Genomic DNA, 144,179 nt, shown 5'->3' with positions numbered 1-144,179 from the left:
GGCAAGTACTCGTAAGTAACAAGTCGTACCTATCAAATATAAATCAATATAAAATAACGTTCTTATTGAATATAATTAAATTTTAACATTACTGTCTTAATAAAATTACTCCACGAGGCCGTTGGGATAGCTGCCAGGCGTTCAAATTTTCAGGACCACGATCCTTACTGATGAAAATTTCAAACATAATAAGTAAAAAACCTGTAATAAAATAAAGTACCTATAGTAATAGATGAGATGAAAGCTCTGTTCAAAGCCGTATAATACAATATAGAAAATTATATTATACATAATATATTAGGTAGGTATGTATTGTAAAACTTACATAGAAAAAACATTAATATAAAGTAATGTAATAAAATGAAAATCTAGAGATATCCAAATATGCTCATTCTTGCACTAAGAAAAAAGAAAATGCGTTGTTTATTGTTTTACCGCTTCCCAAAGACTGGAGAGAAAATAGACGCTAAAAACAAAAGAAAACATCTTGCAATTTCATACTGGGTGAACACAATACAAATATTTGAATTGTCTGTGATATTGGTACAACGTAGGAATGTACTAGGTATGTAGCTAGATATTTTATACTATTTTTACGTGGGTACGTGCCTATACGATGGAAACTTAATATTACTTTATATTTATACGAATATTCCGTATCTACTAAATGTGCAGATATTTATGACTTGTAAAGGAACATCTATGACGATGGGGTATTTCTTTACGATGAGTTTATCATTGTTTTAGGTTTAAAATGTATCCTGTATTAAACATATTAGGATAAATCGTAGCTACCTATCTATCAGTGACATTTATAAGTAGGTAGGATATGGGGGCCATATGGGTAGGTACTTGTCAGACATACTTACAAGGTTTGAGAATTAAAAAAGAATAACTTGATATTACCACTGATAAAGAAAATCGTATAATGAAGCAAATATGTAGTTATTTTTTTTTTAATTCAATTAAAACCAAAATAAAAAATAATCATAAGAGATAACATCCTTCTCAGTTCAATACAATTTTCCTATTTGTTATGATAATATACCAGTAGATGTCAAGACATTATACTTACAATACTGTGTAATAAAAAACGTGTTTAATGTACGTATTGATTATTACAGCCTTTGAACACAAGTGTATTATTGATGGTCAATATACGACACAGCGCATATGTAGGTATATAAATAACATTGCGATGTCTATTGCATTATACCTACTTATTACGCATTGATGCATTTATTAGCCTTTAACAAATATATTATATATGTATGCTTATACATAATATATATTTAAGGGTGCAGTGGCGCACCCAGGGGGAGCAAGGGGTCCTGGCACCCCCCAAACATGAAAATTATCAGAATGATTTTAAACATTGACATTTAACATAAAATATACCTTTGGGCTTAGACAAATAAAAACACGGCAAAAAATGATTTGTAATAATTCTCCAGCACGCTTTTTAGAAAAAATTCTTAGATTTTAATTTCTAACACACAAATTTCGAAACACTAACGTCAGGTTTTTTTAGAAACCCAATCCCTAATGGAACTGTCAAAAAATTCTCGGTGTCCACCCGAATTCCGGAGTGGTGTAAGTCATGGCTGGGATGGGCTGACAGAGCTCTAGCCTGGGGGCCCGGGCTGAGGGCGGCCCGGCGTGTTGGGTTAACCAGATAAGTGAGATAAACACACATCATAAATTAGCTTTAATAGTAAAAAAGTCGCCTGTGGCGCTATTATACTTCATGGCCATGAACATTTTCAATTACTTATATAATTGTGGAACATATTTTTTGATTATTATGTGTCGATACTCGACAGCTCCATTATTAAAGTAGGTGTATTAAAAATCGCCAATAATTCACTGTATAAGTACCCTTAATTTGAACTAAAACACAATTTCGTCTCTGTTCTGGCAGAACACACTAATTGGAGAATACTAGTTTCGAGTAATTTGACTTTGAAGTTTTTAAAATTTTTAAAATGGTCTATCATGTGAGTTTATTAAGTAATCGTAAAAAGGATGACTTTAAAATAAATATTGTTTATTTATTTAGAAGGTTAAAGTAAAAAATAAAGTAAAATTTTGTTTTTTTATGATTATTTTCTTATTTGTGTATAAAAAACGAATTAGTGTTTTTTGCCAGAACACATTTTGTCTTTTTCAGCAGTACTGATTACACTAAGTGTTATTTAGTGTTTTCTGCCAGGAGAAAAATCCAGAATAATCTAAAGCCGTTGTCATAGTTTAGGGTAAAATTTTAGTACGAAAAATTATCTAGGTATTTTTATACATAAAAATGAGATAGATACATACTGCATAGTATATTCTTATCGAGCGTAGAGATTATAAGTAGGTACATGTGTAAATAATGACAAGTAGAAGACATATTAATAGAGGGAATTTCAGAGTAACTATCATTGGTGGAAAATTAGCATCGTTAGAGTCATCATCATCAGTCTGAATCAATGCACTGCTGGATGAAGCCCTCTCCAAGCTGATTCCACTTCTCTCGGTTCTGTGAATTGCGTTGCTACGTAATTCCGCAGTACTTAACCATTTCATCGATCTAGCGGCCTCTAGCTCTATTTTGCGAACGTTTTGTACCTCTTGGGTACCACTGGATGACTACAATTGTCTATCGGTTGTCCCTTTTTCGAACTATGTATCCAGCCCATTTCCATTTGTGGTTTTTAGAGAACACTATTACATCACAAACCCTTGTCTGTTTTCTTATACAATCATTCCGCTTTTTGTCATTTCGCGTTATGCCCAGCATGCACCTCTCTATACCACGCTGTGCTACTATAAGTTTATGGGTCTCTCTTTAACTTAGGGTCCATGTTTCACACGCATTTGTGATTACGGGAAGCACACACTGGTTTAACATTTTGCGCTTAAGGCACGGGTCATTTTTGAAGACATTATTCAGACGGTCAAAAGTTTTTCAGCCCAGCTTCACTTTGCGAACAATTTCATCAAATATACATCCACCTACAGACACCTTGTTGTCCCAGAAAATATCAATTGAGTTACTACATATGGCTCTTGCAGACGAATCATAAAATATATTGCATCTCTCGTAATTATTACGAAAAAGTGTTTCAGCAGTGGCTTAATAGAAAATTAACTATGTGCATGTAGTCAAGTTAGGTGGTGATTCGTGAAAGGCATGACCACGTCTACGACTAGAAACATGACTTCCCTGGTTTCCTATTGCCTCGAGTAGATATATCACAAATGAAACAATTGCGTCTTTCATGTTCTCTGCCATTCTGGGTAGTGTTGACCTGTGTGTCCCTGATAACTATCTTAGATATAGAGACCATCAGTTGTTTATTCTCCCAAGGTGCAGAACCAACCTGCCACTGGCAATGCCAATTGGGAGGGCGATAACTATGTTCAATGAAATTGCTTCGGGTGTTGATATATTTCACCTACGTGAGAATGAGTTTAGATGGACGCTGTTTTATAAATTCTTAAAATAGGGTCTGCTTAACTCATCCGGTGTACTTCCTTGTACCTATCTAATTTATCTACTGATCTATCTCTTTTTTTATGTAATACTGTTATATTTATATATCTTTGTTTCTAAATGTCATGTTGTGAACGTCTTAAACTTATAATTTGTAATGTCCAGAATATGTTAAAAAAAAAAAAAAATTGAAAAAAAAATGTTAGAAGAGTCACGTGAGCTTTGTTAGTAGAAGCACATATTGAATTCGTAGTTAATTCGAACACGAAGTTAGGTATACAGAGGGGTGGAGCCCATACGAGTCACGACCTTCGGCCATGAGGTTCCTACTATGAAGAAGAAGAATGATGCTAACACCAAAGTAACCAATACACTGTCTGGATACAATGGCACCATGCCTATATTCTTGAAAACAATGGCCAGCGATAAATAATATACAAAGTCATACTGCGTCTCTCATATACCTACATACGAAACTAAGTGCTCACACAGTGTAATTGTAGTTCCAAGTTAAGTAGTGAGGAGTTGGATTCACGACTACTTCCGATGCTGCTACTGTGACTTTTCGTGTATTACTTGCTATCGTCTTAGGTAGACGAATTACAAAATAGACCGTGTAGGTATATCATATTGTGTAGGTGAATCAGAGGCGCGCTCGCGGTGCTCATCGAGGATGTGAGAAGTGAGAGCCACGTCGACTCCTTGGCATGGTGCTATATCTTTTCGTGTATACTGTCGTCTCAGTTAGACAGATTGCAAAACAAACGTTATATGCTTCCGACGAATCCGGTGTACGCGCGGGATTCTCATCAAGTACCAAGTTACGGAGGTGAGGGTTGGGAGTCACGACCACTTCCCGACCTGGTACCATGACTTTTCGTGTATACTATCATCTCAAGTAGACAAATCACAGATGAAAGTATGTCTCTCTGATTATGTATATGGGTTGTTAGGTAACGCACCTGGACTACATGTAAAAAAGTTTTTTTAATGTATTTTATACATCAGTGGCTTGTTGTCGATTTTGATTATAAAACAATAAATGAATAAATAAAAGGACGGTGATGATTAAAAACAATATTTATAATTGCTAATCAGGCTCTGTCAATCTCTCAGATTGTTTTGTTTTAGAGACTATAGACACTAAGTCGCTTGCCGGTATAAGGTAAAAAGCAAAAATTGTTCTGGCAGAAAACACTAACTCAATTAGTTGTTATTTCCAGGCAACAAACATTTCGCAATTTTTTTTGTGCGTTTGCACAAAACTGTTTTTAAGTAAATGTATATTTTATAAAAATTAGTGTGTTTTTCCAGGCGGTAGAGTTTGAAATAAGGATCATTTTGGTATAACTAATTTCTTCATTTTTTCGAATTAGTGTCTTCTGCCAGAACAGTGACGATTTGAAAAAGTTAATGTAGTGTTTCACACTGCATTTAATCTTAGCGGTAGGTAGGGGGCCCGCCAAATATCCTAGCCTGAGGGCCCGTTTCAGGATATGGGGACCATAGTATAGGTACACCGAGTGCAATAGACAAACTACCGATAAAGGAGAAATTAGGATGTGAAGAAGAAAAAGAGCCTATGGGACTAATTTACATTTTCCTCCTTGGGCCCCCCCAATATTAAATCCTGGGTTCGCCACTGTAAGGGAGGTTTTAAATAATCACCTAGTAAGGAGTCTTCGTCAATGTTATCAGCTATTGTTTTAATCAGCAAGTATTTAATAACAAATTTTAGTAGGAGGACATTGTATTATTTACTCTACGTTACTCTGAGACTTAAACACAATATTATATAAATTAATTTATACCAGATAATTTAATTATTATTGATATCAGGATCGGGTAGCCCGCTTACCAGCACGTTAGCAACAAGTAAATTTTGTAATGTCCTGTAAAGAGGATAACACCGGTCATAACCATTATTAAATTAGTTGTAATAAGCAGGTAGGTACCTAGTCCATTTTGTATTTTAATCACAATTTTTTATTTCTAATACTCGTAACAAGCCATGCTAATTGACAACTTATTTTTTTCATATATATAACTACCAATAGTATTTGATAGAACACGGACTATACACCGAATGGAATTTTAAAAAATCATATAAAATTTTTACGTGACAGATCCTGATCCTCCATAATATATATTATAACACATATATTTGGAAGGAAAAAACTATAATACACTGTCTAGAGAAAAAACATATTTTTCATTGGATAGCACATCTATGGTTAAAAAATATAAGGAATCATAAACTTAACAGTCAATAGACAATCATGAATGTGTAATTTATTGAAGTTTAGTTTACTTTTCCATTTAAATTGCTTTTTTTCTTCTTGCAACTTGGGTTACATCTTTCTGTGTCTTCGATCACTAAATACAAACACCATTGACAATCTTAAAACTGACAACGAATATAGTTAGTTACTGTTTAGGTACATGTTGTTCTGTACCTACTAAAAACTAAATCAACATACTGAAAAATCTCAAAAGAAACCTGCGATTTTCTTTGACGCAAATGACGCAATCGATTCGTCAGAAGATTTAAAAGGGCTCGCGAAACAGTTTAGACCAGTCATACAATAAATTATATCAAAATCGAATATGCTTATGAGACGTATATAAGATGCATTTTCATTTCTGTTAAGCACGCTTGTAGTTGGAATTTATGGTTTTTATTTTATTTTTAATCGTGGAGGGCCTCAAAATCAGTCGGTACTTCGGTCCTCCAACTCTTTAAACCGCCACTGGCAACAGACATTATATATAAATAAAGAATTTACCTAGATATTGAAAATTTTATGTTTTCTACATTATCGTTTAGTTACGTAATATATTTGTTGCACATTGAAAACCGTCTCAATTAGGTCGTAAATAAAAGCTGGGCGCCATGTTGGAACTTTTTTCCATGCGCATATGCGGTGCCATTACGAGATAGTGACGTCACGATTCTAGCCGAAACGAATGGAAAAGCAGCTCCTGCACAGGCGCCGATGCCAAGTTTCAAGAGTAATTTGTTACTTGCGACACCAGCCTTTTTTAAACAAAAATGTCGCATTCGGGTTGTCTGAGGAGGTTCATTAAAAATTACATCTCGTAGTATTGTGAATATAAATAAAATCGCATCGATATATTCAACGGGTTGCAGTCGGACGAACTTTGATGTGCGACACGGCTTACGTTGCACGGGTCGAAAAAGCGACTCATGGGGAAAAGTACAAAACTTTCTTAAATAAATGTGAATTTTAATGTCAAATTTCATCACCTCTTGCTCAGTCGATCTTGTTAATTTTCAATCACTTTTAATTTAATTTGTTAGTGTAGCTACATAATTCGTGGGTCGGGATGTGTAGTCAGGTAAGTCACAAAACAGCAAAAATGAGATATGAATGCCACTATACTAAAAAAAAAATTATCTTTCGTTGTGTGTAGTCAGTTAAGCCGTACGTCTCACCATTGGCAAGATGCAGTTTCAGTCAAAACACATTTTTTATTTTACACAGTTAAGTCACATGAGTAGTCAGATAAGTCAACATTTTGTGTGACTTACCTTATTACTCATAGTTGGCTTACCTTCAAACGTCATACCTACTCAGTGTTGATTTTGGTGAATCTAACGTATTTTTTAAGATGTTTTGAGAAATTTTGAAAAAAAATAACAACAGAACCTAAGTAAAATAGTCATATTATAATAAATTATGACTTATATAAATAAGTATGTGTATTATTTGTAAATAATAAAAAATATACCAAATTTATCGAATTTGATTTATTTAAATCTAAAAACACGTACACAATATCCAAACAAATAATCTTGCTTCTAGGTACAACCACATACGCCAATAACTTGTATGTTGACGATTCAATTGATAGCATAAAAGATCCTGATTTTAATATTCAAGAATTATTACAGTCTAATTTACCAACATTGAAGAACCCCGCCCTTCATGCTCAAATAGTGCTTCCACGATTACACATCACAACGATGTTTTAACCTGTTACCCTCGTTCTCGATTGTAATATCGAGAAGTAATAATCACCAAAAATGTAACTTAAGGGATGATACAAAGCCTTCATAAATGATAAAAAAGTTGCACGAAATACTGGAAAAAGTTACACAACAAGTACCTACAATGGATGTTATGAATACGAAAAAAAGTTGTATCAGACAAAGCGAACCAGGAAAACAACATTATCGCCAAGTAATAGTTCAATATTACTTGACTGTTGAACTGCTACGGAAACCAATTTGTAAAGGTTGTACATTAAAAACATTAAGTGAAAGTTACAATTTTTTTTAATATGTTTTGAAAAAAAAACGTGCGACTACTTCCGGTAGACTTATTCAAGAAGATGCAAGAGGAAAAATATCTCTAAAAACAAAGATAGCGAAGAAGATAGGCAAATAGCAAAGACACATACACTCTCAACTCCATCAGTATAAGATTCATAGCTCTAGAAAGGACTGTCAGAAAATACTTACCGCCACATTTGACAATAATTGTGATGTATTCTCAATATTTGAAGAGTTATTAGCTCTAATCCCATCAATATTCGTTTATATGCAGAAATATTCCATGGCATGAACTCAATATTCAAACGGCCAAATAAGGATACTTGCCAGAAATGCGATAAACTTAACTTAATTAAGAATTCCACCAACGATGAAGAAAGAAATAAAAATCGTTTGGAATAGAAAGAGCATCATGACGAAGCTGACTTTGTATATTCAGCTAAAAGTTGTGATAAAAAGTACTTGCAAGATTCCTCTTGCCAAATTGTAACATTTGACATGCAGCAAAATTTTCTTGCCTTTTACAAACGATATTTGACAGGGCATGATTGTGATAATAACCAGGGATATTGCTATATATGCCATGAGACTCTCGCTAATAGAAAAGCTAACGATATCGCTTCATTCCTGTTCAAATACTTAACCAAGGGGATACATGATAATATTAAGCATTATGATCATGTATTCTGATAGATGTGTGGGTCAAAACAAAAATAGCTACGTAGCTGTAATGTGCATGATAGCAGTAAAACATTCTGAGACTTTAAGCAAAATTGATCACACTTTTTAGTCACTGGCCACACAGATATGGAGTGCGATAGTGACCATCACATAATTGAGAAGAAAAAAAAGAAATTTAGTGGAACGATCGAACATCCTCATGATTGGGCCAAATCAATGTGTGAGGCTGCAAATAAAAATCCTTTTAAAGTCACTGAAATGACGCGTGCAGATTTTTTTAACTACTTGGATCGATTAAAAGGACCATTGCCACTCAGAAAAATAGACATATGGGAATAATTTTGTTTGGAGAGATATTAAGTGGCTTCAATTCAACAAACACGAACCGGGAATAGTTAAATTTAAAAGAACTCTCGACGAGACGACTGCATTTTAACAAATTTCATATTATAAGACGAGACAAGACGAAAGATTTGATAGACTTACTTCCATACATTTCACCGTATTATAGACAATTTTATGAGTCACTTGAGACATCTGAGATAGTCAACGATATTTAACCTGATACCATTGAAGAAATCCGTACTGAAGTTTAATGATAACGATGAACCATTATAATATTCAGGTTTGTGTGCCTTTTCACTACTTAAATAACATTAAAGTAAAAAAAAGTTATAAAAATGCTACTTTTAAATTTATATAATATTTTGTTCAATAAACCAATAAGATTTATGTCTAAAATGTGTGTTTTATTGCTAATATTAGTCGGATTAACATGAAAAAATAACAATATTACTTTGTGCGTAGTAAGGTAAGTCAATCATTTCTTGTGCAAATCCAGTTAAGTCAATTCCCTTTTTTTTAAACCAATTAAGTTTTAATGAAACAAAATAGTTAGGATACTTCTAGGACTTATAATTGAAAGCCAATTACATGTACTTTGATTTGTTACCCATAAAAAAACATAACTATAATTAGGGGAATGTGGGGAATTTTTTGAACTTTGTTTTTGCTATATCTCAAAATGACAATTTGTGACTTATCTGACTTCACATCCCGACCCACGAATTATTCAGGATCAATATGCTTCGTCTCCGTAGCGGATACGAATGATATTATGATATTGTAAAAAACCTACCCTTAGCTGATTGAATAACTAGTTTTATTATAATATGTGCTACAGTGGCGAAGACTCCATACTAGGCGATTATTTAAAGCCTACCTTCTTAAGAAAAATATTTTTTTAATTGCATATTGACATATTTATGTACTTAATCGCTTCATTATTTTATGTTACATAAAAATAATTTATTTTGCCAACGAGATATGTCGTATATGTAGGAATGTATTACAGTATTACACAGCAAAACAACTGCAAAGGTATTAAAAAATATACCACAGCGCACCGTAAATAAAGAATAAACGCCACGACGTCTCGACGTAAATAAATCTCCGATTGTGTGTGAAATAATTCTAAATTTTTTTCGTATGGACTTTACGTCTCGTAACCTTAGCAAGTCTGCTGATTTGTACGAAATAAGGTAAGCTCCTATCGCAGAGCATAAAACATTCGCGCATAATAATGTTGTCACGACTGCGCACTTTGTCCAAAATCATTAATAATTAGATAATTAAAAAAAAATATTTCAACGGCGTTTAATCGAATATTAATAAATAAGTAAGTATAGATTTTATCTAATGATTTTTGATGGGTATACATGTTTTGAAAAATAGGTAATTTAAACACATCGCTCATTTTTATGTCGTCAATGAGTTTTTGAAGTTTCATTGAATTAGTGTGTCGTTGTCATTTACTAGTGTGTACCTATGCATTAGTAGTAAATATCGTACTATTCTCGTAAGTAGGTATACCTGACAAGTGTGCTCTTTTTATCAGATGTCCACAGCCTACCTCTTTCCAAAAGTCACCCTTCGCCACTGATGTGCTATTAGTTCTATGGTATTTTAATGTCATAAAAGAAGCTGCAAAATACACATCATAAAATAATTTGTTACACAAGCAATTAGCATCGGATATAAAGACGAGTTAAGAGTCACGGGGTGGAAAAATTGTCACACATGATATGTGTAACGGTTGACACGGTCACGATTTCTTCGACGGCGCTAAAAAATGTAAAGGAACGGCAACACACACAAAGAAAGTGATTATGACCGCCTGTGTAGCGGACGCGTTTGCACCGGCTTCTTGAGGTGAGCTTTTTAACGAAGAACGAATTGCAGATGCATCCGTTAATAATGATGGCGTTGATACACATTAAAGTTCGCAACTGTGCAGCTTGATGACTGTCTGAACACTCTACCCGCGACATCAATCATACGATGTCTTGATTTGGGTACCTACACTATATTATAACATTATAAAGGTTTATTTTCAGTTTATTAATTGCATGCAATAACACAGTGAAACCAAATAAATATGAATCGTGTTTAGACATTTTTTATATATTTTACTTAGTATTCTATTTCTCAATTGACTAGAACCTAGGTCAATAGCAAAAAATAAACACATTGAGATATGCATATAAAAACAAATGCCATATTTTAATGAGTTTTAGGTATCTACATTAAAAGTTTTATCTATATGTGTATTTTTATATGATTAGGTACATTTTTTTGTTCAAAGTACTTTTCCAGCGAATTCAAATTTTAAATTTTCACAACTGATAAAGTTTGGATAATTGTTTTGGATTCGTTTTTAATTTCTTTTGTTTGATTTGGCTGTCAGAATTATTTTCATTTTGATGTGATGTAGTATGGTAAGATACATATACCTATAAGTATATTTTTTTTTGGAAGCAATTGAGCTCTTCTCTGAATGGAAGGCTATTCTGCTTTACAATGGTTTACAAAAGTATACATACATTTTTTTAACTACAGGCATAAATAGTTACATTATTAATAATACAGAATTACATTTTTGTTACACTATACACTAGACATTAACGTCACATTTTTTAAAATTACATTATTTATTATTTCAATTTTTATTTAATTTTGACTCATATTTTGGTTGTATTTGTTTTTTATTCGATCTCACTTCAATTGATAATATTGTTTATTTTATTTTTTATAAAAATTTTATTGTAAATTTTGACTAATCATAATTATTTGTTGATATTAATGTTATTGTAAGTGTAGATTGTTTCATATTTTGTGGTTTGTTAATATTTTAAATAATTTGTTTAATGCCCCTGACGTAGTATGAAATATTAATGTCCAACCTCATTAGTTTTAAATTAATCTGTTATTGGGAAGATATTATTGGGAATATTATTGGGAAGGTATTATTGGACGGATAATTATTTATATACCTATTATTATATTATTTCTATCGCTTTGAATTTTGTTTGATACATATTGTTTTAAAAAAATGTATTCAGTTGAAAATGTCTCACTGAGGCGGACGAAACCGGTCCTAATATATTAATTAAAAGTGGAATAAGTACTATAAAAAAAATTGCGTTTTATTAAATAAAAACAACAATTAATTTGACCACCTACACACTTTGGATAACGCTACTGAAGAGCGTCATACTGCCTTTATCCTTAGCGATAGGTAGGGGGCCCGCCAATGACCCTAGCCTGGGGGCCCGCTCCAGGATGTGGGGGCCATGGGTACCTACCTGCATAATATATATTTAAAACCAACAAACACCATCTACATATTGTACCTAGTCCTAGTTCAATAAAAACAAACACGTTTGAATTTATTATATAGGTCCATCCCTTTTCCTTCAAAAAATATAAAAAAAATAATCAAAAAGATAAAATATCTCATATTAAATAGATAATGTATATTGTATATCTACTCGGTTGGATATTTACTTTTATTCATTCGCCGCTAATACTTAGTGCCAATCAATATTATATAAATAGAAAAAGTATTACATGCTATAAAAGAAATGATTGGCATTTTCTCATTTATTTTATTGGTATTATCTTCTACAGGGCCGCATCAAGGTTGGTTGCCAAAACAAAATTTCGCCCACCCTCTCCCGAACCCCTTCTCCCCCTATTATAAATATATATTTTAATGAGGAAATGAAAAGAGTTTAATACCCAATTATTTTATAGTTGGGTACTTCTATTATAACAAAAATTGGTACAGGTCTGATTACTGCCAGGTGAAAACAGCGCCAATTTTCATAGCCGATTTCGGCAAAATTCGTGAATTCATGAATGATAATCCAGTATATTTACTATTTTCAAAATTTGTTTACCACTGGCTTCCACTAAATAGAGAAGGACCCAAAAATTATCACATAATATATTCTCATTAAAAAAATAAATATCCTTAATTACAATATGAATTACAAATGTATAATACGAGGGTGGGTCAATAAGTCCTTAGAAAAGCCGACAGGTGGCGCGACTAGTACTGTAAGCGGTTTGTTTTCATGCAGCGGCACTACCGATTCAGTATGCTGCGAAGTTTCAATCAGATTGGTCGGGTTGTTGTGTTTCTCGTACATTTAAAAAAAAAAATTGCTTGTGGAAAATGGAAAAATGGAAAATGGAGAAAATTGAGTTTAGAGCAGCTGTTATTAAACATTTTAATATAAAAGGGTTAACAGCAAAGGAAATAAAAAATGAGTTGGATTTAGTTCACGGCATATCTGCTCCTTCACTTGCAACTATTTATAACTGGTTAAATGAATTTAAACGTGGTCGTATATCAACAAAGGATGAACCACGCTCAGGACGTCCTGTAGAGGTGACTACACCAGAGATGATCAATAAAATCCACGATATGGTGTTAAGTGACCGAAGATTAAAGTTGAGTGAGATAATTGAGGTTACAGGGATCTCAAAAGGTAGCGTCATTTCTATTTTACATGACAAATTGGGCATGAAAAAAATTTCTGCAAGATGGGTGCCGCGTTTGCTCACAGTCGACAATAAACGCAATAGGGTGGTGGCCTCTAAAGCCCTGTTGTCGCTCATGCAACGCAATCCGGATGAATTTTTTCGTCGCTTTGTGACTGTAGAATGTAGATGAAACATGGATACACCACTATACTCCCGAGACGAAAGAACAGTCAAAGCAGTGGATTGCGAAAGGCGAACCATGTCCAAAGAAGGCGAAAACCGTAAAATCAGCTGGTAAGGTTATGGCTACTGTATTTTGGGATGCACGTGGAATTATTTTCGTTGACTATTTGGAAAAAGGAAAAACAATAACAGGGGATTATTATGCATCTTTATTGGACCAGCTAAAAAACAAAATTGAAGAAAAACGGCCTCATTTAAACAGGAAAAAAATCCTCTTTCATCAGGACAATGCCCGTGTTCACACATGTTTACGATCAATGGCTAAAATTGAAGAATTGAAGTTCGAATTGGTCGACCACCCACCGTATTCGCCAGATTTAGCCCCCAGTGACTTTTTCCTTTTCCCAAACTTAAAAAAATGGCTAAGTGGACAACGTTTTTTTTCAAATGAAGAAGTCATCGATCGGACAAATGCTTATTTTGAGGACCTTCCGAAAACTTATTTTTCTGACGGTTTAAAAAAAATTGAGAAACGTCTAACCAAGTGTATTAAGCTCCAAGGAGATTATGTTGAGAAATAAAAAAAAAATACAAAAATAAAAACTGTTTTAATGCTTTTTTCTAAGGAATTATTGACCCACCCTCATAATTGTAACGTCATGTAATACTGTAATTGAACTTATCGATAACTACGCATGAAATTAATTCATGAAACAAACCGATGAGAAGTTTTGAATTTTGTAAAAAATGTACCTATAGCTTCATGGTTCAGTAATTTCCTGTTACCGTTTGTCATGCAAAGATTTTTATTAACGATCATTTTATTTGTTATGTAGGTAGGTATGTATACTTTGATGCCAATCCATTCTGTTGCGATTTTAAGAGAATGCATTTTCATATTCTAAATTCTAATGCCAATTGGAAGGGCGATAACTATGTTCAACCAAATTGCTTCGGGTGTTGATATATTCCACTTGCGTGAGTGTGAGTTTGGGTGGACGCTATTTTATAAATTCTTAAAATAGAGTCTCCTTAGCAAACTCGGTGTTGTTTTTTAAGCTTCTTTAGATGTATAATTGTTTTTCACTGCTTTTGTATGTTTATATTATGTTCTCTTTTTATATTTTCATTTTTTATCGTTTTTATTACTCTTCTTCTTTATAATAATGTTGCGAACGTCTTAAACGTATAATTTGTGATGTCCACAATAATATGTTAAAAAAATGAAATATATAATTTAACCCGTTAGTAATAGAATATAGGTCATGGCACGCGAGATGATTTTGCATGGCACGTGAATGTTTCATTTTGAAGAGAAAAGAAATATAACTATATTATGTATATTTAAAAAAAAAAATTTATATAAAAGTTTTACAAATAAATATATACCTACTTAAGTAAGAAGGTACTTACTTATAATATTAATAAATAATAAAAATTAATAAATAATGACGACATAGCCATGCGTATTTTCTTCGGTTTTTCGTATTATGTTTAGGTACCAATCAACGAGGAAATGGAAACGACGAAATACATCCATAAATAATGACAAATCGCATTGTATAAATAATTGCAGGCAAATCATTTAGAGAATATTCATTACGTTTAATGTAAATATACGATTGCATAGATCGGTCCAGAATCGGGGAATTAAAAATAAAAATATACAATCAACATACCTTATGAAATTAATTATCGGCTGTCGCTCAAATATAATAACTGCTCGTTATTTTACCTCATACATAATCTCTAAAAATGTAAAACCGCTCAGTGATGGAGAATATAATATGAAAGAAGAGTGGTAAATGCTTCCACAATCTCTTTGAGTAATTTGAAAACAAGGAAAAAATATGCAAAGAACAAAAGATATGCCTTCGGCTAGAAATACGGTGAAAGATAGAATATCAATTACTCAATTGTAATTTTTAAACCTTTTTAATAGAATTCTTAAAAACTATATTTTAAGAAAACTTAAAATAAAAATTGTTCGCCATAAAAAAAACTGCTTGGCACGTCAGACAGTCGAAAAATATTATTTGGGAAATTTTGGCACGCGTATGTAAAAAGGTTGGCCATCCCTGATATAGGTCATAGGATATTTTAAACTTATCAATAAGAATATATTATGCATCAAAAATATATGTTCATCTAATTCTTCGATTTCCCGCTCTTTGTAAATGCCATAATGATGTTATGCATCCCGCTTGGCGCGGATTATTAACCTCAATGGTACAATAATAATATCTCTTCTAAAATAAAACAGGTACCTACTTACGAAGAATTTTAGAAAAAAATGCACATCTAAAACTCTATTCAAATTGTTAAGTTTAGTCGGGAAAAATAATTAATGAATCGCTTACAATTTCAAAAAAGAGAGAAAACTGTAATTGCAAATTGCATCCGTTTGATTGACTTTCGATTATTCTTAAGTAATGAATTGTGCATTGAAATGCTTGATTTCCTACATTTGATTAAGTTTCTTAAACAGTAACGATAATACTAATAGAAGAATGATTGATAAACTAGTTCTATCTTCAGCGAAGTAATACTTTATAGTCTAACGTACAATGAGAAATAATTAGTCTAAGAATTTAGAATAGATTAATAATTCTTTGAACGACCGCGGTGAACAACGGCTTTTCTTGTGCCTGCAGACGATATTGGGAAACAAAAAATATCGCTGGTACTTTCTCTGACTTATTCAATTGATGGAAATCACTTAGTTTGATGAGTTTTTAGGTTTTTCGGTAAATTTTTTCATGATCTCATTCGTGGTTGTCGCGGTCGTTGACATTGTTATTTAATTAAAAGTAAAAGTCTTCACCAGGCGTTTGTAATACTGTCAAAAAATGTAATAATTATAACTACCCTTTCCACGCAATATAAAGTACATATCTGCTTAAAGTTTTTTCCAGATGACATAATCAGAGGGTTGGAGCGGACCCTTTTTTGAGTTGCTTTGCTCCAGCTCCGCTCCAGGGTCTGGCCGGCTCCGGGTAAAAAGATTATTATGTGTACAAATGTTTAAAAAAAAAACTAAGTAGTTTTGAATTAGGGTTTATTATTATTCGTCCTTTCATTATTAATTCTATTAAACAAAATTACCGCCAGAAAATCGTCTTTCATTATCTGCCTCTTCTGTCAAAAATGCGAGATTATTTATCAGTCGGCAGTCTTGCTGTATTTCAAATAATTCCAGTATTGCGGTGTCAAATATAATATTTTAATTGGATTTTAGGATGAAAATTTGATAACAATAAAAAATCCGGCGCAGTGGAGTACCTACTACAAATTTTAGGTGCTCCGGGTAAAATCCCATTGCTCCACTACTCCGTACTCCTGCTCCGAGCTCCGCTTCAACGCTCTGTTTATAATCATTCAATTTTCATCATAACCATAACACATAAGCCTTTGCAAAGAGCCCAAAACGTCGAGGAAAGAAGGAAGAAGTACACGCGATGGAAACCCAAACATCTATTACGTCAAAAAAGAACCGTGAAAGTCTCAAACATTATATCACTTAATTTTATTTTTACATTTAATAAAATTAATTACTAATTGCATTTCCGTCATCACTTTCAGCGCCCGGAGTGGCAGAACGTCCGTTTCTAAAACCATGGGTTGCAGGTTCGAATCCAACTCCTGGCAAATTCAAGTGTTAAAATTGCCTTTAATAAAATTGTATCCTTCTGTTATTTATCTCAGTGTATTTTGGTATTATTTTATGAGCTATAGTGTAGATGAATTTTTCAGGTAATTTACCGTTAGTTAGTTTGCTCAATATTTGATGTTTAATTTACTAAAAAATGGCGTTTTTCCATTTACACGACCAACAACAAAAGTGTCAAATCAAGTCAACATTAAAATTTAAAATTTTGATAAGATTATTTATTTAGTAACAATGATGCGCGAATAATTCTTTAGGTAGGTATACTGCGCGGCAATATTATAAGAGCTGCGTGACCACGTAGCCATGCAGCATATTATAGTATGCATATGGTGTACTAATCCAGGGTATAGTATGACTATAAGTAGATTATAGACCTAATAAATATTTCGAAAAACACTAAAAAAATATTAGGTATACGGCGTAATGATTGAAAATACTTAATTATATATTCAAAATATAAAATAATTATAATCTACGAAATCACTTAAGTACCTATATTTTTGCAGTATCACACTGTATTGATGAAAAATAATTTTATAGTTTTGGTATTTTGTTTGTTTGCTTAAAATAATTTAGTTAATATGTTTTTATAAAACCGTGAAATAACACAATAACCTAGTCAAGAAAAACTATCAACCATCATTTGTATGTCACTGTCATCGCTTGTTATTATCGCAAAATGAATAATAGATTTACTTCAACTCTTTAAACTTTAAAGAAAAAAAATGTAAATTTGATGACTGCAGTCGTGAATGCAACATGGCGACCGCGGCTTGAGACAATTGTTTGAGCACTTAAATCTACCAAAAATAGATAAATTTTGAATTAAGCTAAGCGTCTATGCACAAAAATATTTCTAGTCTGTCCATAAACAATGCGTTCATTTAAATATCTAATAAATTGCTACTGTATTGAAAGATGGGGCATTGAATAGTCTGGGGACAGTACCCAATCTTTGTCAAGTGAAGCTTTTCTCAAGTCGCTGTGATAAATGACTATTCGTTTGTTTTGTAATTACAATGCAACCGTGACGTTATTTTGCTTTTGGTGGTTTTACATTAACTAAGTACTTACTTCGTCGCCGGAAAAGTTAATTCTTATGCTCGCTTAGAAATATATGCAGTAGGTACCTACCTAACTACCACAAAAACGTAATAAGCATATTCATTTTATTATTGAAGCCGCAAAATATACGTAATAGATATTTTAGTATTTACATATTATTGTATTAATATTTTACTACCTACCTATAAATATCGCAATAATAAATATTGTCTGTAGAATGCCATTTGATTTTGTATAATATTGTGTTATTTTTTTTAATAAAAATTAAAAGTTTTGTTTAATTGATTGACATTGATATTGTGTAAGCTGGATGTGCATGTTTAGGATTATGACAAAAATAAAAACTGGTAGGCACATACCGGTTCTCTAAAATATATTATATTTAAAGATAATATATTAAGTATCAATAATTTGAGATGAAACATCGAGGTTCGGCGACAGTGGTGAATAAGGACTCGGAGGACAGAAGCATTAACTGATTTCGAGCCCCCCCCCCTACGATAAAAAATAAAATGAAAAACATAAATTGTACCTACCGCCGTACCAAGTAAACGTTACAATGTATCCTATTGCTTATATAATAATATTAGTATTTTTTACAAGTACATATCTATTTATATGGTTATGTATCAGGGATGGCGAATCTTTTTACGTACGCGTGCCAAAATTTCCCAAATAATATTTTTCGACTGTCTGACGTGCCAAGCAGTTTTTTATGGCTATTTTTTTTAGTTTTCTAAAAAAAATGGTTTTTAAGAGTTCTATTAAAAAGGTTTGAAAATTACAATTGAGTTATTGATATTCTATCTTTCGCCGTATTTCTAACTGAATGCATTTATTCTATGAATATTTATTTCCTTGTTTTCCAATCACTCAAAGAGATCGTTGAAGCATTTACACCACTCTTTTTTCATATTATATTCTCCATCAGTGAGCGGTTTTCCATTTTTAGAGATTATGTTTGAGATAAAATAACGAGCAGTTATTATATAATGTGAGTGACTGCCGATAATTAATTTCATAAGGTTTGTTGATTGTATTCCCGATCCTAAGGACCGACCTATGCAATCATATATTTACATTAAACGTAATGATTAGCCCTTAAAATGATTTGGCTGCAATTTTTTATACAATGCGATTTGTCATTATCTATGGATGTATTTCGTCGTTTCCGTTTCCGCATCTATTGGTACCAATGGTACCTAAACATAATATGAAAAACCGAAGAAAATATGCATGGCTACGTCGTCATTATTGTTTAATATTATATATAAGTAGGTACTTACTTAAGTATATCAGTATTTATTTGTAAAACTTTTGTTTAAGTATAAAAAAAACATTTTTTAAATATAAATAAAATAGTAATATTATATTTTCTCTTCAAAATGAAACAGTCGCGTGCCATAGGTTCGCCATCCCTGTTATCAATTGACCATTTTAATGTTATTTGCAGGGATTTTTTTATATTTAGGGTAACATCATTTTTATGATCATTCTCTTATCTTCGATGCCACATGAGACCAGCCTCATTTATAGGATGTTTGGATCTTTTCTAACTATGTGACCAAAGGAATGAATAAAGCGACTCCTGCAGATAGTCAAGAGACGTTTTTTGATGCCTGTATTTTTCCGAATGAATTGATTGATGAGCTGGGTATAATAGTGGCGTAAGTGGTATTTGAAGTTAGTTTTAATTTAAACATATTTATACTGTTTTCTATTTTCTGTATCAGTATATTAAAATTTTGACCAGTAGCGGTACATGTTACTAGTCTTCATATCAACATGATTTTAGATGACATGGAAATTTAAAAAATGAAATTTAAAACTACCTTTTCCAAACGCCGTTTTATTTTTATTTTTTAGAGATAAATATGAAGTTATTTACATGCTATCTAGGCATACATATAAAATATCGAGCTCCATTAAAAGATGTCATTAAATCATAGAATATAAAATCAGCCCTAAATTTAAAATCCCACTAAATCCACTAGCCTTAGTTTAAAAAAATAGCTATATCAATACGGCCAATCGGAGCTAAGGGTTTTGAGCCAACCAATTGACAGGCACTGGATAGCATTTTATGGTTATTGCATATTAATTTTAGCGTTAGACAGAAAAATAACCATTTTTATCCGGTTGGTTTTAAAACTAAAGTAAATAAATCCAGTTGCCCTTTAAAAAACGAGTTAAATCCAACACTGTACCTACAACCTAGCCCAAATAAATTCATATTTCATATGTAAATAACATCCATAATACTTAGTTATGTTTGTCATGATATCAATCTTGTGAGATATAAATTTTTAATCGATATTCTATGTTATTATTAACCGCTTTATACATAGATAGTAGGTACTGTCTTAAATAAGTTAATTTTCCAAAGAATCATTTTGTATGCATGCTTCTCAAATTGTGATTTTTAAAATCAATACCTATTAGGTACCTATAACATAACGGAATACCCAAATCTAATACAATAATTCAAAAGTAGACCTGTGCGTTATTTATTATTTCGAGAAAATGACGAAAAACGTTTTGTTGGGTTTTTTAGTGTTATAGATAATAGCATGAAATATGTTACTACATTTATAAATAGAAAAATTCAATTCAAATTCAACAGTTCTACTTTTGTTTCCAACGTATTGAACAGTTCTAATTCTGATACCAAGCCCTATTTTCCATCACAATTTTATACCACACAGATATGATTTTGATTCGAATATTATATCGCTAGTCGTACATTATGGTCAGAAGAATAATTTGGCATACTTAGTTAAATTTCTATATATTTGCGACAGTTCTACTTTTGATACTATACGACTCGTACATAATTATTATATCGTACCCAGATACCTACCTATCTATCGTTTAAAATGTTTAAATTATTATTTATTTAGATTTTAAAATATATTCATTTTATAATCATTTGCATAAATATTTAGAAAATTTACTAACACATTTATTGTGTTATATATACCAGTTTGCTAGTGGTTACAATATTGTACCATTATAATAATATAGTCAGGAAAAAGATGTTCTTGACAAATTGCCTCTCCAAAACTCAATGTCATTTGTCAGTTACGCAAGTTAAACATGCATAGCTGTATCGCCGGTGTGTAAAACGCACCACTATATAATTCCTATAACCAAGTATGCAGTCCAAGCTATTTTAATTTAGCTAAGCAGTAGTTGGTACAATTAATACAATATTAAGTAATGAATTTTATATTATAACTATGATTAATTATGATTTGACAATAATAATATTCTTCTTAATAATAATAAATAAGGGAAGTTGGATCCATTTTGGGTTAATTTGTAAGAAGGGCTAATTTTAGAATGTAGAGAAATAAGGGATACACTTAAACACGTATTAAAGAATATGCTATCTACGACAGGTCTAAATGAGCATCAGTGATGCCAAACGTACTATAATTATAGTACAATACTATAATTTTAATTCTGCGAAAAATGTAAAATACTATAATTTTACACCGAATATGCCAAAATACTATAATTTTAAAGGATTCAAGACGAAAAATGTTCCTGTACTATATATTTTTCAGAAATACTATAATTTTTACGCCTTTGTACTATAATCAGCATAGAAAAAGATGGCAACACTGATGAGCATTAAATTTTACCGCAAGCGAAACGCCCATTGAATTATTGATCAAGCTCTGTATTTCTTACATTTTATGGCCTGACCGTCATTAAGTCATCAGTCAATTTCAGCTTCAAAGCTTGGTCTGTGATGACTGGGTTTCGCATTTCTATCGTATAATAATTGTTGAGCAACTGTCGTAGACTCCTTAATCAAGAAATTTGTATTCTTCCTTCCTCTGTATGATATAGGTAGCCAAAGAATTCGAGTTTTCATTTTCTCACAATAATTAGTAAGATTTCAATCATTAAGGAACATACATATTCCGTGGAGTATGTGCTATACATCGTTACATGTACTACGTATTAGGTACATTTCACCATGAAAGCTCTGAAAGAATCTTACCGGAAAGAGATGGCCGTATAGTATTAAGATAAATAACATATGCGTTGTTCGTGAGCATTGCAGATTGCATGTTCCAATTTATTAGAACATTAGTTGGTATCAGTAAATTATCAGATATTTAATAGATACGATTTGATACTTACAGGCACCTACCAGAATTTTACATAAATAAATTTGACGGTATAATTTTATTTGTAATTCACTAACTCACGAATTTTCTTCTGTATTTCCTTTGTATTTCGGTATTTTATGGTACGGGCATCTAGGTATTTATGATGCATCCTCTCATGGTGAATTGTGATACGGCCAACTGCATGTCTACAAATTACCAGACATGGCTATGCGTCATACACTAAGTTACAAATTGTTTAGTGAATATATTATTAATTTAATATTGATATATTATAGAAAATTGAAAGAGTATTTAATAATAATTATTGCCGCCCACCAGAAAAAATGTCCTACCACAATATTTTAGTTGAAATATAGTTATTATCATAATTATTAGCTTTACAACCTTTGCCGGGTCTTGACCTTTTCCAGAATTTTCCCAATCTTGGAGGATAAAGCATTTTCATTTCTTTTCCGTGGTGCAGACTAGATTTCTAGGGGAAAAAATATTTATACTCGTAGCTAGACTTTTCTTACAAATTTTGTTTTGTTTTGCGTTCGCTTAACAAAAACTGCATAATATGTATTACATTAATTTTCTTTTAATTTTGACAATTATAATAACTCGATAGTTAACTACTTTTAATCCGGTTAATCTGGAATACTGAGAAAAGAAATTCTTAACTACCGTAAACATTAGTCTAAGCTTCTAAACAGCCTAAACGATAAAATGTAGGTATCTGTGTGGAAAATTCTATAAACCTTATTTGGCGATTTCTTTTCTATCGCGAAATCTTTCTTCTATATATATTTCTTTTTTCGTTGTTTTTTTTTTGTTTTGCGATCTTTCCAAGATATAGGTACCTACCCATCTTGCTGTCTCATGAAACTAATTATGTTCACTAAAAATACGAGGCAGTTAAACATTAAGGGCTAAAAGGGATAATAGAAACTAATGGAGACCTACACCCGGTAGTGGATTGGGATTCGCCGATGATTATAATATATTATGAATATTTCACCATTCACCAAATTTAGCTTATCTCACCTTTGATATATGATTTTATTTTAACGTATTTTTTCCTTCTCGTATACTGAGGGTGAGTTCATAATACGAATCAGGTGTTAAGGCGAATGTCTCAATAGTGTAAAATTAACAAAATCCAAAACATCTATAAGGCACTCATGAAAACATTGTAACATGAAAGAAAATGTGATGATTGCAAATTCACATGCAAGCATAAACAAAGTGAAAGAAGTTTTTATTATGAATTATAATTTTATGATAATCCACAGTTTTATTTTATGATTATTTTAAATTCCAATGTTTTCTCACTCAATTAAAAATGCGTCTTTATGGTAATATTGCGGGGAATATTAAATAAAAATATGTTGTGAGTTTCTGGGAGGGGGTAATACTGAAGTACCTACATACACAATAATAATAAAAATAATTATAAAGTATGAGTGTCATTTTACAGTGTATGGATAAGTATTTTTTTAGTATTATTATAATAATATTTTTGTTGTGTCCGGTCATATGCGTGATGCGTACCTATACATACATATAGCGCGAGCGACGCATTTTGACAGCGTGTGTAATTTTTGACAGATCGACCCCCTGTACTTCTTTCTCTTTCTATTTTGCCTCTGGCCCATTAAGAAAGCATCGTAGATACCTGTCTACGAAAATAAATGGAGCATCATTAAGTGCTTTATTAAAAATGTAAGTTAATTATTTCTGTTTTAATTTAAAGGGGCGTCATTAATAATATTATTTTTGTACTTCTACACGGGTTCAATTCGAATGTTTCGAGTTCAACTACCGAAAGATTTGATAAAAAAAACTACGGCAAATTTTATAATTCAAAACAATAATAGTATAGAGAAAATTGAAAGCTTTTCCTTTAATCATTGTTTTTCACGTTTTGTTCACAAGTAATTATTTATTACTTTGTAAATTAATACAATGTTTTCCCCTTTAACAATGATTTTCATATATAATTGCTGAGTGTAGTTATACCTAAAGCTACCCGTACAGTGGCGATTTTCTTTGACGCAGATGATTGTTCGGAAAAATTTAAAGGACTCAAAAGAGTTCAGAACACTCAAGACAATATTATTAAATTATTTGATTGATTGATTAGAACCCATTGTTGACCAATAATCAAACAAAACGCCCTCATTTTTCTTCAATGATGATAATAGAATACCGTTACTTCCTAAAAGTTCACGTTTACCTACTAAAATGTAAAATTAACTTTCAAAAGATCTAATATTCAATATTAACAAAATAAACTTGAGATAAATATAAATATTTTATGAGAAAGGAATATAAATTACTTAATACAAAGTTCCGGGTAGCTAATATTTACAGATCCAACTTCAAACACTACATAATATTGTTTCATCATTCATAATATATTACAAACTTTCTTCGAGGCTTTAAAAACCGTGGGAAAATGAATGTTACATTTTTCAAACTTAATCCATAAAATATGTAAAAACATCGTAAATGATTTTTTCTGCAATATTATATTGATTGTTTGACAAAAACAAGCATGAGTAAAGCTTTAAACTTTATTTATTTAATATTTATATAAGAACTGAAGCTTTAAACCACTTCCTGCGTAAAAGTAATTTGAAATAAGCGAGTAGGAAGGTAAACTTTGAGATTATTTTTACTTTTTATTACAATAATCATTTACTTTGACTCTTCAAAGTGTTGTATAGTAAGTTATAATAGGGTGGCGATGTGAACCGGCTTGTCAAACTTTGAGCTAACTAAATTAACAGGCCTCTAATAATTCTTCAGTTCTTATTTTTATCCCTCTCACAATTGGTGACACTAATCAGGAGTAATTACACTTGGAGTTCACCTCCACCATTATCGATGAAGTCCCCATTCAACCAGCACAAAGAAACTCACCCACCACTACTTCAATTTTCCAGCTTTTCTTCTACTCTTATCAGTATCTACTCATTTTACTAATCAACTAATCAATACTGAGTAATGAGATAGGAAATCTGAGAAATACTCTTACAAGCCAAACCGTTTAGTTTGTGAAAAATTTGAAATGTTCGTAGGTTACACAGTCAATGCACTCTATAAATCCATTTATTTTACATACGTATGTATGTACTTAAGAATACATATTTTTTTATCTCATAATATGAGATATTTGAAATATTATAAGTACCTATAACATTTTTTATAACAAATAGGTAATATAACATTTTAGTCGTTTAAAATAAAAGTGGTGATGTTTGTGCATGGGAAAAATAATAGGGGCTCTCGTAAACTACCCTTTTCAATAAATATAGTAATTAAGTATGTTTATTTATTTTTATTTTTTACCTAAACAGAAAAAAATATTCAAGCGATGGTTCATTCAACTCTACCCACATTGTAATACATTATCCGATCGTGTATTTTCACTTTACAGTATTGTTATATTATTCTGTTGATGTAACTGCAGCTATCAGTATCAGCCAAGGACCACTATTATAGTCAGGCCGTGACACGCAACTGTAAAATTCGATCGTAGTGCTAGTTATTTCTCAAACGTAAAACGCAATATGGTAAACGATTTATTGAAAATAATAATTGTTTCATATTGAAATAAATGTTAATAATTTCAACGAAATATGCAATCAAAAATCTTCATATAATGTGAGCAAAGGTTTCCACACTGCATTCGAAAGTAATCAATAACTCGCAGTTAGCACTACCATACTAGGCGATTATTTGAAGCGTACCTAAAAATTGATCTTCAAGTATTTAATTTAAATTAAGATAAATAAAATAATGTACGGGAACCATTATTTAACCAATAATTAATTAATATTTTTAAAAAATTGAGAGCCATCTATCGCCAAAATATAGAATAAATAAAAATAAGTTACAAGCGCGATGTGTAATATTCTATTGAGTATAGAAATAGTGATTCCTCCGAGAGGATTTCGGCGTTCGTTTTGTATGAACTGCAGCAGGTCACGTGACATCAGGGCAGCCTGACTTTTTTCATACGAATCTGTAAGCTTAAAAAGCGAAGCCTACCGCATATATTTATTGTCGACGACTGCTGCTTTATTCAAACAATAATTAATAATACGATAATTTATAAAAATAATTTCTATGGGTCAATCACATACTTATAGATAGATAACGATAAAATATTTTTAAAAATAAATAAAAAAATTATCTCGTGATTATTATTTATCGGTTAATTCAGTCATAGACAGACTAACATAACTATATATTTTTTTTGTTTAGTTGTTTGCCATTTTGAGCTGTTGATAACGCTATATTTATCGATGATATATTTTTGGGCATATGTTACGTCTATAGGAAAATACATAATTTATACTCATCGCTCACTTGTATATTATCATCAGTGAGTTGTTGAAATTTCACCGATTTAGTGTGTACCTATTCAACAGTAGTAATATCGTATTATCTTCTTATTTCCCGTAAGTATACCTGACAAGTGTGCTCTTTTTCTCTGATCTCCACAGCCTACCTCATTCCAAAAGTTACCTTCGCCACTGACCTATAGGTACCTTGGCATCAACATGCGATTGCAAATTTGCGATCATGTATTTGACCTATTATCCTATGCCCACATTAAATTGAGATGTTGTTTATTTTGATACCTATGTTAATAGCTGTGACATAAGTACTGGTGGGAGTAAAAAGAATACAAAAAACCCTGCTATTTTCTATGTATTATCATCTGCACTATAACGCAGTAATTTCCAAGAAATGTCTCCATTCATCTCATCAAAGCTCCCTCCACATCTTCAGATACGCTGTACGTATATCTTTATATTACAGTCGACCAACCGCGCTCTACGTCATCTGAAACTCCTTTTGCCTTATCATTTATTGATAAAGAGCTAGTTACCAACATATTATTGTGCAACGTACTTACCTACTATTTTTACACTAGAATGTATAAAATTTTAATTAATATTTTAATACACTTATTCTTTACACATTATCCGTTTTATATAAGTTCTGAAAAAGTTTAGATCTGATCTGACTTGACAATTTTAGCAATTTATTCAGTGTGCCGTGAGTTGAGAAGGGTTTAAAATGGCTGCTCTAAACCCAACATTTGAGAACGTTAGCGCCTTTATGACAAAAAATATCGCACATTGTATTATGTGTAGCTGTGCCTTGAACACAGTGTGAAAGCAGTCAGGTCTACTTGTAGGTACGACTACTAATAATATATAACGCGCAGTGAAGTAATTAGTGAGCTCGCGTTAACCCTGTAGATGGGGCATGTAATTTAACTGAAGCGTTTAATGCTTCAGTTAATATCTCTTTGGGAGGGAAGACGCTGCTAGACACATAGACAATAACGCCTCGAAATTAATAATTAATTCATATTTCATTTTATTGAAGTAATAATTAATATTACATATACTTCTGTGAGGGCTGTTGCTTTCTCTCACATTCACGTCCATTATATCTAAGATAATCATCATCATCTTAGCTTATTTTAATCCACTGCTGAATGAAGGTCTCTCCTTGCAGTATCCACTATTCTCAGTTTATCGTCTTTTGTTACCACATACCTACCTACCTACAGACGTAATTGAGTATCTAATATTCTAATCAATCCAGCGGACACTTAGTCACGCTTAATATTTTACAACGTTTTTATTAGGTCGTATTCTTATTTGTTGCGTGGTTGTTTATCTAGTGCAAATCTTCCAATCTATTTTTAACTAACTTCCCGACTAGCTAGACATTTAAAACTTTTAGAATATATCAGAACACGATGCCAATGCATTCTTTTAATACTTTTAGCCATCTTTAAGTAGAATTGAATTCATTTTCAGCAGGGCTCGAAATGGACCGGAACGCACCGGAGCGCCGTTCCTGTTCGTGAAATCGGAAAAATTATCGCTCCGTCTCGTGGAATAAATAATTTGACCGCCTGAGCTGGATAGGCCATATATAATAGAAAATATAACACACTTATTTTTATGAAAAAAAACACATAAACTTTGATAACTTTACTATGTAAAAATCTTCAGAAAACTGTCGAGCGCTCCGGTTCGTAAATTTTTCCATTTCGAGCGCTGATTTTCAGATAATTCTGTTTTGTATGAAAAGTTATTTCGGAAGAAATCCGTAAAAAGTAAAAAAAAAACACTATTATTGGTTGCTAGGGATCTGCGGTCCTAGCAACTAAATTATTAATATATACGTGCGTTACTATGGAAATCAATATGAAATGTCAAAATGACATTTCAGTATTCTATATTTATTCAGTATTTCTATCAAGTACAATTTTTTTTGATCGTTTAAGCTAGTCAAGTCAAGTCAAGTTTATATGATTCAACAGAAAATTTAAAAACGTTGTATATAAAAAGTTCTTTTTATCTTGTAATTATTTAATACCTATACTTATCTTGTTTTCCACTGCATGACATTATTTTTATTTGTCTGATGTCGACAGTTGTACTCAAAGATTTACATTTTGCATTATATTCAAAACTTTTGTTTGCTTACTTGCAACGAAAAATAATACTTAAATACGGTTTAAAATGGATTGTTTTAATAATATCTAACCTTATACCAATTGATTCTGATTTTTTTTCTTCATTATCTCGACTGTACGCTCAGTATCGGTTTTAGAGGCTGATTTTGTGACCCCCTAGCCTCTACATTGAAGTTAATGACCCCATCAAGCCACACCTGCCCCGCGCCACACCCGATCTTAATCGGGCGTATCACGGGACCCTACGTTTGGAGGTGAAGCATAATTTTTTTATGACTGGGAATGTCCCTACAATAACAAAATATTATACCAATCAATTATTTTGCTCATAAATCATCAATAAACAGCCGGCTCGAAACGTTATATTATATTTGGATGCGGCTACCGGCGAGCCGGTATAAGAATAACCAATTCGTAGGTGTGCCCATGCGTTCTAGCGTCTTCGACTCGCAGCCCGAGACGCATGCGATTTGTTGATAGCAGCACTCATTGATATACTACTGGATGAATCATATGCTTCTTAAAATGACGCCCGATTTTCAGCGACTCGGCCAGTGTTAAAACTTACTGTTTTAATATCAGCGGACTTAACTCGATATAAGCTCACTTAATATTTGTCTCGAAAACGACCTGGCAATAATTATGAGTAAGCCCGATCTAGCTTGCATCTTACTCTAACTAATAGTCAGCGCATGACGACTTGCTCTGTCCGCTCAGACATAAATTTTTGGTAGCTTGCAAACTTTGGGTTGCAGCACCCTTAGGGTCACTATTCCAAGAACGCAAAGTTAGTTTTACAGCCAGGGCAATACGGGTGAAATTCGGAAATCCATGTTAACGGTCTTAACGCATTATACCTACAAGGAAATATTATAAGACGATATTCGTAATATCTTCTTTTGTGGTACATTTTTAAAATGACACTTGTATGGGAACTCCTCATCTAGTAGTATATCAATGGCAGCACTAGATTTTTTTTTTCAAACTAAAAAGTCGCATTCGGCCAATCTGCGGAGTTCCATTTTGCAACGTGTGTTTTGTGAATAACGATGACGTAACATCAACGACACGTTGCGCGACGAGGCGAGTTTAGATATGAGAGCCGGCTTACGCGTAACAAGAATAAATTGCCAAGTGCTTCAATTCAATTACAATATAGTGACAAGTCCTTTACAAAACGCAGCAATATAATATGATGCAAAACAAACCAATAACATTTTCAAAAATATTGCATCTCATTTCTGGCACCTCGTATTGATAATACCTAATCCTATTGACCAACTAATTTTTGAGTCCTACCATTTTTTCAATTGCTAATGAATTTCGCATTATTAGAAAGACATATTTGACTTCTTTTTTTTGTCTTATAGGTACCTACCTATTATCAGTACTTTCCACCGATGAGTTTGACTAGATTTTGTTTTACTATCTTGTTACATACAATATCTACTTTGCTAGGTACTTATAATGTACATTAGGAAATAGTAATAAATTTCTTGTCTACGGCACTGAAATTCACAGGGTGGTCCAAGCTTAACGTCAGATTAACAAGTTCAATATGTGACTTTGCAAAAAAACGTTAATGTACCCGCCAACAATCTTAAATAAAAAAATAATAAAAAGTCATGTCGTCGGTAGCAATTATAATTAATACAAGGCGGAGATGCTAAGCCCCGATGAAATGTCGGTCTCTATTATCAATGCTCATTAAATTATCTTAAATGGTGGTTATCTGCTGCTGTCTACATACTAACAGATGTTTTTTTACAAACACCCAGTCCATCAGTCACAATTATAAAAAATACGTTCTTATGATTAAAACACTTACCTATATATCACCGTAATAGTGTAATGGGATATAAAAAAGGTACATAGGTAAAATAGATTGAATAGTGAAAGCAATTCCTACGAACTTTTGTAATAGGTAGGTACAACACATTTTTAATTTACTTACGTTTGTAGTAGTAGTAAATGTAGTTACTCTTATAACCACATTGAAAAATCGTATCGGGTGGTCCATTTCAAAAAATTGCAAGGGTGAGGGGAGGGGACAAAATCTTCCCTGAACCGCTGACTTCAGCAATTGCTTCGCATATTACTTATAACTTCTAGTCACTAGGGTACATTCCCCATACCCAGACACTGCGTATGTTGATTCTAGCGATGACCGCCTGGCTTGTATCTATAACTACGGGTGCTCATCTAAGAGTTCCTGTGACCGGTCTCATCCATAAGTGGAGTGCGCGTGGCATAACGGGAATAATTTATTAGGATAGTTTAAGTCCATCAGTGATGTCTTTTAGTCAATCCGCATCAGAATGTTAAGCGCTAACATTTAGATAACCCAGATGTTTGCTCATGAGTGACATGGGTCTTTCAATGACACGAACCTTGAGTGTCGTAGAATGCCGAAAAAAGTAGAGCCAGCCCGTCGAGAACCTAAATAATTATTTGTATTTTTTTTTCGTTCCACGTTTTGAATGCCACTGATCTATCGTTCATCAAGTAAAATCTTTGATTTATATCAATTTTTGTCAATCTACTGAATTTTGAAATGTTTTCAAATTTGTCATCTGGCAACATTGTAAAACACTCATTATCAGGGCATAGATAGATAGACTAATCCTTGATAAAAGGTAAAGTTATGGTAGGAACCTATTACTATAATATATAAAATATAATAATAAAAAATATAAATAAATTATAAAATATAAATTTGTTATAATATGAAAGATTTTATACAATTTATATTTGTTAAAAATCTTTGAAAGTTTAATATGGGCATAAGTAGTTATATATTATTATATAACATAGCAATCATGGATTGTTTGTTCTTACAATATGAGAATTGTTTTTTGTTAATAATAGTGTGAATCTAAATTCGATAAAATACCCTTTCTTGTAAGTAGATAGGTTCATATGTCGTTGGCTTAGGTGCCTGGTTAGTTATTTAAACAGTTGAACAGTTCATTAATTATCCAATTTTCAGTTAAATCGAGATAATCTACAATTAACTAATTATTAGTTATTAGTAAAGTTATTAGTTATTATGCTAAAACAACACAACTAACTATAAATGTCGGAATTCAAAATTAAAAGTTTACTCCATTTTCTGTAATTTTTGCCTTTGATCTATAGATTAAAACCTATTTATGTGAAAAGACCTCCCATTTTGCTACCACATAACAAACTATGGGCAGTGAAAAGGTATTTTAATTTATTTTAGAAGAATGCAACCTTTTTTTGTTTGAAAAAATGCAGTCTATGTGGAAATAACACCTCAGCTGAGCTGTATATTTGATGGATTCACATAAATAAATCCTGGGACGGTTCTGTTCACCTAATTGAAATAAGGGATGATGGATTTCGGACTAAGCACCAGCTTTGATCACATAGTCACGATATCGAATAATTGCTCATTTTATAAAGTTATTGCAAAGTAGTTGGGTAATGTTCAAATACATTTATTTATATAAAAACATCATACATAGTTATGATGAACAGCCATTCAATAACAATATTATGTCGTGACTACACCTTACTCAATACTTTGACATTACATTTTACTTATGTATCTTAGACAATCATTTAATTAGACGACCCTGCTCATAGAAATCTAGGACAGTTCGTAAAAATATCGTTCTTTCGTAAATATGTGAATGTAATTTACCTACATTTCAATAAAATCCATATTGAAAATCCACGTCCGTATCTTAACAGCATCGTTGTCTTATTCGTCGTAATGAGTCCGCAATGTCAGCTGTAACTTTTCCACACACAAGTTTGCATATTTTATTTGGTTAACAAATATTTTATGTGTCCACTTTAATATGGAAATTTTTCTATATAAGGTTGTTTCTTAGTCAAATGCTTCGTCGGTATTGTCACATTTTAGCTTAATATGAAAATGATACCCCCTAGAATCTTGATGATACCCTCTAGATGGAGAAAGTGTACTTATACGGTCTTTGTTTTTAAAGATTATGATCTATTAGGTAGAGAAATAGGGGAGAACATATGAATAACATTATGACCACATTCCTTGTACTCATATACCTACATATTAATATTGTGTAGGTATCTCACATAGATAACGGGTATAAAATCTTGAACTATTAGATTCTTCTTTTTTCTTATTTTAGGATCATCTGTGCTATGACTGATATGGTGATTGATAGGTTACGGTTACATCAATAAATTATTAACATTGTAAATCGGTAAGTAAGTTTGCAATACAATATATTGGCAGAAATAATTATTCAATATTATTATGCTGCATTTCACTTAAATAGTTCATAATACCGATAAACTGTGCATTTTATCAATTTATTCGAATCGTGACTATGTGAACAGAAAATATCCACTCCAGTTGGAATCAACTCGCAGTTCTTTGGGTCAAAGTGAATCGGGTTGGCGTTGGTTTGTCTGGCGAGGAATGCGCTGGACCGCGCTTCTCCACTTCTCAACAGATGGATCGGGTCGAGAGGGGCAGGGGGGTGCATTCCTTTGTCGGCATCTGTGAATCATTCGCCGCTGACACTATGTATACCTACCTCACAGGTGACCTAGGTACAGGGATACCATGGAATGTTTATTGTATACTTTTTATAAAGTAATTTTAATTATATTCAGTGCTATTTTATACTTACAAAATATAAATAAAAATTCTGAGATAGTCTACAATAATAATAAATAATATAAAATGGATTCCAGGGTGAAAATAAATTTGTCTGGTGATAAAAATACTTCCCCATAGACTGCCAAATGCAAGATCATAAAGAGCTTTGATGGACATATTTTTTAAAGATTTTTCCCCCCTCTGTTGACATCATTGATGATATCTTCACAGTACCTAATAGTCGCACAAGCAGTGGCGGCTCGATGCCTTTCTAGGTGGTGGGGTTTAGCCGTTAATTATTAAATAAACATACGTACCTACTTTATCATAGTATACATTATGTACCAAGCTACTTATAATAATATAATTTTATTATTTAGGAAATGAGTAATTTTTAAGAATACATAATATGATTATATGAGTCGTTACTTAATCACATCTAAAAAGAGTGCTTAATAATAACTTAATTAATAATAATAATTATTATTATAGACTTACTAGTATCAATCGACGACATATTACAGCGAGCGTTTTTACTCACCTTGGGATTATTTGATTCGCTCCCTAGTATGCGTATTCTAACGCTAATGCATTCACATCTTTTGTAGAACGAGATTTGTGACGCCATAGCTTTCTTAATGTGTACATTGCTGTCACCGTGAAGTACAGTGAATTTAATTTAATTAATTATTTTAACACCGCGTAATCATCATTATGATATTACATAATTTACAATCATTGCTTTATTTATTTGTATAATAATAATTAATATCTCCATAAAATTGCGATGGGTTTAGATGGACAAAATGAATTAAATAGTTCATATAATCATGCAATTATTAAGTAGGTATAGTATGGCAATGATAAAAATATCGGACGTGTATTTTTCACATGACAACGATGTGGGGATGGTCCCTACGAACCCTTAAGGTAGAGCCGCCCCTGCGCACAAGTATACTTATAAAATACTTCACGATCGAGACACAATGCTAGGAAACTTTTGAAGATACGCTCAGGCCAGTTGGTTCTGCTAGAAATCTTGTCATATATATGTCCAAGATATTTAACTAGGATTATTATTTAATATTTTTTTTTAGGAATTGACCCCTCCCCCCATACAGTTTTTTTTTCTGTATGAGCGCCTGCGCATCTATTTTATACATAGGACTGCTATCGGCCGCTATCGAGGGTAGTTTTATATTTTTGTATAGAAGTATTATATTTTTTATAAAAAGATAATTGTAATTGCTACAATAAGTACTATGTTTTAACAGCACCTCTCTTCGCTGTGCTTACTTTGAGAGCGAGATATATAGTTTGTAACAATTATAATACCCCTATACAATATATGAAAAACTACCCTCGATAGCGGCTGATAGCAGTCTTGTGTATAGAATGCTTACTTACTAGAATACTTACTCGTACATTATCTCAGAAAATTAGTAAACAAGAACGTCATGCAGATAAATCGTAGGTAAGCTGATTTAATGTTTGTAAATGGCAATAATATTCGGTAATTTGTATTTGTATTGACACTTCATAAACACAGTGTATTTGACGCCTTACAAGCAATGGGGTACCATGGGAAACACTTCGCTATAATAAAATATATTTTCTCATTTAAAAGTTATTGTGATTTAATGACTAATTAAATAATGAATGTTTTTTATGGGGCAATTAATCGCTCCGTTGCAACATAAGTTACACTACAAGATAAAGTTTCTCGCAAAAATATAACTATATTAGTATATATTATACAACCTTATGAGTTATTGCATTGTGTTACTGTCCCTTCGATTTCACCTGTTTTATATTTTATGTGTGACTAATGATTCAAGTTTCGCTGTCTTTATGTTTCAAGATGAACTTTGTGTTATGATTGCTATAAAATTGTTATATCCCAGCAAACTTTTTTGTTTCAAATCGAAATAACTTCTAACAAATGTTTATTTCTTCTGACCCATTGCATCGTAATAATTTGATTTCCAAATTAACCCGTGTACCTACTGTACTTAACTACATATTAATAATTATAGTATATTAAAGTGGAATAAGTAAGTACCTACTACAAAAAAGTGCGTTTTATTAAATCAAACAACAATAGTATAGTGGTAGGTACTAATTCATGATACTACACCTTACCGCTAGGTTATTATTTACCTGTTTAATACTCAGTATTTTATCGTTGACTTATTGATATGAATGTGGTGAGTTCTGTGAGAACGAGCATTGTCAGCAAAATCCGTGACATATGAATCGATCGCAAAAATATTATTTAAATATTTTATATACATTTTCACATACCGTAAGCAGTACCGGTTAGTCCTTACTAGGTCCGCGCCAAAATTCTGATCCCGGGATTTCGGGATTACAATTTGACAATCCCGGGATTGGCATTTTTTCCATTGTTAATATAAAAAATTTGTATTTACAAATAACATTGATAAACTCAGTCAAAATAAATCTAGTATAATTAAATTTATACTATTTAAGACATTTATTGTTAACATTGCATACGTTCAATATTGGAAATACATAAGTTTAATGGAGTAAATAATATTGTAATATAAATAATAATGTGAATTTAATATGAGATTGCTGTTTCTGATAGTAAAGACTTAATGAATGGATTAGCGACATTTAAAATAGTAAAGCAAATCATGGTGTACTTATGGCCTTTCCGCTTCATAAATCTAATTTGTCAGCCAAATATGAAACTGCCGTAAAACGTATGAGATCATGGTGGAATTACTTTTCCAATCTTTCTCATTTTTATTAATTTATGTGAAAAAATAACATGAATCGGCAACTTACACACGGGTATAAATCAAACTTCATTCAAACTCAATTTATTTCTAATGTAGTTATTTGTTATTAAAAGTATTTTTTCTGTTATATTTTCGTTTTTATTTTATTTTCCATAAAAATTGATAAATAAAATCAATCCCGAAAGTTTCGGGATTATGTTTATCAATCCCGGGATTCATAGGTATCGAAAATAGCTCGGGATCCCGGGATTCAGGATCCCGGGATTGGAATCCCCAGTCCTTACTCAGTGAGAAACTCTGACGGCGAAAATAAGATTATTTAGCACCTACATACATTTTAACATATAAATTTCACACGAATCTAATTACCAATATTGCAAATAAGAACTTTTACCTCTGTAATATTTATTATCCTGAAATGCATTCTCACAGAAGGCTTGGGATACTCATTGTCAGCAATATAAAATCGTGAGGGGTTTAATAAATAGACTTTTACGATGTAATGAATATCTCACTCTAATATCTTAATCGTGCAACAGTCACTCTATATCAGTCACTCAGTATCACTGATCCTCGAGCTATATCTCACTAGTTTTTATATCTTATATTATTGACTTTATTGTACTTATGTAAACTGCACTTGTTAATCAGTAAATAAACCATGCAACAACGGCTCTTCACTCAGTCCTCCGTCAAAAACACGGAACTTTCACCCAAAAGATATTTAAAAAATAGCAGACTATAAGACACAATCAAGGCCGACACAATTCAGGCCGTGGCACTGGATTATCTTCGAATGAAATGCCGTAATCTGTTTCAATAAATTGATATTTTTGATTGCATATTTCGTTCAAATTTACCAATTTATTTCAAAATGCAACAATCATAATTCTCTACTTTAATTTAGTCATTAACGTTGGCAACTATTTCGGGCTATAAATCTATCGGCAAGTTACATTCAACCGTCTCAAAGATTTAATAATATTGTACATATTTTAGGTATGTACATTATAATAACATACAAATTTTCCAGACATTGGACTCGAACTCGTTACCCAGAAATTTAGAAACTGACAGTCCTCCACAGCGAGCGCATTAGTAACAAAATAAAGTTAGAATACCTATAACAAAACAATTCCCAGTCTGATCCTGTGTCACTGATTATTTTAGAAATATGGATCAACTGTTACTTATTTTCCCAAAGTACAGAACTGCCCTGCCATCGCTAATGCCAATAATTGAGAGTGGAATAACTATGTTCAATCAAACCGCTTCGGATATTGATATATTCCGTTTACGTGAGTTATGAGTTTAGTTTTATAAGCTTTTAAGATAGAGTAATACTTACTTCACTCGGTAGGCTTCCGTGTATTTTTATTGATATCCTGTTTTTTTTATCAAAATAATGTTGATAATTATTTTTTATGTCATGTCCTGAATGCTTTGAATTTGAATTTGTGTTAATTAAAATATAAAACAATATGTTCATACTTTATGATACTAGTTATGTAGGTATAATGATAGCCCCCACATCCTGAAGCGGGCCCCCAGGCTAGAATCTTTGGTGGACCCCCTAACCGCTATGGATAAAGGCAGTGTGACGCTCCACAGTAGCGTTTTCTAAACGGTGTACGCGATAAAGTTAATGTACATATTTAGTTTTTTTTGTATATTTTAATACATCCATTTAAATTATGGAGGTATAGAGTATCGAGACACAATTTAAAATTGTATGGTACAACCACATAATTTTAAATAATAACATTATTGAAGGAAAATAGCACTGCAGGCGACTTTTTTTTACTATTAGAGCAAATCTTTGATGTGTGTTTATTTCACTTTTTTGGTCGAATGCCGGGCCCCTCCTGAGCTCGGGCCCCCAGGCTAGATCCCTGGCAGCCTCCTCCCTTGTGGGGTCCATGGGTATAATACTGATGGTAGAGTATATTATGCTTCATAGCTTTGCACTCCTGCTCTAGAGTGAAAGTGATGTTATAGGGTATATTCTAAAAATATTTTTTTAAATTTATTATTTGAATATTTATTTATTACTACATATTATATTAATACAAGTAGGTAAATATCATTTGATCTAATTTTATGCGAGGTAATAAGGCAAAGAGGCGTGTCAGTATAGTAAAGAGTGCAAGAAAGTGCTAAGCTATAAAACGTATACCTACTCTACGTACCTACCATCAGATGATAAGGTTCTATTTTAATAGAGTACAATCCATCCTAATTGTTATTAGATTATGTGAAATAAGTTTTATAAGCATATAGTTTTATAACATATATTGTATTTTAATTAAAATGTACAAAATGTACCAATAATTATTGACAGTTGACACAATTAAAGTGAATAGCAAAATACTTTAAGTTATTTTTATGTACTTACCAACATGGTCTAGCTATCAAAGAAATAACAGTGGGATATTAGGAATGCGCAAACAAATTTAGGGAAGTGTGGCCCCAAGGGTTTTAATATAAAACGCTATACTGCCTCGTAACAAAGTATCATATAACAATAGAAAATGATTTCATTCAATTTATTGTAGCATCGCCCTCGTAGGCGCAGTGTTTCAAATACCACAAGTGGAATCTTGGAGTGATCCATGATGCCTCTGTGGATTATTTTCGACAAATAGTATCGATCATCATCCATCATCGGCCAAAGCCCAGGAGATGAACCTCGCATGAGTAGCGATCGAAATAAAAAAGGAGCGAATTTCTTAAATGAAATTTGGTCAACAAGCTAATATGATCTTTTGTTGAATTGAATGGTTTGAGTCGCTCCCCAAGGATACCACTTCTTGAGAGTTAAATGAATAAGTGCCTAAATATTTTTCGCTCAATCTTTATAATATCAGCTCCTCAAGTAGCGATATTGCGAAGTGCTTATTCAAATAAACACAATAGGTAGGTACCTACCTGTATTTATATGCCAATAGTAGATAGATATAGGTACCTAAGTACCTACATGAATTCTTTATAATCAATAAACACAAACAAAAAGTAAAGGTACAATTTTAATAAGTATTTATAATGATATTTATTAACCCATCTACCAAGTGTCCACATTGGAGTATCTAAATGTTAATACATTTGACTTCTAAGCGGCAGGTAATGGGTTTAAATTCTGGGATTGGGTCAAATTCACACTTTGGATTTTCAAGTAGTATGTTCGTACAAATGTCAAGCTCACATAAGTACAAAATTTTGACAAGGGTCCTCCAAACCTGTCTCAAAACGTACATATAAAAATAACAATAAGAGATACCTACATACAAATACAATAATATTATGTCGATCTGTTTATGCAATTTAATTAAACGAGAAATCAGAATTTATAAAGCAAGAAGTAGCTAGGTAGGCAGTAGGTACTTACCTTTGTTAAAATGAGACGCATCCTTAGAAATCGACACCTCAACCTAGAACTGCGACTGCTAATGTTTTGCTGTCCACCTAATCTTTATCTATGGACGTATTGACGTTTATTCAGGAGATATCACTGAGAGTTTACGCTTTGAGATGTAGCTGTATAGCAGTGGCCAAGGGTGGAGGTAGGCTGTCAAGATCTGCCATAAATAGTGCACACTAAACTTAATCAGTCATACGTATTTGTTTTCATTGAAATAAGACTACAGTTTACAGATGGTGTTGGTTAAATTTTAATATGCAATGAAACCTTGCTAAAACCAAGCCATAATAGATAATAGTCAAAAAGTACTCGTATTTCTATAAAATATCTAGAATTATGCAATTAAATCATACATAACTTTGGATAATTTATAGATTGAAGAATATTTTTTATCGATTACGGTTTGGTTTAGGCAGGGCTTGATGAATTTTTGAATTGAACCGACAATATGTGTAATAAGTATTTTTAATCCAACGAAAACAAATATGTATGACTGAAAAAGTGTGCACAATTTTGTCGTATCGCCGAAAGTATACCAAAACTATTGTGGTTTGGTTTAGGCAGGGCTTAATTTATTTTTAACACCGCCTATAAATTGTAGTCTTAGTTCAATAAAAACAAATACGTAAGACTAACAAAGTTTAATGTGCATTATTTATGGCGGATCTTAACAGCCTACCTCCACCCTTCGCCACTGAGTGTATAGTGGTATCCTCAAAATTCCTTGAACCATAATAGATACCTATATCGTACGAGGGCTCGATATCAGTACCTACCTAACTAAGGGCCAAAGGGCTCTACATGCCTTAAACTGTCACCGATGACTGAAAAGAAAGCCTGCTTTTTACCGTAATCAGTATAATAATGACTCCTGGGACATTCCCTATACAACTTTAATTATTGTTACACCCGCACAATAAGTGTTGAGACGTGGTGGGTGGTGGAGTAGAAAGCAATTTTTCTGTGTGCGCGCCCGATAAGTATTTAAGTTTTATTAAAATTAACTCTCAGTGCCTGCTAGATTGAAATAAAGCTTATGATTGATAATTTGCATTCATGCCTGTAATTATTTTGCTATGTATTAAATTTGATATTTTGTATGGAAAGTCTGCGTTGTTTCAAGTCCTAAGTTAACGTAATTTCTAAAGGACGAATTATTGTTGTCAGTCAAAGTGAAAACTGATTTGATTGTTTGAACAGACGCGTATCAAAGCCGCATGATAAATTGTTACCATATATTAGAATCAATTAACGCATTGCTACATCAACAAATTGATAAATATTTATTCAGTACGTAAGTATGTGCTGAACTATTCATTTTAATTAACCCGCCATATGAATAGACACAATGTCCCACCAAACGCTTCGGGCTATTTTCACTCTTATGACTATTCATTTATAACATTGATAGTTGTTGTACAATGAAAAAGCCCTCGAGTTATGAGGTATGGGCGTATCGTTTTGGAACCAAAACATCACAACACAATACAAGAGAAAATAATATTATTGTATGTAAACTTTAAATAAAAAAGATGTCACAAAAAATATAGCGTATTTATTTATAGTAGGTACTACCTACTACTCGAAACAAAAAAAATATTTTACATATTTTAAAAATGTTCAATAAAGACAGAGTATCTATCTATCGACAATTCATCGACTTTCATTCCGTATCTGTGTCCGGAAAAATGTAGTTATGCAGTTGGACGTATCACAGTTTACCGTGAGCGGTTGTATCGGAAACAGATGGTCATATAGTATTGAGATCAAATTCATGTACCAACTTATAAATAAAATACATAATAAAATCACCGGAATACAAGGGAAAGACAGAAGAACATAGTTCTGATAGGTATTTAACTTAGAAATACAATTATATCGTTGGAATATATTGTTATAATAGGTATTAAATAATAATACTAACAGCGTTATCATAAAATATTCGATAGCAATAAATATCAAATTAATGTTTTAATTGGATTTAATAAAATTGTAGGTAGGTAATATTACGTCTACAACGATCCACAAACAAATAACTGAATAGGTAGGTACATAAGTAGGTACTATAATATTTGATTTTTTGTTTTTTTGTTTTGGGCTGCCCCTTTAGCCATATGGTAAATTCGGCCCTGGTTTTACATGAACAATACCTAGATACACGAACAGTCATACATGAACAAACGAAAAGTCAAAAGGTCGCCAAAGGTGGCGGTTGTAAACAATATTATAATTTTGCTATAGGTTGTATATGGCAAATAGGACATCTTTGGTAGCCACCACAGAACTGATTAATAAGATAGAAACGCAAAACCCAGTTGCGATAGACCAAGACTTTGAATCCAGCTTTGGTTTATAACTAGACTCTCAGGCCATAAAACACCAGAAATACAAAGCGCATTCAGTGTCCTCATCAGTGTTGCCATCTTTTTCTATGTTGATTATAGTACCAAAGGGTAAAAAATATAGTATTTCTGAAAAAACTATAGTACAGGAACATTTTTCGTCTCGAATCCTTCAAAATTATAGTATTTTTGGTTTATTTACCTAAAATTATAGTATTTACCTAAAATTATAGTATTTTACTATAATTATAGTACGGTTGGCAACACTGGTCCTCATGCTCTTTTCGTTTACGAGACTAACTTTAATTCTTATTATGATACCTACTGACGTAAATATTGAAAATATCATAGGTATTATTCTTTAACACGTGTTTAAGTTTATCGCATTATTCTCCATTCTTACACCACACCTAGAAGGCAACTGACTTCCTTTATTGTTGTGTTACCTGGTAGCCATGGCCCCCACAAGGGCGGGACTGACAGGGCTGTAGCCTGGGGGCCTGGGCTCAGGAGGGGCGAGTCGACCAGATAAGTGAGATAAACACACATTACAAATTTGAGTTAATAATAAAAAAGTCAATTTACAATTTACAAGTACAACTTTTAATTGTGGACATCTCCATAATTCAAATGGATATATTAAAATATAGGTACAGTAAAACACTAAACATACACATTAATCTTACCGCGTACCTACACCATTTAGAAAACGCTACTGTAGAGCTTCACACTGCCTTTATCCTTAGCGATAGGTAGGGGGGCCCGCCAAAGATCCTAGCCTGGGGGCCCGCTTCACGATGTAGGGCCCATGCTGGTAGCCATTCATATTAAGCCTGCTACATATTAACGAAGTATCTATATATATATCTATATTATATTATATAGGTAGATAATATGTAGGTAGGTATGATATCTATCATTCTTTGGTCCGTATAATATGATAAACCGTCACCAGGTGAATGATTTATTGGATAATAATTACCTCTCCTCCTATATAGATTTACCGAGGTAGGTCATAGATACGTACGATTTTATGAAACTTCGAAGCCACGAATGTAGGCGCCTATCGAGCAACTAATAATATAATAATATTTAATGTTATGTAGGTATGTGGGTATATTGAAAGGATCTCACACGTCTTCTGAAAAAGCAATAAAATGCAAAATTTACCCGTCAGTGAAATTTATCGTTTTTAACGTGGAATGGTAGGTTTTGTACCCACTGGTAGGTATCACATGTTCCATGTGTAGAAAGTTTGTAGAAAGGTGGGTAGGTAGGTACCTACCTATAAGTATACGCCTATATAAGTAGGTACATAGCTTTAAATGTAACTGGGTAGGTACCTAGATTATACAATAAATTACATACTAAAGTGACATAATAAGTTAATAATTACAAGATAAAAAGAACTTTTTATATACTGACCACGTTTTTAAATTTTCTGTTGAATCATATAAACTTGACAATTATATGTATTAATAAATACTTATTTTTGTACTTGATAGAAATACTGAATAAATATTATAGAATACTGAAATGTCATTTTGACATTATCATATTGATTTCCATAGTAACGCACGTATATATTAATAATTTAGTTGCTGGGGGTCCTAGCAAAGCAACCAATAATAGTGAGTAGTAAATATCACTTTTAACGAAACATACAAAACAGAATTAACTGAAAATGAATTCAATTCTGCTTAAAGATAGCCATAGTATTCTAGCTAGTCGGGAAATTAGTTAAAAATCTTCACTCGTCCAATACAAATCTTGGACAAACAAGAAAAATTTTGTACTGGACATACAAGAAAAAATCTGTACCGGACAAACAAGAATACGAGCTAATAATAACGTGATAATAAAAAATGAAACAATTGATATGTAGGTATTGTGGGTAAGTACCTACCTACTTAATTACATTAACTAGGTATAATAATATATTCGACGTAAATTGGGGTAACGTAAGTGATTTACTATTAGTATTGAAACCATATTATGGGTCAATAATGTAATTAGGTAGGTACCTAGGTACTTGCTAACCTACATACCGCAATATTATCATACCTAAATATTTTTTTGTAATATTATTAAATTGATCATTTTTTTATTAATTATTGTAAAAGAGTTACGCTGTTCTTGCACTAATTTCACACCTCCACATATCGAATAGAATATCAAAGTATAACTTTATAGATCATCTTGATCGAATGATAAATAGTTGATAAATGACTATGAAATATGCATGTGTATTAATATAAGAATATTTCACTCTTGAATAGGAAATGATATACTGTTGATGAACCCGTCTGAGCGGTGCTTTTGGTTGCCTTTATTCACTTTATGTGAATGAATACTTAATCACCCCTTGACTGTAAGATATCTGAACCGATGAAAACGTTATGTTTTTAAAAGAAAAGTATTAAAACTTGAAACCGTGGTCCGGACATAGTAGTTGTGACGCTATCATAAATAGACACGACCTGTGGCGATTTTTTTTTGACGTACGTAACGCAATCGATTCGTCAGAATATTTAAAAGGGAGATTCAAAACAGTTCAAATCACTCATAAAACTAGTACTTATACCAAAATCTTAAAAATATGCATATTTCTGACAAATTGACTAGGTATCCGATAAGTATACCTACCTACTAATATTATTAGGTGCCCATCTGTCATTTTCTATTCAATTTATTTTTTTATTCTGTACCTACGTTAGTAGGTAGGGTTGATTTTTATGTTTTTTTTTTACCGCGGGGTGACTCAAAATCAGTCAGTGCTTCGGGTATCCTCGTCACAAATCCCGCAAATGGACATGACGACGTTTTGATGACATATTTTTTTATTCATTATATGGGCCATAAGTTCAGTAACGCGTTTAGTGACGTAGACATTCGACGTATCGACTGATTTTGAAGCCTCGTACAATAAAAAAAATCATCAATTTTCTGTAGGTAGGGTAGATACATGATATTTGTAATTTTTCGTTAATTTTCTCTTAGCAACGCATGATCCGCCTACTCTCATGTAACATCGTTGCTTTTAACACTGTTAAATGATAGTTAGCGTTTGTTCTGTGTTATTAAAATTATTTATTACCTAAATCGATATTGAGTATTTACCTACCTACTTATTAAACACTAAAACGATCTTTTTATAAATTAATATTTTTATAACTGGTTTAAACTGTTTGGAGACCCCTTTTAAATTACGTCATTTGCTTCAATAAAAATCACAAGTTCTTAATCAAGCGTGTTTTGAAAAAGCGAAATAAGTCAGTGCGAGTACCGACCACAGAACAAATTAATAAGATGGCAATGTGAAAGCCAATTACCACATAACACATTAATAAATACAATTCCGATAGGCTAAAGATACCCCATACACTTAATTTTGAAGCAAGGTTTTAAATGTGTGAGTGTCCTACGAAAATGAACCACACATTAGGTATAGACGTGCAATAGTGTGCTGCAATTTCAAATACACCAATAGATATTGAATGAGCGTCAGTGCATAAAACGAGAGCATTTGTCAGAACGAAATACAAGCGTATTCTTAACACGCGTTTAAGTTTATCCCATATTCTTCCACACTCGTTAAATATTTTAGTTCCCGTATTTTTGAGTTCCCTACACATTAACACACCTATACCTACCATGTTTAGAAACAATGAAACCAGGCTGAAACCATTTTTATTATTTTTTGAGCCAACCCAAAAATATGCCAGATAGCGTAAAAAAACTAGTTGACAGTAAAAATGTCTAAAAACTAGTAGGTGCTTCGAAACTAACGTATGTTTTCTATAATATACAATTTATTGATAAAATATTATAAGGAACAATAAAACAGTATGTTGATTTTCAAAGAAATTTGTGTATTTAATACGTATTCTAGCTATTAGAAATTTTATGCCGTCCACGAAATCGAAATACCCAAAGAACACACAGCGCGCAGACTGTTCTCAAATATTGATTGCGCGTTTCGTTTGTGTTACAAACTTTATTGCATGCTTACCTATAGACGTAACTATTGAAACTAATCTTATTTCTCTTTTCTCTGATCCTCTATGGCAGTTCTCCGCAACCGGTGTGCCGCGATACGATGCTAGGTGTGCCGCGGTGCATTGCTTCAAAAAAAAAACACAAATAATTTTGTATAGGTACCTATTATACAATACTTACTTAATAGCCAAATTTTCGTACATGGCTGGTAATATATTTGAGCACCTACATAGACTTAATAAAACAATGCAAAGTCAGAATGAAAATATATTGACGTGCTCTGATAAATTAGAAGGAGTTAAGACAAGGATCTATACAAATGTATCAAAGGACCTACCAGCCCACCATTGAAAACAAACAATTAATTTTGGATCCGTCTCAAAAACATTTAACTTTGCTGCAAAAAAAAATCATCATTACTTTCATACAATCAATACGACTGGATTCGAAACCCTTTTGCAACCAATGCCGAAAATTCTATAGAAGCGCTTTCCCCATAAATTCGAGAGGAATTGGTTGAATTGATAAACGACGGTACGCTAATACTGAACTTCGCCGATGTTCCATTGACTATTTTCTGGATTTCGGTTAATAACTAATATCCTCGGATTTCCGACACGGCTACCACAGTCAGCTTCTATTTTCCACAACATACTTACCTATCTAGGTGAGAAAATTTTTTCCAAGTCAAGTCATAATTAAAAATTATCAGTAGTCTTGCTTGAGGCTCTTGACCGAGAGCTTCGTGTTGCTCTTTCAAATATCAAGTCAAAATATATAAGACTTTTACGTTCATTGAAACAAGCTCAGTTATCACATTAATTAGTTAGATATTACATTGATAACACAAATACATGGAAATATGTAAGTACATTTAGTTCTTCGTCGTGTGTTATGTTGTTTGTATCTATATTTAATTATTTATCAAATGAAAAAACATAAATTAATGTAATTTTTGTGTACGGCCCCCACAAGGGGAGACCCAGGCTCAGAGGGAGGCGGCGGGGTAGGTCAACCAGATAAGTGAGATAAACACAAATTAAAAATTTGCTCTAATAGTAAAAAAAAGTCTTAAGTATAATACGCTAGTATTAATAAGTCAAAACATACGATTGTAGGATACAATTTATTATTACTATGTCAATACTAGACAAATAATTATTCTTAACCCGAAAACTAATCATAATTCAAGTGGATGTAGTAATAAATACAAAAAATTGCTAAACATACAATCAATACCTACCATTAATTTTACCTCGAACACCATTTGAAAAAACTCTATATTAGAGTATCACACTGTCTTTAAGCTTAGTGATAGGTAGGGGGGGCCGCCAAAGATCCTGGCCTGGGGTCCTCCTTCAGGATGTAGGTTCCATGATTTGGTGTATAAATTGTTTGGCGTGTGGTGTGCCGCGGAATTCTGGGAAGACCTTTGGTGTGCCATGGGTGAGAAAAGGTTGCGGAGTACTGCCTATGGCATGTCCTATGGCTAATCTTATGCCGTAGCACACTCTCGGCGGAACTTTATCTGATACTAGGTATAAGATATAGGAGACCTATCTACTCACGATTGAACAAAAAACTCTATTAGGTAAAACTATATCTAGGTATATAATTAGAATGTTACCTACTTAAAAAAATAGTTAATTAAAAATTATTAGCAAGTTCAAGTTAGTTACAAGAAAAAATCTTGGACTGATCCGTGACGTCGGTTAATAATTAAAGTACCTAATACCTTCTTTGATTTAAAATACAAAAGCCGATCGTCAATAGTAAGTAGGTACCCAGCTCAATTTAGAAAACGCTTCAGATAGTATTAAAAGCCATTGGTTATAATTTTTAGCAATTAAGTATGACGCCTTTAGCATAGTGGTCTATGTGCATGGGCGCGATACCCGAGAGATGCAGAGATGGTGTCTTACTTTTTTTTCACATTTTGTTTTTTCTGTCTCATCAAGTTAAGCGGATGAACAGTGGAGAATAGTTATTAACTAAGTAGGCACCTAGGTGAGCTAGGTACCTAAATGCCTGTCTACTAGAAGAAATGGATCGATCGCTGCTCTGGACTTTTTGACAGTAGGTAGGTACATAAGTCAATAAGACATAGGTATCTATCGCCATACTTGGTAGTATTGACATCAGGGAACACAGAATTAATGGGAACTGAAATACCTAACGGGTGTGGAGTAACAGGCAACGAATCTCGAGTGTGAAAGTAGGAATGGGATAAACTTAAACACGTGTCAATAATACGTCATTATAAGCTTGTCCTTCATTCTGGCAACTGCTCTCTGTTTACGCACTGACGATTATTCAATATTGATATATTTGAAGGTTGCAACACACACTATTAGATCATCATCATAAGCCTGAATCTATCCACTGCTGGATGAAGGCCTCTTCAAGCTGCTTCCACTTCTCTCGGTCCTGTGCATTGCGTTGCCACGTACCTACTTCCGCAGAACTTTATCATTGCATCGATCCAGCGGCCTCTAGGTCTACCTTGCGGACGTTTTGTACTTCTTGTCACCCAGACAGAAAAACCACACACCAACCCGTCTGGACAGTGTGGTGTGTTATGTCCAAAACCTTAAAAAATGAAAACGAGAACACTATTAGATACACGTCTATAATGATGTGTGTTTCATTTTCGTCACACATTCAAAATCCTGCTTCAAATGTAGAGTATTTGGGTATAGGCTATCTGAATTCTATTTATTAATCTATTATGTGGTAGGTACCTAGGTAGGTAGGTACATTGATAGTTGAAGTTTGTAGTTTTTTTTAATTTTAGGTAGGTACCTACCTATAATTAACGTATGACTAGTTTACATCATTTCGAGGCCTCCGTTTAAATCTTCTGACGAGGCGAATCAATTGCGTCAACTACGTCTAAGAAAATCCTTATTCTGAAACAAAAAAAGATACAGTCATTTGAAACCATTGATATACCTACTACTGGATAAATCATATGCTTCTTAAAATGACGCCCGATTTTCAACGACTCGGCCTTTATTAAAACTTACTGAGTAAGCCCGACTAGCTTGCATCTTACTCTAACTAATAGTCAGCGCATGACGACTTGCTCTGTCTGTTTTGCGTTGCAGCACCCTTAGGTTCACTATTCCAAGAACGCAAATTTAGTTTTACAGCCAGGGCAATACGGGTGAAATTCGGGAATCCATGTTAACGGTCTTAACGCATTATACCTACAAGGAAATATTATAAGACGATATTCGTAATATCTTTTGTGGTACATTTTTAAAATGACACTTGTATGGGAACTGCTCATCTAGTAGTATATCAATGTTTGAAACATACAGAAACTCTTGAGACCACATGTGCCATTTTTTAATCATAATTGGGTTCAAAGAGTGTCGCTAGCTCAACAGGTTGACAAACACTGTCCCAGAGGTACGACTAAGTGAATAAGCACATAATGATACAGATTAAAAATTAACACCGAAAAAATACTTAAGACCAAACCCAAAGAGGACACCGGGAGTAGGTAAAAAAAATAGGTAGGTACCTAATTCTACACCTTTACTGGGTAGAAACCTGTAATTAGCGAGCGGATAAATATTATACTAAACAGCTCGTCCATCAGCCCAAACACACGGCTTACTAAATCAGGGTGGACGGCTTCTGGAAAATTATTAACCAAAAGTATATCAACCATTTCCATTCACGAGAGCTTGGCACGCGATCCGTGCTCCGCGTGCAGGAAAACGCTGCCGAAGATTGGCTCCTCCTCACCAACCATCGACAGCCAATCGTACGGCCGCAACAGACCCACAAAGAGGCCGCTGCGGAACTAAATTTACCATGGGCGGTACTTCGAACACGCCACATCAGGTATAAACATCACAAACATTAAACATTTTTTCTCTCAGCAAACTCTTGCATTAGCTAGGTAAGGGACCAGTCAGAGTGAGGAAGACAGACATATTTGATGCATTGTTTCTGCAAGGCGTCAAACGTAGTTATGCTATTCATAAAAAAAAGTTTGACGGGTTTAAATGAGTGGGCAGTGAATGTAGGTGTTTCTTGAGATGATTCTTGAAGGAGAAAGGGACAGAGGATGTTGAGAGGCTTGACCACCTTTCGGTTTGTCTCAGACGAGGTCCAAGTCGAGTGTGTTGGTGGCTGCTCGTTAGTGACGTGTGGGCACTCAGATAGCTAACAGTATATGCCCACGGCCATTTGTTCGAGTACTGTGACAGACATTTTATAACTTTACATCACACGCTCATGTCTTATTTAGTAAACAATTCACCAGTGCCTTTTTAGTGCGTGATAAAACTGTTTACAGATGTGATTGAACTTTACGTGACAAAAAATAAAAGTGACTTTGTTATACAAAAACAATTCCAAGTGACAAAAGACGTTTATCAAAATCAAATTTGAATATTTTACCGCCATCACGGAAGTCTCGATTGCTCATGCGCATTATTGTTCCTGATTTTAATTGAGCTTTCGCTGAAGACGTTTTCATGGCGGTTTCAGCCCTCAATATGACACCCTACTTCACCGGATATCCGTTTCAAGGTGAGATAACTAAATTTACGTTTCCCATTGTAGCTTATTGATAATAAGTACCTACCTACCTAGATACCCATTCCAATAATATCATGATCCTACATACCTAGTCTAATATAATAGTTTATTTTGTGAATTCACTGAAACGATGGTTAAATAAAATAATAGTAAAATATTTCTAACTATATTTTTTCACCCTTGTAGTGGGTGCTTATCGGGTGGTTTGGTGATCACCTATATTATTATTTTATTCAATCACCCATGAAGTAAGTAGATATGTAAGTATATGGGTATCTATGAGACTGACTACCCAATAAAATGCTTAAGTATTATGCTTATAAATGCGTACATAAAAATAACATTACAAAAAGTAATGTTATGTGTTGCTTAATTTAATAGTAGCACCTACGAGTTATTGAATATCCTACATTTATATTGTTTGTACCATAGTACCACCTATCTACTTTTTTACTTACCTATATATGAATAGGTATGTCACATTTTTTTTATATTCTGATTACTCTGTAGGGTTGTCATTTAAAAAAATTAATTAATTATATAGGTACCTACTTTGGTAGGTAACCTATAGATATTTATATAAAAAAAGGTTCAATTAAGTATATTTAAAAAAATAATATTATGTAGGCAGCTTGTTTATAAAGTACCTACCTAAGTAGCGTATACAATGTTGAAAAATAATAATATTAATATCACTTGCTTACTAATATTGTGTCAAAATCCTACTTATAGATATTTAAAGGTTGATAATTTAAATTAATGTACATTAGTACATTAAAATATTCACAATAACAAATAATATTTACGATGTCAATAAATTGAAGAACGATTGGTAAGTACTAGAAAAATATGTAAATATTCTCCTAAATTTTGATATTATATAAACTCGTTTTGATTCCTATTAAATAATTTATTGGGTAAGTTGAATGTTTATTGAGAATATTTCTGTATGTATCTACCTTGTTTTTAGAATGGTATTAATAATATAATAGATAATAAACAAACGTATAAGTAGGTAACCATTACAACCCTCAACGCCTACCCACTGCCGCAGTATAATTACCCTGATAACTAAGTGGGTACCTAGATATTATTTGAAATAGGAAATTGAAATGCCTGTTTCCCGACAGTATTCTGCTGACAAGGGATGATAATATTGTGTTAGGCACGTATTATTTCACCCCTGTCGGCTTTATCTAGATTCTTGCTTTATCTACTTATCAACTTGACTGATTAGACGATTAGAGTGATTAGGTAGGTAGGTACTTACGTAGGGACATCCATCTTACTAGGTATCTCTTTGTAGTGTTATTTGGGTTTGAATAACTAAATTAAACACTGATTATGACTGTAATCTATTTTGACCACTGAGTCAGGATAATAATATTTACTTATATATTTTAGCCTTTGGATGTTTATGAAGCACCTAGTCAAGTGTCGGAAGATATGCTCATTTTATATGCAGGTACCTATCTGCTACTATGTTTATCAAAGCCACTCTGAATACGAGTTATAAATACCTACCTAAATACATATTAAGCAGTATATGATTGTACGTACTATCTATTTCTATCTATGGAGGAGGTAGCAGATTCTCTTTTTAATGAACTGATGTTACCTACGTCATACCTAGGTACTCATATTGGATTAAATAAACAATAGGTATAAACCAATTCTAAGAATTGACAATGTCTTGAACACGCTGCTATACTTTTAAATATTATTTTCATTTAAAAAAAGACAAACTGTACTTCGACTTTCCAATCACATGGTAAATGTTATCTACCAAATTTTTCAATCTATCCTCCATCCACCAGATCTTTAAAGATGGGATTGTTACAACCACAGAACAGATCAGAAAATGAAACTCAGTCGCCACTCGTGATAGACTAATGTTTTGAAGCAGGGTTCACTTTAGTACTTTATGGATTTAGGCCATAAAACCAAGGGACATAATTCGCGCCGACTATCTTCAAATATTAAATGCGCGTTTCGTTTACGTGACAAACTTAAATTATTGTGATAGGTACAAGCGTTGAAAATGACCCTTTCTTTATTACCCTAATCAAGTTTATGTTATTCCATATTTTTCCACACTTAAGATCCGTACCCTCAATACCACACCCAATAGGTAAGATTAATTTTGTATTACCTAGATACAGCGGTACGGCTGTGAAACCACCGACATAAAAAAAATTTGGTATGTAGATTATATACCTATAATAATCCTATATTCCTATAGATAGAAGGTCTGATGATCTCCAAAAAATCCCTTAATAATAAACATCTATAAAAGGTTAATTTGATAATCTTTCACCTTCATTAGGTGTCACCACTTTATAAAGCACTCAAAAGAAAATTAAAATTTCATTATCATTTTGCTTATTGTGGAATAGTTACCAAGATTCTCTGGATCTAGATTCTAGAATCTAGACTAGATAATAGGTACCTACTATTATTATGATTGTGCTTTGCTACATAAAAAATCGAAAGCTTTCAAATTTGAGTTTACAATAAAAAATAAATGACCTTCCAGAAATTATCGACTTATACAAAATATAGACCTATTATTCAAAGCAATAAAACAATTTAAGAAATTAGTGGAACTTTTAAAATGTAGACGGATGACTTACAGATAAATGTATTGATGAACTCATTCTACTTGCACAAAGCCGTAAAAATATTTTCCCCAAATATGTAACTCATTGTCTGAAAATTCTGTTGAAAGGAAGTCAAATAAGCAGGCATCATAAATTACAATAAATATTTATTGCTACTTATTTAGTAAGCAATAAAATACTTAACATTGTCACTAATGGCGTGCCATATAAATGTCATGATTTCACTATTTATTTGTCTACTGAAGGACAAGCAAGAAGAAACAAAAAATGTTTGAAATGGGGATAACGGATACACCAAACTTAGTACGTACGTCGCGTCGGTACGTCGTGTACGTTATTAATATTTGTATTTTTAACTTTTCATTTACCTACCTAAGTGTGGTTAGGTAGGTAGATATTCTAATTTTATTTGAATCTACCTACCTACAGTGACGTCCCTAGATAAAATGCCGCCCCTAGGCTACGCCAAAATGCCGCCTCATTTTTTATCATCCTTGCATGAGTCCAATATCTAAGAAATGTGTTGTACGGACTAAGGATACATTACTAACAAAATATCAGACTAATTATTCGCAAATCTGCACGTGTCGTTTCTGGTCACCAAGGACGTCGAAGGTCAACGGAAGTAAACTAGATATCGCGAGCCCGACAAAACCAGTGAGCTAATTTTATTAATGGAAAGATATTTTCGTTATTACTAAGGTTAGGTAGCTATTTCTATATATTCCAAATGATTTTCTTCGATTTTCCGCCCTTCGAGTAACTGCCGCCCCCAAGCGACGCTCAATCTGCCTACCCCCACGGGACGTCACTGCCTACCTATCTAGTATCTACGTATGTACCTATTAAAATGACAGTATTTTTGTAAAAATATAATTTCCGTAGAGCGACAGACACTATGTTTAAATGGTAAGATATGATTAAAACTAGGTACATAATTTAATTATACTTATCATCATTGTGAATTCTTCTGACAATAATTCTTTTTGTATGGCGACAGGGAGTAGAGAACACAAGACAGAAATTTGTATGATCTCATGACGCATTTGTTTAGATTATCAGTCGTATTAATAATATTAGAACAGTAATATTTCATGTTCTTAAGGGCCCACATGCGCCACGTAGGTCAAAATGGAGATTTATGGTATTTTCAGAGCATAAGCCTGGACATACCTTAAACGATGTAGATAATCTATTTATATAATTTTGAAGCCTTATTATCATTTATATTTATTTTAAACATTTGATGACTGCATAAAGTATTTTCATTACATAAAATAGTATTCTTATAAACCTCTCAATCTAATATTTAAGAATATAGTCATATTTCAGTACATAAATGTGCAATGGTGTTAAGATTTTTTAGGTTTATTAATTTTTAAACGCAATTATAAAACCATTAGTAAAATTGTTTAATATTTAAATTTAAATAATATAAATATTTACGATAAAAAATTACATTTATAATTTCTGTGATCCCAAATTTGACAAGGAGTAGGCATTTTATTATTCAAACAATGGAAACGATTAACACATTTGAAGATAATTCTAAAGATACTGATTATAAGCTATGTCTTTGATCATTCAAATGTGATAAAACATCCTACGAATAATGATTGTTTTATAATAATAATTATTGACATAAGAATAAGGTAGTATTTTTTTGAAATACGCCATTTCTTTTGCTGGAATGAAATGGCAATAGAAAATACCATAAAATCTCCATTTTGGCCTACGTGGCGCATGTGGGCCGTTACTATTATTTGCAAAATCCTGCCGAATTCTAGAGATTCGGTTAACTTGAGTTCTATGGGTGATCTGTGTGACTATTTGAGAGCTGCTCGTCCGTCACCTTTTTTGATAAGTAATGAATTAATGTAGACTTCGATTAAATAGGTACCTCAAATGAAAATTACTTAAGTAATTACGCAGTGGCAAGTAAGACCTTTTTTTCAATTTATATTGAAAATACAACATACCTACCTACACTCCTACCTATTAAAATCAAGGTTGTGCATAAGGCTTGTACCATACGGACTCGGTACCTACATATTTTTACAGTCGATACGGGTCGCAAAATGCAATCTAGTGAGTAGTGTCAGACATTTTTTTATCTGAACGGGGGGTGAGTTTGTTTGAGCATAAGTATCAGCATTATTCCCTAATGAAGGATAGTACAACCGCAAAATGCAGTCCACGCTTTACTAGTGCGACCTTTTTTCTGTTTGGTAGATTTATTAAAGTCTTTACAACCCGTTCAACATGTCCATGAGAAATACAGGATGCAAACCACATCCTCTGGGAAATTCCTTAAATGTGTACGAAAATGGAGGAGCTGCTCAAGTCGGTTCAACCAGCTGTTGGGCCCATCAGACCGTCTGACCTGGTCGCCACAAAGGCCAATTTTGTTGCATTTAGAAAATTTGCCGCGTCATACTGCCAACGTGAATATCTCTTCACTTCAGTATTGTATTCGCTTTTGTTATGTAATTAGGTACCTACTACAACTTTTAATATTGCCTCTACGTACTCATCTCTCCCATGGATATTCTTAGTCATGTACCGACCAAGACCTCAGCTTTGGACAACTGATCCTGGTACATTCCTAGTCATAAAAAATATGCTTCACACCAAACGAAGGATGCCATGATACCTACGCCCGATTATGGCCGGGTGTGATTTGGTGGGGTCATTAACCTCAAAGTCACCACAACCGCCGACCAATTGCATTCATTTAAATATTTTAGTTGGTTTTCGTTTTCGTATTCGTGGTAGGTACCTACCTATCTAATATGCAAGTGGACATGCAATAGTAGATATCAATAGGTATATTGAATTAACGCTTACAGCACAATTCTGGTTATGCAAACTCTGTAATTTTATATGTCCTAAATAAACAATATTGCAGTAGAATTGACTGCACGTTGTTGGTTAAATCGAATGATGGATAAAATTTTAGTGTCGGTTAACCGCAAACACGTGCTGTAGTGTTAAAATTACCAATTTTATTCATTATTATTATTATACTACAGTATTTATCTACCTACCTACATATATTGTAGAAGAATGAAATTATAGATAATATTCAAGGATGATTAACAACTTATCCATTTTATCAATAAAATTCATCTTACAATGAATATGTAGTTACCTAGATACAGAATGTTTATTCATATTAATATAGAACAATGACGTAATTTATTGTACGCCTAATATGTTCAATAGTGTGCAATAAAATTATTTAAATAGGTAGGTAATTAATCTTTTGGTATGTAGATATCTGAAGATTTCATGTGTATTTGGCATAATTTAATTGTCCGTTTTATCACTTCTTATATTACCTACATAACAGTGTCGAGAGGTAGGCGGAGGTAGGCTGTTAAGATTCGACATAAATAGTGCACACTAAACTTTGCCTGTCATACCTACTTTATTTCTTTTTATCGAACTAAGAATACAGTTTGCAGATGGTGCTGTTTATAATTTGGGTTAGGAAGGGTTTAGTTGAATTTTAAAAACTAACAAACACTATCCATACATTGTTGTCCTATTTCAATAAAAACAACTACGTATGACTGTCAAAGTTCCGTGTGCATTATTTACGTCGGTCTACCTCCACTCTTCGACACTGCTGCATAGGTACGTAGCAACATACCTACAGCAATTTTTTTGGGGTGGGTCCATTTTGAAAAATTATCAAATACCTACCTATACTTACCTACTTGATATTTATTAATGATTTTTAAGGCCACCGTAGAGGGCAGGGTTAACACAATCTACCTGGTGCCACCGACCCGTATTTATCCCATCTGCTACTCCGAAGCTTTTCCCAGTTTCAACCGTGGACGCCACACTTTTCTAGTTGGTACATTCCCTATTCCCCATACCCAGACACTCCGAACTTTGAGTCTAGCTATGATGTCCGGACCCGAACCCTCCCCTCTTGTGTACGTACCTACCTGCACTGTACTGTATATATTTTTAAGATGTGTAGATATTTCAGAAATAAAATGTATTGTAACTTCACCTTGTCGAACCCGGTGTCCCAGGATAAGCCAGTGCCTTACGCACTGAACTACGCGAATCCACCCCGCGATCTACGATTTGGACATGCCTGGCCTATATAGTAATGCATAACTAAATGGTAGGATACAATATATTAAGCTACATATTAGCTAAGAATTGATTTTATTTAATACGTATTATGTATCATAAATATCTGCCCGAGAACTCAAACGATAAGCGTAGTCTAAATTAGTTTATGAACAATTTAAAATTACGACCACGGAGCATCGTATAAATCATCCAAGACATATAAATACACATATTAAGTGCCGTGACCATACATTCCGATTCATTATAACACCCTAATATAACAACAGATGTCATTCTCTTTTGACGCCTCCGCCACAGTGGGTTCTTATTTCAAAAATACAAAAAAAGAACTCAAAATGCCGCCAAGGGACAGGTATATTTATGGGTGTTTTTCGGTCGGTAGATTTACTTATAGAATATGGTTTTACATGTCGTTATGAAGGTTTTATCTTGTATCAGTGGTTTGTAAACTACAAAAATCAAACCACGACACCTGTTCAGGCTGTTTCATTAATAACGTACGTATTCTTTGTAGAGATGCCATATAACATAATAATCATTTTTAACATTACTTACTGCCAAAGGTTTAGATACGTAGCACCGTCAGTATCATTTTTACTTTCAACCGATAATAGGTGCCTATTGATGATGGTAAAACAGCCGAAATAACTACTGACTGAAAGACCAATAAGTATGTCAACTTTAAATATAGGCAAGTAACTATTAAAAACTTTTTATTAAGATTAAATAATAAGGTTTTCCAATTCATTTGCCTGTTTGTGACATGAAACACTTTATCTACATTATTTTTTGTCTCGTTTTGATCTTGGTGCTAATTTTTTTTTAAATCATGTCCGATCCTAAAAAGATCGAATCTAAAGATTTTTGTCTTTGCGGGAAACGGATGTTATACTTGCTCAGCCTAGGTCAATACTTTGATCCAAAAACTACAATTGAATTTTCCAGGCCCAAACCTAACTACCGATAGAGAAATGTGAGCATACCTACTTAAACAACTGGCTTTCATGAAACTCAGTAGCACAGCTTCTTCTACAAGACAATGCAAGTATATTCGGCTTCCTTGGATACTATTCGTCCTGTGACAGAAAGCGGTTTGTTAATATCTACTTATTTCACTGCCTGGTTTAAAGTTGAGGCCAGTTATATTCGGCTTCCTTGGATATTATTCGTCCGGTGCCAAGCGGTTTGTTAGTACCTACCTATTTCACTGCCTGATTTAAAGTTGAGCCCAGTTCGCGTATGAACATCAAAAATATACCCCTGCATTCCGTATATTATAATATTTAGGTCTAGCAGCTAGCTAGACTCTAGAATCTACATGATTAATATCAACATAACATTTTCTTCCAAATTTAATTTAATTTCTTCCCAGTGACCTAAGTAGGTATATATTAGTAGATAAAGTATATTGAGGAGCTACCTACATAGCGATTTATTAATTAAGAATCTAATGATAATTAATTGATGTTCATTTTACTGTTGGTATTTTACTGTACGAAAATAGCAGAAACGTAAATATTTATATTTTCCGTCTCATAAAAGTTTGACAGGCTCTGACTTGATTCTGGGTGACGAAGAAATATTACAATCTTTCACATTATTTTAATTGATTAATCTGTGTCCAGCTTCGTCTCATTTATCGTTAGTAATTTTGATAAACTTTGAGCCCTCCTCGTAGAAGGGTCTTTCTTATCATTAATGCCGATTCTCCTCATCCAATACATTTAGATAGGAGACTAGTAGGGATTTCTAAAGGAATGGGCAATTTATTTTTAGATACTTCATACGTCATAGGTATAGAATAAAAATTGTGTCTAAATATACTCTTTTGTATCGTGTCTCTGAATTGGAATCTATAATGCTAATTCCGATATCCGGAAATCGGCAGGTTTAATTTTTCCGGGACAGGCGCGCACACAAAAAATGGTTTGTGGGGGGATATTGAAAAGTTGTCAATAATATTTTATTATTTTTTTATTATTTTTATTATTTTAATATTATTAATTTTGAAGGCGGTGGGAGGGCGCCGATTAACAAAATCTAGCAGGTGCCACTGACATCCAGATTTACCTACCCCTCCAACTACTTATAGATTCTCGTCGTTTCAGCCGCGGAATAACGCACTTTTCCAGTTTACATTCTTCATATCCAGACATTTAGCGATGGAAATATGGCCTGCAGGTATAACGAAGGTTGTACGTGTACCTACGTGTTATTGCTAGCTGGCTATCGAATGCGCATAGATTAACATTATTACGACTGTTAGTGTCAGTGTCCATTTTTGTCATCCGTGCTGCCTTATCTTTAAGAAATGCCGCATCGGAATATTAAAACAAACATTGGATGCCCAAATAGTTGCACCAATTTATGAGTGCCACGAATCTTCAAGCGGCCACAGGTGTTGCGTCTCGTAGCATGCCGAGAGGAGAGTGGTGAATCCGTTGAGAAGGCTGTTTGACAGCCATTCTAGCCACGGTCTTCAGTCATGAGATCTTGACAAATAAGAACAACATTAATATGCCATTTATCTAAATAATTTGTATTTTTTTCCGTTTGTGGGGAGGAGCGGACGCAAACCACCCCTTGTGAGGGCGCCCGGTACGGGAATAGATACAGTAGATACCGATATAATTAAATTGTGCTAAAGGCTGGTTCGGACTGGTCGAGTGATTTAGTCGAGTGGCGAGAGAGTTAGTGATTTAGTAACTGAAAAGTGTCCGAACACAGTACATTAGTAAGTGACGTGTCAAGATGATTAAAATGAACAGAGCACAACGTAACACAGCAAAAATGGACTATTTTTTTTATTCAACGGATAATTCACAAGATTTAAGAAGATAACATTGTTTTTATTGAAACTTTTATAATTAAAAAAATAAATACATCAACTAATAACTTCCTACTTATTAGAAGAATTGGAGGAAGAAATTCTACAACAACTAATGAACTTGACTAAACATACTCTACTCGACCGAAAAAATAAAATAAAATGGATCAACTCGACTAAATGATTTTACTAAATTAAACGACTAAATTTGACTGTTCATACGCTACTCGACCGAAAAAATAAAATAAAATGGATCAACTCGACTAATAATTTTACTAAATTAAACGACTAAATTTGTCTGTTAATACGTGTTTAGTTACTAAATTACTCGACCAGTCCGAACCAGCCTTATGAGTCATAATACTTTACTTACACGATGATAGGTAGGTATCTACTGATATATTCGACCTGTGTAAGATGATAGACACCACGGCACCGTTAAATAATAATTTGGAAAAAATCGTAGGTATTCAATTTTTAATAACATAAGATTGTTTATACCAATTTACATTCTTTTATCAAATTTAATTATTACGCAGGCGTACACTATTATGTTCACGAATCGGCGGGCTTCAAAGCGAAGGATAATATTTTCTTTGATCCGGTTTTGTGGTCCATTCGACAAAAATAATCCTCCGGGTTTAAGCCTTAAGCGCGACGTTGCTGGACGCCCTGATCTGGCATTTGAGACTTGAGTCTCTCTGATTGAGTCCACAAAGGATCGTCGGACCAGATTATCGCGTGTTGTTGTTATTGCTCATATTTTTAATCAGATGATAAATTCTTTTCGTGACGCCTTTGATGGCCACAGATTAAAAATACAAGATAAATCATGCAAATTAAAGTATTATAAATGACACTAAAAGGTCATAAAGGCATCAAATTTATAATATTATAAAAATAATATAGGTAAAGTGAAACCATATCATTTAAACAGGACAGCTTAAAAATTTATTTTAAATGTAGGTACTATAATGAATAGATATATAAACCAGTGCTGGCTAATCTTTCTATTCGCGAGGGCCGAATGAAATACCAAAGACTTTTTAAGGTACCTATATCTAATTATCTAAGTCTAAGACAATAATTGTTTTACCAAACAATAAAAACATATTTATTCTTCGACATATGACTTTATTGTTTGGTACTTCTGTTACAACACACAACAGATTAATTAAAAATGCAAAAGCCAGTCGACACAGATAGACATTTATAAGCCATCCATGGACTGAAACCGTGTGCCATACTAAGCTTATCTTTTCTGTTCATGGAAACATATTTTCACAAACGATATTATAAGCATCTGATCGTATCCGTTTATACCATACACTGACACTTACAAATTTAATGAAAATATATTTTCATGAACAAAAATCATAAGTTTAGTATGTATGGCACACGGATCTAAACCGTATACGGTTTCAGTCCATGGATGGCCTCTTAGTATAGGTACACTCCACACAGTCTACCTAGTTTTGGTTTGTAACTTACCTACCGAGGGACATCCAATAAACACAAAAAATAGAACCCGTGAACCCCATTAAATATATTTGTACCATGTTCGACCCCAATAAGATAATATTATGGGCCTCCACATAGTGGAGGTTGTATTAAAAGATTTTTGTTTTTTCGAGAAATGGATGTTAGCCAGTTGCTCAACTTATTGGGTCCATACTATGGGTCGAAACACACAATTTTCCATACCTACTCGGGATTCTAACAAGCCAATATAATAAGCAACCCAACGCGCTACCATTCGGCCATCGTTGGCAGTTGAATTAGGAATTCTTTATGTACCTATACAAACTATCGTCATACATGGTATTTAGAAATCTAGGTATATGCAGTCTTCATAATTTCACGCTGCATTTATATGGCTAACTTTATTGTGACATATTATTATAATAAACGTGTTTTAGCTTCAATCCATATTTCTCCACACTTGAAAATCGCTTCTTACAACCACACCCAGAAAGTGAAATGAGTCCATTGAACATATTCAAAAATCATTCTTATTTATTATTGCATAATAATAATGGATTGAAGTCTTGGCCTGCCCTTATGGATTATAGGTACCTACTAGGTAGGTAGGTATATGGAAAATTCATAATATAAACGATAATAAGTACATACTAAATAGTAAATACATTATAGGTAAGTAACCCAATCATTGCATCAATGATTTTCTGTCGTGACAATATCGACAATCTGTCAATATTTTCATTTAAAATTAATTTATTTGACTATGAATATTGATGGGTATTAATTTTCTTAATTCGTCGACAATGAAATCAAAAACTATTTTGAATGAAATAATTTTTGTTTTTTAGTAATCAAAAAGTTGATATTTGACTAACGTAACCTTAAAGTTGTCATTATTAAAACTACAGGAACATGCGTAATATGCATCATTTATTTTTTCTAAAATATTTGTAAAGTATTGAGAATCGTGGGCGAAAACATCTAAATTAAATAATCAACCCTGTAGATATTTGAAGGTATAGAAAGAAACTTAATAATCGGCTTAAATTAAATAATCCCTGCAAAATGAAACTAAGAAAAAATCAGTTAGCGCGGATAGATGAGCATTAAAGGTTAAATTGGGTGAATCAGCCAACTCGGGGCCGCGCTGTTTGGTGGGCAATTTAATTGCCTGCACCCACTCTGCATCCCGGAGGCAGTTCAATCAAGGGAACAAAAGAAAGCAAATTTGTTTTCGCTGACGTTGCCAGGCTGCATCCGAGATTATTGAGGTTTTTTGCACTTTTAATGATAGATTGTGGGACCATTAGGGAAAACAGATTTTTTTAAACTTGTCTGATGTACAGAATGTTTCACACGAAACCCTGATATTCAATAAAGTCGATTTTGATTAATGTTATGTCTACCAACTAGGTATCTATCTACATTTCAGCAAAAATAAAAACAGGATATTGGTTATCTACCGGGTTTGATTGCAGAGCTCTCTTTATTACTTTAACTTTAGATGTAAAAAGTAAAAACCAAGGGACACAAAGCTCACACAATGTCCTCAAATATGTACCTAATGCGCGTTATGTTTACCTGACAGACTTTAATGTATAATATTATGAGAAAGACGTACCTACCTAATTATTGAAAATAACATTCTGTAACACGTGTTGAAATTTTTCCATATTTAAACATAGTCAAGATTTTAAACTAATACCACACCTAGAAGGTAACGTACTTCACATTATTTCTGTGTTCCCTGGTCATCACTCATCACTGACCACGTTGTCGGACTGTCGAGCTGTAAACAGAGGTTTTTTTCTAAACTAGGTACCTACCACGTTTCATGCACTACTAATTACCAATTTCAGTCCTACATAGGTTTTAGCTACACCACACCTGAGATAATAAATAGCACATATTTACGCGCACTTAAAGAAATTTGACTTTTCATATTTTTAAATGATCATACCTAATAAAACATATGGAATTTTGCATATCTACCAATAGCAAATATTATTAACTGCCACTTAGTTACTGACTAATAAAAAATATTGCTATGTGCAGGATAGTCACAGTCCATTAAAACAATTGATAACATAAAATAGTTATGAAATGGGTAGGTATTATTTTTTAAATCGTAAAAAAATATAGGTACCTTATTTTGTTGTTATTATTTATTGTTGGATTTCCTAATCTTACTGGTACAAAATAAATGAGTAGCCAAAAGAGATTTTGCAGGGGATGATGCATGTTATTATTAGGTATGTATATCATGCTATTCATTTATCAAAGGGACAGACAGAGCCTACGGGAAGCCCAATTTTGACTTTCAAAAGGTTCCGACTGAAATCAATATCATCAGGTCTGAATATAGGTTATCCATTTTTTATACCTATCTAAAAAAATGTGTGTTTTTATAAACTTTAGTGCTACTAACCTGTGCAATGTGCTAAACAGTTGTCTTGTCTATCAATAATTTTATTATTGATCAAGTTTTTTTTCTTTATAATGACTATGTAGTACCTAAATAAGTAGGTACCTAATTAGTATAATATTGGTAAAATTGTCTTTTCGGGCTTAAAACAGTACTTTATTGTACCTATTACATTTTTTTACTTGGCTCTACAATTCGGTCTAGATCTTGGCTGCCTTATGAATAGGCTTCGTAACATATTTTTTTAAGAGAAATGGATGTTAGCCACTTCGATTAACGTATTAGGTCCATGTTCTGGATTCAAAAACACATTGAAAATGAAAAACACTATGTGAATTTTGCCAGACCCGGGATTTTAACCCGACACCCTTGACTTACTAAGCAGATACATTACCACTCGACATCACCATACCACATACACATACTACATAGAATACATAATAACGAAACAGCTTTTATTTAAATTAAGTGAGCTTTTTTAGCATTCTAAGATGAAATTAAAACTCAGACGAACGCATTTATTAAACCATTAAAAGCCTTCTTATAATAATATGTTACCAAATTTACATATGCACCTACACATACAGTGCAGGAAATCGTTCGTAGACATATTAGTGCTGCAGGCGAAAATATTTATAGTTGTGCCATTTTTCTCCCTGTAATTTCTTCATTATAATTGTATTTTGTCAATAATTTTCGCAAATATGATCTACATATTCTAATATATGATATGTTGCACTGGTTCGCCTTTAAATGTATAGGTAGGTATTTAGGCAATTAGTTGTCTGCAACCAACCAGCTGGACATCACGTATTTTTAGTAGACCTGTGCCTGTAAGTTAGATTGGAATTGAATAAATATAGATTTATTAGAAACAAAGTTTCTTATTTTTACAGTATTCTCGTCTCTTACTGAACGAATACTTTATTAACATTTAATTCTTGTTAAAGGGATAATATTTATGTTCAAGTTGATATGATTAAATAATATACTTAAAATATTCTCTATTAAATAATAATTATCCCAATGCTTACGGGCCGCACAAAATTGTGTTTTTGCTAATTACTTTTCAAATGCAAATTAACACGTTAATTACAAAATTAATTAAAAGGGCCCGTAAGCATTGTGTTAAGATTATTACTGTCCCATTGGCAATTGTGACAATACAAACGCACGTTTTTGTGGATATTAATAATTCGTTTTTCTGTGCTTTCGTACTTTTCTTTGTACCTGTGTCAGATTAATCAAATACGACCTTTCTCGCCTATGAATGGCCAACACTCTTATTAATTCATTGGACTAGTCAGCTAAAAAAAGCTTAGGATTGCCGGAATTCGAACTAAAAAATGTAAGCCTACTAGGATGCTGTAAAAAAAACGACCAAAGTTATCGTGAAAACAATTCACGAGACGTGAGTGATCAATAAAAATAAATAAGTATGTAGCATTGGCGAAGGGTGACTTTTGGAAAGAGGTAGGCTATGGAGATCAAGGAAAAAGAACACACTTGTCGGGTATACTCACGGGAAATAAGATGAGAATACGATATTACTACTGATACACACTAATAATAAAGACACCCTAATTCGATGAAATTTCAATAGCTTACAGAAAAATATCATTGAGCGATGAGTTAAAAAAATTTGTAGTTTCCTAAAAAAATCAACATTTTTAAAAACAATCAACAAGCAGTGGCGGCCGGTGACAAGAATATGAGGGAGTGCAAAAAAAACTCACCTATTTATGCAAGAAGTCCCCATCTTCCATCGATTTTGAAAACACGTCGATAACACGAACATTAAAGTCTGGTGTTGACGATATCAATTGTTTTTCTATACTTAACATCGCAAGAGCATTTAGCCTGTCTTGAGTCATTGTATTTCTCAAAAATTACTTAACCTTTTCTAAAGTTGAGAAACAACGCTCACTTCATACTGAAATCATCGGGATTGTACAAATTATTTTTAATAGGGTAACACTTTTGCCAAATACTTCCAGTAAATTATTATTAGTGAAAAGTTGAAGTAGCAATAATGCTCCAACAGTAACGTAGAAATCTTCTCTACTGTATAAGACTATTAGTTCATTTTTAAGTTAAAATTTGTCACGTTAATAATAATTATTCATTATTTATAATTAAGTATTAAATTACCCGATTTAAAAAAATTCATTTACTAAAATATAAAGCCAGCCGGCTAGGTAGGCGGCTAGCTCTCTTCAGTACACATTTTAAATATACGTATGATTTTGAAATGATTAATGCGAAACATAGCTGATAATTTGGCATAATTCGGTCGCGTTGTTTACGGAACTCTAACTGTGACCGCCGATTTTTAAAAATTCATTGCGTGCAGCCGCATTGTAGATATGTTTCAGACAATGCATATTTACATATTCCCCAAAGTTTTAACGTTGTCCATCGAGTAATAAGATAGTTATAATAAAAGTTATAAAAAATAAATGTCACCTCCGCGCATTGCCAATCTGCCCCTATGTTAAACGTCGAACTGCAAAAAATGATATAAACTTTGCAACGAAGGAATTTCGGCACATTTAACATGATGAGTGACATGCTTATTGAACATATTTAAGCCGAAACGTCGATATTGAGTGGGAAAAATCAATATCTTCGGTATTTTCTTTAAAATCAGCCCATGTCAGATTCAAATCGCAGAACGTTCCCGCGACACGACAGTGCTGTGATCTGTCATATAAAATCGCAACTTCGTTTAATGAATGCATTGTCACGATACCTACGATGACGTTATTGCATTGAATCGTCGATTTATGCTCTAAATTCCCATTGATGACATTCTGCCGCTACGGCAGCTATCCAAGGTAGGGTTGTATCAAAGTATTAGCACTTATTGTGATCCGAAAGCAGTATTTATACTTACCCACCTATAAAATAGATGATGCGCCGATGTGAATAATAATTGCTTCATGAATTCGACTCGGAAAATTAATTCCCATTAAACTATAGGACAGTGGGTAGTTATCGACATACTACCTACACAGTTACCTACCTAATGATAAGGTTAATGATACCTACCTAATCTCAAAATGACCACGAAAGAAATGGGGCCTTTTTATCGTACTTACTTACCTATCAAAATAGGTACCACCTAATCTCAAATCGACCACGAAATAGGGCCCCATTATCGTTTCAAATAAGAAAAATTATAAATAGGTAGATAGGTACCGTTCAATGAATGAATACCTGGCTGAGCTAATAATGTCGGCCAATGTAAACTGTCATCCGTCTCGATGTGAATCGCTCATTAAAATAACGATGAACAATAATATTTCCACTTGTAAAATTCTCATTCAACGACAGTACCTATGCTCCATTTCCTTCTTATTGAATAGATACCTACCTACCTATCTGTACAAAATAAACGTAATAATAAATATTATAAGTCCTATGTAACTAGGTACCTACTTCAATACGACAAACACTAGGATAATTAATTGTTAAAAGCTACCCACCCACTTACGTCTACAATTCTACACCTAAGTACCTATTTATTCTCAATAACAGCGTTTCTGTGAAATACCCACCTGATTAAAAAAATCAACAAGCTGAACTGAACTGTGTGTACATCAAATTTAAGATACCTACCTATTGCTAATAGTAATAGGGTAATCTCAAAATGAAAATAAAAAAATTAATCCACCAACCTTAGCATAATAATATCGGCGAAATCGGTGAAACCGGGAGCGGCTTACGTTGAACTAAACTTACTAAACTAACCGTTTGATAAATAAGTCGGGAATATGTTTTTATTTTTGCACGGCATGCATCGACATGACATTAGTCATCAATAATTAGGCTTCCAACTATATCTCGACGCGTGGCCTAAGCGCTTGTGTTGGAATATTTATATCGGCCAGTGTATGGTTTTATTGTCCGAACGCCGAGTTAAGCTTTGTGTACTATGGCATTAGGTACAGGCAACCTCCTGAAGCATTAACTTGGAAAACATCATTTCCAACGAAGATTCATGTAGTCTTATAGAACTTTGTTGGTTTTGATTCTACTAGCCTCATTTGCTGTTGTGAATTTTTAAATGTATGCGTGAAAAATAGTGTAAACTCAAGGTACACTTTGAATTTTGCTCCTTGCCATGTCTCACCGATGGAGGTATGTGTATTAGTCGCGTCTCATTGGTGTAGTTACGTGTGTATTGGTAGACGGTGGCGTTGCGCGTCGAAATCACTATTGCCCGAATGCGCGCGGAATTCAAAATGATTGATTTCGTATAAGTTTTCGATATCGCATTTTTCGGAATACATGGGGGTTGTATATTATATATTTTTATTTAATCGATGATGGGAGTGCAGTGCACACTTTGCTCCTTTACTAGAGCCGTCCCTGTCAACAAGTATTTATTTATTATATTGTGATTGAATGCCATAGATTCAAAAAAAAATTATATATGTAATTACATATTAATTATTATTGTTGACAAAACTGCAGTCATAGACAATAATATTATACGCAAAGATTTTAGATCAGTCTATTGTTTTACATACGTTGCGATAGACATGCTGAGGTAACGTGACATACATTTCATACGAAAAAATACATCAGCCGTCCCAGCAAATAATCCGATAAATAAGTTAAAAACAGATGCTTGTCGCAGGTTTATGGCATATTATGTATTTATCAGGCACCGCTCTCGTCGACCCTATCGAAGTAGATAGAGCCTACCACCGATCGCTATCCACGTGAAGCGAACAGATTTGTCGGAGATTGCGATGAAAACGGGAATTAGTGGCAACACATAATACATGATACATAGCCGGTACGAGCGGAAGATCAAAGGAGCCGCCCGGGACTCTTTAGCTTCATAATATGATCGGCCGTCCCACTCCGCGGACTGATTCATGTGAACATGGCGCGAACGCTCAGCAAAACCAAAACGTGATGTGGCCATCCATACTCGATAATTTCCTTTTCTCACTTTTGAAAAAGGAACGCTTTCGTTTTTCGCGGTATTTATCGAAAACTCAACAATTCACTATCGGCTATCGTACGACCTATTGACAATATTGATATTCAACAACAGATTTTTAATATTGGAAATATTATATCTTATTGGTATATAGTAATATTACCTAGAGTTTTGGCATTTACAAGAAATTTTGGGCGATTGTATTGGGCGCAGACGACGCCGATTCGATGCGTCAATGGGTTTAAAAGGGGGCCTCAAAACAGTCCAAACCAGACGTACAATCACCAAAAGTACTAAAATCAGGAAATTATGCGTATTTCTCAACAAATGAGTAAGTAGGTACTTTGACCCAAAGCAAAAAAAAATCCCTGCAACTAACATCAATAGGGCATAAATATTGTTATATTTATCAGGTAGGTACATAGGTAGTTGAAGTACTTACTTATACGGTTTTTTACTGCTTATCATGGGGGGTGGGGGTTAAAATCAAGTATGTGCCTGGGGCCTCCGAGTCCCTAAGGCCACCACTGCTTAAAGTATTTATTTTAATTTAAAATTTACCATTCTGGACATTACCCATCAATTGGTTGGGTATAAATATTATAAATTACCCACAATCTAGTCTAATATGTATCAAGAGTATTAGTGAACGAACCTGTTTGCTATGTACGAGGTAACTTTTTTAGTATTTTATAAACGAGATGCGAAAGTAATTAATTAAGAATCTACCTACTTAATATTTCATATTTTTTAAGATGAATAGGTACATATTGCTTTGATTAATTATTATTTATTGCCAATTGGAGTCGTTTGTTGGTTTGTTTTTTTATTACTGTGAAAATAAAATAAACTATTATTTATATGAATGTACAATGTAGGTACGAGTTATAATAACCAACGTGAGATATTGAAAAGCTTTAAGCTATAATATGAATTCATTTAAAGACTTTTAATTAGCTTTAAAAGCTGGGTGAATAATTATTTATCCCAGTGGTGTACTGATATTGCAATATGTGGATACAGATAAGTAGGTATCTGGTATATAATATATTAAACTAAATTCAATCATTTATGTAAATAGATAATATTAATTATTTATATTTTTTATCCGTTCTGATCCTTTGGCGTGAGGGCTAAGAATATTTCTTCACGAGAGTTGACGAAGAGCCACGGGTGAAGAAAAGATGAGGAACTTTTCATTGCCTTAAACGCCGACAGACGCCCACCTGTGTGCATAAGGGTGGAGTGAAAGCACCCAAAATCGCAGTTAATGAGTATAATAATACAATAAAGAAAACTAATTTATTTATGTAACTGATAAGAGTAATATCAAGGTACTTGGTGGAAATTGAATGCATATTGTTAAAATTATGTAAATCTTGATTTGGTTTGGTGTTGATCAGGATATCTTCAGAATTTATGTAAAAGGTCACGAGATTCGATATATACCAAAAGTTTAGCGAAATTAAAAGAATAATCGTTATTTTCATTAATAGTACGTAGTACCTACTTACTTAAACCTGATTACAGAATAAGTCAACTTCCACTGAAAGAGTAATTGAAAAAAGGATGAGCTGAGTTGTCTCTATTGAAATAAGCCTAACCTTTTGTTCAAATATTAATAGATGATTGTCAGTGAAAAATCACAAAACCAGTTTCATATAAAATCGACTATTCAATATAAATATTCGATAGAAAATCAATGTTTATTGAGTAGGACACGATAAAAAAAACAATTTTAATCTAATTTTTATTTTCTAAATAAAACGTTCGTACGGTCTCATTTTTACTTTGTTTATTTTGTTATTAATTACCTACCTATCTAGTTTATGATTGGCTTGTAATATTTCGAGGCCTCTTTATAAATTTTTGACGAGTTTGTTGCATCAAAGAAAGTCAACAAACACTGAGTAGGATTAAGATTGACGAGTTGGTTACAAAAACGACATTTGTCAAAAAATATGATTTTTCAGGAGAGAGAAAAAATCTTTGGAACACAATATGATGTTTTTGTAGGAACAACGATTTTTCAGACTTACATATAAGCTTCTGACCTATGCCATATTTGTAAAATCGAAAAACAGATATAGATATTATTATCGTAAATACCCGCAAGATGGTATTCAAATGTCGATTTCTATAAAAATTGACATACATATTTTATACTTACTCGTATATTTTTTTTTTGAATCAACTCGTCGATTAAATCATCGAATCTCACTAGAGTTTTAATGGCCTAGTTTTTAGTTTTATAATATATTTGGGCATTTTGATTTTTGGATGGATGTTGGATTTTTATTTAGTAAGTATTTAGGTCCTATTGTTTAATTAATATTTCTTCACTACTTTACCTTAATACTTATATCTCTTTTTTTATAATGCGGTTTCAACTTCATCTCGTATATTTTGAAAAAAATACTATAAATTAATATCTACGTTATTGAAGTCAACAAAATACTCCACCCTACGGTGCACGTTCAGTCGCCTCACAAAACACTCAAAGTCACTTTTGCGAAGCCTACTCATGTGAGACAGGCTTATGGAGTTGTAGCAGGTGTAAACGAGACAAACAAGATTTTAAATGCGTAAAAGCTCTCCCGTAATATCGTGTTCGCAGCCAAGCTTATCGCGCTCGTAAACTGCAACCAATATATCACAGCATCTTCAATTGCGGTGTCTCATTGGACGCATTAGTGTAATTGATACCGCGTATTAAGGCGATGATACGATACTGTTAGTGTAATGTAGGAAAACGTGAGGGAACAAGAGGTAAAGATCATTTTTGTGGAAGAAATTTTGTATGAACAATGTATTACCTTGTCACTTTTAAAAATTATTATGGCATTCAATTAACGTCTAACAATTAGTGAGCACTGGATTAATTTAATATTAATGAGACAGACAAATCAGCTTTATCTACATAGATATTTAAACTTTAAGCTCAGACTAACTCTAACCTATTCTAGAAACTCTGACTAAGTTAAATAAACCGTTTTTTTTATTATATAGAAATAGGTTGTCAAAGAATTATATTCCAAATATTCTAAAAATCGGCAATGCTGAAACACATTGTGCTATCTATACGAAAGGGATGAACCATCCCACGACATACCAATGGCATACTAAAAGTTATATCATTTTCATTCAATCCGTGCTCCGGAATTACATTTAAGTACGCAATCTGTAATATTAGAAAATACAATCTTTGAAAAACGCCTACTGGACTTGTCTTTTACCAAATAAATAGATGTGGGTTCAAATCCAACCAGGTCGAAGATTTTTTGTTGTTCAAGTCGAGTATTTTTAATGAATGTTAAATTTTTATTTTTTTATTATTTACGTTACTTACGTAGGTACCTACCTATGTGATTAACCAATAATTTTTAAAATTATAAAAAAAAAAATAGTTCAAATTTATTAAGAAAATTTAATTCGGATTAATATCTAAATATTTAAAAATCTTATCTTTCAACCCTATGCTTATAGCTACTTCTTATAAGAAAGAATATGCATTTGTTAATAGCACAGTTTAGTAGAAATTGAGGGTTAAGTATTTGCCACATAATGTTAATAAAAAATTAATAATATAACTAACTGAGAATATTATAGCCGAACTATTACAGTTTTGAGAGCCGAATATATTCTATATCCGAATATTATTGACTCTGACAGCATTAATAATACCTAATACAAAAGACCCTTTCGGCATTTAGGCAAGGAGTCGCAGGCATTCGTTCAAAGGATCGATGTTACTGTAATTTGAAACTAAAAGTTTTATGGCTTTCAAGTAAGTAATTAACTTATATCCTTTAACGGAGATCTGAGGAAAATTTGGAGGGCCTGTATGCTATTGTGGTCCCGGTTAACCCATTTAGACGTTGTGGCACCGTTCAATGGAAATTATAGAGGTCCGAGTGGCCCCACATTAGGTTACCTATATTAACTTAATACCTACGTAGTTATAGTATGCCTACAAAGTCAAATTAGTGTAAGTAACGGTATTCCTTAAATAAACGTATCAAATAATTTCCACGTCATATCATATTAGGTACATTAGGTACCTATAATATATCAACATATGGTGACCGTGCGTCCTTTATTGCAAAGGGCAGTCATTATTTCAGGGCACAGAACAGATAATAAATATAATTCCGATAGGCTATAGGAATACCAATACAAAAACGTTTTGAACGTATGAGAGTGTCCTACAAAAATTAACCACGCATTATAGACGTGCAATAGTGTACCAATATTAAATGAGCGTCAATACATAAACCGAGAGCAGTTGTCAGTATTCGACGTTTGACCTATTCTTGACACGTGTTTAAGTTAATCCAGGATTCTTCCTTACTCGAGATCGGTTGCCTGCTTCTCCTTACCAGTTACGTATTTCAGTTCCCACTAATAGGTATCTACTTTTGAATAGGAAAAAATAATATTCAAAGAAAATATATTACTTAAGCAAGCGAGAGCAAATAAAAACGGTTTGGGGGGTCCATTTCGAAATTATATTCATATTAATTTATTATTGATTTTTGAGGCGGCGAGAGCCATCGCCCAGACCTGCAGCTCGTAGATCGCTTTTATAGCACCGCTGTAGGGTGAGAGAGGGCCGGCTCTGTACCTATAGCTTATCATCGTTTCAAACTTGGAAATTCACCATACCCAGAGACACTCCGCACTTTTAGTCTAGCTATGAATACCTGACCCGCAGCTATAACTACATAATATTATGCTCACGAAGGAATTGTTAAAACAATTTGTTGCATCCACATGTGGTTATCGAATGCACGTCATAATAATTATTAGAATCGTGTCAGTTTGTGTCGTCCGCGATAACATATTTAAAAGCTTTTACTTTACTACCTACTTATAGTTAATTCAATTTCATTCTCGACCCGATATCCATAAGTATACATAATATAATAACGAATAGTGTTGATGATTATTTAAGTTGAAATAAAAGACCATCATTAAAGTAATCAATATTCCGAACGATGATTATTCGCTTTTTAGTAAAACGAAATTTGGTCTATCGATCCAACTAATGATCTTGATTCACACAATTCCGTAATACGTATAATGATTTTGATGATACTTAATAGAGATCTTTTATAGGTATCGTCTGAGTTTTGTTCGTCACTCAAGGCCGGCCGTTTGATGACGGACGGAATTTAAATATTATATTATATTATTATTATCATCTCACGAAGCTTACAAAGCACTTGAAATACATTCAATACCTACCTGTATGGTAAATTACCATTCTCACTCCGAATCAGACTATATGGACCTCCATAGAATGGAGGTATTATTAATACACTATTTTCTGAGTTATGATTTGCTAGCCATTCGACCAACATTAAGAGCAGAATGCAGAAACATTTGTCATAACTAAAATCTCCTTAGCACAAAACACTATGCAGAAACATTGTCCTTAGTTAATATCATGTTGTCTATGGTTCACCTCGTCTTAAAAGCTCCGTTCGTTTTTTCTATTGAAAATAATACCATATTTAAAAATTCTCTTTCCTATGGTTTAGGTAAATTATTTTGTAACTGTTAAACGATGACAAAAATATGACAACTGCACTTTATAGTTTCTTGTACTTTACTGTCATTGTCAATTAACAAGTCGGTTGATCTAGCGGGTTATATGGCATTGTTATGGTTGTTAGTTAAGGTTTAGATTTTAGGTTGGTTAGTTTATTGTTCCACTGTATAACTACAATTTTGCCAAGTGGTAGGTATATGCTCAACATGTAAGTATTTTTCCATCTTAAATTGCACTACCTTTATTTTTTCCATGTTGTTTTTCAATAGATTTTATATAAACTGCATGTCGACTGCTTAATCTTCAAACCAGGTCACTGCACTTTTGTCCAAAGATGAGATTTTGATGGCATTTTGTTATAAAACAAGTTTTATACCTATCCTCACACAAAATTTCAAACACTAAACCTATGAATAAATGCGTTATCGATCTTCAAATAAAACAGCCAACTGCAGGACGTGCCAAATTTCGAATATCGTTTATATATTTTTTATAAGTATGTATGTAAAACGGAAGCTAAAATAGTGTAATTCATAGTGCAGGTCATTTGTAAAAAAAAATCCTAATGTATTTTTGGAATTGTTAAATTCGCTTGATAATTAAATTATTATGTTTTTTATATTTCCTGAACAATTTGCCCAAAAATGCAGTTTGTCGGTTTAAAGATTAAGCAGTCGATGTGTCGTAATTTGTCTCTAGATATTCATCATATAGTTACCCTTAAATATATCGCTATAGTTATGCATAGTTATACATACTCAGCTCATTGAATTTGGTTTTATAAAAATATGTTGAGAAGTTGAGAATAATTGTAGCAAGATACCTTCTAATAGAATTAATAATCTTACATAAGTAATAAATAATGTGTAATTTTATTAGGTTGAACACAGAACAATAATATTAAAGAGAAAGAAAGAGACATCGATAATAATTTAATATAATATTTATTGTAGATTGATTGCCAACTCCAACTATGTGAATAAAACGTGGTGCAGGGTTTCATAAATTTCATTGAATATTGAATATTCAAAATTATGACATTCCATTAAAGAAAAAAAATCCAAAAAAGACCTTTGTGAAATAATAAAAAAAGCTGATACGCGAACACATTATTAAAATGTGTCAAAGTTTGGTGAGTTATAAACGCAACAGCTGTGTCGCGGCAGTGATTTAATTTTTTCATTATAATAATGAGAGGAACAAAAGCCTGGGGCGGGTCAGGGTCGCGGTCAGCCGATGAATTTTCGATCGGGCAAACCTGACTCCGTTCATAGACGTCCTCTCAGATTTGGAAAGGGCAATGATTACATGAGTTCATTTATTATATCATAATACACTTACCTATTACTTTCAAATGGTAAAAGGTATTTTGAGATGTAGGTAGTTTTTTGTCACACCAAATATTCCAATTTTAAATTACTTAAATTATTTCCGATGACAGAAAATTTTAAAAACAAATGAAGGTAGCATTTAGTGTCACATTCGCATTAACACACTGGCGTAGAGTGGGTTATCTGATTTTTACAAAATAGTTTATCAATATATATATAATAAATACCTTTTCCTATTATTAAAACTAAAATTTTAAAATATTCACTACACTAATCATATTATTTTCACTAAATACAAAATTTATGAAGTAAATTCAAGTTTATTTATTTTATTATATGTACCTAGTGAACTTTACAAAATATAAATTTAAGATGTTCACAACATGATATTTAAAAACAAAAATATGTAGTAGGTAATAAACCAGTATAAAAAAAACAAAGAAATGGATGCGGTATTAGAAAAACAGTATTAAGATTACCTAAATAAAAAAATTATAAAGTAGATACATGGAAGTACCTACCCCGAATAAGCTAGGTAGGTAGACCCAATTTTAAGAATTTATAAAACAACGCCCACTTATACTCAATCTCAGACAGGTGGAATATATCAATATTCGATAGCTATGGTCTGTAATTTTTAAAGCAGTCCGGTTATCTGTTTTTTTTTAATATTCAACTTAATAAATTATTTTATACATAATAATTTATACTTATTATATTATATTATTATTTATAGAACATACATAATTTAACAACATCTCATGCTCATGCATATACCCTTTAGAAAAAATAACTATATATACCTGTAACGTAACCACTAAATTCTGGATAAGTATTTCATGTTAAAATTGTCGTAATGAAGTAGGATGCCCGTAGATTAGAAACGCACAAGATATTTTCATATTATGTATGTAGTACTTACCTACTACTAAATTGTGAATATTAATTTCATAATGATATAGATATTTGTAGCTTCAGAATAAATCAAAATAAATATCTATAAATTAGAATTACTAGTAAAAAATATTATTAACAGAATCAAACATAGGTAAAGAAAGGACTGATTCGTCTGGCATTGTGGCCAAGACAAGAATTTGACACCATTCTAGTTACTTATATTTTTTATTTTAATTAGGCAAGGAGTAAGTAGTTACTATACCTACTAACAATATAAAGTAAAGCGTATTCGTAAATTGAATCGTTGAATATTATTAATAACGGTTTTAAACTTTTTAAATTATAAAAACATGATAATTTTACCCCTACTGAGTGTACGCCATTGCTAAGCTTTAAGGCTAGTCCGAAAATTATTGCCCAAAAAAGTTGCACTTCGCTAATTGAAAATGCTTTGTTGTGCCGAAAAGTCAATTCGTCGAATGCAATCAGCTGGGTAGGTATCGATGACGCTGTTTCATTTTCCCAGAAATTAATGTTTTCTAGCTTTGAAAGCTTATCATTTCGCGACTACAAATCGTTTTTCATTACACCTAATTGTATGGAAAATAATTAATTTGGTAAATTCTTACTCAATGTTATTTCGTACCGAAACGCATCTACGTAAATAAATAAATCTACGTATTATTTATAATAAAATTTTAGCTTGGATGAGGATTCAAAGTTTTTTTTAATTTATATTAACAAATAATAATATTTCCGTGCAATATTTTGGACATTATAAAATACGTACATAATATTATTATAAGTGACGTCTATAAGAAATATGCTACCCTTACGCAGACATAAAACCCTAACCCCCTTCTATTTTATCCCCATATAGTTAATTTCATTACGAGATGTGATCTGTAATAATTTATCATTTTTTAACTATGCTTAACTGACAAATGTCTATAATCTATAATAAATCTATCTATATAGTATATAATATCGTTCAGATGAGGTATATTTTGTTAGCTATAATGGCGAAACCTACTATGAAAAATTGTATTATTTTCTTCCCATCATTTTTGACGCCCCTAAGCAGTGGATGAGTTGCCTACCCCGACAGGACGTAACTATGTAATAGCTAGTAGTTTATGAAACCGTAGATGTGTGTCCAATCATAAATTGGGCATAAATAAATCCCTATAAGTAGGTATCTTATTTTTTTCAATATATTGTGTTCTGATAATAGTTAATATTAATATAACCGATCTGTGTAGGTTTTATTATTGGCAATATGCTCCGCTCAGAAGCGAGAATTATACATATTGTTAATTTTAAGTTGATTTTTTTAATATTTTGTACATTCTTACTTACAATGCCTTCTATCATTGAGATAGTACATATAGGTACTCGTTGATATATAATACGCTGTAATCATCTATTATTATATTCTATAATAATATATACCTATATAAGATTATTAGATTTACATTGTTTCTTATCAGGTAGGTACAATAAAAATATTGATACAAAATTTGCAAGTGAAATAATAGTATAATAAGTTTATGGGGTTTACCATAAATTCAATTTTGTTGTAAGTACAATAAAAGGTAAAAAACACTTTTGTTGCGATTGTATTTTAATGGAAAGTAAAGTAACAAACAATATTGAAATTAGCAAGTGCAATACAAATCGTTTTTCGGTTTCATATCTATGTTATTAACAGTGAGTACAGTTTACCAGTCGTTCTCAACAGAGTCTGTCACTACAATGATATTTATAAAATAGTACAACGAAAGTAAAACGAGTAAAAACGAGTAGTAATATTGGTTGGTATGTTTAGTGATTATATCGACCGTGTTTAGGAAAAAGGGCGTTATCCACACAGAACAAATTTTACAGGAGAGGCAAAAAACGTTTTTTGAATGATTTTGGTTTAATATTAATAAAAAATAGGCACATACATTGGGTGCATGATGATTGATGATTTGGTGTAATATCTTTTCGATCTACCAATAATTAAAGAAGTTATTACAGAAAATCATTAAAATTGAGGGTAAATGCTTTTCTCCTTAAATTAAAATTTAATTAAAGCTTAATTAAAACCTGAATTTAGATAATAAATCGGCATTTGCGGCTTACTTCCTTTTTACAGAACGTGTATTTAGTTGTATACATTGTTAATATATAATAAAAGCACTTTTCGAAAAATATAGGGTTACCCCCATTTTCCTAAACACAGTCGATATTATAATGAATTCAACAATTATGACATATTATGATAATATTATATGCATTGACCTCATGAAATTTGGCAAAATGCATAGTTATATAATCTTTAAATAGTCATATCACTATTTTAAATCGTACCTCTTACGACTAAGACCCGTTTCACACGGGACACCCGTGTGGCGCCACCGGCGTGACGAGATTCCGCATTTACACATAACTGAATGGGCGCGTTTAGACGGGGACACAAGAGTGTCGCGTTCATTTATATTATGTAAATGGTGGAGTCACTTAGGTGTCCAGTGTGAAACGGGTCTAAGAATTTAAAAATCACCTGAAAACTGGTGCATCTGGCTAGATAAATTATAATGATTTCAGAAAGAAATAAATAATATTCTTTAGAAATAAAATACACATGTACCATTGATTTTATATATTTTTCTCAGAAATCCATTACTTAAACTTAAAAAATTACAACAATAAGTAATGTTTTTTATTGATTTCTCAATAATTACTATTATGTAGTTATAACATTTTTACAGTAAGACATTGATGATATTGTGTCGTTATTGGGGAGAGTTTGAGAACCCTTGTAACATGTATACGGCCATTTCACGGCATTACATGATTCGATTATAAAATATATACCATATAAACTGTTGCCGGAAAATAATTGATTATTTTTTACGATATTTTTTGCGTTGTTGCAGTGTGCAGTGTATTAATTTAGTTTTCTTTTGCAATCTCTGGTGAACGCTCAGATCTCAAGTACTGGGGACAGGAGGGCTCCAAGATAGCGCGTGATACAATGGCCTGCCACCAAGACAATTTCTATACATACGTTGACGGTAAATATTCAGCCATTTTTTACTATTATTTCTAACATTTTTCTACTGACAACACTTGGTGCTACCTACTCCATTATCAATATTGAATCTATTTTTGCATTGCTCATTGTTAACAATACCTACCTCATTAAATCCCTCTTTCTTTTTGTGTTTCATTTTTGACATCGATTATTGCTAAAAATAGTTACAAAAACTTATTTTGACTAAATCAGAAATCATCATAATATGTCAATAAAAAATAAATATAGGTCTTTCACACCTATATTTTTTCATTGATCTCAATTAAATGGTCGATTTCACCATTTTGTTTTTATTATTATCTAATATAATTTCAATTACCAGTGTTGCACAGGTGCTACGGATGCGGTGTATTCGTTAATTATCTAAAGATATTCATTTAATATAATATGCATAAAAATATTTTTAATAAGTAACTACTTTTCGTTTGATGAAAAAACATTTATTTTTAAGAGAATTCATCATCTCAGAAGTCACCGCACACCACTGATAATTGTCTATACTTTTAATACAAAATATAAAAAAATACTATTATAAACCAAAATATTGAGGGGAAACCTTTTACTATTTATTATACAAATTGCAAAGTGATAAGGAACAGTTCGGTGGTATTGTTGGGCATTGGCGCTTGTAACATATTTGGAATTTTCTTCGGCGATTTTATAAGGGAACTACAGAATCCTCTATCGGGAATGGGACAACTGGACGCCAGGACAATTAGACGCCGCACTGTCGTAGACAAGTAAACAGAACGTAGACGAGGAATTTTCTATCTACTACTTAGTAATTTTAATTCATTTTACTCTTAACATAACGTTTTTTATATTGTGCATTAAGAATTACCATGTCTAAGGCTTTATATAAAAATAAAAAACTCATTTTTCGTTGGAACTTAAACATATTATGCACGATGAAATCATTACTTACGTGTGCATATTTAAATTCTCACTCATAATAATTTAAATATAAATAACAATATTACTTTTAAGCACCTAACGTCTGTTTATTTTCGTTCCCTCCCCTCTATCTGACATGAGAAGGATTTCTTCAAAATTTTTGATTATAAATATATTTTGGCAGGAAATTTTGAGAGAAAAACAATAGTTTCAGTATCGATGACAACGTCCATAATCATTATAATATATTTAAATAGTGTGTAATTCACGTTTATGTTAAAATGATAATTCATACTTTCACACAAAAGGTATGAAAAATCATAATGTAAAAAAAAACTTCCATAATAGTATCATAATCACCTTCTCACTATTTATAATCATGCTGTCGTCATATTATGTTAATTTTTCTGTCTTTATTGCTGTTATCTTGTACTACAAATGATTGATTTTATTAAACATAAAAAATGATGATGTGTTGATTAGGTACATTGAAATGATACACCGCGATTTTTTATTCATATATTACCATTGATGAAATGGTAATAAAATTTTATTGAGCTTACGTGGGAAATTTATTACCGAATATAAATTATTATTTTTTTAAATTTATTAATTAAATTTTAGAGAGGCGCCTTTTCATCTTTTAGACATCTGAATTAAATTACCTAAATAATTTATTATAAGTATTTGTAATTTTGCGGTTTTGTCACATAGCGTTGTCAAAATTAATTACATTTCGCTTTGGATAATATTGCTTTGATAATCGATAATGAACTCTCAAATATACAAAAATACCAATTGGTATAACAAAAAACGTGCTCAATGTTATTATCCTATTCAATATTTGGTAAGAGAATGTTGCTACTTTACTATGATACGAATTCCGATACCTGTGTAGTTGGGAAAATTCGCTGGATAATCAAACAAGTATTCAAAACATCTTAATTATTTTAGATTCATATCGTTTTTTCCTCCACCCTAATTACAAGAAATGGTTCATCTTTACAGAATAATAAAAATAATGGGTAACTGAGAAATTCTTAGCAGGGTTGCCACAAAAATATATCTTATTACAAAATTCTTAAAATTTAGTCTATCTATTAGGTAGGAATAATATTTTTAAAGGCCCACATGCCCAACGTAGGTCAAAATGGAGATTTTATGGTATTTCAAAGCATTAGCCTGAACATTCCTTAAACGTTGTAGATAATCTATTTATATAATTTTTAAGCCTTATTATTCTTTATATTTATTTTAAACATTTGTTGACTGCATAAAGTATTTCTATTACACACAATAGTATTCTTTTAAACCTTTAAACAATTTGAACGAAATATACGAGTACAATCGAAAATCTTCATTTATTGCGAACAGATTACAAACAAAATTATTTTTGTTAATTCTATACTTTAATTTAATAATTTACTTGAAAGCTGTTTTGGGCTATAAACCCATATTCAGAACGGTCGAATCTAAATTTCCGCTGGGTTTATAGCCCGAAACAGCTGTCAAGTAAGTGACTAAATTTAAAGTTGTATTAACAAAAATAATTTTGATTCAAAACCATTGCCCATATTGTACACTGTTTTGAATTTGCATTTTGAAATAAATGGTAAATAATAATTTGAACGAAATAGCTATGCAATCGAAAATCTTAATTTATTGCGAACTGGTTACTGCACTATTCGAAGATAATCAATAACTAGCACTACCATCGTAATTCGCAATTCTGAATATAGTTGGCCTTGGGTTTTAATTATTAGTTGATAGACTAGATCACTAAAACAACGCAGCACTATTTTTATTATATTTTTTAAAATTCGTTTTTAATAATGAATTAATTCTTTCTATAAATATAATAATATTATACTGAAGAATAAAGATGGTTAAATATTGACTACATATCGAAGAAAATAATAATCTCGTCAAGTTGTCTGACTGCACGTATTCGTGTTTAGTATTAATCGCCAGGCTTCGCCGGTTCCCTGTACTTTGTTTTAAAACTGAAAACAGCAATTTAGCAGTAGCTAAGTAATTATATCTAAAAGCAAAAGTCTCAAGTGTTTGTTAGTTAATTATTGTCGGCGTATAAATTATTCAACAAATTAGATTTGCCAGTCAGGTGCCTGTAAAATGTGTACCTACCTACCAGCTTGCGAATGCGAGATTACGTCGATAGTGTTTGTATGTATTATGGAGGCAATTTCATACCGGTGAAAATAATTTATTACTCCGAAACATGCCATCGGGATAAGATCCGATCCGAACTAACATCACAGCTTTTGATTTGTTTAAATAAAGAGTTAGGTACCTAGTATTTATTTTCAGCCAATAGTTTTTGGTATAATTACTTTAATCATAATATTATCATAATCCATCCAGTGAGTCTATTATATACACAAGGTGGCTTTCGACAGTAGTTTACCATATTTATGTACCTATTGAGGTGCTTAAAGTCAGACAATGTTATCTACAAAAAAGTGTTTTGAGATAACGTTATTTTACATTTACGGCTACATGATAGTCAAACAACGTTATGTCAATCTTTTTTAATTTCCTATTAATTAACACAATGCTTACTTTTAATTAATTTCGTAATTAACGTGTTAATTTGCATTTGAAAAGTAATTAGCAAAAACACAATTTTGTGCGGCCCGTAAGCTATGGGTTAAATCGTCAGTATAGTTTAACGCTAACTACATAAGTTACCCTTGTTTTCATATTTTTTTAAAACTATCCCTATAAATTTTAACATCATCATAAGCAAGATAAATGTACAATACACAATAAATTATAAAATATTAACATTGGGTTTTAAATAAACATTTCCCTTGTTGAGTTACAAGAATCTAAAATAACGATTTTTGGCTCTCCTGTAAATTTGCACTTTTGTAGATAGTGTTGTTTGACACGAAGCCCTCGGTTACAGTAAGTTAACCGTACAAAGTGTGAAAAAGTGCTATGTTGTAACAGACCTTCTCTTGGCTGTGTTAACTTTTAGAGCGAGACAGTTTTGACAGTTTAGACGGCAAACTTATTGTAACAATTATAAACCTCAATACATACATATCATAAACTACCGTCGATAGTCGCCTTGTATATATTATAATATACCCACATTTCAATATAGTCGGTTATACACAGGGAACTCAGAAATAATGGGAACTAAAATACCTAACGGGTAAGGCGATAGCAGGTAACCGACTCGATTAAGGAAGAATCCGTGTTAAACTTACACACGTGTCAAGAATACGTTTACGTCGAAAACTGAAAACTGCTCTCGGTTTATGCATTTACGCTCATTTAATGTTGGTGTATTACACACACTATTGCACGTGCATAATGCGTGCTTCATTTTCGTATGACACTCACACATTCAAAAACCCTGCATCAATATGCGGCGTATTGAATATAGCCTATCGGTATTCCATTTATTATCTGTTCTGCGGTTTTACATTTCAAAATAGGTAACTAGATGGTGTAACCGTAACCAGTAGATAAGTTAGTTATGTATTTAATATACCTAAATCTTTGACGGGTTGCTAAAAACCATTAAAATGACGTCCATTAAAATGTGGATTTCGACCGTGGCTCATTGTTTTAAAATGTTATATAAAGTTTTACAAGTATGTCTCGTTTATGTTATAAAGTTGACGATTTTTATAAAATATTGATATATTTTTAATAAAATATGTCGAGAAACTTTAAACTATTGTGGGTAGATACCTGTCTACTTTTGTGTCTGTTAGGGCTTTTTTACACGAGCTTCGTATTAGTGTTCGCTACTCGCACTAAACCGACATAACTATGTTAGGAATCACAATATTGATGTAAATAAGTATAGTACCTATACCTATTACCTATTCATGTAGGTATATTTACATTAAGTATATTTTTTATATTGTCAATAGCAAAGAGACCCCGTTTTGAATGAATATTTTTATGTATTTAGACCTGTGCATGTGTATCTATACTAACTATGATATAAACGTGTATGTATTTAGATTGTATAATTTGCATTCGATTCTCAGCATTAATGATAATAATTAATAATGGTTAATCGGCCATATTAAAATATTATATTTTTTTTATATATAAATGTTTTATTAAAATAGATACTCATAAGTTACGTTATACCAACACGCTTGAAGAATAATATATTTATCTACTTAAAAATATTCATGCAAATTCAATTTGCAAAATAAGGACATCGCAGCATGATCAATCGACAAAATGAATTCATTAAAATTTGCGTTTAACTGGATTTTAATAAGCTCTTACGTTTTTAATCCAAATGGAAATGTCGGTTACAGCATTTTGGCGTTGGAACGTCACACGGAACCAGGGTCAATTGATTGGCGTACCCTTTCATTAACGTACGCCGACTGGTAATTCGATTTGTCAAAGCTTGTAATCACCTCGCTTCATTATCATAACAGCGTAAGGTGTACAGAGTCAATTATTTATCGAAATACATTCAATTTATTCGAGCTCAGGTGTGGATTACTGATGCATAATAATATGACAACTCACATAAGATGAACTCTCACCAGAAAAATAAAAAAACATTATTTCATATTATCATTATCAGATTACCTAGTTGTAATAAATACTAGGGTTTGTCCGGGATCCCTCAGAATAACTTTTGATCATAATTAAAGACGAGACGAAGTTCTATCTCTCTTCTTTTTTCTTCTTTTGACCATGTCAGATCCTAATACGATCATAATATGAGAATGAGACTTCCACACATGGGGAGGTTTAACAGATTTTTGTTTTTACAAGAAATATATGTTAGCGACTTGCACAACCTATGTGTATTTGCCGAACCCAGGATTCGAACCTGGGACCCACGACATTATAAGCCGATGCGTAAGCCGCTCGGCCATCGTAGGCGTAAATCTCTTCCGAGTAAAATCAGAATACCTACCCACCAACATAGGTACCTATTTTATAGAACAAAAGATCAAATAATTAATTATGTAGGTAGTAATTAGGTACCTACGCTATATTGTTATATTATGTAAAAATGTACCTGCACAATTTTTCATAGACAGTGTTCATTTTCCCATTTTCGGTTATGTTATGTAGATATTTTTTTTATCATACGAAAGTAATTTATCAAATATTCTAAATTACGTAAAAAGAATGATGTGAATTCAAAAAAATCTAAATTATTTCCGGTCAACACACAATGCATTAATATATTCCACACGCGGAAGCTTTTATAAGCAAATTTCAACATGACTGTTTCAACAAAACATGGCCACTATTTGCTTATAAAGGTATAACAATGCATTGGGTTATAACATTTTTTATAAGAAACGATAAAAAACTTACCCCATGGGCTATGTTACACACCGAAACTACAATACGTTATCATTATAAATGATTAATAATCTAATAAAATTATGTTATAAGAAATAAGTAAGTAGGTATGTATTTCAGTTTTTTGTTAGTGTAAAATTTTAAATATTAAACATTTTAGATAGATATTAAATATTATTAGATTAATTAGGTTATATTTTCACAGAATATCAACGTGGATAAATGATATTTTTATTACTGCATGATTCAGTGCATATTTTTTAATTTCTCTTTGTGTCGCCTTCTATAGACGGTTTCCCACCAAAGTGTATTAGGTAGGTACCTACTACTCCCTATCCTGGGGCAGTCATATTACTCGTATCAGATATCAGATCACCAATGTCTTGAACATTTGGCCATTTACGAAGGTCAGACAGCCGACAATATCTCTCTATATACGGCACTGAAGTCTTGTACATTTTCCTGCAATCTTATAGTTTATACCAAGTAGTTACATAATAAAAGATTATAAATTAAATAGATGTAGGTATTTCAATCAGATGGAAACGACAAAATCATTGGGAATAGTTTTATGCCATCTCAGTGGTTCCATTGAATAAATATGTTCATAATGTCAAGCTCAGTGGAAGATGTCACGAAGCAAAACGGAACGCGTTAAAAAACTAATAAATTCCTGCGTATTCCGAAGTTTTTTTTTTAATAATGTTCGATACTCTATTGAACTGAAGTTTTATTGTGCATGCTCTGTTTTCTTTCACGTGAAGCGGAAAAGTTTGAAAGCATTGTTTCCTGTTCGATAAGTACGAACAATAAAAATCGAGTTAACTGATTTAACCTGCATTTACGAACATGCAACACTCTCGATAGTGTTTTCAGCTTTCTACAAAATCTATGACTATGACAAAAATTCTGACTACCTACCGGTATTGCTTTTCAAATTTTAATTACAATATCATGTATTATATAAATACAAACAAGATATATATGATAATTAATTATAGAAAAAATAGCTGTTCCTAGGGGTTTTGCATTGCATAAATTAAATAATCGCAATCTCAATGACGTGGTTATTATAATATATGTACGTACATGTATGCCAGCACACAGATAAATAGGATGATGGGTGGGGAAAGATTATCCCTAATATATTATCAATACTTATAATTATTTATTATGTTTTTTTAAGGGGGCGGGGTTAGCAAAATTTACCAGGTGCCACTGGCCATTGATTTTTGCATTTATCACGCGAATCTTAGCTCTTTTCCGGATACATACTCCATATTCAGACTCAGTTAAATATTCATAAAATATATTTTAAATTATTATTTTTATAGACTGATCAGGCCATCGATATAAAAAATTGCCATATCCACCTGTAAGTGGAAAATATGGGCGTCCGTGGAATTGTGGTTATTATTTCTACCTACTTGACTTTTTACAAAGAATTTGTTCTTTTGACGTATTAACTTACCTACTAGATACCTTCTTCGTTTATCTTAAAAAAGGGTTAAATCGATAAAGTAGGTATTTCTTATGAGTTTGTAATTTTGGTATTTTCCGTTTTACGCGGAATCAAAATTATTGCACTTGGGTAGGTACCTACAATAGGTATATTTAATTTATTGCAAATTATTACGGTTAGCAATACTGGGATTTACTTCTTTACTTAAACTTCTGTACTATTACGCATCTTTGATAAATTTATATTGGATTAGATTAATAAATTTGGTTTTTAGTGTAATCAGCAGGTAAGATTTTGTATCCTAATGTTATACTGTATTGATGTATTCCATACATACACGTATCAAATAAAAATATGTCTACATATCATTTTTTCCAATGGCCGGTAAAAGTAAAAGTATCGAAGAATGAATACGTGCACTATATTTAGGAATACTTTGCCATTATTTGCTTGTTTGTGCAGATTTTCTGCTCAACTAAACCGTTCATGAAAACGTGTTTGAATAAAACACGCATTGTACCCATTGTGTGCGGCAAGCTGTTTCACCATGGACCGCCGCGATAGCACGTCGCACGTTGCAATATACCCAGCGATTTTTTTTACTTCAATTTAACTGTAGCTGCAGCAGGGAAATTTTTAGTACAATTTATAATAATATCATAGAGTTGAAAGAAATATAAAAATTCGCTAATCATCTTGGGCTTTCGAATTAAAATTTAATTTCAAAACATTATAAGAATGAAAACATTAAATACGTAAACACCCCATAGGCATGATAATATAGATAATAGATACTGACGTATATTAGAAAGCATATTGTCTTGTTTTGGAAGTGGGTGAGAATAGTAGACAGATTTGTAGTACCTACCGTTTGACCACTGACAACAATCAAATATATAATAATAATAATAATTTATTCACTGGTCGAATTACGTAAACTACCTATATACTGAGCGACCAAATAGATGCATGAGCTTATTTTAATTGTCACTATATTTATTATCCTCGCTTTACTACCCAGCATAATCATTATAACATGTGATTAAGACCTGGCTCTGTAGTGTCAGGTATAATCACAGCACAGATTATTAAATAGAAATGTAGAAGCCATCGCCGTAGACCATGATTTTGAAGCAAGTTATTTTATGACGGTCAGGACGTAAAACCCAAGTATAAGAAAGCGCGCTGACTGTCCCCAAATATTGAATGCACGTTACATTTACGTAATAAACTTTAATGCATATTATTATCATACTGACGTAACCATTGAAAATAACATATTCTCTAACACATTACAAGTTTATCTCTTTTTTTGCATACTCGATAGACGGTTACCATCAATTTTGAGTTACCTCGGTATAATTATTAAATTTTACATATTTATAATTAGAATAAAATACCTATAGTACTTAATTCGCATAATGATCAGGACTGATTTCTTCCATTTAGGAGATATTGTAAAAAAAATCCCAGCCACAGCAATAAGGCCGAACCAAGGCATGAACCATTTACGTTTGTTTTACCTCGTAGGTAGAGCATGTATCTACAGTGTATTTACATTGATTAAACGTTTGTTGTTATCGTAGTATAGGTAGGTAGGTACCTACCATCATCAATTTTATGTCGTATACGTGTGGAAATTTGTGATAAGAAACAACATTCAAAATTATAAAAATTAACTAAACCAAAACTGGGTCAAAACGTAGTCTTACAGTTTTGATAGATTAACTAACTAAATTTAATATTACAATAGATTAGCTAGTTTACGACTCTGAAGTTTAATGCGTCATTCCAGTTTTCATTAGTTAATTGGTAAACTGTATAGGATTATGTTGATATGGGCGAAGTTAATAATATTAAATTTAGTGTTTGATAAAATCTCGTAGTATATTGTTACTATTCAGCAATAATAATGACATTCTTTCTAATGTATTATAATACAAAATAATAAATAGTGACCCGCACCTGACTGCGTGGTGGAGGACCCGAAAGAAATATTGCTACATGGTCCGTGATGCGGTGTTGTTCCCCTATCTGTTTGCTTTCTTTATTGCATTTTTTTCTTCTGGCATCGTTTTCATTGCACTCGAATTGGTGCGATGAAATGTATCGATCGTGTTCAACAATCGCCTACGCCGGGGGTGGTCTTTTAAGGTAGCATGTCCCTGACAAGATAATGCCTTGCCGAAAGCTTTTTCTGAGCTTTATTATGCGGATGGATTCAGTGTGTGAATTCACGTATGTGCGTAGCTTTTGGGCAGTGATATACCCGACTTTTATATTTGATTACTGATAACTTTATTCGGTTCCGGTCCACTTGCGTTTTCTTTTCACAAAAGAACAGAAAAAATGTTAATTTACATCACGTGTGTTGAATCAGTTGTGGAGATTTGTTTCAACAATTATTACTTACTTAGATATTTATATTACTTAGAAATCCTCATAGAAAATACCTAGGTACCTAGTTCTTTTATTGCTATATCTTATATATTGTAATACCTACCTACTATGTACCTAATAAGGTATCAATATATCATTATTAGCTTCATGTCTTCATAGGTGAGTTTCTTACTGTTATAATGACATTGAATAATTAGCTATTTGAGAATTTGCTGTGGACCCCTATGACATGATATATTATAATATTTTAGTGTAAACATTTAAAATTATATATATATCCGGTAGTTATTTGCGATTGAGTTAGATTTAAGTGTAATTTATTTAAAGTTTTATAATTAAATAGTTAAATACTATGTATACATTTACATTAATAGATAGAAGGTTCATATAATAGGTAATGTTTAAAATAACAATAAATAATAAATTCCCTTTTTTCATTTCCAGTTTTGTGAAAAATCAATGAAGTGAAATACATCCAATTTAAAACCATTGTGTCCTTATATAATAATAAAGATTTTTTTTTGTAATATAAACCTATGTTGAATGATTCTAAAGTGCTCAATTCGCAATAATGGTTGTGTAGAAAAATCTCGTTATTATTAAGTGGTGAAGAATGACCGACGATCGTTCCTTTGTGGGGATAAAAGATGAAACGTATAATATCTTGGCAATGTCCTTTAACTATTTATGCCTACTTAAACTTATTGAAAAGCTCGAGCAAAAGCTTAGCAGAACTTGTTTATAAAGCTCGTAACTAGTTTGCGAAGCTTCTGTTCAAAATAAGATTATTATTATGAAGATGACGTAAGTCTCTGCTGACACAGCGAAGCTTCAATTTTCGTCCATGAATACAAATTTAATGTTTAAACAAATATTGAATTTAACGCGCTGTAGTCTTTAAATTGATATACTATGTCAAATATACATACTATGTCAAATATTTATAAAGCTGTCATTAAACTTTTCTGGAAAAACTGTCTAAGTTAACGGCAGTATCAATACAAAATATAGCAATTCACTAGGGGCTTTCATGAAATATTTTATTTAAGTACCTATATGAAAATTATTTAATTTTGCCATATGAGTTGTTAGTACTTATACAGTATACCTATACCTAACACAGTGGTTTAATCGTCATATATCCCCACGTTACCTAGTGCGAGCTCGAATTCATACGGTTAATTTTGCAATTATTCATGTTTAACTAAGACAATGCCAAGCAAATAGCCAACAACGTTATTTGTAAAAAATGTTTTAAGATAATCTGCACTTTGTGGATGGCAATATTCTCCTCTTAGGAACAAACGTGATAATTTAATGACTTTTTACGTCATATTATTGTAGCTCTATTGTATGTAGGTATATTAAGTAGGTACCTATCTAATATTTCTAAAACTAAACGGACTATCCGTATAAAATGTTGTGAAATGAAAGCTTACCAAGTGAACATGTGGTAATCACCAATAATTTGTATAAGTAGGTACATAGAATGATACCTAATAGTATATTGTATGTTATTGGTGTTATATTATACTATTTTAAATATTCCAGTGATCCTAAATAAGTAGAAAACGTCCGGAAGATAATTTATAGAGGATAGACCTACAGGCCGTTGGATTTACAAAATAATTGAGTTAATAATTAATTAAGGGGGGACATGCTCAGCGTAAGTAAAAATGGAGCTTTTTGCTCCTTAGAGCCCCTCAAAGCTCCATTTTGACCCACGCTGAGCACGTCCGCCCTTAAGTATATTGCAATAAGAAATGTAAAATCAGTCTGGGGGAAGCATTCATACAGTATCCAGTATGAAAGCCAGGCTGATGATAATAATGTTTATTGTAAAATAGAATTTTAAAATCTCAAATAAATAACACAGTTTTACTAATTTACTTTTAGCAAAATTTTAAAATAACAGTACCTACCAACTTACCTAGTTTAATTTTGAATTTGTTATTTCAGTAGGGTTTAATAAAGGGCATTTGTTTATACTGAGTTTTCTACGCAATATAAGTAAACAGAGTTAATTCAAGTTTGCTTTCATTTGTTAATCCTATTAGCACTTCATCTTATGACCCGTTTAATTAGCATTCCTAAGAATCCCATAAATCCCCCTAAATGGCTGTACGAATTTCCATTTAAATTGGTATTTTATTCAGGTCAAGGGCGAGTGAATCAGCTGGGCGGAGTGTTTATCAATGGAAGACCACTTCCGAATCACATCAGACTGAAGATTGTGGAAATGGCAGCCGCGGGTGTACGCCCATGTGTCATCTCCAGACAGCTTAGAGTTTCACATGGATGTGTCTCTAAGATACTGAACCGTTACCAAGTATGTTTATGAATGTAGCAATGTATTATTTTTCCTATTATCAGAAAATAAATCTCATTAATACGGCATAGGTACTTTTCAATAATAAATTGTATTATTTTAAAAACAAATGTTAAAACACAGTGGGGTACCGGGTAAGTAGTTGTATGTATCTGGTGTTGACTGACAGTTTCTGAAAACGAAATACAAACAATAATATATATATTAATAGTTGATGCTCAATTTACCGACGACAAATTAACCGGTGACAAAAAATCCTAGGTGATGCACTATAATTATTATATTTTTTACAGATGACTCATTTAATTTCGGCACGACTTTAATAATTCTTTCTGTACACGTGTGACACGTGCAGTGAAATTGGGTTAACATATTATTATAGTAATTCTGTAAGTAGTTTTAAAGATTAGGTAGCCGGGAAATAGTTTTCCTATCTATCCCGGTAAATCGTGAGTCTTACTATAAATACAAGTATGACAATATTTCAATAATAAATGTAAAGTTTATTTTTCTCTATACAGGGGAAACATAATTACTTAAAGTAAAAATGTATTTTTCTCCATTATTAGGAAACTGGCTCAATTCGTCCAGGAGTAATCGGTGGTTCGAAACCCAGGGTTGCCACACCAGAAGTGGAGAACAGAATCGAAGAACTAAAGCGTCAGAACCCTGGTATATTTTCTTGGGAGATCAGAGACAAGCTGATCAAGGATGGTGTGTGTGACAAGCACACTGCGCCTTCGGTCAGCTCCATCTCGAGACTCATCAGGGGCGGACGTCGAGATGAATCAGATCCACGGAGGAATCACAGCATTGACGGAATATTAGGTAAGTGCTTTATTATTTTAAAATTGATTTATTCATTTGTATTAAATTTCGATCGTATAACTGTCGTATTATCACACTACAACAGTCGACAGCTGATAATGCTGCGAAATAGTTTGTCGTAAAATTGAAGTTCCGAGAGTAAGTTACACGTCATGGTGCTTTTTATTCGATAATTATTGGTCATAAAACTATGCCAATTAATTCAACTAGTATACCTACTTACTAAAAGTTTGACTATACCTGAATATTTTCTTGAAATATTTGTTTTCCGTCTTGTCTAATTTAAATTGTATTCCACTTACAAAACTGCGAAAAATAGAAAAAAATGATACCTACAATATTTGACCATTAAAATTATAAAAATTGTTTACCGCGTATTAAAAAACACCAGGTAGATGTGCTCAATAACTGTTGCACTCAAATATTAGGTAGGTGTATTACCTGTTTGACTTACTTATATTTAAATAAAAATGAGTTTTTTTTACTATCACTGCGGTTTGAATTTCGTTTGGCAAGTTTTTGTATTGATTTGAGAACACTCACTTGCACTTGAATGTTATTTTGTTCAAAGCAATTTAAATTAATTTCAACGTATTTTCGAGTAACAGTTAGATTACTTTTGTTAAATGTTCCATAAGAATTTTACGAACTCACACAAAAACAGCATAATACCTATACCACTTATAGACATGATTGAAAAATTAAAAATATTATGATTGTTAGAAAAGTACCTATTAGGGGTAGATATCATAATGAGACTTATTTAGAGTTGGAAAATGTGCAACACGAAGGTTTTTTTGTTTGCATTCAGATTGGTACTGGAAACATTTAATTAAAAACTTTTCACTAAAGCGTCCATTCTATCGACTCAATTGTAATAAAAATAGAATAGGTACTTGAGTTTTGTTTCGCCAAGTGAACGTATCAAATTAAAGTCAATCTAGTTTTTTGCCAATCGTTCCGCAAATTCACCAGGCCATAAAGAGATGCTTTTAATTACGACACAACTTAATTCATGACGTTGTATCACTGTTTCGCCTTTTACACTCATTATTACTAGGTACATAATATTATACACTTAGTATTTAGTAAGTATTAACATTATTTTTCACGATAAGATATCAATTTTTGTAATTATTGCATCAATGGTCATCCTGATTAACCCTTCCCACACACAAATATCCCATCTCTTTACTTCGCTCGATATCCCCCCCGTTATCATCTGGGGCGGTTTATTACAACCCACCTATTACCAGCCAAATTTGTTTTAATAGCTCCTCATCTAAAATTCAATAAATAATACGTGGTCGATAAAATCTTCCTCACAAAAATTATTTCACGTCTCCACTTTACCCAATATCCCCACTTATTCGTCCGGAAGCAGAAGGCGGTTTGTTACTACCTATTACCATCCAAAGTTTTTTAATAGCTTTACGTAGATACATATTATCGACAATTCGATAAATAACACACAAAACCATATTTATGTAAAAATGAGTCGGGATTAGAATATTATGTACTTATTATGTATTTATTATGTATTTACTGAAGTTTAGTGAAAGGGCACTAGCACTGCAGTTCAGCTTATAATATATATTGACATCTCCGCCATGGCGCTGTATGCGATGACACAATATTACGCCACGCGCTTTTTACATACTGGCGGTGGTATAGCAATGGCTTTAGTTTCACAAACGATCGCAGTGACGTCTACGTCTCGATATAGAGTCGAAGTCTAGTTAGGATGGTCATAAATACGCATTTTTGTCTGCTATGAAAATTTTCTTTCACAATAATTCATAAACTGATAATATTTTATATGTAATAAATGATCTTTAAGAACACAATCGTCATCTTCTACACTATGATGTCATTTCTGTTAGCTTTTGATAAGTTATAGCTAATAAATTAACCAGAGAACAATAAAAGTAAATGATTTCATACAAGTGGCGTCATTAATATTATAGTTACACAAAACTCAGTATACATACATCATCATCTTTTACAGAGATGGCGAACCTTTTTACGTACGCGTGCCAAAATTTCCCAATTTTCAACTGTCCGACGTGCCAAACAGTTTTTTTATTGCAATTTTTTTTTTGAGTTTTTGATATTCTATCTTTCAACGTATTTCTAGCCGAAGGCATATCTTTTATTCTTTGAATATTTTTCTCCTTGTTTTCAAATTACTCAAATTAAACTCATTTAAACCACTCTTCTTTCATATTATATTCTCAATCACTGAGCGGTTTTCCATTTTTAGAGATTATGTTTGAGGTAAAATAATAAGCAGTTATTATATTATTTGAATGACTGACGATAATTTATTTAATAAGGTTTGTTGAGTGAATATTGTTATGTGTAATTCCCCGATCTTAAGGACCGACCAATGCAATCGTATACATATTTACGTTAAACGTAATGATTACTCTTTTAAATGATTTGCTTGCAAATTTTTATAGAATGCGATTTGTCATTATTTATGCCTGAATTTCGTCGTTTCCGTTTGCGCATCGATTGGTAACATGATATGAAAAACCGAAGAAAACACGAATGGCAATGTCGTCATAATTTTTTAATATTATAAATAAGTAAGTACTTTAGTATGTACCTAAATATTTATTTGTAAAACTTTTTTTAAATATACATAAAATAGTAATATTCAAAATGAAACATTCGCGTGCCATGCAAAATCATCTCGCGTACCATAGGTTCGCCATCCCTGATGTTATTATATTCACGTTTGAAAGAAGTACATATTTTAATTTCAGCTTTTTAATACCTACCAGAGATTAATTATTTTCTTTCTTTCACTATTCTTCTTACTTTAAATTAGTGTGGGTACTATGAAAGCCCGTGAAAAACTTCCGTGTAGAGATTTTTCTTTTTACTACGAATTCTTCAGAAAACTTTTTCAATTTATTTTTATTTTATTATTTATTTCTGTTAGGAGATATGGGTTTTGCTTCTTTGTTAAATTTATTGAGTTTGTTTAAAAGTCATTAAAACTTTATCATTTTATGAATTCTGTTAATTTAATAAAGCGATTTCATAGTATTTTTTCCACAATAGGCATTCAAATACTATTTTATAATTGGTAATTGTTTCCACGCTTATAGGTATAAATCAATTTTTATTGTGTTATTATATTATTCGGTACTTACATAAGAATCCTAATCCTGATACTGATGGAAATTTTCAATTCGGTCTTCAATATATGTGGATATACGTACTAATAATATATATTCATATAAGAAAGAAGTAAGTAAGACACTTTTGATGACTCGCCAATATAATATTGCAAAAATGGAGACTGCCGTTTTTGTTTCCAGAGCCCCCCATATAACACATCCACATTGAATAGACTAGAGAATGAGTGGACTTTCTCCGAGTAGTCAGGCGAGACATTGACCATTGCGTAAAATTATTATCTTAACAAAATTTAATTAGCCATTATACTAACGCATTTAGTATACCTACATGCGTTGGATCTGAATAATTAATACTGCAGTGTCCATTCATATGAAACATCTTTCCAGAATATATACTACCGCTTTTGTTTTTAGAATAATTCTCAGACTGACTAACCTAAACTATACTGTATGTAAGTAGGTATGCATTCGAGTCAGTGAGCTATGGAAAACTAACAAGAGTTCTAGACCTCTACCACACTGTGATCCATATAATAATATCTTCATTTATCATTTCATTGATATCTAAGATAGATAGATACCAAAGCTGTCAATGAATCTATATGTACTTTTAATACTCATCTAACGTCCCATACTTATTCATTGCATACTATACATAATAAAACAAGTCGATAATAAAAGCACCTACGTCATTATTAGTTGGCAATCAAATCAGTCTAAAAATATGCTAATAATATGCGAACAATATTTTCAAACTGCTCCATAGCTTTGTATTGAATTTATTTTCCATTCATATAAAAATGTCTATTAATATCTATATTTACTGGTGTGGAGGCGATTTATAAATGAATTGATCAGAAAAAAACGCTCAGATGGAATGTCGCCCCCGGCATATAGCATTTTTTAATGTCTTTTTTCTTCGTGGGGTAAAAAATAATATATAAAATGTATTCTCAAAGTCGTTGATCGGCTTTATTATAATTATTGGGTGTAGCTTCGAAGACACTTTAGTAAATCAAAAAAAAAATCATTTTCAAAAAATAAATATACTTAAATAATAATATTGTTTTAGTATAAATATGTAATATATATCTACTTAGTATGAGCTCTACTTTTTGTCATACATTCAAATAGTTTAAACACAATATTATCATAAAATACATTCATAGTTAATTCTGGTATTTTCACGTTTATGTGTTTGGTTAGGTATTTTACATTTGTTAATGCTGTATGCGAAAGGAAGAGGGCGATAATTATAAAATCACTACTTTTCAGGAGAGCCAAATAAAGATTTAATTTTGTAGATACTAAATACTTTATATTATGGAAACTTATATGTTTCTATAATATAATATTTACATTTACTAATACAGTGTTTTCTTGGTGATATCATAATAATTGCTTTGTGGATAAATGGTCAAGGCTTTGTATTTTCTTTACAAAGATAATAATTTAAAATATTTCACTGTACAAATACCTAATCGTCTTTGAAACTAGAAAATTGTCTAATTCCAAAAATGCTACTTTACAGGAGAGACAAAAAACATCATGGTTTCGTATACAAATATATGGTAATGGAGTTAAATCATCCACGATTTAACAAAGTAACAATTTTATTGGAATTACATCATTTGCAAGACGGGTAGATATTAACAACGGCCACTAGATGGCATTCAAAGACAATTTTGGATTAAAACGGAGATAGGTACTTACACATTTTTCTAGTTTCAACGACGTAATGTAAGTTTTAATAATCAATAGTTTAGAATTCCTAGAAATAAATAAAAATATTAATCGAGTCGACCTAATCTTGTTGGGAAAAGGTAATAAGGTAAAGATGATCTTTTTGTGTCACCTACGTATTTTTTTGTTCTTATGGTGTTTTGTGGTGTAAATATGAATGCTGCTATTCTGATACCTATCGCAATATCAGAAAGAGTCAATTGTTACTAGACTTGATTATTTTCTCATGTTATAGAAGTAAGTAACCTGTTGTTGGTGGGGTCAATTGGTACAGCAAATGCTGTATTTTAACTTATTCCTTTGGATATTGATATTTTTAATTACATGATGGTTAATTTAGATTATAGAAGGATGCTGTTGTATATTTTCCGTTTAACTCACTCGGTAGACTTTTCACTGTTGTATACGATGTCGCCATATTATTTATTTCACATCAAAAAAAGTTAAAACACAATTAACAAACTCAGAGAGATTATTAAACTTAGAACAATAAAATTTGCATCCAAAATGTCACGAGATACTCAACCTCCTTTAAAACGAGAGTCAAAGAACGTAGCAATTTGTCTGTTAATTTAATTTATTGCCGGAAAGTTAAATGACTACCCATTGAATCGTTTATTGCTATATCAGAGATGGCAAGAATACAGGAGTGCACTTATTTATGTCGTGATTAAAATTATCGCAATATCTGACAAAGTAGACGGTGGAGCGATACGCTCAAGGAGACGCCCCCTTCATTTCCATATTACAGTTTTCTTCTTTTGCACATGCGCATGCGAAGAATCAAAGATCCATCGATCTTTCGGAGCGATCGACGATCGCTGCTCTCATATATTATTCTACCATAATTCCACTACAACACGAAGTACGTAAATCCAAATCAACAGACCGAGATGCAAATACATTCTTCCATAAACACGAGTGAGATGACTGGTGTATTTTCATATTGAAAGCTTGTTTAGGTACTTGAGGCGCATGCGCATAACTCAATATATCATACTCGGGCTGTTCGATCAAAGGGCGCGCATGGCTTTGCACGAAATTGATGGTTATAAAAATGAAATTAGTCCAGAAAGGTGTTATTATCCCATCGCATGCCTTTAGGTACAAGTGCGCGGCTATTCTCGCCGGATGGCAGTGACGTCATATCGATATTCAGTATTATATTATTTTACATCGCGTGATTCCATAAAATAACTATTTTTTTCATTAACACCCATGTCAGGCAATATTAATAGTGTTTTATAAACCGGAAAAGGTAGATTTAATTTATTATACATGTATTTTACTTAAAATTACTCGACATAATAATCTATTTTGCTTAAACGTAGGTAGCCTTTTTTAATACTTACCTTTTATTTTTAATATAACAAACATATGAGGCGGTTTCATCGATAATTTATAATTAATTCTCTAATTAAACGTAGCCAAGAAAAATATTTTTTAATAAGATATCTAAAAGAAAATAAACTTGTTACTTTTTTTGAAAATATAATATTATTTTATAGTGTAATATGTTCACGAGGTGGCTATGGAGTTTGCGTGGGGCTATCATATTACAATGCCTAGGTATATCAGATGTTTGCATGAGACTACATTGAAAGATGTATGAATGTGTGTCGCATTTATGCCATAGAATGTGCATGTGTTTGTGCTGCAATACACGTATGTGTGAAGAAATCAAAGAGCAATTTTGCATACCATTATTATTTCCCATCATCGCTTGTGTTTATCACAATCTAGAAAATGTTCAGGAAATAAATTATTTGCTACGTTTTGTCTTACATGCAACCGGAGGAAACATTCAATAATGATACCTATAACACTTTCTTGCATGCCTTATTAAGTTTAAAATAAAACAACATAGGTAATACTTAAATATTATTTACGACCTAAGTTAACAATTTTAGCTGAGCTTAATTTTTTCTATAATTATTTCATTCATAAATTTTAACAGAATTGCAATTCTTCGATAGAATTAGTTATTCCTATAGATTTTACGCTGGTATTGGTAATGGATATTGATAACACCAAATTCATAATTAAGAAGAAATTAAGGAAAACAAGTGAACCAGTGACCGACTTACAATAATTACTATAAATACACGAACTGTTCTTAAAATTCTATAAATGGGTCTTGTTCTCAAATGATCCAAAATCAGGACAAAATATTTTATACACCGTGATCTGTGTTAGGACGTTCGAATTTGTTTTCACGCGTTAATGGGTAGGTTATGTAGTATATGAAAACCGAAACCTCATTTAATTGAGTTTCATGAATTAATGAAAAAACATTAAATTTTGAGTTGTTTTAAGGTATAGAATTCCTGGAGTATCGATATGTTTTTTAGATAGATTTTCAGGTGGTAGTTGTAAGAAACTATTTTAAAATTTCTTAATTATTGAATACTAATTACTACTGCAACTAAGTATTTTCATACTGTATAGTAAGTAGGTATTAATTTTTTACATTTAATTTAATGATATATTAATAACAAATTTTCCATCTACCAACGTTTCCTTAAAAAACGTTACTTACGTAATATTATTTAAAATACATTTAAAATTTCGTTGCCTCTTATTTTAACTGGTAAAAATCTTGTTTCTGAAATCTAGAATAAAAAAAACTGTCTCTTCTGCCGCCATACTTCAGTTTAAATTAGTCAACTCGGTAACAGTAAAATATTCAGGAACAGCTGTTGAGTGGAAAATTAAATTACTATCAGAAGAACAAATCGACTGAGAAAAATGAATAAATTAGCAGACACGGCGTAGCACTGCAAAAGTTTGTTGTCTGAAAATTGGATACTTCCGTAAAACATGTATAAGTATATTATTTTTATTATCAAATATTTCAGCGCAAGTAAATAACAGTCCGTTCCATTGTGTCTACAAATATCAGAAGCTTCAACTTAGGAGGCAACTCTATTTATAATTATATTATATGTAATATGTAAATTATTGTGGGGCTCTTTTTTATTATTAGTTGGGGTCGATACACTAGCGGATGACGTATATTACTATCAATTGATTGTTCCCACGTATTTTTCATCAAATAAGTTAACGGTTTGCAGGGCTCAAGGATGGCCAATTAGTGTCTCTTTGATACCACTGTATGATTGCATTTTTGTCTAATGGTATTATTATGTATGTTGCTCTTTTTACACCTTGGAGCTTATTGCTCTTAATAATGCACAAAATCGCACCATTTTATTGGATCCAGTACCTACCATTTCTCCACCAAACCACAAGAGACAATAAAAATAACAAGTATTGTATCAGATACCCATAAATAAATAAGTATCCATTATACTAGATGGTATAAGTTTTGAACGAACTTCATTTGTCGCTGACAATATTAGTCAAAAACTTGCTAGTATGCATGAGTCACAAACGTCAACATACGTAGGTAAATATTACATAATATTATTATATTACGTATAAGAAAATTTTTAAATGAATATACATACATACTACATATAAGTACATTTGTAACAAATTCATAAGACATGTGAAGAATAAAGGGGCAATGTTTAATGTTCACATTTGTATAATTTCCAAAATATTAAACTGAAAAGAGGGGCACAGGCTATAAGGGTAGAGAAACACTGATCTAAAATATAAATTCTATTATTACCAAAGTTTTATAAATTTGTATAATAACAATTATGGTAATATAAGAGGTGAAGCACTATTGGAGCTTAAAAGCTCACCGCCGTGTGAAGTTTACCGTCACAGGCGTGCATTTAGTTCGCGAGATGGTAATCTGTGCAGTTTTTACTCACTGACCACTTTATCAGCCACATCTACCCAACGTCCCAACGTAATGCTTTGACACCTTTAGGCTCATGCTCATACGTAACAATCTCAATAAATTTCTCTAATAAAATTAACATATTATCAATTAGGTTATTCGGTTCCTCTGTCACAATGTTCTCGGTATCTATCAAAGTATCGATACATCTACCTAAACTACATTATAGATTCACCGATATCGCGATACCAAAGTATCTTTTCTGTGACTGCATTCGGTATGTGGGTTCGAGTTCTGACAGGATTGTTAATATTATGTTTGAGCAATAAGCCGATATTGGATCTTAACAATAAAAGTATTGGTAGAATTTTAAAACATCTTTGATTGATTAAAAAAAACACATCTTATAATGATGTACTTTTTGTCTCACTTACTTCATGGAAAACCGCCAATACCATCCTCCATCTCTTGATCTCATGTGGCGGTGAATCCTGGGGACGATGAATGGCTTAACTATTCCTCGTAAAATGGTCAAATACATTGAGAATTAAATATAAATACTTACATGCACTTCACATTTATTCGACACTGATGCAATAATCAAAGAAATGTTTTTATACTTAACGATCACATATTTACGGCTTTTTTATCGTTGGTGTACATTTTAAACGTATCTCTTGATTTAATTTATTCTGAGATTATTCATCGATTTCCTAATCTCTCTCTAAATCCCTCTCCATTACGTGAGTTCGGAGAAAACCAAACCGCTGAGCTTGTTGTTGAGACCTTCGCCGTGTATGTCTTCACTGGAAGACTCTCTGTGATCCGGCCGCTGACATGGATATAGGCTTTACCGGTGACTCTGTCTGTAGTGCTGTTGATTTTGTCTGTATTTTTGTTAATGTAGTTTTTATTAAAATAAATTTCGTAAAATAAGTCCAGGCATTCAGAAAATATACTGTACGGATATCGATGTGTCAACCACGGACAACGCATTGCAATAGCTGTATCTGTTTTATAAGTATCGACTTGCTGATATTTTTACCGCCCAGCCGTCGACGAGAGATCCATTGTCTTCCGAGGAAATGTGACTTTGCGAAATGCGACAATCATCATCATCATGGTCAGATTCTCGAGTTGATCGACGGCGATTGATGGATGCAGAATGTAATATCTCTTACGCACTGGCCTCAGGGCAACAGCCGGACCAATCCGGTCACGGCGTGTGGTCCGGCAACTCTACCCAAAATGATTTTTGATCGCGAAACAACGATTATTATGATCTGTACTACTTATCAAAGTCAGCCATAGTAAACCGGAGAGCTGTCCATTAAATAATCTTATCGTTAATCTTTGGCCAGATTAAGATAAGCGCAAAACTGATATTGTTCATCAAAATAGTTTGAAAAGCCATTTTATATAGATTCCCACACTTGTTAGGCTCACCCCCTTTTCAAAAATATTTTTTCGCAGAGCTTTAGTATCATATACTATCATAAAAAATATATAAAGGTGTTCCTACTGAAACTAATTCATATTATTCCAATACATGTATAAGATTGACATTGTTCCAAATTTCCTAACTAAACTAACCCGCACCATTTACAAATTGTGTTCTTAGTTTAATGAAAACGAATAAATATGACTGACAAAGTTTAGTATGGACAATAATTTATGTCGGATCTAGCCTCGTCTATCTATAAAATATCTCAAATTATGTCATTAAATCATTCATAAATTTTATAATATATAGAAGAATATTTTTTTATCAACAGAGCTTAATGAATTAAAAAAACCAACCAAAATCATCTGGAATAATATTGTTAATTCAACGAAAACAAATAAGTGTGACTGAAAAAGTGTGTATTAATTATTTTATCGGATCGACAATATCATTATGGTTTGGTTAGGCAGGGTTTAATTGATTTTTTTTAAAATAACCAGCACCATCTGCAAATTGTATTCTTAGTTCAATAAAAACAAATAAATATGAAAATGTTTAGTGTGCATAATTTATATCGGAACTTAACAGCCTACATCTACCCTTCACCACTTAATTGGATCTAGTATCTACCCACTAAAATAAATGTAAAAAAATGATTATTACTTATCGATGAATAAAATATGAAACATAATAGGAGAATGTTTATAGGTTTGCCATTTTTTACTGTGTGTAAAGTAACACACAGATACACCGAAGTATAATCACCACGTAATAGACACATTTAAATTAGTCCATTGCGGTTTCGTACAGAGTGAAAGAATATTCCAACAAATTATCGACCACTTTATGATTAGGTGTAGAATTTGATATTGCATTATAATAATATAATTATATTAAAAAAATATCGAGTGACATGTTAAGTGGACAGTCCTAGATATAGGTACCTATCTACTAAGTATTGTGTTATAATTTATAATTATATTATAATTGTATAGCTGACTCTTTTTTTCTTTAGATAGATATCTACTAGCTAGACTGTTTAATAAAACTACTAGAATTTATTTTTACACGTACCTAATATTATAATATTAGCGACATGTTTTATCCGACGTTATTAATTTACTAAACAAATACGTATTTTACGGGAAAGTTCTCACAATTTTTTCTTCAAAGTAGCGGTCCACATTCTCAAATTGACAATTTTAGACATATTAATATGTTAATAGTGGCGAAGAGCGGAGATGGGCTGTTAAGATCTAATATAAAAATTACATAGGTACTAAACTTTGTCAGTCAAACGTATTTTATTTTCATTGAACTAAGACTACAATGCGTAGATCGTATTTGTTAGTATCTAAAATTCAATTAATTAAACCCTGCCTAATCCAACTCATAATAGATAATATTAAAAAATTATGCGTTCATCTAATTAAACCATACATAATTTTAGATATTTATCTTCACCCTTAGCCACTGTGTTATAATACACTAATCATTATAATATGTCATATCAAACATTATTTTTATTTATACTAATTTGCTTAAATAAATAACCATTCAATTTAACCCTTAGTTGATAATTATTTTTTCTTCAAATTGAATGCCTTCTAAATCTGGTGAGGTTTCTTTACAGTTTATTTTTAAGAGAAAGAGAAATATCTGTTACACATTCATTAAATTTCTGGCTGAAAATTATTGAAAAAAGCACAGTATGACTGTATTTTTCAGATAAGCGATTCAAACAGGCTTTATAAGCGAAGGTTTTATCGCCGGTGCAGCGTCTGCGTTCAATTTGGCATTATACACGTATTTTATATCTCATATAAATAATATTATAATAAAAGGTTCATAATCTCTATCCTAATCTTTCGTTTTCCGTGTGGCCCTCATCGTACGCTTCAAAACGATGTAGCACACAAGTTTTAGTGTTATCTTCTCAAGCCCTAAATTGTATGTACGGGAGCGAAACGTGTAATCCGGTGTTTAATTTCTTAATTTCATATCTCTCATCGTCTCTATCCCGTCCGCTCGATATCCGTGATGAATTTTCGATTTGTATTTTCTTCATCACAAAAGTGCACTCAAGTATGATGCGCTTCATAATATTACAAGCGGTCATATTGGTTATTTGTATATACTTATAGAGAGCCCACCGCTGTATCGATCAGATTTGTAATATTATACTAAGTAACTATAGGTAGGTAGCGACTAAATTTTACTAAAAGTTTAGTTTGAAAATAAACAGACGGTACGTACGTATTAGTATGACAGTAATTTATAATGATGAAAGAAATGTTATTTTGACCTATACGTAGGTAGGTACCAGCGTGTGGTGACTTTTGCTTGTAGGGATTCTGTTGAAAAAAATACGTACTTAGGAACTATTTTTCATATACCTAGGTATATGAAAATTACAAATTATGGTATTTTGAAATGATAGCTCTTTGACATTCAAAAAATATTTACTTAATTAATATTTACAATAATATCTATTAAAATGTGAAATTCTCAATCAATGTATTATATTTTAATAAGTAGGTATAGAATTTTTTTAAATACACACAGTTTATTAAAATTTACACAACATATTATTTTTTTTAATATTCATGAGGATGTTGCATATATATTGTACCTACAATATGTATGAACTGCACTCGACTAACCTAATCTAACCGAACTAAACTATGTTTTTAATATAATTATGTAGTATAACGCGTTATATGTAGTATAATGCGTTTTAAAAAATGAATTCTAAATTGATGAAAACTGCGAGGAAATCGTACATCAAAGCCTAAGTTTGAATATTATTATCTAATTTTACTAAATTCCGAAATTCCACAAGTGATATTATGCTTCGAAATTCCTGAAGCAGTATTTCAGTTTCCCACTTTACTTTGGTAATGCCAAATAATCTGCACATGGCCACAGACACAATCTTCAAAGAATGGTATTATAACTACTATAGTAGAATATTATTATGGGAGGAATAACAAATAAAAATATATAGGTATTTACATTTATTCATTTCGTTATAATTAGTGTCAGTCAATTTGATGCCATTTACTGAAAAAAATGTAGAGTAAAAGTAAATATAATTCCCATGGCTCAAGACATAACAGATCGAAAATACACTTTATATTGTTCAAGTTATTATTTTTTTTATAGCGAAATACCTATATAGGTACATATTATTTGGATAGTGAAATGTTACTCAATAGTAAGGTTTTTTTTGTATTGTAGATATAAAAAACACAGTTCTTTTTGTAAGGTGTGATTAGACCGCAACACTTGTAATAGATACAAATTGAATTGGTTTGATTTTCTTATGCACAATATTATATTCTATTATATTTTCTACTCTACAAATATTACAAAATATTTTTCTAAGTCAAAAATTGGCGTAACATATTGGCACATAAAAATTAGATTTTTTTGCACTTCATTCAATAATATACCTACATTATCAAATAATATAGGTACGTACTACGTACCTGGTCGGATCATTGTATAGTATACATAGTAATCGTGATTATTTACTGCATTTCCCTCCACAACCTTTCCACACCTGATATAGGAGTGAATGTCGTGGCATAACGATCATTAGACGTCCTTGAAAATTATGCTGAGCATCCAAGAAGCAACTTCCGATGACCCTCAGGTGGCGTGCACTATAATATGCTTGACACCTATTCTGATTATTAATCTGCGAGCCCTAACGGTTAAGGAGAAGCAGGCAACCGATCTCGAGTAAGGAGGAATGCGGGATAAATTTAAACACGTGGCAAGAATACGTCGTACCTACGTCGAAAAACTGACAACTTTACTGCTCTCTGTTTATGCATTGACGCTCATTTAATATTGGTATAGTACACACACTATTGCACGTCTATAATGCGTTATTAATTTTCGTAGGACTCTCACATATTTAAAACCCTGCGTCAAAATTTCTCGTACTTATTGGTATTAATTAGCCTATCGGAATTATATTTATTATCTGTTCTGTGGTGCATCTAATCGTTAAAAACCCAGTAAGGAGCCAGTTACGTATCTATTTACGTATTCTACGTATTCTAACGTAATTCAATGACTCGTTTGGGATAAAATAAACCATTTTGCTACGCGAAGGTTTTCGTTGAAGCAATGTTTTCATTTGTAATTTTAACTTGAATAATGCCAAGCTCTCATCAATGTCATGTCCGCGAGTCTTTGTGACAGAAATGAAAATTGTATAGCTACATAATAATATTATCATTATCGAGGCCGATGGGAGAGTTGGCAAGATATGGATCTCGGATATTATAGATAAAGTGAAACGCTTATCTCAGTGTAGATTACAAGAGTGTAGTCCATCGAATCTGTTCCTGCCCTGCCCACCTGACGCGCTGTGTTATTAAATTCAATCGTTGCATCCGGCCTTCTCGATTTAATTTGCAACACGTCATTTTTTACCGCAGAAAGTAATTACTGCCGTCAATATTTTGTGGTCTTCTCGCACTGTACGGAGGCCGGGTAGACGCGGTGAGGAGACGCAAAAACACTAGGTACGGGTTTGCGCGAAAATTATTGCCATGAATAGATTTATCATTGCGTAATCTTTATCATTTATTGGATGTTATTCAATACGGACAATTTATCAACATTCACTGCTATCTAATGATGGCAATAAAATTACACATTATATCGTCAAATAACCAACGAATATTTCCCGCGCATAGAACATAATAACCACAGAACACATTAATCAGATATACCTACATGCGAAAGCCAGTCGTCATGAACAAAAGCTTTGAAGCCTCTTTATTTGTTAATGTCGGTCATGCCATAAAACGTAATAAATACAAAGCCCGCTGAGTGTCTTCAAATATTTATCGACGGTGATCTGACAATAGTATCTATCTGCAGTTTTGGAGAATTCTGGGTTATTGGTGTAGTTTGTACAAAATTTAGTGACGGATCGAATGGAAATATTATTGTTCTACGAAAAAAAATCCTAAAGTGCTCAAATTTGACGTGGAAAATAGTGTCTATCTGCATCGAAGTGTTTATGAACTAAAAAGAAATATTATCTATCTGCTTGATTTATTTTATTATGACATTACAATGTACATAAATCTTCAAATCACTGTTTTAGTGGGTAATAATGATGTATATATAGCAATGATAAACCTTTTTTTTTCTTCGGGCCAAATACATATATTTGTAAAGTAACGCGGGCCGCATCACTACTGGTGTGACGAAAAAAATCATGAAACTCCCCCTTTTTTACAAAACATTTTTGAGATTTAAAAAATTATAAACAAATTAAAAATCATGTTCCTGATAATAAATAATGTGTTTCGGGCCGCACATAAAAGCTTAAAGGGCCGCATGTGGCCCGCGGGCCGCAGGTTGAATATTGCTGATCTATAGTCTAAGGTACTAATACTAAATCATTTCATAAAATACATTACATTACATAAATTAAAATATTACTGATACCGACAAAAATAGTTTTTTTAACCCCCTGATAAATTGACTATTGTCAGATAGATACTATTGTCAGATCACCGTCGATATATTACCAATATTGAATGCGCGTTTCCTTTACGTGACCAACTTTAATGGAAATTATGATAGGTAGTGAAAATAACATACTTATTATTGCATTACATTCTAACATATTAATTCTCACTTGAGAATTATACCTTATTACAGTCTCACTTAGAAGGCAACACATTTATCTTATTGTTGTGTTCCTGATCTATAGTCTAAGGTACTAATACTAAATCATTTCATAAAATACATTACATTACATAAATTAAAATATTACTGATACCGACAAAAATAGTTTTTTTAACCCCCTGATAAATTGACTATTGTCAGATAGATACTATTGTCAGATCACCGTCGATATATTACCAATATTGAATGCGCGTTTCCTTTACGTGACCAACTTTAATGGAAATTATGATAGGTAGTGAAAATAACATACTTATTATTGCATTACATTCTAACATATTAATTCTCACTTGAGAATTATACCTTATTACAGTCTCACTTAGAAGGCAACACATTTATCTTATTGTTGTGTTCCTGATAACAACATTACCGTCTAGATCTCCACAAAGTAGATAGAGGACATTATTTTTTACTGTAAGTATATTAATTTATCTAATTTTTTTTTTTTAATACATTTTTTCTTACTAAACAATTTTCTGTGCGAAATCCTATTTAGTTTTCCTTACTAATTTCTTTCCCCGACCAACTGATCTTGTTCTTTTTTTAGCTATTTCCCCGAATCTATTTTCATTTCGAATGGTTTTTCTCCCTTAAAGTTTTTCGTTTCGAAATCAAGATCAACTAAAATTAAATTCGGTTTTCAAAATAAATTAAATCTAAATAAAATCACGCCCATATTAGAAACTCTTTTCTCGGCCGTTTCTTCATGTCTGAAGATTATGATCATTTTGTAATGAAGCCATTTTTAAGCAGGTACGACTATACCTCAAATAGGTATTACGGTGATCTGCCTCTCTCATGGCATATTGAAGATTAGGCCCGGTAGATAGTTACAAGTGCAGCAAGAGTTTTATTTGCTTCATCAATAATGTCGCGGATTATTGGAATATTGATTTACTAGCCAAAACCAATACATTATATTTCAGAATCTAGTGCAAACTTCCTATATTTTCATTCAATAAGAGGAAATTCGTCTTACAGAGTTTTCCTATCGACCATTTTTGATGCATTTAAAATTGAAATGCTAACAATGGCGGAACTGTCAATGCAGAAACGTCATTATAAATAATAATATGCACAGCGTTAGATTGTACAACATTTTTAATGTCGAAATATGGCAATTATTGTTGTGAACTTTCTAATTTATATTGGCAAAACTTCCTCCATCATTATAGTAGCTGCCGACATAGATTCACATACTTTCTATAAGTAAATAATAATGAAAAAAAAAATGAATTGTCTGAGAACGAAATGTATCAATGAAAATGAATCATATATGCAGAACGTAAATTACTATTGCTTTTAAAATGAAACAACAAAATGTATCTAATGACTTTCGGTAGTGCAATCAAAATATAACTATTAATAATAGATTTCATAATAATAGGTATTATGTTAGATTCGGCGTTGTAGAACCTCTTGAAAGATTTGGAAAATTAAATTGACAATTTATTATTGTTTTAATAGTAATTCATTTTTGCATAATTAATGATTAAAATCTTCTTTTTTACCACAGTGATTTTAAAAGATTTTATTTACAAGAAATCAATTGGAAAACAAATCTTTTCACTCATGGCTTAGATTTCATAAAGATTTTCACGTCATATAGGTACTTATGCGTATGATTATCTTTATTAAATTCTTGGCGAGATGTCAATGTTTATCTATCTATACCTATAATCAGTAGTGAAGGATAATTTTTGGATAGGAACCTACCAAATTTCATACAATTCGATAGACTGACTGTGGGTCCATACGAAAAAATATCACAATTCCTTGACAAATAATCCGACATTTATTTACGTCAAGACAGGCTGTGGTATATTTGTTTAAGCCTTTGCAGATTGTTTTGTTACCTGTATAATACATTCTTACACATAGAACATTTTTATAGAATATAAAATAATCAAGTGATTATATAAATATGTCAATATGCAATTTAAAAATATGTTTCTTAAAAAGGTAAGCTTTTTAAAATAATCGCCTAGTATGGAGTCTTAGCCACTGCCTGTAACTGATTACATTTTATTATGTATTGTTATTTTATTTTACGACGTTTTTCTTAGCTCGTATTCTTATTTGTCCGGTGGTTCTTTGTCCCGGTACAAATCTTGCAATCGATTTTTAACTAGCTTCCAGACTAGCTAGACATTTGAAACTTTTAGAATATATCTGAACACGATGCCAATGCATTTTTTAATACTTTTAACCATCTTTAAGTAGAATTGAATTCATTTTCAGTTAATTCTGTTTTGTATGAAAAGTTATTTCGACACCATTATTGGTTGCTAGGGGTCCTAGCAACTAAATTATTAATATATACGTGCGTTACTATGGAAATCAATATGACATGTAAAAATGACATTTCAGTATTATTTCTATCAAGTTCAATTTTTTTTTTTTGATCGTTTAAGCTAGTCAAGTCAAGTTTATATGATTCAACAGAAAATTTAAAAACGTTATATATAAAAAGTTCTTTTTATCTTGTAATTATTTGAAACTAACACCATTGGTAACATTGTTTGTTAGTTATACCTATCTGAGATGTAGAAGTATTGCTTCAAAATATTGACGAAAATCTAGTAGAGATTTTAATTGAAAAATCTGTACCAGGAATAAATACAGATCGAATTTACTGATACTCGTACGGATATTTTCTCAATATAAAATCATTGTATAATGACCCATGTAATTTATATTACTACCTACGGTATGTGTTTACTACACAAACTTTTGTAGCCCGAGATATATATTGATATAACTAACAATACAGGTGCACCAACTATGTGTGATGATAGTATACGACTATACGTATTATATCTGTACGTTGAATGTAATTCCGAAAACTGATTCTATTTGTATTATACCACGCAGAGATGGTAAGGAAACGGCTACCGAATTCAACAGGTGTTCTCGGTTCTGATTAACCATCTATATTGCAATGGCTCTAAGTTTGTAAAACCTTATAATATCAATATAAAATTGTATTTTAAATTAAATTATACTATTTATTGATAGCAATACCGATCCTTAATTATCTCAATTCAAATAATATATTAATTCGTTATGGAAAATAAAGCTACAACAAAATTGTTAATCTCTAAAAAAATCTGAGTTTTCAATGATGTTTCATTCAATCTATTAGGTTAATTTAGATTATATCGTAATTATTTACCATTATAATAAGGCATTTTTACAATGTTTTTATTAGCTCGTATTCTTATTTGTCCGGTGGTTGTTTATTCAGTACAAATCTTGCAATCGACTTTTAACTAACTTCCCGATTAGATAGACATTTGAAACTTTTAGAACACGATGCCAATGCATTCTTTTAGCCATCTTTAAGTAGAATTGAATTCCTTTTCAGTTAATTCTGTTTTGTATGAAAATTTATTTCGGAATACATCCGTAATCCAATACACTAATATTGGTTGCTAAGTGGGTGGTCCTAGCAACTAAATTATTATGGAAAGTTACTATGGAAATCAAAATGACATTCCAGTATTCTATATTTGTTTGTTTGTTTGTTTTTTATTTACTTCATAATATCAAGTACAAGTTTGAGATTTAACAGAAAATTTAAAAACGTTGTATATAAAAAGTTCTTTTTATGTTGTAATTATTATTGTTTATAAATGCTGGCCTGTAGTTTAGCTCTATACATTGTCTTAGTTTACAAATACAATTACTTTTTAATCTTGTCATATTTTATAAGATCATCAACCACCCTTGGCGGGTCATGTCACATGAACGAGTATTATCTTACTCTCGAGGAATACGTACTTACACCTTTATACAGAAATATAAACATCTCCTTATAGATGATATTTTATATACGTTTAATAATAGTAATCCATACCTCCCGTAAAGATATTCATAAGTACTTTATTATAACAATTATTTTTGACGATGAATACCATGTATTATATGAAATATGTGACCCGGCCCGTACATATTAAATAATTATTTTCAATTAAGTATGTACTATGAAACTATATACATTTCCGATATTATAATTTTAATATTCATATATGAAAATTACTTACTTATACGTTCCCAATCTATAGAATACAAGTGAATTTATTATATGTAGGTACCTACCTAGATATTCGGAAGCTTCTGAATTTCCACGCGACAATTGGTATGTGCGATATCTGCGCCTATCTGCACAGTAGAACGATAGTGGCGAATCTGCCGGTAAAAAAACGAGCTACACCGCGCAGAGACTCATTTTGAGGTTAACCGATTTTCACGACCTGATAAATAGTACCATAAAACGATAACATCACGTCTCGCTTACTCTTGAAGAATGAGGTTGCAGCACTTTTATGTGTAAACAGTTATTACCGCGATAATTTAAAATATACTCTTAAGTAAATCCATGCACGTGTACAGGCGCTATTGGATTTTAAGACACTTTTAGAGTAAATGGTGACGAAATCGCATATTGTTATAGGTTCATTCCAATGAAAAAAATCCAATGTATCAATTATTTTTACCATACATGTTGGGAGGAGGTTGTATCATGGTTGTATCGGTCCTTTGAGCGGCGGTTTGCATTATATTGAAATCTGTAATGTAATCGAGACTCATCACCAAACAAAATAACAACAAAAATGGCGTCAAACTTGTTGTTGACAAAATGCCGAATCATTGCCGGTGAATTAAAAAACCGAGGTGTGAATGAAAAAAAGCCGAGGGGCGGGTCGTGAGGGGGAGCGGTGCGGGACACAATCGCATCCTGCTTTATCTAGTGATTTTGTAAAAAAAATAAACGAAAAAAAACGTATTCTGTCTGCTTACTTTCAATTTCAGTTTAAAATAAAATGGCCGAGAAATTTAGACTTGCCAAAAAACTTGCTTGTATTAAATCAGTGTAAGAATGTGCTGAGATTTTATTGACAGGAACGTTGTCTTTACTTGGCTTTTTGTTATGGGATTGTCATCCAATTACTGAATGAATTAGTCACCGATTAAATACAATACTTACTGTTTCTAATCTTATTGATGCTTAATGGCGTCAATAAATTAATGCGTGTCTAAAATATAAGCTAACACAGCTAAATCCATTTAATGAATCGTAATATTCAGTGGCGATTCTCCCTTGAGAGCGTTGGAGCGGTGCACACCCACCCACTCAATTTATGCGAAAAGACTTTTTTTAAATGAGTATTTAATTTATATTTGATTAATTAAAAGTGTTCTGATCTATTACCGTAGTCATTAATTCATATACAAAAACAAATTCTAATATGTGTTTTTAACCGGCTATTTTAAATAATAATATTATATGTTGATGTGAGCGATATTCGCCATCGCTCGACCAAAGCGCCCAGTAATCTAATTTCGATTTCTTTGCAATGAGAAAGAGCGTCGTCTGGCGCGTGGAACAGCAATACGTAAATATTTTTTCTACGTGCTCGGGAGCGACAGTTCAAGTCGCTCTCGGCCCGAACGCAGATTCATCGGTTTTAAAACAATACATCCCGTATCACACGTACAATTATTGTATGACAATTTTTATTCAATATTATTATAAAAATAAATTCTTTTCACAGTACGCATTTAAATTTCTGCACATGTTGACAACATTTCTCAAATTTAGGCGAAGTACAATTTAAAAATAAACTTCAAGTTTTTTTTCAGTTTGATAACTAAATTCACAATGTTTATCAATTATGATATCTCTTCAAACTAGCTCTGTAATACGTCTGACTTTTGAGATAAAAATAAACTCAAAAATGAATTGTCTGTTATTTACAGCTTGGATAATTTTTATAATGCTGATGGCGCCTCAGCATTATAAAACATTTTAATCGAAAAAATCTCATTGACACATTTACGGAAACGGTTTTACTATTAAATTTAATTTTTACTATTCCGATGACATCAGTGGAAAGCGAAAGATGTTTTTTCACACTCAAACGGATCAAGTGTTTTAGTAGAAACACCATCGCGCAATCAAGATTGAACGCATTATGTATGCTCAGTATCGAAAAAAGAATGATACAAGAGATTCCTGACTTCAACAAACGCGTAATTGAAAAATTTGTGTCGATGAAAAACAGAAGAATGGATTTCTCATACAAATGAACAATAAATCCCGGTCACTGCCAGATACGAGATATTTCGGTACTACTAATAATTCGGTCAAAACAAAATAGTTTGTGTTAAAGTTTAAAATCCATTTTTTTTTTCAAGAAAAACTGTTTTTAGAGGTACAACAAATAATAAATAGTGAGTTATTTATTATTTCTTTTAAATGTACTAAATTAAAAAAACCAATAGTTTTTTTTTTTTGATTTTTTGGTGAAGTTTTGATGAAGGCAAATGCCTTTTTACGGCAGTCAAAAGGTGAAAAAAGTGAACTCCCAGTAAAATAACTCACCGGTCGCCACTGGTAATATTGCATTTTTAATAAACCAATTTACGAAAATTTTACCAATATATAGGTTAGAGTTTAGTTTCTCTCAATAATTATCTCATTTGAAAAACATGGTAACATAATATAATATTAATTATAATAATTACATTATCACATTTCTCCACACCACTGATCTAAAACGTTTGTTTAAATAATGTCGATAAAAACTTAACAACATTTCACCTGAGATCAAGATACAATCGAATATGCATTCGGTAGCGGCCTTTCATCACCTGTAATATACATTTTTTGTTACCTCACTTCACATGTGAGTGTGTTGCTATGCGAGCCTATAGAGTTATTGTATAATATATTATTTATGGTATATCGTATATCTTAGCTTCCCATCAAAAAATCATTTTCAAAAATAGCCTTGCATGGCGTCTTTCATACAAATGGACTCGTAGCTCTTGTAAAGGAATATTCTTACAACAAAATAACATGGTATCTTTTATTTGAAGTTCATCCAAATGCAATCAATCTTGTGGATCATGTAAACATTAAGATCTTTTGGCTTGGGATGGTTGATATAGTGTATTTTGATTGAGTACCTTCTTGAACTGTTCGTACCTTAATCATAATTAAATTATGTTAGTTACTATTTTTAGTATATTATACGGTAGTTAGCGGACAAAATAATATATCATTAACAACCTAGAAAAAATACCTATGCTCAACTAAAAGTTGCTGTATTATTAAACTGAATATTGGTTACCTACACCAATACACCGAACCGAAGCGCACTGAAATTAGTAAATAAAGTTGAACTAACTATACTATTAGGGTACCACATAGAATGTATTGTTATATGACTACACCACAATTCCCAAACATTTTCCGAATCGCGTCTATCTCAGAGTTACCTTTTATCACGGAGTAAGCTCAGTATGCATCGTAACATTTTTTTAATATCTCAACATCTCTGTTGTTACCCTGGGTGTGTACTTACGTAATAAATATAATTGGCATTTAAATTATAGAAAATATTTACAAAAAAACGATGTGTTTTATATTTAAAACACTAAAAAACCTTTATTATCACGGAATAAACACTGTATATTATATTGTGTCTAATGAAAATAGAAGATGTTTTTAAAATGGCAAATTATAAAACAGGCATCATAGCTATCAATGGCTGGTTTTGGTACAAGGAGGCCCGAGGCACTGATTAATATTGAGGCCCCCAACGTACCTACATAGAAAAATTGTCAATGCATCTCTTTTCTAGAATCACGTCTCATAACTAAAAATAATTCTGGTTTGAATATGACCATTATAATTTCATATTCCATTTGTGAGATTAAAAAGATTGATAATTTAATATTGTTTAACTGGTTTGAATTGTTTCGAGACCTCTTTTAAATCTTCCGATGAATCAATTGCTTCTTCTGCGTAAAAAAAATTGCCGCTATCATTGGGCGTTAACATATATTATATTAATCACCCACCCGAGTACTAAAAACCCGTATTTATAGAGTTTCGTCTATATTCTATCAAAACTCTATCTTCATGCAAGTGATCTAAGTAATGTACTGACATAATCCATATATTAAAGTTACATTAAAAGCTACATACAGTACGTACAATAGGTTTACAAAGCTTGAATTAAAAATAATCATGTTTCTAAGTGAGATTATTTCTTACAGGAACTTCGTCGTGTGACGAGTCAGACACGGAGTCTGAGCCAGGCATCACGTTAAAACGTAAGCAGCGACGTTCTCGAACAACCTTCAGCGGAGACCAGCTCGACGCCCTGGAACGGGCCTTCACCAGGACTCAATATCCTGACGTATATACCAGAGAGGAACTGGCTCAAAAGACGAAGTTGACCGAAGCTAGAGTACAGGTAAAATTTGCATAACATGTATAATTTTATTGATCGTTTAACTTTGAAATTTATTGAATGATGTCTGTGATAAATATTAATGAAAACGTTATATTATTATAAATCCTCCTATAAATAAAGAACATCGTAGCTTTTGTCGTTTTATCGATATGATTATGTTTTTTTTTGTTTCAATAATAATTGAGTTTTACCACGTAATCACTAGTTAACTGTTAAATTAATACACAATATAGAAAAGATAATATCTACAAATATGAATGATAGCCCATCATTTTTAATTCATTATTTAACCAATACAAAATAATAATTACATGGATTAATGAATTACTTACGCCAATCTGTCGTATCTATAATAAATAATACATAAAAATACTTTTTAATTGATATCTTCGGTCTAAAACTGCTAATGAATATTTTTACTCAAGCATACCGTACCACTTCAGTTAAATAATGTTTCCATAAAAATATAAATTGATGATAATGAATATTTTTTTTAATTCATTAGCTAGTATATTTTGAAGCATTATTTATTACTTATGAACAAGGTTAACAGTTTATTTTTTTTTCTCACAGGTGTGGTTCTCAAATCGTCGAGCAAGATTGCGTAAACAGCTCAACTCCCAGCAGCTGAGTGCATTCAACACCATGTCCTTACCATCAGCCTTCCCAACTGTACACAGCCAACAGTATGAGCCTCCAACACCCTTCAACTCACAATGTGCTGCAGCTTCTTGGGCCCAGCAATCTTACGGAGCGCTTGGAGCATCCTCTCTTAACCCACCATCATCCACCGGATCCCTTGCGGCACCTCTTCACCAGACAGGACTGTCATCATCATCATTATGCCAAGTGGGCCTGACGGGTTCTCCAATACATCAAAACACCATACCAACCTCCGTCGGTAATACTAATTTATCTGGAAATAATCACTCTAATGAATTAGCAAGCAATCATCATACTGCTTCTAATGCTAGTCCAGTTATGACAGCTAGTACTAGTCCAGCGCAATTGAGTCCAGGAAATCAAGCTGGTTATGCTGGTCATGGAAGTTATGAACCAGCTGTTAGTGGAAGCCCTCCAGTTAGTTATGCAGCGTATGGTTTGAGCAGTGACTACGGGAAGCAGGCAGCAGACCACGCGATGGCTGGCCACTGGGCGTCCCGCCACTCAGCGCACGCCCAGAACAAAGTTCCAGAAGTCGCCGCATGGGCGGATAATTACAGGTGAGCTGCCGTTTTGAATAACGCTTTTTATCTTCTCTAATGCCGCGCTCTTTACGTATGCATTATATTTGAAGTTTCAAATTGATAACTGCAATTACGCTCCGATCTGTGATTACGAGTTTATTAGAGAGACGAGATTATCCGGTTTCTGGCGGCGTTTTTTTCTCCTCCAACGTTATAATTGTTCAATTTGGGGGATCGCCGGTCGAAATTGTAATGTGTACGACGATAATGAGAAGCTTTGCCGATCGCAATTCAATATAATGTGCGGGTACGTTTCGTTTTAGAGCATTTTAATATTTTCCCACTATAGATTTTGGCGTGTCTTCGTTATGAAATTACTGTTGTTATGTCGATCGATCAATACTAAACATTTTATTTATATTAATTCGTATTTATTCATTTAGAAAAATCAAGTTTTTTGTAGTGATCATAAAATATAATACGTGACAATTATAATTAGCAATTTAATTAGAAATCGCTGATCTATACTGCTATATCGAATTAAGATTCGCAAACACAGGTTTTATCTATATCCTATAACAACTAACTTAATTTTATGTTACTTAAATATGTAGGTATACATTATAGTCAATATTCTTCAAACCAAATAAAAGTTATCAACGTGAATCATTAAATTGTCAACTATTCGAATATATCTTCCCCGATATTTTTTTTTTGAGCAGAGCATTATAATTAAAAATATAAATTTATTGTTTATTTTTAAGGGAGTCTGTTTACTTTGTGACTTTCAAAAGAACTTTTGTCTTTAAAGTCTTTCAAAAACTTAATGGCCAGAAAAGGAACTCAGTGTTGAGAATTACGTAGAACAAAATGCTTTAATTTAAATATTTCCTAAAACAAATACGACCGTATTTCTTAAAATGTAGTTAAATATTTGGTCATAAAAAGAAATTAAGAAAATATTTGTACGAAGTTACTCATTTTAAATGAGTTCTTCAGATGGCATTGAAAAATTGTATTAATTTTCATTATTTTATTTTATTAAAGGATTTTTCATTAGTATTAATTATTATAGTACCTAAGCTATACCTAACACTAGTATTAGGATTACCATCTTTCTCCTTTCAATACATCGCGAATAATTTAAAAGGTAGAGGAAAAATCTCATAAATAATCATCATCAGTCCTAAACTCTAAAATACTAGAGTAATTGTCCAGCTTATATCAATATTACAATTAGTGCTTTTCACTATTGAAGGTCATGACTCCTGTCAACTTTAGCATAGCTGAGAAAATCGTATCGCCTTATTGTTTTTCCTCTTGACCATGCAGAATTTAATTATTACATGACTGGTGTGCACTGTTTCGAGACCCCTTTTTAAATAATCTGACAAATCTATTAGGTTACATGCGTCAAATAAAATCGTCGCACGCCATGTGAAAACTGGAAAGAGCTGCAGAACTCTTAGGAGACATATTTTAGACATCCGGACTATTACGTTATATATTTCTTACAGAACGGAGGTAGATAGATATTCATCCCTTTTACCGCCCATGGAATTAGTAGCATGCACCGTAAAAAATCCCATTTCAAATTATTACATATTATAATTAAATAATTAATCTTTAATAGTGTGAAAAATAAAGATTCTCTACGGTCTACGGCGTAGAACTACCCAAAGCTCATTGCAATTGCTACCGCTTCGTAGCGTTTGAAAATGCCATACGAACACAATATTATTAAAGATGACAAATTTCGTGATAATATCAATTTGGAATAAATAAATACTAACCGGTGTGGAGCGATTCAAAATTTAAATGATTAAATTGAAAGTAAGTCAATACTTTTATCGAGCGGGCGGTCGAAACGCCGCGGGCAATATTTTGTTTCATCCTTTTATTACGCTTGTACACCGCTAATCAATTAAATGCTAAAGAACACCACATCAATGATAATTTTATTGACAGAGGTGCATTAGGACTTTTTTTTATTAATGAGTGTCAATTTAATTTGTATTTATTTCGCTTTGATTATAATTTTTGATTGGTATTCAGTTTTTTCGAGAGATTCAGCGCTGTTTACTTTAGGTAAATTCTTAATACTTAATTAAAAAAATGTTTTTACCATATAAAAAAAATATACGACGAACACTTGACGAAGCTCATAGTATGAGCCAAATACGTATCGTATTTATTTATATATGGTAAATAATTGATACACACATTTTATAAAATAATAGATATTGAAAAACAATAAGAAAAATCCACTCCAGGAAGTAAAAACTGAAAAAAGAATTAGTAAGTTAATTTTTAACAGACCATAAGGATAAGGATAGAATGCTGCCTTTAGACAAAAAATGGCATCTTTTTCTTAAAATAGTTGTGTTTTATGTGTCAGATTATTTTTTCCAAAATTTTGAATTTTTAATAAGCTATCTTGTTTATAAGGGGTCGTCCATAAATGACATGATATAATTTTGTGTATTTTTAAACACCTCTTTCCTTCATTCACAAAATAAATTAGACAATAATTGATTTCAGTATAGTGGCATCTAAGAATATTTTTTATTCTTAGTTTACTTTGTTAGTTTAAGGACGTCGCTTTTAAATAATATCGCTTATAAATCGTCACATTTTCCCTCCATCTTCCATTAGGACGTAAATATATCTTAGTAGGTAAGTACTTATTCAGCTAATTAGCAATTTAAATTAGTATGTACACGCAGCTACATAATTGATTTTGTTTTAGTCTGCAACAAATTAACTACTCACTTTTATCTCGTAAGGATTATCTAATTATTGGCATAGTTTATAATGTCTACATTAAAAGCGTACTTCAGTGAAACGGCAAATAATTTTCAACAGTAGGTGCGACGAAATTTCTCACTAATCGCCAATCGGAGACCGATAGTCGAGGTGTCCGCACGTCGATTTGTTTTGTCATGGCGTCGGATGAAAATATTCTTAAATCCTGTAAAGATGACTAAAAAACTTTAAAACTTAAAAAAGAAAACATGTCAATGACTATACTATTATTATTAGTAATATAACAATAAACATTAAATGGACGCATGTTGGATTTTTATGAAAAATTATATTTCATTCGGCACGCGTCATTTGTACAATCCGCGCATCGCCTACCCACGATCTTTTTAGACCATGCCTCAACTGTAGTATATTAGCCTTAATAAATTCGTCCGAACTATTCGTATAAAAAGCATGTTAAAGCAGCGCAGCATCTAAGCTTAATTCAAGCATCTACTTAGAACATTTCCACGAAACCTACTCTCAAACAGCTGTGGTTTTAGGTACGTAGGGGTCTGAAGCGCTGACATGATCGCATGCCGCCCCCTAAACAAGCGACTGAACCCGCCACTGTTTTTAAAAGTTGTAATGATCGTATTGCCGCCCCTGAAGAATACATGACCTTCCTACTCTTACGGGACGTCAATGGTCACTTTCATTTTGAATTATTTTGCTATGAAGATTTACTTATTTAGCTAGGTATGATACTGTATGGCGTATATCTTACTTTTATCACTTAGGTGTCAACTACCAATTTTATTCTAATCGGAAAAAGAATATTCAATAACTAATCTACTTAACTAGTTGGATTAAATAAATACCCACTGTATAATATCAAGTTTTATTTTAATTAATATTTTTACAAAGCTAAAATAGCATAGGCTTGAGGCATTAGAGGAGTCAATAAATACACAACTGTTCAAAACGTGCTGTAAATTTTTAATATGAGAGAAACATTTAGCTAATTTGTGTTTATTAATTAACAAAGTATGGTTTTAAGCGTTTCGAGTCCATTTCGCCCCTTTTTATTGCCGGCTACCGTATGCTGTGTCCATTCATCATAAATATTCCGGAGAGCGAGCGCAAGCCGCCTACACCACACCACACACTAACCTTACCCACGTCAAATTATACCTAATTGCCCCCTATATCTTCCATCTGCGGGGTAGATTTACAGTACATAATATCTACTAAAATTAAAAAGTGTAGCATTTAATTTAACATGACTGATGATAATTAACAATTCTGTCATGTTTTGTTAAACAACTTCAGAGATTTTCATACTGCATGTAGGTGCTTGGCGTAGATTCTCTAGTAATTTTATTTCTGATATTTGAAATATAGTATCTATTATTGTTTCATTTATGCAATGATATATTGGTGAATTTGAAATTAATTAAATTCTGCTTATATTTAATTTTTCAAAGATAAATTAATTAGAATAATGTGAACAAGTCACTGCCATTGGAATTCGAATTAAAAGTAAGAAGACTGACTGTAAATGAAATAGCTATACATATTCATTGAAACGCAAACTGTCGTCTTCTGTCACCACTTTTGATTGAATTTTCATTTTTGATGAAATTATTGTGTATTATTATTATCGATGTATTATGCTCAAGTTATAATAGAAATTTATATTGTTATATAATATATACCTAGTATTTAAGTACCTATTCAAGTTATATTATACATAATTTTGTTGTGTCAAATTAAAAAGTTAATACGAAGTGTAGTGTACCCATCTAATGTTTAGTAAACTAGACGCGCAGTCTCAGCCTTATGAGGATGTACTGTAAATACGAAGAAAATTGAGAATTTGGGGTGCAGAACTAGTTGCGATTATAAAATCATATACCTACCTATTTTAATTATAGATAACGTAACAACATCATTAAGGCATTTTATTGAATGCTAGAGAAAAAAAACATTGAGATAATAATCATAACAATATAATATATGACGTATTGTTACAAACTGTTGCGAATTCTTCAAATATACGTGTCAATCACAAACCCCAACAGAAAATTTTACGGAGTATTTTACTAAATTAATTACATATTAAATTAAATAGAAAAACTTTAATAATCACTTAAATTTAATTAAACAACATTTGTTTATATTCTAAATTTTAGAATTAGCTATTATAATATGTGTATTTTATATGACAATAAAAGATTGGATATTGCTGCGATATAAATATATTTCCTACAATTTTTACGGATTGTCCCCTAAGGCCTAACTAATCGCAAATAGTTTCGACATTTTTAGAGCACTTGTACCCTTGAAAATATTTGTGGTAAAAATTTAAATATAATTATATCAATCGTGACAAAGTTAAAGTTTAATAAATCTAATAACACCGATTTGCTGAATTCAATGGTTTAGCAAAAGTAATATCAATGGAAACATTAATTTCCAGCGAAATTTGACAACATGTAGTATTGTAACGTTTTTTTTAATATCACGTTCCTGAAAAAAAATGTCAGCGTAATCCATTCATTTTGACGCTGAAAAGCATAAATAACGGCCTTCGAAAAGATTTTCCCATTCTTTGATTTATCGGCTGCAATATTAGATTGTCAGTTGCGAAATTTGTCAGCTTTTGTCCGATATTAGGTCAATAACGACCATTGTTAAGAGTATTTTCGTAATTTATTTAGCTTTACTTGACAACACAGACAGACATTGAAAACTATTTTCGAACATTTTCATATTTCACTGCCGGCATATTTCAGTTATTGCAAATTAGATAATGATATAGTGGGGCAAAACATATAATTTTATTTCAATAGTATTAACCTTGATGACAAACTACGTGTATCGTAATAATTTTATATTAAAACATTATTATGGAACACCAAAACTCTTAATTAACATCTCGCAAGCGCCTGCGTTACTATCCGTATCCGGAAACTTGTACGTATGCAGTTCGTTCACACTTCACCGTGAAATGTTGTATCGGAAGTATATGGCCGTATATTAATGACTGTACAACCTCTTTGGATCGTATAGTACTGACATAAAATTCATGTCTATATAAAACACGGTTCTTGTCGGTTTACACTTTTCAGGAAGTCAGCAGCAAACAAATATTGAAAATAGCCGATTTACTGGTTTATTTGTTAGGTTAGGTTATTTTTTCATTCTTGAATTCATGAATTTTGCCAAAATCAGCTATTAAAATTGAATTAATATTCATATTATTATCGAATCTAATAAAATTGGAGACCGTATAGTACCTATACCGTCATCTCTTTCCGATAGAAAACTTACGGCGAACTGTTCCACAGTGAAATGTGATACGTACAATTTACATGTAACCGTTACTATCCGTTGCACATTGGCAAGTATACCTTCATTATATACGTATTATTGTCATAATAGCAATAATTTGTAATGTTGATCATGTTATGTTAAAATAAATTATCATCAGCCACTTCTAGGTAAATAAGACTCCTTGCTGTCCCCATTATTCATTATAGACGTAGTCTGTCGTTGTCATGTACGTCAGATAAAATCTTTTATTGATTTCTGCGTGAGGCTGTAACAATGGAGAAATATGGGATAAACTTAAACGTATGTTAAAGAAAATGTTATTTTAAATAGTTACGTCTGCATTACAATTTGTCACATAAACGATTCGCACATTAGATATTGGTAATATTCGAGCACAATTGTTTGTTGTTTTTTCGGCCTGACCGTCATAAAGTAATACACCGAATCCCACATTATTTTTCATATTTCTGTTTTATTAATCTATTCTGTGGTAATTTACAACGTATTCCACCTACGATTGCTTTTCAGTCCTTTGTTTTTCGAGGCTTTTTACAGACTTTTATAAGCATATAATAAAATAAACGTATAAATTTAAATTTGAAAAAAGAATGTGTGTCATTTGTGCTAATGTTATAAATAAAATGCGGTTTCCCCGGAAACGGTAGTACCTAAATCTGCATAATATTTTATGTATGATTTCAGTACCTATCAGATAAGTATAGTTGCTACCGATGTGCTGAATTACTCAATAGCGTTTCTTTTGAAACATTGTAATATCGGTGCAAGAAGCACGCAGAGCAGTCCCTCGCTGGTAATGAATGGTTTTCGAAGTCGGTAGCGTGTTAATAATTAACCAAATAATCGGTGTATACAATTTGTTTCGATCTACATACATGCCCGAGGGAAGACTGCGCGATCTGATACAACTTCTCAATAGTAGGCAATATTAATTGTGAAAATTCATACGAGAGGTGTAATTACGAATAGATATTATGCACACGACGCGGTAGCTGAGTTGATACGTTTCTCGCTTACTGAAACGATTTTATAGCGTTTTTTCAACACTCTAGAATGAAATTCTTGTACGTAATTTTTAATCTTGGGGTATATATTTACTCGCAGCTATATCCGGCATTTCAATAGACTTAATAAGAGACTAAACATACTAAATCAATCATGTTCGTAGTTTTTGTAAACATTAAAATATCTATTAATTGCAGTTTCGAAACGGTGATATTGATATATATGCATGAATGTAGATTGAAACCAAATTTCCATTACCTACCTAATAGAATCTCCTGTGGTGTTTATTTTACTACAAACAGTTGGAGAAAAATTATATCGTCTCTGTTCTGGCAGAACACACTAACTGGAGAATCCTACTAGTTTTGAGTAATTTGACTTTGAAGTTGTTAAAATGTTTGAAATGGTCTATCATATGAGTTTATTAAGTAATCGTAAAAAGGATGACTTTAAAATAAACACTGTTTATTTATTAAGAAGGTTTCCAGACGGTAAAGTTTGAAATAAGGAACATTTTGGTATAACTTACTCAATATGTCATTTTTTCGAATTAGTGTCTTCTGCCAGAACAGTGACGATATAGTATATAATTTTATTGAATTCGGATAAGGAGTAGCAGGTAGCCGATCTCGAGTAAGGAATAAACCGGGATAAACTTAAACGTCGTGTCAAGAATACGGCATACGTCGAATACTGACAATTGCTCTTGGTTTATTCATTGACGCTCATTTAATATTGGTGTATTTATTACACGCACTATTGCACGTGCATAATGCTTGTTTCATTTCCGTATGACACTCACACATACAAAATCCTGCATCAAAATGTAGCGTATTAAATATAGCCTATCGGAATTCTATTTATTATCTGTTCTGTGCTCCAGTGTTATGGACATCGTGATTGGAGGATATTGTTTTACCCTTACAATATTAAGAAGATATTAAATTTAAATTAAACAGTATTCGATACTCACAAAGTATATAGTCGGTAGGTACCTACCCAGTGGCGAGTTTAGGGACGTGTAGGCCTGAAACACTGACTGATTTTGAGGGCCCTCGTGGTAAAAAAACATAAATTCCAACTACCAACGTACCCACTAAAAATGTCAAAGTAGGTAGGTATTTAGATAATTATTATAGAAGATAACATCATTAATGGTTTCTTTTTTGTAGGTGGTTATCTTACAAGCCCCTTTCAAATTAATTATAAAGATTTTTATGCTTTGGGTAATATTGTATAAGTAGGTATCTTCTGACGAATCGAATATTGTGTTATCTGCGTCAAAGAAAATCGTCACTGTAGGTATCTACCACAAGGTCAATTTATTTTCTCTACAATTTCAATAGAGTCTTTCCTTGGCTGAAATTACATGAAACGACATCCTCATCGGTTATTTGCAATCTCAATTTACTTAAATACAACGATGACGTTATAACATACTCTATTTTCTAGATTTAAGTGAATCCTTCGTAGCTTATCAATCATTCATATGCCAAAATAACTCAACTAAAGCTGATAATATGACAGCCAATATGCTACATAATATTATATACGTAAGTATGTAAATCATTTTCTGATAGTTTGATTAATTTATATTTCGAATGCTTTCAAAATCACATTGAACCAGCTACTCGAATCGCGATTGTATTTCATTGCTATTAATAAAATGATATATCATTTTCGCTACTACACGTGGCACATGAGCCTCCACAGACTGTAAGTTCTATTAACAGACTTCTCAACGAGGTCTTTTCTCTCGTTGGGTCTCTTTGCTTTTGATTACCAAAATACGAAAAGACAAAAAAACAACGTTTAATTTTTCCCATCAGTACACACGACTTGAGCGGATGACCATTCTGGCAATATTCCACTGCGGGGCCACTAATTATTGATATAGAATACATAATATGTACCAACATAAATTGTTCGTTGTTCAAAATTGGAACTGGCCTAAGTATATGATTATACAGTGACTACTAAACGGGGTTCAGCGAGACATGCCCTATTTGTCTTGCCAAGAAAGTGGATATAAATTAAAGCCTCTATAAAGTAAAATAAGCTCATAACGTTACATATATTTAAGTAGCGAAGTGCCTATTTTGAACATTGTTTGATTAGATATCGCAACATAGACCTTGTCCAGATGGCGCGATTTGACTCACGCGTAAAAACTCGTGCGCATTCCAGGTACTTACATCTGACCTCATTGAGCTGTCCACGTGCACTCGCGGCAAAAAGCGTCATCTGGACAAGCTCATAGTCATTGTTAAAATAGAGAGAATTTTACTGAGAAGGAGAAATTTTATAGCAGCTAATAATGCCAGAATAAAAATTGATGACCTCACTGGTAGTGATATCCCATACAGATAGTCAGTTCATGTGTTGCTTAGAGCAAGACATTCTAAGGGGCGATACATAAGGAATAAATATCTACGAATAATGCAACTTTTGATGGTAGATACCGTGGAGATTACGTTTTTTCGCCTGCAGCGCTAATTTCCGTCTAATATTTGTAAATGTACAGATATACACAAATTTAAAAGATTTTGTGTATCCGTTTAAGATAGCAACATAGAAACTATAGCATGTAATTAGGTAGGTACCTAATAAATTTAGAAAAAAAATTGAGACTAAAACAGTAAACGGTGACATTTTGAGCTTGAGCTCAAAATTGACACTCCACATAATATGTATGTAACATCTTTTTGCGTAATCTTGCTATTTATCCCAGACCTTAGTGCTAACTTGTAAGCGAGGTAGGAGTTCTGTGAGATTATTTAAAATTATCAAGAGTTCCACCAAACAAAAAAGGTTGGGAATAACTGAAAATACTGAATGATAATATGCTAACCAATATTAGTATGTAGAATGTAGACCTATGTATAATAAAAAATATTCAAATTTGGAACAGTGTTGTTACTGATTTTCATATAGGTATGGTATATATATTTATAATATAATGTTAACAACACTCTACAATGTAGAGTGTCGTTAATATTATATGTATGTAGAGTCTACATACCCATTATTGTACGACTCTCCATGTGGTCACTATTCCTATTGTAATTTCGTCTAAAAATTCTGGAGCGTTATATTAAAAATACCTCTATTCCCACATTAGTCATGGCGCGCTTTTGTTCCTGCTAGAATAATTGACGATGAGTGCGAAATTATTAATAAAATTTCTTTTTTTCCTTTGTTCACAGCTCATTTTTCACGGCTAACCCATCCCACTATGGCTCGCACGCCCATTCTCCCACTGAAGCGAAGTCTGGATACCCGTACATCGGACAACTTGGAGGCATGGAGATGAGCCGTGTCCACTGAACACGTTTACAAGAAAAATCAATTTTATTCCACTATACTATATATTGTGTACCTGTTGTAAAATAACTATTTTATATAATAATGAATGTGAGTTATTATAATTCTGCTCTGTGCAAAATTTATGCAAAAAATGGCACCCACATCTTTGTGTTTTTCTCTAAATAGAAGCAGTCTTATGTATACGCATACATACATACACATACGATACAACAATTTCTTGTGCTGTCTCTACGTAGCATCATTTTTTACACATCAAACATATTGTTTTAATTATTATTTTTTTGTTTTATAAAAACAATTTTTAACACATTGCATGTTACTATTACCAAATGTTATTTTACATATAACATAATATACTTATATATTTCTAAAAACAAACTTTATGATGATTTTTGTTTTGATTGACATGCAGAATTTTTCTTTGTTTAGTAAACATTGGGTTAACCCAATGTTTACGGGCTCTTTTAATTATTTTTTAATTAACGTGTTAATTTGCATTTGAAAAGCAATTAGCAAAAACACAATTTTGTGCGGCCCGTAAGCATTGGGTTAATATGCTATGTCAAATATTTCTATAGTTTTTTTTATAATCTCTATGATGTTTTTCCACATAAATTCTAGTAAACTATTACAATACAATTATATTGTATTGCACAATATATTGTTCTAATCTTTTTTTATTGTATCAAATTTTATCAATATTTCAAGCAACACGCAATTATTATTCTAAAAAACAATGTTTAAAGTTTAAATTCACCATTGAAATAATATCATTTCACACTAATAACATCAAATTTGTAAAAGTACAAAATTTAACGCACAAAATATACCATAGTGAACCTATTGGTGTTTTATTTACAAATGTAAATGCTATTATAATATTATTAAACGATTAGACATTAGTTTATTACCTACGCAAATCAAAAAGTAATTTTTCTTCATGCAGATCAATAGAAACCTAACTTTTTTCATTAAATAAAATATTTAATTATAATATATCTACAGTTTTTTTTATAAAAAAAAACAAATTGTTCACATAATAATTAATATGTTGCACGTATTTCTGTAATGAGGCTTCAGTTCGGAAAATAATACTTTTTAAAAACGTTACTAAATATCTAGTGTCTTTATTAATGTGCCTGGTACCAAAAATACCTTTTAGATTATTTAAATATACTTAGATACTTATATAAAAATAATCATATAAAGAAGAATTCAACTAAGAATAAATATGTTAATTGAATTGGTATTTACATGGTAGCCCTCCATTATAATGGTTTTAAAATCATTATAATAAACATATACCTACCTATATTAAAATGAGCACATGCAATTATATCTTATTTTGTAAACTATTTTGAATTAAGATTCCTAAAAACCTTGTAAAGTTTATTAATTTTAAATTATGTTAGTTATAAGAATTTTAGTAGTAGGTACCCATGTATTATATTTTAATAGTATTAAAATAATAAATTAATAACATTTAAAAAAATCTGTGTTCAAATAGTTAAGCCCAGTGATTGTAGTGAATTTAAGTATTTTTGTCTTTGTATAGATTTCCTAGTAATAAAATAAACTTTTGGCACTGTTTTTATCGAAACGTGAGAAAAATCTATCAATTTCCCATATTTTTTCTTATAACTTTCACATTGCACTTATAATGTTCACATATTGTCATATTATAATGTATAATCCAATAAAATTTTAACTTTGTTATTTATCGTTTATTATAATTTTTAAAAAAATTGTAAAAGTGAAACATTGTTATGCTGTAAACATCTGCCTTACTAAAATAAATATTACTTCTAATTGAAAAAATCTTTTTATTCAGATAAATCCACCATAATTACAAAAATAGTAACCTACCTGTTCAATATAATTTTTTGTATGGCGTTATCAACAAAGAGATTAAATATATATCTATTGGTCAAACTGGACAGACATACCTTTTGTGACTACGCAAATGAGGCGATGAAAGTATAGTATAGACTATAGACTGTAGAGATGAAGAGAGTATAGCTTGGAAACCATTCATGTTAATAAATCTGTGAAAATTGGCAAGCATACTTTGAGATTCACAAAGTATATGAAAATACGTATTTACATAGCAGATAACTTTGGAAATATGACGAGTGAAGACGAAGTAGGTACTGAGATAAAATGTAAGTATAAAGAAAGATCTCAGAGTAATTAATAATACTAAAGATATAGGGGATTTTCCAGCAATATGGAGCTGTTTTATTTGCGTATGATGCAATCAATTTTATTATTACTTACTTATGAATTCTAATACCATCATTTTGCTTCTCAGCACGACTACCGTACCTATTTAAAAACAAGATAGTTAACCATAGTTTCTACTATTGACCAGTAAATTAATTATATTTCGCATAAAAAACTATATATTTCAGCAATGCATAGGTTCTCCCGATTTTGCCATAAGCCTTAAATCAAACCAATATTTACCGGTTTCACTTCTAGCTTTACTAAGTTGATTATTTATGTCTTCTATCTAACTCAACAAATATATCAGTGATCAGATGACAAAACCTGATATGTGCACTTTTGTTAATTGTGCAGGAGAGCTGTTTTAAATTTAGTGATTGTTTGAATCTTTCTGGCGAATATGTCTTTTGAAAATATTATAATGTGACGATGTATTCGAAATGAGTTTTAGATATATAGAATAAGTATTTTTAATAAGTTTTCATTCTCCAGGTTTGGTAGAAAAAAAGATTTTCCAAGTTATCATGTTTTGCCATCTTATGCTCCAATATGTTGTAATTAATGTGAGGTAATTGGATAATAAAACTTCAAAAAATAGCTTCAAAATATATATGTTTAATGCTTGACACTAATTAAAAATGTAATATTGATACAGACATTGGCATCAAATATTTTCAGAGGGTTGCAAAAATAATTCCTAATGAGAGTTTTCCGTTCCATGAAATAATATAAATTCGATATTAGGTATGTTCTTACAGGTAGCTATACTAATATAAAGAAACGATTATACCATTATATATATATTTTTTAAATTTTAATCCTTAACAATATCTTCTACGCCCTCAAGTTCATTGCCATCAAAGCCATCTAATTTTTAACAACTTCAACTTATTACCTTCTTTATCTTATTTGCGATGAATTTGTGAATTTGTAAGTAGTTTTAAAAAGCAAAAAAAGTATTTTGTGTCATTTTTAACACTTCAAACGGCTCCCGATCTCTGGCCACTCTTACAAATTGGAATCAATCCCGGAGTACCATATTTTTTAAGTTCTTGTCGTGAACCTTTTTTTTTGCTATCTCTATTCTTGAATGGCCACTATCACATTTGAGTCTAGTATGATAGGATAGAAGAAATTTTTGGTCAATCAGCTTCATCACCGAGGTATTTTTTATAATGCATAAGTAAACATACATGCTACATTAATATTTCTGTTCTGTGCATCTGCAGCATCTGAGTATGTGAGAACGTGTTTGATTTCAGGAGAAAGATTCATGATTTTCTTCAACACACATGAAGCAATGTCATTAGAACCTATCCACCGGTTGACTCGTGCTACATTATAGCCTTCGGAGAATTCTTGAGAAGAACATTCTCTAATAGTTAAATTGTACACAAACAATAATATTTTATAGTACAAAATATTTGTGGATAATAGCAGACATGGTAGAACCTGGTTGGTTTTATCTTTCCTTAGCTGTAGTTTTATCTTCTGATTTACTGTAATAACCTTTATGTGCATCAATGAAATTGTGCATTGTGTTGTTTGGAGATTTCATTCCTTGCCTCTTTGATAGATATATAACGTTTACATGTAATATATTCATCGCCTTATATATCTAAATAAGGTTTATTGAATTTGAAACCCGTTTTGTTAAATAAGTAACTCATAATATGCAGTTTTCACACTTCCATTTTCCAACTTCATTGTTTTATATTCACCATTACATAATTTTAATATTTAAATGACTTGTTAAGCATATTTAAATAGGAACATCTTCGCAGGAGTAATGGCTCTCGTGCTTTGTACGCTTTCTTATAAATGCCTCGATCTGGACTCATTCATCAACCAATTTGTTTTTCGTGGATGTCTTCCTCTTAAATCTTGTCCATGAAAGCCAGCTGGCGATGAATTTGTCAGAATGAATTGTTGTAGTATCTGTTAATTCAGCACCACTAACTAACGTTTGAGGATCAGATTCGACGGATTCTTCGTTAGTTCCAACCTTCCAACCATCTTGTCATCTTAGTCATCTTATAATACCTACCATGATGTTAGCAAACAAAATATCGGATGGAAAAATCACAGTATTGGCAGATATTATGTTTTGTCATATACATTTCACCCAAACCTTGGAAACGAAAGATGGCAAAATGAGATATTTTGCTTTATAAGCTTCCGTCAACTTTCGAAAATCAACATTTTGGGGATATAACAAAATGCCAACGCTCATAACTCCAATACTAGTGGGTCTACAATATATTGAGTTTTGCCATCTTATCGATCTCAACGAGAGGAGTCTGAATATAGTGATAACTCAATTTCGTCAAAAAGTCGAGTTATCAGGAGAATATACGCGTGTTAAATAGCTTTCTCGCTTGCACTTATGGTTAGTTGTTGTTCAGGCTTGGCAGGCAGGTTATAAAGATGATTTATTGTTAGATATAAGTAGAGTTGGATATTTCCTGAGAAAATCTCAATCTCGAGATTCGGGATTTCCAGAAAAGAATCTACGAGAATTCTCGATTAAAATAACCTGTAAAATTCCTAAAATCAGTGTAAAAACAGACAAGTTCAAAAAGAATATGTTTTTTTTTATTTAAATACAAACAAAATAGAAGTAGGAAAACAAAAATAATTGTAAACATTACTTATTAAAATAGAATTTCAAGAAACACAGACTGCCAATCGCTGCGTCTGACAATCGCGTACGCTTTTGAAACACAAAATTCCCTGATGTTGCAAAAATTGCGCTCATTTTGAGTCGACGTTGGCTTAATAGTGTTAGATGCCCGGATCAGTCTTTGAACGTTTTGTGTTTTATGTTGACTTTTTCATATAGAAAATCGTTTTTCAATTAATATTTGATAATAAAGAAATCCCGAAGTCCGAGAAGAGATTCTCGAGATCCGGGATTTCCCGAAATGTTAAAAATTTCAATTCTCGAGATTCGGGATGGGAAATCTCGAAAATTTCTCGAGAATTCCCGTCGGGAAATTCCCGAAACCAAACTCTAGAATACTAAACTCATTAGAATATAAGTATTTGTTGAAATTGATTCGAATGATGGATCCCGAAAGCCGAAATCCTGTAATAAAAAAATTACAATATTTACCTAATAATAAAACTCAACTATCTACCTAACTTAAAAAAATAATAGAGGTATTAAATAAATATAGTACAATAATTTTATCGTGTAAGAAAATTCAATCAAATGTTTTTTTCATTGATAATTTGGCACTCTGGGTAACTGTTTGAGTTTAATTGAGTTTTTGAGGATGTTTAATTTCTCCACCCTTCAGAAAATGAAATAATTCTTCGTTAGGACTTCATGACTGAGGATCCTGACCCGGATGATTTGGCTGTCGAACAGCCTTCTTGACTGGTTGACCACACTATCGCCATTCTACGAAACGCAAAGCTTCTATTAATGGAAGAGCCGTAACACTCATGAACTGGTGCAATTATCTGGGCATCCAATGTTTGTTTTGATATTCTGACGCGGTATGTCTAAACGACAAGACAGTGTGGACGACACAAACACACAAACTTACGATATAGCTGCAGGCCAGGTGTTCATCGCTAGACTCAATTTGCGGAGTGTCTGGGTATGGGGCATATACCTACCCGGAAAATTGCGGAATCCACTGCTGGAGCGCCGAGAAGCTATAAGTATGAGGTGGGGTACTGTTTGCGTGCCTTTTTAGCAGAAGTTACAATGCAAACTATTAAGTAAACAATAGGTCTTTTTTCTGGTTTTTTGAAGTATGTTTAGGAACCATCTATGTATATAGAAGAAGTTGTGATGATTTATAAAAAGTATTGTTTTCGGGACGGTCGTCGTTAGGGATTTCAGTCTTCGGTAAGTAATCCATCGCCCATCAGAATATTGAACTTTTGGGAACATTTTTGGGTCCTTGTCTGTTTGGTGGAAGCCAGCGGCAAAGAAATTATAGAAAATAGCCGATATACTGGATTATTTGTTAGCTTAGGTTATGTTAAAATTATTGAATTCATGAATTGTCGCTGTTTCCGCCTGGCTTCCAGTAAACAGACTTGTACCCATTTTTGTAATAACAAAACACAATAAATCGCAAACACTGCTGAAATAGAGAAGTAATTCAAGCTATCGAAAATTGATAAGTAACAGGAATCTTAAAAACTGATAAAATTAAAATAATAAAAATATGAATCACATCATATCGAATTATTCCGCTTTATTTTTGAGGGAAAAATAAGAAATGTTGGCACGTACAAAGTGTATCATCTCACGACCTTTCAACAAAATCTGTATAGGTACAACGATTTCCTGCCAGAAACGTATTTTGGTCGGCAGGTACTTACTTACTATTCATGATTTCGCCTTTTTATTAAATGCCCGTATCCAAATCAAGTGATAATGAATGCGCAATATAACGGAAATTTATGTTTCTACTGTGGGAATTGGGATTTCGGAAGTCATCGAGAGATGCTTTACTGGAAATTCGTTTTTCGCAACACAAAATATCCGGTCAATATTTTGGATTATCCACGGTAGGTGGTGGGTAAAAATTTAAAACACGATACTAAGAGTGGTACATAGTTAATAATGTATTTATTGTTTTTCTGACCTTCAGTTTTAATATTTTAAATTTAAGTTTTAGTTCATAATATTTAATATTGAGAATGTTTTTGTTTTTCAAAATTAAGTAGATATTATTAGTTGATTAAAAAATAAACAAACAACAGCATAAACTATGCAGCAGTAGCGAAGACTTCATACTAGGCGATTATTTAAAGCCTACCTGGCGAAAAATAATTTTTAATTGCATATTAACGTATTTAAATAATAACTTATTTTATATTCTACAAAAATAATTTAATTTGCGAACGAAATGTGTCGTACTTATGTTTAGGAATGTATTATAAAATTAATATACAATACAGGATCATACAAAAAATATGCCACAGCGCCACCTCTCTTCAAGTATTGTACCTATGTATCGGATTATTGTGCGACGAATGTCAGATTTTTTTGTATGGACTTTACCACACGGATCTCAGCCCCGTCTAGCATAATGTATGCAATACAGTAGGCTCGAAAAGCGATACCTTAAATCTTTGCGCATAATATTATTGTCTATGACGACTGCAACTAAGTCCAAATTAATAACATATTTAAAAAAATCTATGGCATTCCATCACATATAAAATAATATCTATAAGTAGGTACTTAGATTATTTTTAAAAATAAAAAAATATATTACTTATCTAATGATTTTTGATGTGTTTATGAAAATTCATAATTTAAACTCACCGAACAATTTTATAGCGTCAGTGAGATATTAAAAGTCGCTGTTAGAATTATCTTCAAATGTGGTAATCTTGCCCATTTTTTGAATAATAAAATGCCTAATTCTTGTCAAATTTGGGATCACAGATATTATAAATATATATTTTTTATCGTAAATATTTCATTATAATAATGTCAACATAAATTTTACTAATGGTTTATATAAATGCGTTGAAACATTAATAAATCTAAAAAATCGTAACACGATTGCACATGGATGTACTTACTGAAATATGACTAGGTATATGCTAAAACATTAGATCGATAGGTTTAAAAGAATACTATTTTATGTAATAAAAATACTTTATGCAGTCATCAAATAATGTTTAAAGTAAATATAAATGATAATAAGGCTTCAAAATTATATAAATAGATTATCTACAACGTTTAAGGAATGTTCAGGCTATTGCTTTGAAAATACCATAAAAATTCCACTTTGACCTTCGTTGGGCATGTGGGCCCTTAAGATAGTTGAAAGCTTTGTACTTAGGTGTATTGATGTATTTAATTTAGTTTTATTTGTGGACAATATTATTGCATCAAGCATGAAGAACGTTTCTTATTTATCGAAAGTGAAGTATCTGTGAAGTTGATACTTATTAGACAAACTAACACCACAGAAGTATGATAAATTCCTGCGTAATTATGTAGGTACATAATGTAAACTTTTTATATCCAATTGAGCTAAAAATATATATTTAGATTAAAATTTAGTAACTAACGTAAAGTAACGTAACTAAGTAAAAAGCTCAAGTTACAAGCACCGCTTTTCCAAATTCATTTTATCATTATAAAATCAACTCACATGGATTTACAAAACTTTAAGCATCGTAAAATTATAAAGAGCTTCATTCATACTTGTTTTAATTTGCTTAGTTCTATAAACAATCCTTTTCTGTAATCAGTGACGTCCCGTGGGGGTAGGCAGATTGAGCGTCGCTTGGGGGCGGCAGTCACGCGAAGGGCGGCAAATCGAGGAGAATCATTTGGTACCTATATATATAAATAGCTACCTTAACTTAGTAATAACGAGAATATCTTTCCATTAAAAATTTCAGCTCACTGGTTGGAAACAAAATGTATTAATTAGCATGGTTTAACGGGACTGTAACTTTTTTATCGTGTTCGCGATATCTAGTTTACTTCGGTTGCTTTTCGGCTTTTAGTGCGCACGGAAGTTGCGTTATCGAAGAGTCGCTCCGTCATTTTGTCGATTATCGATTTAATAATGGCTAAACCTTTTAGATCTCAGGCTAAAAATATCATTACAAATATTGCCAAATATGAAGAAGATAGCCACTGTAGGTATTACCAACAACGTCAAAAATCCCTACATTTGGGGAAAAAATATTTATAAATTTAATTTTGTATATTTTAGTGGTAAGTACCTATATATTGTGTTAGTAATGTATCCATAAAACATATTTCTTAGATATTGGAGTCATGAAAGGATGATAAAAATACTAAATGTATAAAAAAAATGGGACGCCATTTAGGCTCTGCCGAGGGGCGGCATTTTGTCTAGGGACGTCACTGTCTGTAATCCTTAGAATTTAGTAGGGAAGAAATAATTAGCCTTTGAGTAGTTAGAAGTCGTGATTTCAATAAAATACCTGTACTTATGTTATGAAACAAGTAGGTATGTATAAGTATGTATTATCCTGAGTATATTTAATGTAATGTAATCCAATTTACATCGGCCGCTATAGGCCAAAAGATTCCCAGTGGAACCAAACTACACAAATTTCTGGCTTTAGGCCCACGACTGCCGGGGTTAAAAAAGTACTTATCTTATAAAATAAACTATCACTTTGTGTAATACGGATGGAATTACAGTGCTGAGTTTTTTGAGTCAGTTTTTATAACAGCTCTATCGCAAGTCGGGAGTTTCCCACGAGAATCTGAGACGATCTATTATTTGAAAATTTCAAGAGTCGTGCGTACAGCGGGTCTGAAGAATTTTTATCGAGAGTCCGTATGATAATGGAGATCGACTTATGCAGAAAAAGCGCTTTCTTTTACTTAGGCTACATTAACTGTGCTTTTTTCGAAACATGTTCATAGCAAAATATTTTCGTTTTGTTTAATGTGAGCTTTTTGCTCTCTATTCACAATATCACAACCGATTTGAAACACAGTATTGTTTTTTAAGCCAATGGATGCCAACGAACAATAAATAATAAGCTTAAATATCAATGCTTTAGTGGGCATTTATAAAAAAATATGAAGTAGATTGTTATGTAGGTATTTGTCAATTATTTGAGAATACTGCTATTGGCAATATCATTTTCTATCTTTATATCTTTTCATACCATGTTATGTACCTATATCTTTTCATGGGATAGATAAGGGTCGTCTAGAAAACTTATTTAAGTAGGTAGATAATATGTACTAAACGATAAATTTTGATAAATGTAATATACCTTCCTAATGTTATTATGTAGTCATATGTGACGTAAGTTGCAACTGAATATTTTAATTCTATAGAGGCGGTAAATTATCGTTATATCCAATTCAAAACCATGCATGATCAGAGGGTATCTTAAGATTCTCAAAAAAGCTTTTGAGTTACAATATAGTACCTAGGTATTTTGAAAAAACTGAACAACCTGAAAATTGGTCCCGACTTTTTGTTACCTAGTCGTTTTTAAATAGATAACTGGGTCTATTCTATACTTATCGACCGCTAAAGTGATAAATATTATCACTTTATCATATTTATGAATTGAGGTATCTATTATAATTATTGTTACAATAAGTTAGCCGTCTCTAAACAGTCAAAACTGTCTATCTCGCTCTAATTTTAACACAGCCAAGAGAGGTGTATAGCACTTATTGTAACAAATACAACTAATTTATTGTAATTGTTACAATAAGTGTTAATATTTCGATACAAACCTACCCTAGATAGCTGTCGTAGAAGCCGAAAAACAATCTTGTGTATAGAATGGACGCGCTGGACGGAATGCATAACATTTATTTGTCACCAGCCACTCACTATCTCTGAAGAACCGTGTGTTACAATGTGTTCTTCCAGTATCTACTAACACAATTCAACTTTTTTTTTGAGTATGGGTATGAATATGGTTAGATATGATACATTGCCCTTAAATTAAGAAGTGGTTCAAAACTAAAATTAGCAATGAAGAGATTAATGTTGGGCAATGGTTGGGCATAGTGAATCCAATCCCGAGCCAAAATCTTGATCCCGGGATTTCGAAATTAGGTACGATTTGACGATCCCGGGATTGGCATTTTTTTCGATAATTAATATACAATTTCTAAATATACAAATAACGTTGATAAAATCGTTCAATAATAAATTTAGTATAATTTATACCTACTATTTATGACATTTATTGTTAATATTGTGTACGTTCAGTCTTGGAAATACATAGGTTTAATGGAGTAAATGATATTGTAATATTTATAAATAATAATGTGAAAGTAAAACAGTTTTATTTATTTATGAAAAAAAGATAACAAATAGGTATAAGTTCAATTAAAATAAAATAATTGACAAATGCATTAAAAAACATAGTGGAATCACTTTGTTAAAAGTTCGAAGCATTGTTGTTTTCCAATCTTTCGCATTTTTATTAATTTATGTGAAATAATAAAATGAATTGGCAACACGTGGGTAATACATCAAACTTCATTAAAACTCAGTTTATTTCTAATGTATTTGTATGTTATTAAAAGTATTTTTTCTGTTATATTTTCGTTTTTATTTTATTTTCTATAAAAAAATGATAAAAAAAACTCAATTTCGAAAGTTTCGGGATTATGTTTACCAATCACGGGATTCATAGTTATCGAAAATAGTTCGGGATCCCGAGGTCCCGGGATTGGAATCCCTAGTTGGGGACAACACCCAGATATTAAAAATTAAATAAACTGGCACATAAGATATAAAATTATAGGAATGGGCAGACAACATCGCTCGAATAATCATCGCTGGACAAATCACATCATACAGTTATACCAAGGAACTCAAGGGGAACTGAAATACCTACCGGGTGTGGAGAAACAGGCAACCGATCTCGAATGTGGAAGAATATGGGATAAACTTAAACACGTATCGAGAATACGCTTGTCCTTCGTTCTGACAACTGTTCTCGATTTATGCACTGACGCTCATTCAATATTAGAAGGTTGCAACCAATGACATTATTAATGGACGACTCACTCAATACAGTAGCTAGCAAGTAAATTGGCGCATTCGCATGTATAGGTAGACGTCACGCAATTTCATTATGCGATATCACGCATCGAGAATTTAAAGCAATATGACCTTTATTGTAATGGCGTTAGAGCAGTGTTTCTAATGTCAATGCTCATTTGAGCGAACCCGTTCGAACCGAACCATTCGGCAGACCCAACAAAAAGCATCAGGAATTTATAGCAATATCACCTTTATTGTAATGGCGTTAGAAGAGATTATGCCATTCGGCAGACCCGACAATAAAGTGAGTGTCATTTTCTTTTCCAGATGATTCGTCCATAATGTCATTGGTTGCAACACATAATACTGCACGTCTATAATCTGTGGTTCATTTTCGTAGGATACTCACACATTCAAAACCCTGCGTCAACAAATATTGTATTTGGGTATATCGGAATTCTATTTATTAATCTGTTCTGTGAGTTGTACCCATGAGATATTGAAATACATAAAATACTATCAAGAATACACTGAATTGGTGTTTTACCGAAGTAGGTATATCCGTGGAAACAAAATAGGTAGGTACTGTAGTATGAAAACAGGAACGAGAGGCTTTGAATGAAAACTGATTGAAATAATTATGGTTTAGATACGTAGGTGTACCTACTTTATATTGTCAATTGAATTTAAAGGAGTTACCACTACAGTTACATTTTACATTACATTCTATCAACGGTTAGAAGCAGTAAGATACCAAAAGCAAGCATTGTCAATAGGAATTTCATTAAAGTTTTAGAAGTAGGTAGTCTTTTTTGTATAAAAACAAAGTGTTTTTAGCTGCAGACTATTATTTCGTTAATGACAGCATTCACAGTGGAAAAGCTAGCCAACTTCTTGCTACAAGGTCGCTTTAATAGAGATGTCAAACTGTTAAGGTAAGTACCAAGTATGCACCGTGAATTTACATTATTGTTGTTTTTTTGGACATGTGGACATAAAGGGAACCTGACAAACAATTAATATCCAAACAGTGGACATTTTTCAGCTGTCCGAAGAACAATCGGGCCAATCTTCGCACGGTTGTAAAACAATAAAAATATCAGAGTGGAAGCCATCGTAGTAGCCGTTCGAGTCAATGACGCAAAAGATTAGGTAATTTATTGCTTCAGAGATTTAGTAAATAGCTTACCTGCAAATGAGTTTCTATTAAAATCTAGGAAGGAGTGCAGTTTTTAAAGCTAAGCAAACAATCATCTTTCTGGTGAAAAAAAACGTTTATTATTGTCATTTTTTAAAGCTGTGTTGCCATTCGTAAATTAAATAAACAATCTGTAGTAGTATTATTGTAATACATTTCAAGAACATCATTATATTGAACATATTATTTTATAGTGAAATGAAAAATAATTCATTATTGATTTTCTTTACTATACCTACTTTATTGGCAGAATAACATTATCAATAATATAGGTATGCAATTAAAAATGTTGTAAGACGAAACCGGGCTGGATTTATTATAAAATTTATAAATATGAACAAGTAGATAGGTAGGTACTACTTAGGTGCAAATAAATATATACGTATTTAAAAATATAAGTACTTACCTACTTAATAGTAGATAATAGATACCTATTTCCTTTAACTTTTGCAATATCTTTCTTCACAATAAACACAGCTAAAATACCTGATAGGTATATGCTTGAATATAATTCGAACTTTCTAAGTGTACTTAGTGATGGGCCTTTTTAGTTATTTTAATATGCTTATTTAACTACAATGTAGAATTTAGATACTTAGTAGTTAAATGTGAAATTAGCTATTTTATAAAAACATGCTAATATTGTTACCTACATAATATTATTATGATTTAACTAAAAACTTTTATTTACCTACCAACGCTCAAAATAATAGTATTAAAATATGTATATTGCCCTTTGCTATGTACGCTACTGTACTTTAATATAAGTAAGTAATATCGTTATTCGAATATGTTTCTTTACAGATGAATCTCTTGAATACAGAACAAAAATATACAGTCATAAAACAAACAGAACCAAGAGCATAATTGCACCACCTACTGTTAGCGAATTTTAACTGTTTTGAGTAAACGTCGATGACAGTTTTTCTTTGTGTACGTGTAACATAGTTCTAAGCACCTACTGTTACATTGTTTCGCTAGAGGAAATGAAGGTAGCTGTTGATTCCTGGGACTATAAAACTATTAAATGTTTCAAACTGAAATGCATACAAGACGTAAAAATATATTCAACAGTGGAAACGTTAACAATTTATTATTATTCGATACGGTTTTAGTTTTATAGTCTCATTGTCACCTGTTTGTTTAACGCAGGTCGTAGATTGTTACAAATAATGAGAACTTGTTAAAGAATGTTTGTATGTATGTATTGTTATCTTTCATACTTAAGGCATCGTTTTATTTATCTCATCCGTGCTTAAAAATTAAACAATATGCCATAAGTATCTAATAATTTCCTGAAAGATAATTTAAGTATAGAAATTAATTGAAGTAAGAGAACTATATACTTAGGTACCTACCTGTAGTTTTAGAAAAATATTTAGTCTTTATTTAAAATTTGTGACTATATTCCAAAACGGAATATGTACCTACCTACAATCAGCGCTCGAAATGAATTGGAGCACGCCGGAACACAGCTCCGATTCATGAAATCGCCCTAATTATCGCTTCGTCTCTTATAAAAATTAAATATTGCATCCCGTTTCGTGGTGAATTCGTTAACTTTAAATATTTAACATTTAATACATAACTTGTCGGACTCACGGTAAAAAAATATATTTTAGATGTGTTGTAAATCCCGATTTTCACCTGCGGCGCTGACGTCTTTTGCATACCACAAGTTTAAAGACTGTTATAATTCCATATGACCGTCTGAGCCAGGTAGGTACTTATAAGTATCGTTAAAAAAATCTAAACCACTTATTTGTAGATACATAATATACCTACTTACATAAAATTAGATAAATGTGTTAATATTTTATGAAAATTATCGAGCAGGTATGTATTCCGGTTCGCTTAATTTTCCATTTCAACCACTGCCTATAATCTATTTATATTATGTACTCGTAGCTTACGTTGTGACCAGGGAACTCAGATTATCTGTTCTGTCGTTGTGACAGAAATCGATTGGTGTATGATTTTGTCGATAAAACTGTTTGATTTCGCTCTATAAAATGCAATTAAAATGTTTTTTTTCGAAACGATCTAGGTAATTTTAATACCTACCTATGTCATGTATGAAAGATCTCTTGGATTTTTTTCATTTATATTGGGTGCCTAGCCAAAACTGACTATTTCCTCGACAGTAGTACAACAATGTCATTGAGTACAACACAAAGAACACACGATTAATTTCATAACAGGTACATAAATAATAGATACCTACCATAGATACGTAGGTTTTTTTCACAAAGTTGACTAAATCCATGTTGATGAAATGTCAGATTCATAATAAAACAAAATATTGTTTGTTATTTTCGGTTTTATTAAAATCGCAATCCATATTAGGTAGGTATTACCTAACCAAGGCACTCACAATAATTCATTCATTCATTCGTGACAATAATTAGATTAGGTCGTATACTCTTATTATTTATATAAATATGTATATAAACGACCGTGTTATTAAATCATAAAA

The 144,179-nt window shown here is 32.1% G+C and overlaps 1 protein-coding gene across 3 annotated transcripts; it reads left to right on the top strand.

The window, feature by feature from the left end:
- Positions 1 to 50,125: 50,125 nt before the first annotated feature.
- Positions 50,126 to 129,591, top strand: gsb (paired box protein gooseberry). 3 transcript variants are annotated; one of them, XM_085952689.1, is made up of 7 exons: positions 50,126 to 50,538; positions 79,733 to 79,819; positions 92,080 to 92,252; positions 92,822 to 93,080; positions 116,962 to 117,161; positions 117,735 to 118,384; positions 128,662 to 129,591. In XM_085952689.1, the coding sequence occupies exons 1-7, from the start codon at positions 50,484 to 50,486 to the stop codon at positions 128,780 to 128,782; spliced, it is 1,545 nt and encodes a 514-aa protein (XP_085808815.1). In that variant the 5' UTR covers positions 50,126 to 50,483; the 3' UTR covers positions 128,783 to 129,591. The 3 variants fall into 3 exon arrangements, with proteins under 3 accessions (XP_085808815.1, XP_085808818.1, XP_085808817.1); XM_085952692.1 differs by having other exon boundaries at positions 79,682 to 79,819; XM_085952691.1 differs by lacking the exon at positions 79,733 to 79,819.
- Positions 129,592 to 144,179: the final 14,588 nt, after the last annotated feature.

The sequence above is a fragment of the Rhyacophila brunnea genome, unplaced genomic scaffold (genome assembly GCF_057557595.1).
Source record: "Rhyacophila brunnea isolate RB1 unplaced genomic scaffold, BYU_Rbru_1.0 scaffold_3, whole genome shotgun sequence".
Classification (NCBI taxonomy): domain Eukaryota; kingdom Metazoa; phylum Arthropoda; class Insecta; order Trichoptera; family Rhyacophilidae; genus Rhyacophila; species Rhyacophila brunnea.
The sequence above is the reverse complement of the archived record's forward strand: the minus strand, read 5'-3'. Positions and strand labels throughout refer to the sequence as shown.

Excerpts from the sequence above, each read along its gene's own strand:
- gsb (XM_085952689.1), top strand. The coding sequence starts at position 50,484 with ATGGCGGTTTCAGCCCTCAATATGACACCCTACTTCACCGGATATCCG. Across the intron at positions 79,820-92,079 it reads TTTCTATACATACGTTGACG|GTCAAGGGCGAGTGAATCAG; the intron begins GTAAATATTCAG and ends TATTTTATTCAG. Across the intron at positions 117,162-117,734 it reads TGACCGAAGCTAGAGTACAG|GTGTGGTTCTCAAATCGTCG; the intron begins GTAAAATTTGCA and ends TTTTTCTCACAG.